Source organism: Meles meles, chromosome 19, assembly GCF_922984935.1.
Source record: "Meles meles chromosome 19, mMelMel3.1 paternal haplotype, whole genome shotgun sequence".
NCBI classification, from domain to species: domain Eukaryota; kingdom Metazoa; phylum Chordata; class Mammalia; order Carnivora; family Mustelidae; genus Meles; species Meles meles.
Genome location: NC_060084.1, coordinates 54,210,368 through 54,354,546, shown reverse-complemented (window position 1 = coordinate 54,354,546; position 144,179 = coordinate 54,210,368). Strand labels below are relative to the sequence as shown.

Below are 144,179 nucleotides of genomic sequence, written 5' to 3'. Positions count from 1 at the left end.
CAGTGACTCCTTAGGCACTCATACCAATTTGTTTCATCACAGCTGATGTCTTTTTTTTTTTAAGATTTTATTTATTTATTTGACAGAGATCACAAGTAGACAGAGAGGCAGGCAGAGAGAGAGAGGGGAAAGCAGGCTCCCTGCTGAGCAGAGAGCCCGATGTGGGGCTTGATCCCATGATCCTGGGATCATGACCTGAGCCAAAGGCAGAGGCTTAACCCACTGAGCCACCCAGGCACCCCACAGCTGATGTCTTTTAAATGCCTTGATGCCTTCTGCCAGATAGCCCCCCAGTAATGCTCATTTGTTCCTTTTTACATTCATGAATGTCTTTGATGGATTTTCTGAGTGATGTGCAGCAACCATCACATTTCAGCTGGAAATTCCTTAGTTTCTCTTTGCCTGTAGTGTCGGATTAGGAGAGCGAAGCAAAAGAAATGTAGAGGAAAATGAAATGTCCTTAAAACGTGCCACCCAGGGGCACCTGGGTGGCTCAGTGGGTTAAGCCTCTGCCTTTGGCTCAGGTCATGATCCCAGGGTCCTGGGATCGAGCCCGCATTGGGCTCTCTGCTGGGCAGGGAGCCTGCTTTCTCCTCTCTCTCTCTGCCTGCCTCTCTACCTACTTGTGATATCTCTCTCTGTCAAATAAATAAAATCTTTTAAATAAAAAAAAACGTGCCACCCACCAATAAAGACTAGAGACAAGCAAAGTGTGACTTTCTTCAAGGAATTCACAGATGCCTTAGTGTAATGCTTTGCTAGAGGCAAAAGCTACCTCAGGTGGCAAATAGTCAGACCTCCAGGATCCTGTAAGTCCTCTTCAATATATGAAAATCCCTTCAAAATTTCTTTTATCTCGTCCCCTTAATGGAAAAGCATATAATTAATGCCTTCTCAAAATCACACTGCAGCTCTTTCTGCTAATGGCGCCTGTCCCTGAGGGTTAATAAAAACAGTTTTGTTTTTTTTTTTAACCAAACATGTATTAAGAATCCTTTCTTGACTATTTGCTCGCAAGCCTCCTTACACGAGTTTGCACTGGACAGATGGAGACTCCCACCTTGGCATAGTCGGTAGCACAGACTTCTGGGAGTAGAGGATCTGACTCAGACCTCCCTCTTGTGATTTTTTAGTTTGTTCCACACTCATGTCGTAGACAATAGTCTTCAAAAAAAAAAGTATTGTTTCTGTTTATTTTAGAGTGAGAGAAATGGTGTGTGTGAAAGAAAGAGGGAGGGGTGATCCAGGGTAGAAGCAGAGGGGGAGGGAGAGTCTTTCCAGCTGACTCGATTCCAGGACCCTGAGACCATGACCATGACCTGAGCCAAAGTCAAGAGTAAGATGCTTAACCCATTGTGCTTCACAGGCACCCTGTTTCCTCCTTTGTATCATAATTAACATGTTTGAGCATCTTAAAATCCTGAAATAGGTCACAGATGATGATTGACACCAAAGCAAGCGTTTGATGAAATACTGTGTAGTGGGATCTTCGAGCACCGTGGTCAAGAGAGAATTCTTGGGGCGCCTGGGTGGCTCAGCGGGTTAAAACCTCTGCCTTCGGCTCAGGTCATGATCTCAGGGTCCTGGGATCGAGCCCCACATGGGGCTCTCTGCTCCGCCGGGAGCCTGCTTCCTCCTCTCTCTCTGCCTGCGTCTCTGCCTAGTTGTGATTTCTCTCTGTCAAATAAATAAAATATTAAAAAAAAAAAAAAGAGAGAATTCTTGAGATGCTCTTGGTACCAGAGACTAAGCTTACTGAAGTAGCCTAGGGACAGGACCTGTAGGCAGAAGGAGCTGCAGGTCAGCTGCCTGAAGCTGGTGGTTGTATGCTCAGTGTTCAAGAGTGGGGGGGGGGGTAGGTGCACAGAATATTAGATCACAAATGTTTGAACTTGTACATGTCAAACTACTTTTGCAAGATTTCTCTGATACTATCATTCAATTTGATATTAATATCGGTGAGATGTACAGGGAGTCAAGAGACCCTTTAAGAATGTAGCATGCAGGGGCGATGCCTGGCTCAGTGGGTTAGAGCCTCTGCCTTCAGCTCTGGTCATGATCCCAGGGTCCTGGGCTCTAGCCCTGCATTGGGCTCTCTGCTCAGCAGGGAGCCTGCTCCCCATTCCAACTTTCTTCTCTGCCTACTTGTGATCTCTGTCTGTCAAATAAATAAAATCTTAAAAAAAAAAAAAAAGAATGTAGCAAGCTGTATATATTCTTATATATTTCTTACATATTTCTTATATATTATATATTTCTTAGTAGAACTAGGAAGCCTGTGGGTCAGCCTTCTCAGTGAAAGGTAAACGTTTTTCTGCTTGTATCCCTCATCATACTAGCCTCATAAATAATAGCTGTTTTATCTGTATCATTCTATGTATTTGTGTTGATAGTGGCAATAAAAGACAGAGGCAGCATCATCCACAATGTGATTTGTAAGTCTCGTGAATGAAAACAGTTCTTGAATTAATCACTGTGACAATTTTCTACTCTGACGTTTAACGTGTATATAACTACTTCCTAAATGTATAGGTGGTGCATGATGTGTGAAAAGATAGATCATTTTCGCGTGGATACCTTTTTGCTGCCATCATTCTTGTCCCGTTTGACACCTGCTACGAACATTGGTTTAGAATCCTCCTCTCTGTATATTGACCTGCGTGTCCTTTTCCATGGACTCTCAGACCCATAACCTGGGTTAAGACCTGATCCTTTTGCACATTAGGTAAATGAGGTTTATGCTTCTCCATGAATGGAGATTTTAGTGTTACAGTGAGGTAAAGTTTGAACTGTACATCAGTCCATGGGTTCCACGTTGGTCCCTCTGCCTCAATGTGGGCCAGCCCAAACACTTCTCGTGGGCAGCCATTACCTTTTATAGTGTAGTTTCTGTTTTCACCACAGGAGGCTCTGCCCCTGGGGTGTTGTGGCTGAAGTAAAGAATAAGGTGACAGGATTATCTGTTTTGTGTGTGTTGAGTTTGAGGAGTTCTTTATAGATCCTGGATATCATCCCTTTGTCTGTATGGTCATTTGCGAATATCTTCTCCCGCTCTGTGGGTTGCCTCTTTGTTTTGTTGACTGATTTCCTTGCTGTGTAGAAGCTTTTGATCTTGATGAGGTCCCCCAAATTCATTTTTGCTTTTGTTTCCTTTGCCTATGGAGACATGTTTTGAAAGAAGTTGCTGTGGCCAATGTCAAAGAGGTTAGTGCCTTATTCTCCTCTAGGATTCTGATGATTCCTGCCTCATGTTGAGGTTTTTAAATCCATTTTGAGTTTATCTTTGTATGGTGTAAGAGAATTGTTGAGTTTTATTCTTCCATACAGAGCTGTCCAATTTTCTCAGAACCATTTATTGAAGAGACTGTCTTTTTTCGACTGCATATTTTTACCTGCCTTGTCGAAGATTACTTACTTGACCATAGAGTTGAGGGTCCATATCTGGTCTTTCTACTCTGTTCCAGTGGTGTATGTGAGATGGATAGAGACTTCTGGCTCCAGCCCCTTTTGGTCCCTGTCTCCCCTTTGCTCCTGCTAAGGCTAAGAAAAGGACCACTAGGCATCCTGGTTGACTAAGATAATATAACAAGTCATTGCTCCTACTGAGACAGAAGAAAAAGACCAGAAGCCCAGTCCTGTTTGAATAAGAAAAAGAGAAACAGTCCCCAAGGTGATTTAGCACTCTCCTGAGATGCCTCCACACAGATTATTATACTTCCAGAGGAAAGGGCCATTTGGCTTTGAGAGACTGGGAAAGTGTCCTGGCCTTGAGAGACTGAGAAAACACCCCATAACCATCTCCCATTGCCTGTAACTATAAAAAGTCACTACCCTGTGGGGTGCTCAGCCTTTGGGAAGGATCCCACTGAGCCCGCTGGCATTAATAAAGCTGTGTTCTCCCATCTCTCCGTGTGCTGTTTGGGTTTCCTCGGACACCTCAGATTTTCCGCAACATATGTGTCTGTTTTTATGCCAGTACCATGCTGTCTTGGTGATCACAGCTTTGTAGTAAAGTTTGACATTAGGCAACGTGATGCCCCCAGTTTTGTTTTTCTTTTTCAGCATTTCCTTAGCAAGCAATTCGGGGTCTCTTCTGATTCCATATAAATTTTAGGATTGTTTGCACCAGCTCTTTGCTGGTGGAATTTTGATTGGAATGGCATTGAAAGTAGAGATTGCTCTAGGCAGTATAGACATTTTAACAATGTTTATTACTCTGATCCAGGAGGATGGAATGGTCTTCCTTCTTTTTGTGTCTTCAATTTCTTTCATGAGTATTCTGTAGTTCTCACATGCAGATCCTTGAGCTCTTTGCTTAGGTTTATTCCTAGGTATCTTACGGTTTTTGGTGCTACAGTAAATGGAATTGATTTTCTAATTTCCCTTTCTGTGTTTTCATTGTTAGTGTATAAGAAAGCAGCTGATTTCTGTACATCAGTTTTGTATCCTGCCACAGTACTGAATTGCTGAATGAGTTCTAGTAGTCTGGAGGTGGGGTCTTTTGGGTTTTCCATATCAAGTATCATGTCATCTGTGAAGAGAGAGTTTGACTTCTTCATTGTCCATTTGGAATACCTTTTATTACTCTATGTTGTATAATTGCTGTTTCTAGGACTTCTAATACTATGTTGAACAAGAGTGGTGAGAGTGGGCATCCTTGTGGTGGTTCTGATTGCAAAGGGAAGGCTGTCAGCTTTTTCCCATTGAGGATGATATTCTGTGTGGGTTTTTTTTTTTTTTTAAGATTTTTTTTATTTATTTGACAGAGAGATACCACAAGCAGGCAGAGAGGCAGAGAGAGAGGGGGAAACAGGCTCCCTGCTGAGCAGAGAGCCTGATACTGGGCTCAATCCAAGGACCCTGAGATCATAACCTGAGCCAAAGGCAGAGACTTGAACCACTTAGCCACCCAGGCACCCCATCACTGTGGGTTTTTCATAGATAGATTTTCTGACACTTCTCCAATGAGACATAAAAATGGCTACAGAAACACGAAGAAATGTTCATCATCACTAGCCATCAAGGAGATTTCAAATCAAAACCACATTGAGATACCACCTTACACCAGTTAGAATGGCCAAAATTAACATGACAGTAAACACCAAGTGTTGGAGACTTTGTGGAGAAAGGGGAACCCTCTTACACTGTTGGTGGGAATGCAAGTTGGTGTACCCACTTTGGAAAACAGTATTGCAATTCCTTAAGAAATGAAAAATAGAGCTCTGTTATGACCCTTCAATTGCACTGCTGGGTATTTACCCCAAAGATACAGATGTAGTGAAAAGAAGGGCCATGTGTACCCCAATGTTCATAGCAGCAATGGCCACAGTCACCAAACTGTGGAAAGAACCAAGATGCCCTTCAGCGGATGAATGGATAAGGAAGATGTGGTCCATATATACTATGGAGTATTATGTGTCCATCAGAAAGGATGCATACCCAACTTTTGTATCAACATGGATGGGAACGGAAGAGGTTATGCTGAGTGAAATAAGTCAAGCAGAGTTACCATACGGTTTTGCTTATTTGTGGAGCATAAGAAGTAACACGGAGGACATGGGGAGATGGACGGGAGAAAGGAGTTGGGGGAAATTGGAGGGGGAAATGAACCATGAGAGACTGAGGACTCTGAAAAACAATGGTTTTGCAGGAGTGAGGGGTAGAAGGTTGGGTGAGCCTGGTGGTGGGTATTAAGGAGTGCACGTATTGTATGGAGCACTGGGTGTGGTGCATAAACAATGAATTCTGGAACACTGAGAATAAATAAAATAAATAAATACAAATTTTTAAAAAATTTTTAAAAAGGATAAGGTGAAAAGAAAAGTTAAGTCAAATGTGGGATAAAGTTTGGTGGGTAGACTCAGGTGAGCAGTGAAGGTCAGGTGTTGGGGTCTAGCTGGAGACATTAACTCTCCCTCTTTGATCTTAGGGCCCATTGTGAACTGTATCAATGGCATTTGGTGACTGTGGTATTTATTGCAGGGACAGCTGGCCTTCAGGGATGTGGCCATTGAATTCTCCGAGGAGGAGTGGGCACACCTCACCCACACTCAGAGGCAACTGTACCGGGATGTGATGTTGGAGAACTATGGACACCTGCTCTTCTTGGGTGAGAATGACTCCTTCCAAATTTCCCAGACCACACTCAGGGTTTCATTCTCCTTTGAAGACTGTCTCTTGGATGATTCCTCTTTACATAACTGGAGATGAGATCACTGCACTAAGGAATACAAATTAGGATTTGTAGGTGTAGACAAAAATCCTCCTGATGATTGCTTTTCAGCTTTAGCCTCCCCTTCCTTCAGGTAACATAATTTCTATAGATCAGCGGCTGTTGAAAGCCTGGCGTGGCATAAAATGGTACTGCCTGCATTGAAACTCCAATTTTCACTCCTTATTATTGTATCGGCAGTACTTAGAAGCACAAGTTAGGATGTTAACTATTTGAAAGTCCTTCATGTTCTATAGGGGCTCTGGTCAACAGTGTTTGGGAAATCATCCTTTAGAATTCTGCAAAGTTCTCTCTTTTCTGCTGAGCACAGTGTGGATTGAAAGACTCTCCAGCAATATGTATATTCGTTTTCTCTATTAAATAGGTCTCATTGTGTCAAAACCTGATTTGGTCTCCTTTTTGGAGCAAAAGAAGGACCCTTGGGATGTGACAAGAAAGAAGACAGTGGTCTTTGATCCAGGTAGGTGGGAATGGATGAAGCTGATGACAGAGGTGAAGTCCCATGTCTGAAGGAGGAAGGTAAATCTTCAAATGTGGTTCCAGTAGCTCTGCTTGAATGAAAATCAGTTGGAGAAGCCGGGTCTTCTGTCTCTGTCTCTCCCAGAGGGACATCTGCGAGCCAACATTATCATGCTTTTATTTTCTCTTAAGGATTCTGCTTCAGCTCCAGTGATGGTCCATCCTGTCCACAGGGAGGACCAGGAGACTCTCCTTGAACTGCAAGGTCTCCATAATCTGAGATCTCTTCCATTGCTTTGAGCATCTTGGGAAAATATCCCTATTTCTGAGGGTCTCTATGCTGAACTCTTCTATGTTTTGTATCACACATTTGCTGCATGTGAGAAAGTGCCCGAGTTGTGGTGGGCATCACTGGAGATAGACACCAGCTGGTTTCTGGCTTATGCTTTCCAATGTTATGGAGGCTTTAATCTTAAACATATAAAATTGAGACTCAGTCAGTTCATAGGGTAACAAAGCATTTCCCTAAAATGTGACCGTATAATTCTTTATTTTACTTCAAACGTTCATTTCTCAAGGAGAAGTTTCTGTTCCATGTGTTCCATTCCCCAATGGTAAACTAATGTAATGTCTCTATTTGTTTGCTAGATTTCCTACACAAATTAATGTTATAGGGGATTCAGAACTTCTAGAACCCATAACCTGCAATAAAGTCTCGATTCTTAGCTTATTAGGAGTTGTATCATTTTATAATTTTGTTTTATAATATGAGGTTCCTGTGACTTCCTCATATGTTTTCATGTTCTTAATAGTTGCCTATGAGACTCATCTTTACTTATAAGATCAAAAGTGCTGATATGACATGGGCATGTGGCTTATAAGAAGTAATGTAGATATTAAATTTCCCACATTGAAAAAAATGTTCTGTTCATAAATGGAATTTTATTTTATTTTATTTTTTAAGATTTTTTATTTATCTATTTGACAGACAGAGATCACAAGTAGACGGAGAGGCAGAGAGAGAGAGAGAGAGAGAGAGAGAGAGAGAGAGAAGCAGGCTCCCTGCTGAGCAGAGAGCCCGATGCGGGACTTGATCCCAGGACCCTGAGATCATGACCTGAGCCGAAGGCAGCGGCTTAACCCACTGAGCCACCCAGGCACCCCATAAATGGAATTTTAACTCAGGGAAATTAATCATAAGGCTTTTTTTTTAATTTTAAGATTTTATTTATTATTTATTTGACAGCCAGAGATCACAAGTAGGCAGAGAGGCAGGCAGAGAGAGAGGAAGGGAAGCAGGCTCCCTGCTGAGCAAAGAGCCCTATGCCATGATAGATCCCAGGGATCCTGGGATCATGACCTGAGCCGCAGGCAGAGGTGTTAACCCACTGAGCCACCCTGGCGCCCCATCGTAAGGCTTTTTATTTTTTTTACCATTTTACTCAGAATGTATCTGGATTTAATCCCTGGTATGCTTATAAAGTGATTGTCTGCATATTTTACAACTTTGATGGCGTTTGCTTATTTAGAAAGGGAAGTTGGGAGAGGGAGTAGCAGGCCCTGATTGGGAGCTCGATCCCAGAACCCTGGGATCATGACCTGAGACAACTGCAGATGCCTAATGACTGAGCCACACAGGCACCCCTGGAATCCTTTTATTTTAAGCAGAAAGACTTCATTTCACATTTCTTGGGACAGGTCTGCTAGTATCAGAGGGTCTTTTGCTTGGTGTAGCCTTCATTTGCACAGTCAGGCACAACAGTTCTGCCAGGTCAGTTATTCTTGGTGTTGGTTGTTTATTCTCTGTGTACTTGAATACATGATAGTACTTCCTTCTACTAACATGGTCCATGGAGAATTGCAGTAGTAATCCCACAGGAGCTCTCCTGTAGAAAGAAGATGAGTTGGTTTTGTCATGCTTTTTCAAAATTCTCTTTTCACCGGGGATTTTTTCTTTTAGAGGTTTTATTTATTTATATGACAGAGAGAGAGAGTGAACACACAAGCAGGAGGAGTGCCCGGCAAGGGAGAGGGAGGAATAGGCTCACCGCTGAGCAGGTAGCCCTGTGTTGGGCTTGATCCTGACCTGAGGCAAAGGTAGCCACTGAACCAACTGAGCCACCAAGTACCCCTCATGACTTATTTTTGATAGGTTTATTATGTGTCACTGTGTTCCTCTCTTGGCATTTATCGCACTACGAATTACTGAGATGGTTGGATTTCTCTTTCCTCTTACACCACTTTCCACTAAAGGCAATAGAAGCCTTTAGTTATTCATGTCAACTCTCTGTCCCCTTTCACTATCTTTTTATGGGGTCCCCTTAATGTACATATCGGTCCACTTATTGTGGTATTATGAGTCCTAGACCATGTCTTTTTTGACATTTTTCATTGATCTTGAAAACAAGGGGTCTTTAGATTGTTTGATTCTTTCTTCTTCTTGAGCAAGTCTGTGGGTGGCCCACTGGTATGTTTTTAACTTCAGGCATCGTGTTCTTTAGCTCCTTGTTCCTGCTTCATTGCTTGTTATACCTCCCCTCTTTGGGTTTACATTTTGGTCATGACCCGTTTTCTGAGTTACATAACCTGTTTTTTCTTCCTTTCTCCATGCATATCTTTATGATGGCTAATTCTTTGCCATGCAAATAAGAGTTCTTTATTAACTGAGGGTTCGTTTGTTCGTTTGTCTGAGTTATTTTGTTCTCGTGATGGGAACACATTTTTCTATTTCTTTTACAGCTTAATGATCTTCTGTTGACATTTCAGAATTAAAAAAGAAAAAAGCCTCTGGGCCCAGGTTTCTGGACTTGCTTTGTAGGAAAGAACATAGACAATAGTAATTACGGCATCTGTCACACATAACCTGGACATTTGTCATGTCTAAATTTTGTAGTTTCCCAGGTTACCAAAGTGCAGTTGCTTCTTTACAGCCCATGATACCTTCCTCTGTCTTTCTGTTTCCCTTCAGCTTATCATCTGTCCATTGGTTGAAGAGATATTCAACCTTTTGTCTGAGTAGCTACCACATTGCTTCTTCCAATCTTAGTTGGTGTTCTCTTTCAATCTGAACTTGATTTGGTTACAGATCTGTCAATTTTGATCTTTTTTTTCCTGAAAACTAAATCCTCCTATTGATACTTTCTTATTCTTGCTAAATTCTATTTTCTTCATTTCTGTTTTGTTTAATTTTCTTTCTTCTGCAGGTGCTATGATGTCTTGTGTTTAAGCCTTTGAATTCCACTCAGGTCATGATCTTAGGGTCCTGGGACTGAATCCTGTTTCAGGCTGCCTGTTCACCAAGGAATTGACTTACCCCTCTCCTTATGACCTTCACCTCATTCATGCTCTCCCTCCCTCTCTCTCTCTCTGTCTCAAAAACTTCAAAAATATTCCTTCCTTCTGCTGATTTTGGGCTTATATAATGGTACTTTTCATGATTATTGGATATAGAGGAGAGTGATTTGTGTTAGACCCTGAAGTACTATAGACTTTTCTATGAAGTTGTGTGGTCAGTATGTTGTGTGCAAATTGATGTGTCTATGGAAGAACAAAGTCCTGATGCTTCCTGCTCAGCCATCATGCTGATGTTCTCTGATTAATTTTATGGTTGCTATGTTATACATCTTCACTATATTCATCTGAAAGTAGTACGTGGAATGACTTGACTTTTCTGTTTTCCAATATCTTCCAGCTGTATCTTCACAGGGCACCCTGAGCTTCCTGCCAGAGCCATGCAAAGAAGCTTCATTTCAACATGTGTCAGTGGGTCAATATAAACATAGTGTCCTTGAGAAGTTATATCTTCTGATAGACTGGGATAATGATCATAAAGGACATATCCAAATTGACACTACTGCCCATTATAGTCAAAGATACAAAATACTTGGTAAAACCTTCCTTTTTAAGTCCATTAGTTCTGCAAGGCAGGGTGTTTCTGTAAGCAGAAGCTCCATTCAAACACTGAAACGTCCATATTTATGGATGGAGAATGTGGACCATCTGGAAAGTTACCGAGCCTGTGCTGAAAATAATGATTTGAACAATTTTGAAAATAGGATTGGATTGACCTTTCATTCAAATATTTCTAAACTTCATGGATTTCAACATGGAGAAACAACTGCTAAGTGGAATCCATTTGAGAGGTCCTTCACTAAAGACTCAACCCTTCAAAATTCCCAGAGCATTTTCAATGGAGAGGGAATTGCTCAAGGCAGTGAATCTGAGAAAAAAATTCATCAAGGCTCAAATGTTAATAAACACGTGAGGACTCATTTTGCAGAGAACCATTTCAAACCTATTAAACGTGGGGAAGTGTTTTCTCAAAGATCCATCTTTCTGTCTAACAGTATGCATATAAGAGAGAGTCCTAATGAACGTGAAAGAGATTTTAAACAGTCCTCCCGTTTTGGTGATCAACTAAAAATTTATGTGGGAAAAAACCCATCCAGATATAAGAAGCCTGGGAACATGTTTAGTCAGTCATCAGGAACACATATACATAAGACAATCTGTAGTGGAGAGAAAACTTACAAAAGTAAAGAATACAGCACAGACTTTAAATTGCGTTCAACCCTTACTCACCATCACAGAATTCAAACTGGAGGGAAACCTTACCAATGTCAAGAATGTGCGAAGGCCTTTAAGCATAGCTCAAGTCTTATTCACCATCACCGAATTCATAGTGGAAGGAAACCTTACCAATGTCAAGAATGTGGCAAGGCCTTTAACCACAGCACAAGTTTTATGCAACATCACAGAATTCATACTGGAGAGAAACCTTACCAATGTCAAGAATGTGGCAAGGCCTTTAACCAGTCTTCACACCTTACTCAACATCACAGAATTCATACTGGAGAGAAACCTTACCAATGTCAAGAATGTGGGAAGGCCTTTAACTACAGCTCAAGCCTTTCTCGACATCACAGAATTCATACTGGAGAGAAACCTTACCAATGTCAAGAATGTGGCAAGGCCTTTAACAATTCTTCACACCTTATTCAACATCACAGAATTCATACTGGAGAGAAACCTTTCCCATGTCAAGAATGTGGCAAGGCCTTTAACCGGATATCACGCCTTACTGAACATCACAGAATTCATACTGGAGAGAAACCTTACCAATGTGTAGAGTGTAACAAGGCCTTTAAGGGGGAATCCAACCTTACTCGACATCACAGAATTCATACTGGAGAGAAACCTTATATATGTAAAGAATGTGGCAAGGCCTTTAGGCAGCATTCAAAACTTACTCAACATTACAGAATTCATACTGGAGAGAAACCTTACAAATGTGAAGAATGTGGCAAGGCCTTTAGGCAGCAGTCAAACCTTCTTGAACATCGCAGAATTCACTTTAGAGAGAAACCTTACAAATGTAAAGAGTGTAGGAAGGCCTTTATCCATCAATCAGGCCTTACTACACATTACAGAGTTCATACTGGAGAGAAACCTTAGAAGAAGTATGTAGAATGTTTCAAGGCCTTTAACCGGATGTCACACCTCAGTGAACATCACAGAATTCATACTGGAGAGAAACCTTACCAATGTGTAGAATGTAGCAAGGCCTTTAAGGGGGAATCCAACCTTACTCGACATCACAGATTTCATACTGGAGAGAAAACTTACAAATGTAAAGACTGTCGCAAGTACTTTAGCAGGCATTCAAGCCATACTCAACACCACAAAATCCATACTGGAGAGAAGCTTCAACGTTTCTAGCATGGCTTACCTATGACTAACAGTTGTATAAGTTATATATGCATTTACTAAATATAAAAGGTTCACTCCTTTAATTTTGGAGAAAGGTAGCTAGCACGTGCAGTTATGATTTGTTACATTAAAGCTGTAGGTTTGTGTATTCATGGAGAGTCTGTGGTGACAATATATTTCTGTTTATTGCTTTCTGCTCCTTGAGCAAAGAACAGTCTTTTTGTGCATTTGATGGTTGTGTTCATTTGTCAAAATTTGGATACATAGGAGTCAGTTACTTCTAAAGACTAATTTTGTTTGATAGAAATGTAGGATTCTTTTACATTTTGCAAATGAATGCTTTTCCTTAAAAAGAAAAAAGTAATAAAGGGGTCAATTCAACAAACAGATACAACTTTTATAATTATTTATGCACACAACATAAAAGTACATAGCATGTGAAGCAGCTATTAGTAGACAAGAACAGAGGAAGAGACAGCAATATTTAGAAGGGGACTTTAATACTGCACCTTCAAGGATGGATGGGTTATCCAGACAGAAGATGAGTGAGGGGACTTCAGACGTCAATGATAAGTGGTAGGCAGACTTCCAACCCTATCCAATAGCGTCCAAGAACACGTTCTTGCATGCACATGAAGCATTCTCCAGTGTAGAGTATATGTTGGACCACAAAACAAGTCTTAATAAGTTTATGATTGAAACAATATCAAGCACCTTTTCCAACCACTATGGTGTGAAACCAGAAGTCAATTAGAAGTACAAAATGAGAAAATTCAAAAATACGGGAAAAATAATCAGGCAACTTTATAATAGCCAAAAGAATGGAAGTACCTTGTACATCCTCAGGTGTGTAGATAACAGGAATATTTACAATGTTTACTGGATATAATTTGAAAGTTGCTTAGACAATAGCTCTTAGAAATTCTTATCCCATGGAAAGTTGTAATTCTCTGAGGTGATAACTTCTGCAATATATGTAATCCATAGGGCATGTTAAAACATGTTCTGTATTATATGTCAGTGAGACTGAAAAAATATGAAATAAGCCAATTAGTGGTTTTCTAGCCATAGAAATAAGAGGATAGGGATGGTGATAAGAGTATGAATTCTCTTTAAGAGGTATTTCATTATAAAATTGAGTATGGTGTGCTTGCACCAATGTGTGAGGTAGTCAAAAACCTCTGTTTGCACATTTGTTGTACAATTTTATTTATTTGACACTTGGAGAAAAATCAGGGGAGGCCTGACAGAGGGAGAGGGAGAAGTAGATTCCCCACCTAGCAGGGAGCCAGAGGTGGGCCTCAATCCCAAGACTCTGGAATTATGATTGAGCCACCCAGGCACCCCATCTGTTCCACTTGTACATTTTATTTATTTTTTAAGATTTTTTATTTATTTGACAGAGTTCACAAGTAGGCAGAAAGGCAGGCAGAGAGAGAGAGGCAAGCGACTCCCTGCTGAGCAGAGAGCCCGATGCTGGACTCGATCCCAGGATCCCGAGATCATGACCTGAGCCAAAGGCAGCGGTTTAACCCACTGAGCCACCCAGGCGCCCCATCCACTTGTACATTTTAAATGGGTGAATTATACACCATGGAAATTCTGTGCAAATCTATTACAGGGAATCCCAAATAAGAAATGCCTGCATAAGAAAACAGTATTATAACATCTCAAGACTACATAAATTCACCTATTAAACACACACACACTTAGGACGCCTGGGTGGCTCAGTGGTTTAAGCTGTTGCCTTCGGCTCGGGTCATGATCTCAGGGTCCTGGGATGGAGTCCCGTGTCTGGCTCTCTGCTCTGAGGGGAGCCTGCCTCCCTCTCACTCTCTCTGCCTGCCTCTCTGCCTACTTATGATCTCTCTCTGTCAAATAAATAAAATCTTAAAAAAAAACAAAATCAAAAATAAACACACACACTTAAAAGATTTCAACAGGAATTTAGGATTTAACTTTCTTGTGCATCTTGAATTTTGTGATGATACAAAAACAATATTGAAAAGCACACAGGAAAGGTTTGTCAACGTACATATACATAATTACTAGTATGAGTTATGTTCAATGCTTGATGTTCAATGAAAATGGAGAGATGTGGGGCGCCTGGGTGGCTCAGTGGGTTAAGCCGCTGCCTTCGGCTTAGGTCATGATCTCAGGGTCCTGGGATCGATGCCCACATCGGGCTCTCTGCTTAGCGGAGAGCCTGCTTCCCTTCCTCTCTGCCTACCTCTCTCGTGATTTCTCTCTGTCAAATAAATAAATAAAATCTTTTAAAAAAAATGGAGAGATGTGAAAATCTGTCAGTTTAAGAATCAATAGAATCGATATCTGTGTAATTCTGTACTTTATATTTCTATAGATCTCTGTTTCTCTATATATCTACATATATAGAAGGAAGGAAAGATTCCTTTATGAATTGCCTAACCTAAGTGTGACAGAAGGCAAGTCTGATGTCTGCAAGGAAGTCCAGCAGGCTTGAAAGCCAGGAAAGAGCTGATGTTGAAGCTGGAGAACCTGAAGACGGTCTGGAGGCAGAGTTTGGACTGAGGGTTCTAGAATGAGTTGAGGAGGGGATTATTGGTTTATAGGTCTAAAATGCACAAGATGAATAAGGAAGAACATGAGAAAGCCTAGAAGGGTCATTTGGAGGGAGAGTGCTAGGGTTCATGGATATCTGCAGGTCATGAGACATTCAGGCCCCCATGGGGGCTAGAGGTGGTCGGTGGAGAGGGGGGAGCATGGGTGATGGAGTTCCAGGAGTTCTACTGGAGGTCACTAATTCCTTCTCTTCACTATTCCCTGATTTGCATTTCATTCACAATTTTCAACCATTTCTAATTTCAGCCCATGAGACAATAACCTTACCTATATAAAACACTCAGGAAGCTTTTCAATGGAATATACACTAAAGGACCACAGCGCCTGGGTGGCTCAGTGGATTGAGCCGCTGCCTTCGGCTCGGGTCATGGTCTCGGGGTCCTGGGATCGAGCCCCGCATCGGGCTCTCTGCTCCGCAGGGAGTCTGCTTCCTCCTCTCTCTCTGCCTGCCTCTCTACCTACTTGTGATCTCTCTCTCTGTCAAATAAATAAAAATCTTTAAAAAAAAAATTGTGAGTCAGCCATGAGAGTCAACATTTTCTCTCTACTTTGTGGATACTGTGGACAAGGGGTGACAGAAGGCATGTGTCCACAGAAGAAGAGAATGGATGTTGTCAATAAGAAATAATCCTGGAGGTAGAGTCCCTGCTAGAAGCTGCAGAGAAAGTCCAGTCCCTCATAAAATCTTGATTTGGACCTTGTTGGACCCTGAACAGAAAACCCAGCCAAGTCCACTGCAATTCAGACCTTCAAGTGGCCCAAACATCTTGCCCACGTTGCAAGAGGACACAATGTTACATGTTTCCCTGTCCTGCTCTGCCCATTTTCGCACATGTGCATGTCACAGCAATGTGAGTCTATTCTCAGTTTCCCAGCCTTCACCGTTGGTAATGGCTGCTCACTGCTCCTGGGCATAGAAGTTTCCACGAAGTGCTGCCCATGCACACGAAGGACTTGTGACACACACAGCTCCTCTCAAGGCCAAACCTGCAGTCAAGTGCTCCTCCCTTCACCTTCTCAGGTCTCAGAGGACCCACCTCCAATGCCATCTCAACCAAGCCCAGACATCCGAGTTCACAGTTCAGGCAAGCTGGGGCCCGAGTCTATGGACAGACCAGTCTGTCAGCTGAGCAACACTTATTACACCCAGAGTTTTGGATGGCCTCTCTGGTTTCTGCCTCTCCTGGTGTCAAAACATCACACAGGCACAGAAAGGGAATGATCTGAACCCTTCAAGGTCCTGAGTCAGGCACCTGCCACAATGCACAGGACCACAGAGCAGGTGGGGATTAGGGGCTGGACATCTACCATCACCCTGTGCAATGTGAACACATAAGGCGCCCATCAGTCCCACCTCTCCAGTGGACCTTTTGTCGCCCCTGGACTCCTGTTTCCTAGTTTGGGCCCTAATATTGTAGACACAGAGCTCAGCGGCCCAAGAATTTCCATTGGGAATAGTCCCTCTGGCTAAAGGTGGCTGCCAGCGCCTAACAGAGATTTGTCAGTTCAGATTCTGTGGAAAATGACCTCAGACCACAAAACTGCTCTCCATGGCTCCACTGCCAGTCCCTGGTCCGTCCTTCTCAGAACAGCTCCAAGAGCCGAGTTTCTGGTGGGGATATCTCCTGGGGGGCCCAAGTTGTCATTCCCACTCTCCTGAGGTTCAGGTTCAGATAAAAGAGAATGCAATACATACTCACACACCACTGCCTTACAGAGTACCAGACGCACATTGCGGGAGATGAGCAAAATTTATCTTTAGTGGAGGTGTTAGTGGTCTTCACTGGGAATGGCAGTGTTTGTGCTGACACAGGATGGTGGGGTATAAGGGATTCAGGTGCACTCTGCTTTTTCTAGCTCAGTGCTACTGGAAATGAAGTCTGTGAAGAGTGACTTCTATGTGTGTTAAAAATACAAATTAGGGATGCTTGGGTGGCTCTTTTGGTTAACAGTCTGACTTTGGCACAGGCTATGATGTCAGGGTCCTGGGGTCAAGTCCATGTTGGGCTTCATACCCTGTGGGGAGTCTGCTTTTCCCTCTCCCTCTGCCCCTCCCCAACTGGTGCACACACATGCCTACCTATGCTCTCTCTCAAATAAAGAAAATCTTTTTTTAAGGATTTCTTTTTTTCTCTCAAAGATTTTTATTTATTTATTGGACAGATCGAGAGAGCACAAGCAGGCAGAACAGCAAAGGGAGAGGGAGAAGCAGCCTCCCCACTGAACAGGGAGCCTGATATGGGGCTCGATCCCAGGACCCTGGGACCATGACCAGAGCCACAGGCAGTTGCTTAACCAATTGAGTCACCAAGGCACCCCTTTCTAAAAAATGTCATTTATTTATTTGAGAGAGAGTGAGCAAGAGAGAGTTAGAACATGAGTAAATAAAATCTTTAAAAAAAACTAAAAACACAAATTAATGTGTTTCGTCCAGACCTAGCAATTCATGAAATATGAGTATGGAGCCCCTGAATCAGTTTTTAATGGAAATCCCAACTGATCTGTAGATACATGAAACATTGGCAAACACTGTTTAGAAAAGGGGCTGGCATTTGGGAAACATGCATTGATTAAGGCTGAGTTGTTCACTTCCCCCACATAGTCTAATGAAAAAGAGAAAAATAAGAATGATGGCAGAGAGGATATAAAAAGTTACAAAGGTACTCCCAAGCACAAGCATGCTTGGGGTCATAGCTGTTATCTCAGAGAGGTTCTAGGTGTGATATTGTTTCTGTGAAAGTGTTGGTCCCTCAGCTTTTGCATGCGCAGAATGGCAACCATAATGAGTCCTACACACAAAGCATCTGTGGTACATCAGAATTCTGTACAGAGTAAATCTAGTGTTCTTCACAGAGTATATCAGAACAAGATCCAAAGACTACAATGTTTGTGAAATATTTGTTGTTCTTGTCTCATACACTCAGAGGAACTATGATATTTACCAGTTCATGTAGAATCTGGCACAGGATACTGGAGGGGCCAATGGTATGTGGGACAGTAGCTTAATACTTCTCCCACCTCGAGCCCTAGGACTGATGACAGTAGCCTAGAAACCACTCTAGAAGCCACAGTTGCCTGTGGAAACATTGTGACCCTGGTTGCCCTCATATCAGAGGTCTGTTGAAGTCTCAAAGAAGCTATATTTAGACAAGCTATAAGGTAGAGAATATAGGTCAGCGAGTTAGATGTATGTTAGAGCAGTTATAGTCTGAGAAAGTCTGTATTTAGAAAATAATATGCATACACCATTAATGCATTGTTTCTTGAGTTTTTACTGGGTACACACACATGGGATCCATGGTGTTGTGTTAGCAACGTGTCAGTGAGTTAATCCTCATCATATTTGAGGACATGGTACTATGTGTCTCCTATTTTCTCTGAGAACATAGATGCTGAGCCCTGTCTTTCTGTTTCTTTTTCTTCCTTAACACTGAGTGTATAAAGTAGGAGCTAAATATAGGTTGAAGGATGTACAAAAGCATGAACTGGGCCATAAGAGGACATTCTCATTGTTGATTAAGAATCACATTGGCATGAGATAAACAGGAAAATCAAAATTAAACCATACATACGGAGACTCCACTGAGATAGAAAAGTTGCAAAGACTGGCAAAGTAAGGCATATATGTATTTTAGGAGAAGAGAAGAACTAGGAAAAGAACAAGGTAGAAGTTTGGGAACTCCAAGGGAAGAAATGCAATTCAAGGCAAGAAGAAAAGGAGGAAATATTTGGTAAGCAAATATTCTCTGGTCCACTCAGAAACAATAGGCTATAGAGAACTTTCCTCAAACAGGCCTAAATAGGTTCCTCCCTGTTTCTCAAACCTGGTTGTATCATAATGTAGTTACCTGTGGTGATAGCCGTCATCCTAGGTCAGGTTCTCTCTCTAAATTCTTCTTAGGGGACGCCTGGGTGGCTCAGTTGGTTGGACGACTGCCTTCAGCTCAGGTCATGATCCCGGAGTCTCCGGATCGAATCCCCCATCCGGCTCCCAGCTCCGCGGGGAGTGTGCTTCTCCCTCTGACCTTCTCCTCACTCATGCTCTCTCTCACTGTCTCTCTCTCAAATAAATAAAATCTTTTAAAAAAATTCTTTTTAGGTAGCGAGGTGGGTGGAAAAGACTTTTGCTGCATCTGCTGGATTTTGATTGGTTTTTAAGTTAAAAAAAAAAAAAAATCTTTCTGCCAAAGTGACCCATCATGGAGCAGCCTGGGCTTTCCCCACACAGAATGGAGGATATTTGGTTGCTTTAAATAAGCCACATACAGGAAAAAAAAAAAAAAAAAAAAAGGAAAAGGTATGAAATCATATGGAATTTAAAAAAAGTCTCTCTCTGCCTGCCTCTCTGCCTGCTTGTTATCTCTCTCTCCGTCAAATAAATAAAATCTTAAAAAAAAAAAAGGTCACGGGGCGCCTGGGTGGCTCAGTGGGTTAAGCCGCTGCCTTCCACTCAGGTCATGATCTCAGGGTTCTGGGATCGAGTCCCACATCGGGCTCTCTGCTCAGCGGAGAGCCTGCTTAAAAAAAAAAAAAAAAAGTCAGTATCATCGAAGTAAAAATTAGAATGTTTGCTGCCATCAACTGGGAGTGAAGGAAATGTTGAGATGTTGGTCAAATGGTGATTGAGTTAGCAGTCAATGGAGCCCTGACTAAAACAGAGTCAGGAAATGTGAGCAGGGGGACTCTCAAGCCTTATCATTCCTAGTCAATGGAAAGGGAAGGTCTTGACCTTACCCAAGTGTGACCCTGGAAGTAGATCATAGTCTACCATTTCAACCGGAGGAAGAGTGTATAGTCATTTCATTTCAACATCAAAAGAACCCTTCCATTAGGATATGGGGCTCAATCCATGGGTGGAGTGCCTTGAAAGTAAGATTGAGCCATTGGCACCAAAACAGATTTAGGTAATCTCTGTGGGGATCTTCTCTAATGTGTGCACAAGAGGAATGCCTAAGGCTATGGGAGATGGTGGTTCACAAGGGCAGTGGCTGAGGTGTCATTTGAGAAATTATATTAACTTGTGACTCTGCTGGGTGTGGTTTACGGGATGTACTGGTGAGAAGGTCTTGTGTCAGTTTGAGTCCCCTGCAAACCAACTGAGTACCCCAAATGGATGCCAAGTAGCACCATCATGGAGGAATTTACCTAAATCGCCAATAATAGCCTTGATATAATCTGTAATATGTCCATCTTGATGTCCCAAGAGTTTCAAGGAGGAGAAAACGACGTAACAGATAAACCTTGGGAAATATAACTACATCATGTAAAGTCTGATGCTACTAAGAAAACAGATTACTAGTTGTATCATGTCAGTTTGTTACTAAATCGTGGTAGGTACTGTCTGTGATCTACAATCTTAAATAAGGTGAGGCAGGTAATTACTGGTGGCCAGATAGTACATCATTCATTAAATATAGTGTTAACACGCTAAAAAGCATTGTATTCTACACATTTAAATGTATTCCAGTCACATATAGATTAAGTTATGCATTTCAAATCCACTGAAGAATCCTTATTCAATATAATAATTATAAGCATTCAAAAATAAATTGAATTATTTATTTTTGCAGGAGAATAACAGAGAGAGAGATGGAGAGGCAGAGAGGGAAAAGGAGCTGAGGGAGGGGCAGAGGGAGAAGCCAACTCCTGGCTCAGCAAGGAGCCCTATGCCTGACTTGATCCCAGGACCCCAGGCATGACCTGAGCTAAAGGCAGTTGCTTAACTGACTGAGCCACCCAGGCGCTTCACTATTCATTAAAATATATTAAGATCACACAGAGACTAAGTTAAGCATTTCAAATTCACTGTAGGATCCTTGTTCAAAATAGAGATAATAAGCATTCAAGAAGCATTCTTCTTCTGATCTAATGACATAGGTGTAATAAATTCCATAATTTTCAGGCCTGCAATAATTACCAAGAAATGTCAATGTACACTTCTGTGCCCTTTAGGAAAGAGTTAGCTAACCACTCCTGATATCAGGGAAGTTTTCTTTATTTGAACCACATGAATTAATATTCTCTACTTATGGCTGTTGTTATTAGAAAGTTGCATCACGGGACGCCTGGGTGGCTCAGTTGGTTAAGCGGCTGTCTCCAGCTCAGGTCATGATCCCAGTGTCCTGGGATTGAGTCCCACATCGGACTCCATGCTCGGCAGGGAGCCTGCTTCTCTCTCTGTCTCTGCCTGCCACTCTGTCTGCCTGTGCTAGCTCTTGCTCTCTCTATCTGTGACGAATAAATAAATAAAATCTTAAAAAAAAAAAGAAAGAAAGATGCATCAACATTTTCAGGGATTGCCACCACTTTTCTTTCTTTTTTTTTTCCTTTGGATGTTTTAAGATTTTATTTAAATTACACTCAGTTGGGGTGCCTGGGTGGCTCAGTAGGTTAAAGCCTGTGCCTTCGCCTCAGGTCATGATTTCAGGGTCCTGAGATCGAGCCCCACATTGGGCTCTCTGCTAAGTGGGGAGCCTGCTTCCTCCTCTCTATCTCTTTGCCTGCCTCGCTGCCTACTTGTGATCTCTGTCTGTCAAATAAATAAATAAATAATCTTAAAAAGATAAATTCCACTCAGCTAACACACAATGTTTTCTTAGTTTCAGGTTTACAATATAAGGATTTAACAAGTCCATACATCACCCAGTGTCCATCAGGAAAGATCCACTCCTTATTTACCCTCCCCTATTTTTGCCTTCCCCCAACTCACCTTCCCTCTGGTAACCCTCAGGTTGTTCTCTCTGGTTCAGCATCTGTTTCTTGATTTGTCTCTCTTTCTCCTTACACTGTCACTTATTCAGTTATTGACTGATTAAATTCCTGGTATAAATGTGGTCACCCTAAAGCATCTTCTCAGTGCTCTTCTGATTTTTCATTATAGTAACAACTGTAATGCGTTCTCTCTCTCTCTCTCTCTCTTTTTAAGATTTTATTTATTTGATTGAGAGAATGAGAGAAGAGAGACTGAGAGGGGAGAGGGTCAGAGGGAGAAGCAGACTCACTACTGAGCAGAGAGCCCAATGTGGGATTCAATCCTTGGACTCCAGGATCATGCCCCAAGCTGAAAGCAGTCGTTTAACCAACTGAGTCACCCAGGCACCCAATGCATTCTGTCTTTTGCTTTGTTCCCTCCTATTCTTGAGGCCTAGGCAAGCAGTTCCTGTCTCTTTCACCCAACCAACCAGATGATGTTTACTGCACAAAACAAGTTCATCCCACTGTCCCCCTGGACTCTACAAGAATGGCCTTCTGTAATAGTAACATGTAGGGACAGATAGTGACAGATTTTGGCCCACATCTAGGGACATGTCTACAACCCTGTCACCATGAAGAAATTACAGAAGATGAGCCCTTCCCCTTAACAACCTTAAAGATTAAAGGACTAAAAATTGATCAGTGGTGAAATGATGACAGATAGAAGCAGAAAAATGTTCACCTTTAACCTTATGGACAGCCTGCATTGGTTTGAACAGGATCAAATATGTGCTGGTTGGTACATTCTTAAAGGGTCTCATGACTGTCTGTACATCTCAACCACAGTTAATGCCAAACTGAATGATAAGCACCAGAGAAATATGGTAGTAGTTTAATGAGTAGAAATTTGAAAAAACATTTATGATTGGTGCACCTGGGTGGCTCAGTGGGTGGAGCATGATTTCTGAGCGTGATTTCTGCTCAGGTCATGATCACTGGGTCCTTGGATCCATTATCCCATGCCCCATGTGGCCTGGGATCAGAATGGAGTCTGGTTGTCCCTCTCCCTCTGCTCCTCCCCAATAGCTCTCTCTCTCTCTCGAGAAATAAATAAGATTTTTAAAGGAAAAAAAAGATGCATTTGTTATCTAAACCTTCCTACATGAACCCTCTGTCCTAAGCACTGAGCATATAACCACAAGGTTCCTACAGCCAAAATGAAGCTCTTTCTGCCCTTGGGTCCTATCTCAAGCTACTTGAATAAACTTACTACGTTGCACTATAAAACATCTCAAGAATTCTTTCCTGATGGCTGTACTCAACAATTCCACAACCATTTTGTTAGAAGAAAACCCAAGTTTGGCTGCCAGTTTCATGAAAAGCCAGTTACACGAGGCATGAGTATTGACTGAAAAGAAATGTGAGTTTTATTCAGGAGGCTGGCCATTTGGAAAGAAGGTAGATTCTTTTCCAGAAACCAACTCTAATGTTTCTACCTGGCCCAAAGATTTAAAGATTTTATTTATTTGCCATAGAGAGAGAGTATGCTCAAGCAGGCATTGAGGCAGGCAGAAACAGTGAGAGAAGCAGGCTCCCCACCTAGCTAGGAGCCCGAAGCAGAATTCAGTCTCAGGACCCTGTGAACATGACCAGAGCCCAAGGTAGCAGCCCAACTAACTGGGCCAGCCAGGCATCCCTGGCCCAGAGATTTTTTAAAAAATATTTTATTTATTTATTTGACAGACAGAGATCACAAGTAGGGAGAGAGGGAGTCAGAGAGAGAGAGACAGGAGGAAGCAGGCTCCCTGCCAAGCAGAGAGCCCGATGCGAGGCTCGATCCCAGGACCCTGGGATCATGACCTGATTGAAAGGCAGAGGCTTTAACCCACTGAGCCACCCAGGCGCCCCCTGGTCCAAAGATTTTTAAAGGAACATTAGGGCAGTTAATTAGTAAAAAGAGAGCAGAGCAATTGGTAACACTTTTTGACTGAGTGCAGACTCACTGCTGCTACCTAATAAGGAGGTGTTTGCAGGTGATGTACTGGGGCCCCAGGGGAGCTTGTGCAAGAGAGTTCAGCTCCAAAACTTTCTAAGGAAAAAATGCATGATCTATAGATATACAAAAGGAAGTTTTGATTAATCAATGACACAGGTAAATGTGCTTGTGAAACTTTGAGGATGACTAATTTGGGTGGAAGGGCATTGGCATGGCTTTTAAGCAACTTTAAGACAGGTCCTCTAGGGGGCGCCAGGGTGGCTGGTGGTTTAGTGTCTGACTTTGGCTCAGGTCTTTATCCCAGGGTCCTGAGATTCAGCCCTGAAAAGGGCTCAGTGCTCAGCAGTAAGCCTGGTTCTCCTTCTCCCCCTCCCATTCTGTTTGCTTGTATTCCTTCTCTTTCTCTCTTCAAATAAATAAATAAAATCTTAAGGAAAAAAAAAAGGGTACTCTAGGTTGATTCCATTACGGCAAATGGAAGGATCTCGTTCTTTGGTGAGGTTGATTATATACCAGTAATAAATTAGATGGGGGAACTCTGTCAGGAAGAGAGCTAACGTCAGAGAATCACTCTATGCCATGAAGAGTTGCCTGCCTGGTGTGGCAAACCATTGTTTGACTAACAGTTGCTCTCTCCTTTTTCCTGTGCACATATTTCCCCCTTTCTGAAATTCCAAATCCCTACCCACTTCTTAGGTCACTGTGCCATCGAAGCATCAGTTGCCTAACTTTGAACCTCCTCTCTCTGAGACACCCATAATGAAAAAATTACTTTCTTTTTCTCTAATGAATCTGACTTTTGTCAACTTAAATATTAAACTGGCCAATGAACTGACAACAGAGGAAGAAAACAGTTTTCCTCTTCTTCACCTTCTGTCCTCAGAAACGACCTCTGTGCTCCAGAGCTGAAACAGAGCGTGAAGAAAGTGAAAAAGCCTTGGGGATAAAGAGGAACAAGAGCTCTATATTGCTTTGCCAGCAATATGGGCTGCCGTGGGTCAGGGCCTTCAAAACTGCAAGTGCTCCCAAGGGAAGCGGTGGGATTTTGGTAGGGAAAAACCTACAGCATCTAGCCAGTTTCAGGAAGAACTGTGTCTGTGGGGTCAGCTTAGTTTATCATGTGTTCAGGGTAAAACCGGGTGCCTGAAACAAAAGTCTACGGAGGAGGGAGGAGAGAATTGCAGAAGAGAGGAAAAGGATCCTTAGTTTAATATCAAGGTGTGCTGATATTTTAAGGTAGTCATTTTTATATTTGTTCAACGTCACGTTTTTTCATGCTTTCAGGAAGTCTCCAGGATAACTGAAGGAAGACCGCTTCCTATTTTACCATGGGAAACCACTCATTATTTTCAAGAATGGGTAAAATAAAGAAAAAGGATAAAACAGCAAATTTCAGGGAGAATGTTGAGGAATTCAAATTCTTATATGTTGCTGATGGGATTGAAAAATGTACGTTCCCTTTGGAAAACTGTGTTGCAGGTAGTTATGAAAACAAACATTTATCTACTGAAGGAGCACATTTTCTCACCCCAAAATATGTCTCTCTTAGCATAAGGATCATTCTAGGCTGGAGCAGACAGGATTGCCCAGCTGGCTCAGTCTGTTAAGTACCTGTCTTCGGCTTCGTTCATGATCCCAGCGTCCTGGTGATGTGGGAAACAGAGGCAGAAGAATAATTATTCAATTTCCTTACCTACAGACAACCCCTTAAAGCAGGCAGAGTGACCCCCACCTTAAGGCTTTGCTCAGGGAAAAGGACAATCCTAGCCTGACCAACCCCCTACCCCCAACCAGGACCCTGTAAGTCTACTTTAAGAATTCCTTTAGGAAACTTTCTCTCTAAACCTCCAAGATAGTGTCCACAATATGTCCAAGCATATGACCCACTGAGACTAAAGGGTATCAGGAGAAGGTTTTTCTTTCTTTTTTTAAAAAATTAATTAATTTATTTTTTCAGCATAACAGTATTCATTGTTTTTGCACAACACCCAGTGCTCCATGCAGTACGTGCCCTCCCTATTACCCACCACCTGGTTCCCCCAACCTCCCAACCCCACCCCTTCAAAACACTCAGGTTGTTTTTCAGAGTCAGGAGAAGATTTTTCTTACTGGTGATGAATAACTTTTTTCCCAGACAAGAGCTAGCCCCTCAAGGTCCTAGATACCTTGCTTCCAAAATTCCTTAGAGACTTCAGCCATCCCTAATCCCCTCCCCAATTTACAAGTATATAATATACCACTCCTCACATCCCTGGGGCAGCAGCTCTTCCTGCCGCCCCCCCCGCCCCATGTCCTGTCCCCTGCTTTAATAAACCACCAATTTGCACTTCTTTCTTTGTCATGGGCTCCAGACCTCACCTCACCTGTGTTCTACAACTTCATCCCTGGGATAGAACTCCCCAGTGGGAATTCATGCTCAGTGGGGAATCTTTTTCTTCCTCTCCCTCTGCTAATCCCCCACCTTGTGCTCTCTTGCAAATAAGTAAATAAAATCTTAAAAAAAGGGGGGGGGGATCAGCAGACAAAGCAAAAGCTCTGAAACCTGTAATGCCTGAGTTTTTGCATCTGAGAGACCAGCAAGGAGCCAAGCAAAGATGGAATCACAGGAGGGTTTATTTGACAAGCTTATGCTTGGGCCCAAGTATACCCCACACAGCAGAGTAGGGACTTGGACCCTGAACCAGATTACAGTTAGAGTTTTTTTTTTTTTAAGATTTTATTTTATTTATTTGACAGTGAGAGAGAGAGATCATAAGTAGGCAGAGAGGCAGGAGGAAGCAGGCTCCCTGCGGAGCAGAGAGCCTGATGTGGGGCTCAATCCCAGGACCCTGAGATCATGACCTGAGCTGAAGGCAGCAGCTTAATCCACTGAGCCACCCAGGCGCCCCTACAGTTAGAGTTTTTAAAGGCAGAGTAGGGGTGGACTCAGCAGTTGGTGAGGACAAAGGGGATTAGGGATGGCCTAAGTCTCTAAGGAATTTTGGAAGCAAGGTCTCCAGGACCTTGAGGGGCTAACTATTGTTGGGAGAAAGGCTATTTATTACCAATAATAAAAATCTTCTCTAAGGAATTTTGGAAGCAAGGTCTCCAGGACCTTGAGGGGCTAACTATTGTTGGGAGAAAGGCTATTTATTACCAATAATAAAAATCTTCTCATGAGACCCTTTAGATGTGTATCAGTGGGCCATATACTTGGGAATGAGTCTCAACACTATCTTGGAGGTTTAGAGATAAAGAAATTGTTAAAGCAGACTTACAGGATCAGGTCGGAGCCGTTGGGGTAGGGGGTTGGTCAGGCTAGGATTGTCCTTAGCAAAATCTCAAGGTGAGGGCAGTTGAGTCCCCAGGGGAGAGCCACTCAGTTTCAAGGGCTTGTCAGTAGGTAAGGAATTTTAATGATTTTTTTTCTGCCTCTGTTTCCCACATTGGCTAAACTTGAGGTGGGATGGCCTTTATTTTCTCGGCCTCCACATTTCCCCCTGAACAATTTTGACCCTTAAATCTTCAAGGTTGTTGAAGGTGCAAGGTCCCATCTTCTGTAACTTCTTCCTGCTGAATAGGGGCATAGAGTTGTCCCTACCTACTCGGGTCTACACTGGTCAGTTGGAGAATGTGTAGGGGAGTAATGAGAGACAGAGGCAGCTGAGTCCAGGGGTTTAAATCAATCATTAAGGGAGAGAGGGACTGTTTAAAGCGCTAACCTGAGTAGGTCAGAACCCAAGGGAAATTTTGTGATAATCTGGAACATCAAGATGGCTGCACTTATGTCAGGGCTAGACTTGAGGTGGGTACAGCCTTGTTTTTCTTGGCCTCCACAAAACCTAGTCGGATTATTTTGTAAGAGATATTTGTATTTCTTTTTTTTTTAAAGATTTTATTTATTTATTTGACAGGGAGAGATCACAAGTAGGCAGAGAAGCAGGCAGAGAGAGAGGAGGAAGCAGGCTCCCTGTGGAGCAGAGAGCCCGATGCGGGGCTCAATCCCAGGACCCTGAGATCATGACCTGAGCCTAAGGCAGAGGCTTAATCCACTGAGCCACCCAGGCACCCTGAGATATTTGTATTTCTAAGGGAAAACTCCATTTGCAAGTCTGTCTCCCTTTGTGTAGCTTAAAGAGGCAGAAAGTAAAAATCTCCAGAAACTCAGATCAATGGAAAGGCAGGGATTAAATCAGAATAACAATCACAGCCTTGATTACTGCTTTTTGCCTGGTTACCTCCCAAATGCTTCCCAATAGGATCCTGTGTGGCAGTTCAAGAAAAGTTAATATCCGGTGCCCCTACTTGGATACTACACCAAAGTCACTTGGTGAAGGTGGAAATAACAGTGTTATGTTAATTAAATGCTCCAGGCACTTCTAGGTGAAGCCAGGGTTAAGCAAAAAGGCTTCCCCTGAATAGAAGACAGCTGAGTGCTGGCTTTGGCTCAAGCAGAGGTCATATGGCTTCTGCCTGGTGATTCTAGAAGCATCAGGTCTGTGCAGCACACTCTTCTTTCTTTCTGCTCTAGCAGAAGTTGTGTGTCCCTGACTGGGGAGGACCCAGGAAAGAGAGAAGGAAAAAGTCAAAAATTGGCCTCCAGGGAGAAATTCCTTGTTTCTGAATAGCTCCTGACACAAAGGACTAGGAAATGGGGCCTTCTCTGCATTACAAAGTCCTACCTGCAGGCGAGCATTTTACAGGTGAAGAAGCACTCTCTCTGGTGATGTCTTTAAAAGCATTTTGTCCTGATGCTGCTGTGGTTTGTCCTAGAATCTCTTGTGAAGACCAACACCAAAGGAGGAAGTGAAGAAATGGCCGTTTCTCAGGTAAGCCTTGTGTCTGACTTCAGAGGTCTTGTCTTCTTTTTCTCCTGAAATTTCTCCTATGTAGAAATGGCAAATATGGATTTTTCTAGTTCTGATGTTTCTGCCTTATGTTTACACCTAATTTTTGAACCTTTTCTGAAATGATACTCAAGGTTCGGTCTTTAGATTCCTCCCCTGTAAGCCAGAGTGTTCTATCCCTTCTCTGTGACGAGGCTTCCAGAGGGCCACCCACAGTTGTCACTCTGAATGAAAGATCTGCTGGCCAGTATTGAAAATAATCCCTTGGTTACAGATCCATGGGGCAGGTGTTGAGTTAAGGATTCCTATTGCTGAAGGGCTCTGGTCCCAGGATATCAGTGAAGGAAAGAGTCTTACTTGGGTCCCATCTAGAAGCTTCATCAGCTCTGTGTAGACTAGGAGTAAGAAATGCACACATAAGCACTGGATATGAGACCGTTAATAACTTGGAACATTCTCTGAAAAAAAAAAGGGGGGGGCGGGGTCATACCCTTAGCATGTGGAAAACATACTGTATCTAAAATATACTAGATATTCCAGGACCGGGAAAGTATATGTGATCAAAGTGTGTATAAATCCAGTGTATTCTCATAATTTTGTTGACATTCTGATTTGCTGGTTGGGGGCTACAAGAATGCGGTGCCTACATGGTGTTATACCCAACTTTTTGCCTCCGACAGACCACGAAGGAGACAAGCACTGACACAACCACATGGGGGTTTATTGGACAAGCTTAAGCTTGGCCCATGTATACCCGACACAGCGGAGTAGGGACTTGGACCCCGAACCAGATTACAGTTAGAGTTTTTAAAGGCAGAGTAGGGGTGGACTCAGCAGTGTGTGAGGACAAATGGGATTAGGGATGATGTAAGTCTCCAAGGATTTTGGGGAGCAAGGTCTCCAGGACCTTGAGGGGCTAGCTATTGTTGGGAGAAAGGTTATTTATTACCAATCATAAAAATCTTCTCATGAGACCCTTTAGATGTATATCAGTGGGCCATATACTTGGGAATGATTCTCGACACTATCTTGGAGGTTTAGAGATAAAGGAATTATTAAAGTAGACTTAGAGGATCCTGGTCAGACCTGTTGGGCTAGGGGGTCGGTCAGGCTAGGATTGTCCTTAGCAAAATCTCAAGGTGAGGGCAGTTAAGTCTCTAGAGGAGAGCCACTCTGTCCGTTTCAAGGGCTTTTTAGTAGGTGAGGAATTGTAATGATTTTCTTCTGCCTGTGTTTCCCACATCGGCTAAACTTGAGGTGGGATGGCCTTAATTTTCTTGGCCTCCACATATGGAGTGTCTCTTGATCACATGGAGGGCTCTTAAATGTCGGGTGATGATCAGGTGTGGTCCCTGCTAGGGGAAGCTAGAGAACACACCTGAGGCAGAACAAAGGAGCTAGAAGTTCATTGGATACAGCAAGGGAGCAGGGACAGGAACTAAGAGAGATGCTGTCTGCAAGGAGGTGGTGGGTGGGACCTGTTTTTACAGGGGAAAGATGAGGAGGTATGGAGACAGATGAAAATTCCCTTTTTTGGGAATGGAACCTGGTTCTAAGTAGCCCATTGGCTAGTTAGGGCCTATGGCTGTTTGGGGGTGGGTCGCCTGATGGGCCTGTCCATTTTCAGGCAGGTAGATAGTTCAGGCAGGCTCTTTTCCCATTTCAGTGCTCAAGCCTGTTTGCCTCAAAGTGACTTCAACAAAGAACACACCTTTGCAGGGTTCTTGTCTGTCTGGAGCAGAAGAAAGATCTCAGACCCCAAATGGTGAAGGGATAGTGTATCAAGTGAAAGGGAGAATAGTAAGAGAGCTTTCTAGAGTGAGAGGGGTCCCAAACGGATTGCCACAGAGCACTTTTCTGGTTGGTCTTTTATAGAAAAGTGACCAGGGCTCTTACATCTTCTTGATGTCACCCCCCGGTAGCTCCATGATTACTTCTCCTTTGAATATCTCATCTCTGATGTTTAAAACTAACAAGGTGGTCTGGTTCTGTTCCCTTATCTCTGGTTTCCTTGTGGCTCCTCATTTCTGGGACTTTTGGTGAGCCTGGTCACTTAGCCCATTGCCTATCCATCCCCACCCAGCACTGCCAGTCCCTTACCCAACACCAATAGTCACAGGTCCTTCAGTGTGCCTTAGGCACTCATACCAACTTGTTTCATCACAGCTGATGTTAACTTCTTTTAATGGCTTGATGCCTTCTGCCAGATAGCCCCCCCCACCATAATGCTCATTTGTTCCTTCTTAAATTCATAAAGGTCTTTGATGGATTTCCTGAGTGATGTGCAGAAACCATCACGTTTCAGCTGGAAATTCCTTAGTTTCTTTTTGCTTGCAGTGTCTGATCAGGAGAGTGAAGCAAAAGAAACGTATAGGAAAAGGAAATGTCCTTACTATGTGCAACCCACCGATAAATACTAGAGACAAACAGCGTGTGACTTTCTTCAAGAAATTCACAGGTGCCTTAGTGTAATGCTTTGCTATAGGCAAAAGCTACCTCAGGTGGACAATAGTCAGACCTCCAGGATCCTGTAAGTCTTCTTCAACATATGAAAATCCCTTCAAAATTTCTTTTATCTCTATCCCCTTAATGGAGAGCATATAATCAATGCCTTCTCAAAATCACGCTGCATCTCTTTCTGCTAATGGCTCCTGTCCATGAGGTTTAATAAAAAGATTATTTTAACCAAAAATGTCTCAAGAATCCTTTCTTGACCATTTGCTCCCAAGGCACCTCACATGAGTTTGCACTGGATGGATGGAGACTCCCACCTTGGTGTAGTTGGCAGCAAGGACTTAAGGGAGTAGAGGATCTGACTCAGTCAGATCTCCCTCTTGTGAATTTTTACTTTATTCCATACTCATGTCATAGACATAGTCTTTTTTTTTTAATTTTTTTAAAATTTATTTATTTGATAGACAGAGATTGCAACTAGTCAGAGAGGCAGACAGGGAGAGAGAGGAGGAAGCAGGCTCCCTGCTGAGCAGAGAGCCCGATGTGGGGCTTGATCCCAGGACCCTGGGATCATGACCTGAGCTGAAGGCAGAGGCTTTAACCCACTGAGCCACCCAGGTGCCCCTGTCATAGACATAGTCTTAAAAAAAAGATATTGTTTATGTTTATTTTAGAGTGAGAGAAATGGTGTGTGTGAGAGAAAGAGGGAGGGGTGATCCAGGGTAGAGACAGAGGGGGAGGGAGAGCTTTTCCAGCTGACTCTGTGCTGAGTAGATCCCAGGACCCTGAGACCATGACCAAGAACTACGCCAAAGTCAAGAAGTAAGATGTTAACCCATTGTGCCACCCAGGCACCCTATTTCCTCCTTTGTATTTTCAGAAGAATAAAACAAGAATCACATAATTAACATGTTTGAAGATCTTAAAATCCTGAAATAGGTCACGGATGATTACTGAAACCAAAGCATTTGATGAAATAGTGTGTAGTGGGATCTTGGAGCACCGTGGTCAAGAGATAATTCTTGAGATGCTGTATGGTACCGGAGAGTAGGTTTATTGAAGTAGCATGGGGACAGGACCTGTAGGCAGAAGGAGCTGCAGGTTGGCTGCATCAAACTGGTGGTTATATGCTCAGTTTTCAAGGGGGGAGGGTAGGTGCACAGAGTATTAGATCACAAATGTTTGAATTTGTACATGTAAAACTACTTTTGCAAGATTTCTCTGATGCTGTCATTCAGTTCAATATTAATATTGGTGAGATGTACAGGGAGTCAAGTGACCCTTTAAGAATGTAGCAAGCAGATCCTTTTGTAGTTCATAAGCATGATGATTGGGAGTTCATGCCCTTGTGTGACATCTGCCACCCTCAAGCCTTCTTATGACCTCAGCACATTACCCATCTGACATGAAAAAAAAAAAAGAATGTAGCAAGCAGGGGCACCTGGGTGGCTCAGTGCGTTAAAGCCTCTGCCTTCAATTCAGGTCATGATCCCAGGGTCCTTGGCTCTAGCCCTGCATTAGGCTCTCTGCTCAGCAAGGAGCCTGCTCTGTGCCCCCCACCTGCCTCTCTCCCTGCTTGTGATCTTTGTCTGTCAAATAAATAAAATCTTTGAAAAAAAATGTAGCAAGCCATATATATTTGATTCTTAGCAGAACTAGAAAGCCTGTGGGTCAGCCTTCTGAGTTAAAGGTAAACGTTTTTTTACTTGTATCACTCATCATACTAGCCTCAGAAATAATAGCTGTTTTATCTGTATCATCCCATGTGTTTGTGTTGATAGTGGGAATAAAAGACAGAGGCAGCATCATCCGCAATGTGATTTGTAAGTCTCATGTGAATGAAAACAGTTCTTGAATTAATCACCATGACAATTTTCTACTCTGACTTTTAACGTGTATATAACTACTTCCTAAATGCATAGGTGGCGAGTGATGTGTGAAAAGATAGATCATTTTTTGCGGGGATACCTTTTTTTTCCCAATTTATTTATTTTTTCAGCGTAACAGTATTCATTGTTTTTGCACCACACCCAGTGCTCCATGCAAAACATGCCCTCCCCATTACCCACCACCTGTTCCCCCAACCTCCCACCCCTGACCCTTCAAAACCCTCAGGTTGTTTTTCAGAGTCCATAGTCTCTTATGGTTCGCCTCCCCTTCCAAATTTTTTTTTTAATAAACATATAATGTATTTTTATCCCCAGGGGTACAGGTCTGTGAATCGCCAGGTTTACACACTTCACAGCACTCATGATAGCACATACCCTCCCCAATGTCCATAGCCCCCCCCCAATCCCACCTCCCCCCAGCAACCCCCAGTTTGTTTTGTGAGATTAAGAGTCATTGATGGTTTGTCTCCCTCCCAATCCCATCTTGTTTCATTTATTCTTCTCCTATCCCCCTAACCCCCATGTTGCTTCTCCATGTCCTCATATCAGGGAGATCATATGATAGTTGTCTTTCTCCGACTGACTTATTTCACTAAGCATGATACGCTCTAGTTCCATCCACGTCGTCGCAAATGGCAAGATTTCATTTCTTTTGATGGCTGCATAGTATTCCATTGTGTATATATACCACATCTTCTTTATCGATTCATCTGTTGATGGACATCTAGGTTCTTTCCATAGTTTGGCTATTGTAGACATTGCTGCTATAAACATTCGGGTACACGTGCCCCTTCGGATCACTACATTTGTATCTTTAGGGTAAATACCCAGTAGTGCAATTGCTGGGTCATAGGGTAGTTCTATTTTCAACATTTTGAGGAACCTCCATGATGTTTTCCAGAGTGGTTGCACCAGCTTGCATTCCCACCAACAGTGGAGGAGGGTTCCCCTTTCTCCGCATCCTGGCCAGCATCTGTCATTTCCTGACTTGTTAATTTTAGCCATTCTGACTGGTGTGAGGTGATATCTCATTGTGGTTTTGATTAGTATTTCCCTGATGCCGAGTGACGTGGAGCACTTTTTCATGTGTCTGTTGGCCATCTGGATGTCTTCTTTGCAGAAATGTCTGTTCATGTCCTCTGCCCATTTCTTGATTGGATTGTTTGTTCTTTGGGTGTTGAGTTTGCTAAGTTCCTTATAGATTTTGGATACTAGCCCTTTATCTGATATGTCGTTTGCAAATATCTTCTCCCATTCTGTCAGTTGTCTTTTGGTTTTGTTAACTGTTTCCTTTGCTGTGCAAAAGCTTTTGATCTTGATGAAATCCCAATAGTTCATTTTTGCCCTTGCTTCCCTTGCCTTTGCCGTTGTTCCTAGGAAGATGTTGCTGCGGCTGAGGTCGAAGAGGTTGCTGCCTGCATTCTCCTCAAGGATTTTGATGGATTCCTCTCTCACATTGAGGTCCTTCATCCATTTGGAGTCGATTTTCGTGTGTGGTGTAAGGAAGTGGTCCAATTTCATTTTTCTGCATGTGGCTGTCCAATTTTCCCAGCACCATTTATTGAAGAGGCTGTCTTTTTTCCATTGGACATTCTTTCCTGCTTTGTCGAAGATTAGTTGACCATAGAGTTGAGGGTCGATTTCTGGGATCTCTATTCTGTTCCACTGATCTATGTGTCTGTTTTTGTGTCAGTACCATGCTGTCTTGATGATGACAGCTTTGTAATAGAGCTTGAAGTCCGGAATTGTGATGCCACCAACTTTGGCTTTCTTTTTCAATATTCCTTTGGCTATTCGAGGTCTTTTCTGGTTCCATATAAATTTTAGGATTATTTGTTCCATTTCTTTGAAAAAAATGGATGGTATTTTGATAGGGATTGCATAAAATGTGTAGATTGCTTTAGGTAGCATAGACATTTTCACAATATTTATTCTTCCAATCCAGGAGCATGGAACATTTTTCCATTTCTTTGTGTCTTCCTCAATTTCTTTGATGAGTACTTTATAATTTTCTGTGCATAGATTCTTAGTCTCTTTGGTTAGGTTTATTCCTAGGTATCTTATAGTTTTGGGTACAATTGTAAATGGGATTGACTCCTTAATTTCTCTTTCTTCTGTCTTGTTGTTGGTGTACAGAAATGCAACTGATTTCTGTGCATTGATTTTATATCCTGACACTTTACTGAATTCCTGTACAAATTCTAGCAGTTTTGGAGTGGAGTCTTTTGGGTTTTCCACATATAGTATCATATCATCTGCGAAGAGTGATAGTTTGACTTCTTTACCAATTTGGAAGCCTTTAATTTCTTTTTGTTGTCTGATTGCTGAGGCTAGGACTTCTAGTACTATGTTGAATAGCAGTGGTGATAATGGACATCCCTGCCGTGTTCCTGACCTTAGCGTAAAAGCTTTCAGTTTTTCTCCATTGAGAATGATATTTGCGGTGGGTTTTTCATAGATGGCTTTGATACTATTGAGGTATGTGCCCTCTATCCCTACACTTTGAAGAGTTTTGATCAGGAAGGGATGCTGTACTTTGTCAAATGCTTTTTCAGCATCTATGGAGAGTATCATATGGTTCTTGTTCTTTCTTTTATTAATGTATTCTATCACATTGATTGATTTGCGGATGTTGAACCAACCCTGCAGCCCTGGAATAAATCCCACTTGATCGTAGTGAATAATCCTTTTAATGTACTGTTGAATCCTATTGGCTAGTATTTTGGCGAGAATTTTTGCGTCTGTCTTCATCAAGGATATTGGTCTGTAGTTCTCTTTTTTTGGTGGGATCCTTGTCTGGTTTTGGGACTAAGGTGATGCTGGCCTCATAAAATGAGTTTGGAAGTTTTCCTTCCATTTCTATTTTTTGGAACAGTTTCAGGAGAATAGGATTTAGTTCTTCTTGAAATATTTGGTAGAATTCCCCTGGGAAGCCGTCTGGCCCTGGGCTTTTGTTTGTTTGGAGATTTTTGATGACTGTTTCAATCTCCTTACTGGTTATGGGCCTGTTCAGGTTTTCTATTTCTTCCTGGTTCAGTTGTGGTAGTTTATATGTCTCTAGGAATGCATCCATTTCTTCCAGATTGTCAAATTTGTTGGCGTAGAGTTGCTCATAGTATGTTCTTATAATTGTCTGTATTTCTTTGGTGTTAGTTGTGATCTCTCCTCTTTCATTCATGATTTTATTGATTTGGGTCCTTTCTCTTTTCTTTTTGATGAGTCTGGCCAGGGGTTTATCAATCTTATTGATTCTTTCAAAGAACCAGCTCCTAGTTTCATTGGTTTTTTGTATTGTTTTTTTGGTTTCTATTTCATTGATTTCTGCTCTGATCTTTATGATTTCTCTTCTCCTGCTGGGTTTAGGGTTTCTTTCTTGTTCTTTCTCCAGCTCCTTTACGTGTAGGGTTCGGTCGTGTACTTGAGACCTTTCTTGTTTCTTGAGAAAGGCTTGTACCGCTATATATTTTCCTCTCAGGACTGCCTTTGCTGTGTCCCACAGATTTTGAACTTTTGTGTTTTCATTATCATTTGATTCCATGAATTTTTTCAATTCTTCTTTAATTTCCTGGTTGACCCATTCATTCTTTAGAAGGATGCTGTTTAGTCTCCATGGATTTGGGTTCTTTCCAGCTTTCCTCTTGTGATTGAGTTCTAGCTTCAGAGCATTGTGGTCTGAAAATATGCAGGGAATGATCCTAATCTTTTGATACCGGTTGAGACCTGATTTGTGACCCAGGATGTGATCTATTCTGGAGAAGGTTCCATGTGCACTAGAGAAGAATGTGTATTCTGTTGCTTTGGGATGAAATGTTCTGAATAGATCTGTGATGTCCATCTGGTCCAGTGTGTCATTCAAGGCCTTTATTTCCTTGTTGATCTTTTGCCTGGATGATCTGTTCATTTCAGTGAGGGGAGTGTTCAAGTCCCCTACTATTATTGTATTATTATTGATGTGTTTCTTTGATTTTGTTATTAAATGGTTGATATTGTTGGCTGCTCCCACATTAGGGGCATAGATATTTAAAATTGTTAGATCTTCTTGTTGGACAGACCCTTTGAGTAGGATATAGTGTCCTTCCTCATCTCTTATTATAGTCTTTGGCTGAAAATCTAATTGATCTGATATAAGGATTGCCACCCCAGCTTTCTTCTCATGCCCATTAGCATGATAAATTGTTTTCCACCCCCTCACTTTAAATCTGGAGGTGTCTTCGCGTCTAAAATGAGCTTCTTGTAGGCAACATACTGATGGGTTTTGTTTTTTTATCCATTCTGATACCCTGTGTCTTTTGATTGGGGCATTTAGCCCATTAACATTCAGGGTAACTATTGAGAGATATGAATTTAGTGCCATTATTAGTCTGTAAGGTGACTGTTACTGTATATTGTCTCTGTACCTTTCTGATCTACTACTTTTAGGCTCTCTCTTTGCTTAGAGGACCCCTTTCAATATTCCCTGTAGAGCTGGTTTGGTGTTTGCAAATTCTTTCCGTTTTTGTTTGTCCTGGAAGCTTTTGATCTCTCCTTCTATTTTCAATGATAGCCTAGCTGGATAGAGTATTCTTGGCTGCATGTTTTTCTCGTTTAGTGCTCAATATATCATGCCAGCTCTTCCTGGCCTGCCAGGTCTCTGTGGATAAGTCTGCTGCCAATCTAATATTTTTACCATTGTATGTTACAGACTTCTTTTCTCGGGCTGCTTTCAGGATTTTCTCTTTGTCACTAAGACTTGTCAATTTTACTATTAGGTGACAGGGTGTGGACCTATTCTTGTTGACTTTGAGGGGGTTCTCTGCACCTCCTGGATTTTGATGCTTGTTCCCTTTGCCATATTAGGGAAATTCTCTCCAATGATTCTCTCCAATAGACCTTCTGCTCCCCTCTCTGTTTCTTCTTCTTCTGGAATCCCAATTATTCTAATGTTGTTTTGTCTTATGGTGTCACTTATCTCTCGAATTCTCCCCTCATGGTCCAGTAGCTGTTTGTCCCTCTTTTGTTCGGCTTCTTTATTCTCTGTCATTTGGTCTTCTACATCACTAATTCTTTTTTCTGCCTCATTTATCCTAGCAGTGAGAGCCTCCATTTTTGATTGCACCTCATTAATAGCTTTTTTGATTTCAACTTGGTTAGATTTTAGTTCTTTAATTTCTCCAGAAAGGGCTTTAATATCTCCAGAGAGGGTTTCTCTAATATCTTCCATGCCTTTTTCGAGCCCGGCTAGAATGTTCAGAATCGTCATTCTGAACTCTTGATCTGACATATTACCAATGTCTGTGTTGATTAGGTCCCTAGCCTTCGGTACTGTCTCTTGTTCTTTTGTTTGTGGTGATTTTTTCCTCCTTGTCATTTTGTCCAGATAAGAGGATATGAAGGAGCAAATAAACTACTAAATGGTGGCAAAGACCCCAGAAAAATGCGCTGTAACCAAATCAGAAGAGACCCCTAATTGTGAGGGGGAGAAAGGGGATAAAAACAGGTTCTTTCAGAAAGTGGTTGATTTTCTGTTTCTAGAGTTGCTGTTCTTCTTCTCTTCGCTCTCCTGTTGGATTTGTAGGTGTTTGCAATGTTTAGATAAGCTATCGAGCTGATCTCCTGCTACCTGATGTAGTCTCAGGCTGCTACTTCTCCGCCATCTTGACTCCTCCCGCGTGGATACCTTTTTGCTGCTATAATTATTGTCCCATTTTACACCTGCTATGAACATTGGTTTAGAATCCTCCTCTCTCTATATGGACTGCGTGTCCTTTTCAATGGACTCTCAGACCCATAATCTGGGTTAAGACCTGATCTCTTTGCACACTAGGTTAATGAGGTTTGTGGTTCTCCTTTGAGTGGAGTTCTTAGTGCTACAATGAGGTAAACTTTGAACTGTAGTTCAGTCCATGGGTTCCATGTTGGTCCCTCAGTCTCAAAGTGGCCCAGCCCAAGCTGGCTTCTCTGTGGGCAGCCATTACCTTTTATTGGGTATATTCTGTTTTCACCACAGGAGGCTCTGCTCATGGGGTGTTTTGGCTGCAGTAAAGGTTAAGGTGACATGATTATCTGTTTTGTGTGTGTTTAGTTTGAGGAATTCTTTATAGATCCTGTATATCACCCCTAGGTCTGTATTTTCATTTGCGAATATCTTCTCCCATTCCATGGGTTGCCTCTTTGTTTTGTTGACTGATTTCCTTTGCTGTGCAGAAGCTTTTGATCTTGATGAAGTCCCCAAAATTCACTTTTGTTTTGTTTCCTTTGCCTTTGGAGACATGTCTTGAAAGAAGTTGCTTCCGCCCATGTCAAAGAGGTTACTGCCTCTATTCTCCTCTAGGATTCTGATGGGTTCTTGCCTCACATTGAGGTTTTTATCCATTTTGAGTTTATCTTTGTGTATGGTGTAAGAGAATGGTCGAGTTTCATTCTTCTATACAGAGCTGTCCAATTTTCCCAGCACCATTTATTGAAGAAACTGTCTTTTTTTGACTGTATACATTTTTCCTGCTTGACCATAGATTAAAGGGTCCATATCTGGGCTCTCAACTCTGTTCAACTAGTCTATGTGAGGCTGATAGAGACCCCAGGCTCCAGCCCCTTTAGGTCCCTGGGCCCCTTTGCTCCTGCTAAGGCCAAGAAAGGGACCAATAGCCATCCTGTTTGACTAAGATAAGATAAGATAGGTCAGTTCTCCTGTTGAGACAAAAGAAAAAGGCCAGATACACAGTCTTGATTAAATAAGAAAAGAAAGAGAAACAGCCCCCAAGGTGATTTAGCACTCTCCTGAGATGCCTCCACACAGATTATACTTCCAGAGGAAAGGGCCATTTGGCCTTGAGAGACTGGGAAAGTGCCCTGGCCTTGAGAGACTGAGAAAACACCCCACACCATCCCCCATTGCCTGTAACCATAAAAACTCACTCCTAACCCTGTGGGGGGCTCAGTCTTTGGGAACAATCCCACTGAGCCCTCTGGCATTAATAAAGCTGTGTTCTTCCATCTCTCCATGTGCTGTTTGGGTTTCCTTGGCAACTTCAGATTTTCTGCAACATATGTGTCTGTTTTTATGCCAGTACCATGCTGCCTTGGTAATCACAGCTTTGTAGTGAAGCTTGACATCAGGCAACATGATGCCCCCAGTTTTGTTTTTCTTTTTCAGCATTTCCTTAGCAATGTGGGGTCTCTTCTGATTCCGTATAAATTTTAGGATTGTTTGCTCCAGCTCTTTGCAAAATGCCGGTGGAATTTGGATCAGAATGACATTGAAAGTAAAGATTGCTCTGGGCAGTATAGACATTTTAACAATGTTTGTCCTTACGATCCATGAGCATGGAATGGTATTCCTTCTTTTTGTGTCTTCTTCAATTTCTTTCATGGGTGTTCTGTAGTTCCTCAAGTACAGATCCTTGACCTCTTTGGTTAGGTTTATTCCCAGGTATCTTACGGTTCTTCGTGCTACAGTCAATGGAATCGATTCTCTAATTTCCCTTTCTGTATTTTCATTGTTTGTGGATAAGAAAGCAACTGATTTCTGTACATTGATTTTGTATCCTGCCACATTACTGAATTGCTGAATGAGTTCTAGTAGTCTGGGGTTGGAGTCTTTTGGGTTTTCCCTATAAAGTATCCTGTCATCTGTGAATAGAGTTTGACTTCTTCATTGCCAATTTGAATACCTTTTATTTCTCTTTGTTGTCTGATTGCTATTTTTAGGACTTCTAATATGTTGAACAAGAGAGGTGAGAGTGGGCATTCTTGCCCTGTTCCTGATCTCAGGGGGAAGGCTGTCAGCTTTTACCCATTGAGGAAGATATTTGCTGCAGTTGGTTTTTTTTTTTAAGATTTTATTTATTTATTTGATAGAGATCACAAGCAGGCACAGAGGCAGAGAGAGAGGGGGAAAATTCTCCCTGGTGAACAGAGAGCCTGATGCAGTGCTTGAGATCAGGACCTGAACTGAAGGCAGAGGCTTAACCCACTGAGCCCCCCAGGCACCCCATCGCTGTGGGTTTTTCATAGATAGATTTTCTGAGACTTTGCCAGTGAAGACATATAAATGGCAAACAGACTCATGAAAAAATGTTCATCATCACTAGCCATCAAGGAGATTCAAATCAAAACCACATTGAGATACCATCTTACATTAGTTAGAATGGTCAAAATTAACATGACAGTAAACACCAAGTGTTGGAGAGGATATGGGGAAAGGAGAATCCTCTTAGACTGTTGGTGAGAATGCAAGTTGGTGCACCCACTTTGGAAAATGGCGTGGTGATTCCTTTAGAAATGAGCAATTGAGCTTCCCTATGACCCTGCAATTGCACTGCTGGGTATTTACCCCAAAGATACAGATGTAGTGAAAAGAGGGGCCATCTGTACTCCAACGTTCTTAACAGCAATGGCCACAGTCACTAAACTGTGGAAAGAACCAGGATGCCCTTCAGCAGACGAATAGATAAGGAAGATGTGGTCCATATATACTATGGAGTATTATGTGTCCATCAGAAAGGATGCATATCCATCTTTTTTATCAACATGGATGGGAGTGGAAGAGATTATGCTGAGTGAAATAAGTCAAGCAGAGAGAGTCAGTTATCATATGGTTTCCTTATTTGTGGAGCATAACAAATAACACGGAAGACATGGGGAGATGGAGAAGAGAAAGGAGTTGGGGATAATTGGAGGAGAGACGAACTGTAAGAGATTGTGGACTCTGAAAAACAATTGGAGGATTATGTAGGAGTGAGGGGTGGGAGATTGGGTGAGCCTGGTGGTGGGTATTAAGGAGTGGATGTATTGCATGGAGCCCTGTGTGTGGTGCATAAGCAATGAATTCTGGAACACTGAAAAGAAATTAAATAAATAAATAAATAAATATGTTAAAAAATTTTAAAAAAGGAAAAGGTGAAAAGGAATGGTTAAGTCAAATGTGGGATAACGTTTGGTGGGTAGAGCCAGGTAAGCAGTGTCACTCAGGTGTTGGGGTCTAGCTGGAGACACTAACTCTCCGTCTTTGATCTTATGGACCATTGTGAACTGTGTCAATGGCCACTCGGTGACTGTGGTATTTATTGCAGGGACAGCTGTCCTTTAGGGATGTGGCCATCGAATTCTCCGAGGAGGAATGGGCACAGCTGACCCACACTCAGAGGCAACTGTACCGGGATGTGATGTTGGAGAACTATGGACACCTGCTCTTCTTGGGTGAGAATGACTCCTTCTAGATTTCTCAGACCACACTCAGGGTTTCATTCTCCTTTGAAGACTGCCTCTTGGATGATTCCTCTTAGCATAACTGGAGATGAGATCACTGCACTAAGGAACACAAATAAGAATTTGTAGGTGTAGACAAAAATCCTCCTGATGATTGCCTTTCAGCTTTAGCCTCCCCTTCCTTCAGGTAACATCTTTTTTTTTTTAAAGGTATTATTTATTTAACAGACAGAAATCACACGTAGGCAGAGAGGCAGGCAGAGAGAAAGGGAAGCAGGTCCCCCACTGAGCAGAGAGCCTGATGCAGGGCTCCATCCCAGGACCCTGAGACCATGATCTGAGCTGAAGGCAGAGATTTTAACCCACTGAGCCACCCAGGTGTCCCAGGTAACATCATTTTTATAAATCAGTGGCTGATGAAACCCTAGAGTGGCATAAAATGGTACTGCCTGCATGTAAACTCCAATTTTCACTCCTTATTGTTGTATCGGCAGTACTTAGAAGCGCAAGTTAGGATGTGATGATTTGAAAGACCTTCATATTCTACAGGGGCTGCTGGTCAACAGTGTTTGGGAAATCATCTTTTAGAATTCTGCAATGTTCTCTCTTTGCTGAGCGCAGTGTGGATTGAAAGACTTTCCAGCAATATGTATATTCAGTTTCTCTATTAAATAGGTCTCGTTGTGTCAAAGCCTGATTTGGTCTCCTTTTTGGAGCAAAAGAAAGACCCTTGGGATGTGATGAGAAAGAAGACAGTGGTCTTTGATCCAGGTAGGTGGGAATGGATGAAGCAGATGACAGAGGTGAAGTCCCATGTCTGAAGGAGGAAGTAAACCTTCAAATGTGGTTCCAGTAGCTCTGCTTGAATGAAAATCAGTTGGAGAAGCCGGGTCTTCTGTCTCTGTCTCTCCCAGAGGGACATCTGTGAGCCAACATTATCATGCTTTTATTTTCTCTAAGGATTCTGCTTCAGCTCCAGTGATGGTCCATCATGTCCTCAGGGAGGACCAGGAGCCTCTCCTTTGACTGGGAATATGATCTGAGAGCTCTTCCATTGCTATGAGGGTCTTGGGAAAATCTCCCTGTTTCTAAGGGTCTCTGTGCTAAGTCTCTTGTAAGTTCTGTTTTGCTTCATGTGAGAAACTATTCCTGAGTTGTGGTGGGCATACTGGGGTTTGGTGTGGAAATCCCCAGAACACTGGAGATGACACCACCTGGTTTCTGGTTTATGCTTTCCAATGTTATGGAGGCTTTAATCCTAAAGACATAAAATGGAACTCAGTCAGTTCATCAGGTAACAAAGCATTTCCCCCAAATGAGACAATGTAATTCTTTATTTCACTTCAAACACGCATTTTTCTTTGTACAAAGAAGTTTCCACTCCATGTGTCCATTCCTCAGTGGTGAACTAATGTAATGTCTCTATTTGTTTGCTAAATTTCCTACATAAATTAATTTTATAGGGAATTTATAACTATTAGAATGCACCACCTACAATAAAGTCTCGATTCTTAGCTCATTAGTAATTGCATCATCTTATAACTTAGTTTCACAATATGAGGTTCCTGTGACTTTGTCATATATTTTCACTTTCTTATTAGTTGTCTATGAGTGTCATCTCTACTTATTAGATCAAAACCCCTGATATGACATGGGCATGTGGTTGATAAGAAGTAATGTAGATAGTGAATTTCCCACTTTGAAAAAAATGTTCTGTTCATAAATGGAATTTTACTTCAAGAACAATTAATCGTAAGGCTTTTTTCTTTATTTAAACTATTTTACTCAGAGTGGATCTGCATTTGATCCCTAATATTTTTTATAAAATGCTTGTCTGCATATTTTGCAACTTGGATGGTATTTGCTTATTTAGAAAGGGAAGTTATTAGCTTCTCTGGTTCGCTCTAAACAATGGATTATACCCTTTAATTCTGTGTAAAAAGAGGAATATATCATTAGGAGATTACATTTTTTGATGTCACTAAAGTCCTTATTCATAATATTTTCATTACACCTTTTCATGATTGATTTTAATGAAGGTTCCTTACAGTTTTACTGTGAGTGAATGTATGCCAAAATTGAAAATGCCTTTTTTATGGATATACAGATTTGAAATTATAGTTCTATAGGTTTCCTTTAAAATCATTCACATGTTTTATTCTGTACAATTTTTTTAGTTAAAATTGGGCTTATTTTGGTTTTGCATATTCTGTAGTAATGTGCTTTCTTTTGTATGGGACTTTCCACAACATTAGTTAGTTGTGTGTTTTTTTTTTTTTATTTTTTTAATGTATTTTTTTAATAGGATGACAGTTTTCAAAACTTTTGAAGAATGCAAATATAACTCAAATATGAATCAGGCTTATGATTGTTAAACTTTGTCTCTCTGTGTTTACATTTTGGTTATGACCCGTTTCCTGATCCCATTGAATTACATACCTGTTTTCTCTTCCTTTCTCCGTGCGCATCTTTATGATGGTTAATTCTTTGCCATGCAAGTAAGAGATCTTTAACTGAATGTTCATTTCTGGAATTTATTTTGTTCTCGTGAAGGGAACACATTTTTCTATTTCCTTTATCACTGTGTGATCTTCTGTTGACATTTCAGAATTTAAAAAAAAAAAAAAAAGCCTCTGGGCCCAGGTTTATGGACCTGCTTTGTAGAAAGGAACACAGACAATAGTAATTATGGCATCTGTCACACATAACCTGGACATGTGTCATGTCTATATTTCTAAAATTTCCCAGGTTACCAAAGTGCAGTTACTTCTTTAAGGCCCATGATACCTCTCTCTCTCTTTCCCTTCAGATTATCATCTGTCCATTGGTTGAAGAAATATTCAACCTTTTGTCTGAGTAGCTACCACACTGCTTCTTCCAATCTTAGTTGGTCTTCTCTTTCAATCTGAACTTGATTTGGTTACAGATCTGTCCATTTTGATCTTTTTTTTCCTGAAAACTAAATCCTCCTATTGATACTTTCCTATTCTTGCTAAATTCTATTTTCTTCATTTCTCTTTTATGTTTAATTTCCTTTCTTCCGTGGGTGCCAAGATGGCTTGTGTTTAAGCCTTTGACTTCAACTCGGGTCGTGATCTTAGCGTCCTGGGACTGAATCCTGTTTCAGCCTGCCTGTTCAGCAAGGAATCGACTTAACCCTCTCCTTTTGACCCTCACCTCACTCATGCTCTCTCTCTCTCTCTCTCTCAAATAAGTCTGTAAAAATACTCCTTCCTTCTGCTGATTTTGAGCTCATATAATGGTACTTTTCATGAATATTTGATATAGAGGAAAGAGATTTGTGTTAGACACTGACAATACTATAGACTTTTCTATGAAGCTGTGTGGTCAGTATGTTGTGTGCAAATTGATGTGTCCAAGGAGGAGCAAAGTCCTGATGCTTCCTTCTCAGCCATCATGCTGACGTTCTCTGATTGATTTTATGGTTGCTATATTAGATATCCTCAATATATTTGTCTGAAAGTAGTATGTGGAATGACCTGACTTTTCTGTTTTTCTGTATCTTTCAGCTGTATCTTCACAGGGAACACTGAGCTTCCTGCCAGAGCCATGCAAAGAAGCTTCATTTCAAAATGTGTCATTGGGTCGATATAAACATAGTGTCCTTGAGAAGTTACACCTAATGATAGACTGGGATAATGATCATAAAGGATATATCCAAATTGAGACTACTGTCCATAATAGTGAAATATACAAAATACTTGGTAAAACCTTCCTTTTAAATTCCATTAGTTCTGCAAGACAGGGTGTTTCTGTAAGCAGAAGCTCCATTCAATCACTCAAAGGTCCATATTTATGCATGGAGAATGTGGAACATATGGAAAGTTACCTAGCCTGTGCTGAAAATACTGATTTGAACAATTTTGAAAATAGGATTGGATTCACCATTCATTCAAATATTTCTAAACCTCAGGGATTTCAACACGGAGAAACAGCTGCTAAGTGGGATCCATTTGAAATGTCCTTCACTAAAGACTCAAGCCTTCAAAATTCCCAGAGCATTCTCAGTGGAGAGGGAATTGCTCAAGGCAGTGAATCTGAGAAAAAAATTCATCAAGACTCAAATGTTAATAAACATCTGAGGACTCATTTTTCAGAGAACGATTTCAAACCCATTAAATGTGGGGAAGTCTTTTCTCAAAGATCCATCCTTCTGTCTAACAGTATGCATATAAGAGCATGGCTGAATGAATTTGAAAGAGATTTTAAGCAGTCCTCCAGTTTTGGTGATCATCCAAAAATTTATGTGGGAAAAATCCCATCCAGATGTAAGAAGCCTGGGAACATGTTTAGTCAGTCTTTAGGAACACATATACATAAGACAATCTGTAGTGGAGAGAAAACTTACAGAAGTAAAGAATACAGCACAGACTTTAAATTGCCATCGACCCTTCTTCACCATCACAGAATTCATAGTGGAGATAAACCTTACCAGTGCCAGCAATGTGGCAAGAGTTTTAACCACCCCTCAAGCCTTACTCAACATCGCAGAATTCATACTGGAGAGAAACCTTACCAGTGTCAAGAATGTGACAAGGCCTTTATCTGGCTTTCAGAACTTACTCGACATCACAAAATTCATACTGGTGAGAAACATTACAAATGTGAAGAATGTGGCATGGCCTTTAGGCGGCAGTCAAACCTACTTGAACATTGCAGAATTCATTTGAGAGAGAAACCTTACAAATGTAAAGAGTGTGGGAAGGACTTTAGCAGGCATTCAAGCCATAGTGAACACCACAAAATCCTTCCTGGAGAGAAACCTTATAAATGTAAAGAATGTGGCAAGGCCTTTATCCGTAAATCAAGCCTTACTAAACACCACAGATTTCATACTGGAGAGAAACTACACAACTGTGAAGAATGTGGCAAGGTCTTTACCCATAAATCAGCCCTTAGTTATCATCACAGTGTTCATACTGGAGAGAAACCTTACAAATGTGTAGAATGTGGCAAGGCCTTTAAGTGGAAATCAAACCTTACTCAACATTGCGTAATTCATACCGGAGATAAACCTTACAAATGTGTAGAATGTAGCAAGGCCTTTAAGTGGGAATCCAGCCTTACTCAACATCACAGAATTCATACTGGAGAGAAACCTTACAAATGTGAAGAATGTGGCAAGGCCTTTAGATGGCAGTCAGCCCTTCGTGAACATCGCAGAATTCATTTTAGAGAGAAACCTTACAAATGTAAGGAGTGTGGGAAGGCCTTCAAACAGCTCTCAGCCCTTTCTTACCATCATGGAATTCATACCGGAGAGAAACCTTACAAATGTAAACACTGTGGCAAAGCCTTTAGCAGGCATTCAAGCCATACTCAACACCACAAAATCCATACTGGAGAGAAGCCTTACCAATGTAAAGAATGTGGCAAGGCCTTTATCCGGAAAGCAGGCCTTATTGTCCATCTCAAAGTTCATACCAGAGAGAAACCGTATAATTGTGAAGAATGTGGCAAGGCCTTTACCCATCGATCATCCCTTACTAATCATCACAGAGTTCATACTGGAGAGAAACCTTACAACTGTGTAGAATGTGGCAAGGCCTTCAAGCAGGAATCAAACCTTATTCAGCATCACAGAATTCATACTGGAGAGAAACCTTATCATTGTGAAGAATGTGGCAAGGTCTTTATGTTCCATTCAGGCCTATCTCAACATCGCAGAATTCATAGTGGAAAGAAACCTTACCAATGTCAAGAATGTGGCAAGGTATTTATGTTCCCTGCAGGCCTTGCTCAACATCAGAGAATTCATTCTGGTGAGAAACCTTACAGATGTCAAGCATGTGGCAAGGCCTTTAAGTGGCATGCATCCCTTCGTGTACATCACTTAAGTCATATTATAGAGAAACCTTAGAAATGTAAAGAATGTGGCCAGGGCTTTATCCAGCAGTCACACCTTACACAACATCACAGAATTCCTACTGGAACTGTTCTAACAAATTTGAAGACAGATAATTTGGGAGGACTGCTGAACTCTAACTCCACATCAGAGAATTCATTTTAGAGAGTGATTATACACACTTAAAGAATGTGGAAAGACCTGTAGGCAATGCTAAACCCTTGTTCCTTATCCAAGAATGTATAGTGGAGGTGATTTTACAAATAGAAAAATATAGCAAACCTTTCCTAGTGCTCAAGCCTCTCCCAGCATTCCAGAATTCATACTAGAGAGAAACCTGGTAAGTGTAAAGAATGTGGTAAAGCTTTTGTTTTGCTCAACACTTAAGTCAGCATCCCAGAGTTTATACTGAGGAGAAATACTAGAAATGGAAAGAACATGGCAGGCCTCTGGCTGGAAGTCATAACTTGCTCAACATCACTGTTATCATCCAGGAGCAAAACTGTAATATGAAAAGACAGTGGCCAAGCCTTTAACTAGAATTCAGTCCTTACTCGGTATCCCAAAATGCAGTGTTGGGTCAGACTGTGCAAACATAATTAATGAGAAAAGACTGTCTCTTATAGTTTAGGAAACATCAGAGAGTTCAGAGAAAAGGGACTTGAAAGATAAAAGTCCATAGAAATGTATTTAGTTGAACATCAAGTGCCAATAAATGTCATAGAGTTCCTAGAACAGAGCAGTACACCAGTCACTCTCTTCCCAGATTATATCAAAAAAGTCTTAATGCAAAGTTAGTTAGATAATGTATGTGCTATTATGCTTCAAAAGAGAGAAGGGATTTTCGCATGGGTATAATGTCAGTGTGTTTGTGTTTCCATTGATGCTATATGAGATTTGTGACTTGCAGTTATTCATGTGTTTCTACTCTTGGAACTCTTCAGAAAATTCATTTGTTTCTAGTGGGTGTGTGAAAGTATGTGGGTCATTGTTATGGCATCAGTGATATGACATGCCCTTCTTTAGGTGGGATTCATGCATATCTAATTTTCCATGGAAGATGAAGGACTGTAACATACAATATATGAGGAAAATCTGAATGAGTATTCCTCTTGTGGTTATAACATTGATATAGGTCCTCATGAAGTAGGTGTTCAGGACATCATTCTGCAGTTATTAAAGCTAAAAAACTTTATGACCATTACCAATTACATGTTTTACTAATTGGTCTTTTTAATGAAAACAAGATGTCCTCCATGTCATTTGTGATGCTCTACAAATAAGTGAAACCATATGATACTTGACTCTCTCTGCTTGACTTATTTCACTCAGCATAATCACTTCCTGTCCCGTCCATGTTGCAACAAAAGTTGGGTATTCATCCTTTCTTTTCTTTCTTTCTTTCTTGCTTTCTTGCTTTCTTGCTTTCTTGCTTTCTTTCTTTTTTTAGAAAAATATAATGTATTTTTATCCCCAGGGGTACAGGTCTGTGAATCACCAGGTTTATACACTTCAAAGCACTCACCATAGCACATACCCTCTCCAATGTCCATAACCCCCTCCCCCTCTCCCAACCCCACCTCCCCCTAGCAACCCCCAGTTTGTTTTGTGAGATTAAGAGTCATTTATGGTTTGTCTCCCTCCCGTCCCCATCTTGTTTCATTTATTCTTCTATCCCCCTAACCCCCCATGTTGCATCTCCACGTCCTCATATCAGGGAGATCATATGATAGTTGTCTTTCTCCGATTGACTTATTTCACTAAGCATGATACCCTCTAGTTCCATCCACGTCGTCGCAGATGGCAAGATTTCATTTCAGTCTTCATAATAGTAATTGTTAGAGAGTATGAGTTGATGGGGTTGAAGTGAAGAAATCCTGACAAATATCAGAGAATAGCTAACTTCTGTAAAATGACACACTCTTGCACATCCACATTTTTAGAGAATTACCAAAGTCCTGAAAGCATTTTTGTATGCAAAACAGCTGGCAAGAATTTAAAATAGACTGCTATCAGATGTCTTTTCTAAGCCTCATGGTAATCACAAAATGAAAACAATAGTAGATACACAAAACATTAAGAGAAAATAATCTAAGTATTCCCTTATTTAAAATCATCAAATCACAAAGATAGCTATTGAATAAGAAAGTGATGAATAATTCTAAAGGAATAATTCTAAAGAATCAGACAATAACTCCATACTTGTACTGATACTTGCTTTAAATATAAAGGGCATAAATTCTTGAATCCAAAGATACAGATTGCCTGAAAGTAAAGAAACACAAGTCCCAACTCTATAGAGTCTTCAAGAGAATCATTTCAGTTTTAAGAACACTCTGAAAGTGCAGGTGTGGAAAAGAATATTCCATGCAAATGGCATCGAAAAGAAAGCAGGTTAGCTCTGCTTACATCAGTGAAACTAAGCTTTAAGCCAGAAAGTGTAGTAAACATGGCAAAGCTCATGTAACATAATGGCCTCACTCTGTGCAGTGTTTATAATGATGTGGTTTTTGAAAGAATGTAAAAAAAGACTTTCCGTTTGTTTTGGTTTGGAAGGACAGGAATAGTATGATTATGTAAGTTGTGTAATACTTTCCTCTTCCAAACCAGTACCTTTCCCCATAAATGTTGGTGGTGTTTGTCCAAGTACCTCAGTTGTAGCTTGTGTAAGGTCTATGAACATTGATATGTTTTTAACAAAGTATTTGATTTTCTAAAACCTTTTTCTGTGTTTTGAGGGTTGGGGGGAAAAAAACTACTGAATAACAATTTGAGAAAACCTACTGCTGTCAGATTCTGATGTGTGTGGAAAAATACAGTTGCATTGAAAATCTTGTCAACTTACTGTAATAAGTAGCCAATAATGTATCAAACTTACCTGTAGAGGCTAATCTTTTCCACAGTATTCAGTTCTCTAACATCTTGCTATTATACATTGCATATTTTTTCATGTGCTATTTCATTTACATTGTTATCAGCCATTTTTTTAATTTGACAGAGAGAGAGCGCTCAAGCAGGGGGAGTGGCAAGCAGAGCAAGAGGGAGAGGGAGAAGCTCCCTGCTGTGCAATAGGGCTCAATCCCAGGACAAATGATAATGATCTGAGCTAAAGGGAGTTGCTTAACTGACTGAGCCACCCAGGTGCCCCTGCTATCTGCTATTTAAAATCCCTAAATAAATGACTTGGACTTTCAGGCAGGTTACCATAATGCCCTTCAGGAAGATTCCTGATTTTATTTCCTGGCAGTTTTTCTTTATATTCAGTTGCAAATGATAGGCTTCCTATGGGTCACCTTTGCCTTAGTTGTGATAGTGGATTTAGTCCAAGCTGGGTTTTTTCTGGAAATGTACATCTTCCCATAAAAAACCCTTATATTCTAGTCCGGAGGATGGGAGTGAGGGTGGCCGCCTCCTAGTCTCCGGCCCGGGGGGGCCGGGAGCCTGGGGCCCCGCTCCTCGGTGCGCCCCCGGGGGGCGGCACCCAGTCGCTCCCATGTCCCCAGCCTCTGGCCGCGCTCTGGGCTCACCCAGCCCGCGACCAGTTCAAGTTCCATCCAGGTGGATATGATGGAGTCAAGATGGCGGAGAAGTGGCAGCCTGAGACTACATCAGGTAGCAGGAGATCAGCTCGATAGCTTATCTAAACATTGCAAACACCTACAAATCCAACGGGAGAGCGAAGAGAAGAAGAACAGCAACTCTAGAAACAGAAAATCAACCACTTTCTGAAAGGTAGGACTGGCGGAGAAGTGAATCTAAAACGACGGGAAGATAGACCGCGGGGGGAGGGGCCGGCTCCCGGCAAGTGGCGGAGCAACGGAGCACAAAATCAGGACTTTTAAAAGTCTGTTCCACTGAGGGACATTGCTCCAGAGGCTAAACCAGGGTGAAGCCCACGCGGGGTCAGCGTGGCCCCAGGCCCCGCAGCGTCACAGAAGGATCGGGGGTGTCAGAGTGTCGGAGAGCTCGCAGGTATTAGAACAGAGAAGCCGGCTGCAGAGACAGAGCCGAGGACTGAACTCTCAGCTCGGGGTTACCTTGGGCTGGTCGCGGGCTGGGTGGGCTCGGGGCGCGGCTGGGGGCTGGGGATGTGGGGGTGGTTGGGTGCTGTCCTCTGGGGGCGTGCTGAGGGGTGGGGCCCCAGGCTCTCGGCTCCTCCGGGCCAGAGACTGGGAGGCCGCCGTTTTCATTCCCGTCCTCCGGAACTCTACGGAAAGCGTTCAGGGAACAGAAGCTCCCAAAAGCGAACCCGAGCCAATTACTTAGTCTGGCCGCCCCTAAGGGCGGTGCAATCCCGCCTCGGGCAAAGACACTTGAGAGTCACTACAACAGGCCCCTCCCCCAGAAGATCAACAAAATATCCAGCCAGGACGAAGTTCATCTATCAAGGAGAAAGCAGGTTCAATTCCTAAGACAGCAGAGCAATTCCAGAGGAGGAGAAAGCAAAGCACGGAACTCATGGCTTTCTCCCCATGATTCTTTAGTCTTGCAGCTACTTCAATTTTTTTTTTCCTTTTTTCCATTTTTTTTCTTTTTTCTTTTTTCTTCTTCTGCTAAATTTTTTAAAACTTTTACCCTTTTCTTTTTTAACGTTTTTTGACTAGTTCATCTAAATATATATATATTTTTTCTTTCTTTTTTATATTTTTTAATTTGTTTTATTTTTTAAATTTTTTCTTTTTTTTCCTTTTTTTTTCTTTTTTTTTTTTCAGAACCTGTTTTTATCCCCTTTCTCCCCCTCACAATTAGGGGTCTCTTCTGATTTGGTTACAGCGCATTTTTCTGGGGTCTTTGCCACCATTTAGTAGTTTATTTGCTCCTTCATATCCTCTTATCTGGACAAAATGACAAGGAGGAAAAAATCACCACAAACAAAAGAACAAGAGACAGTACCGAAGGCTAGGGACCTAATCAACACAGACATTGGTAATATGTCAGATCAAGAGTTCAGAATGACGATTCTGAACATTCTAGCCGGGCTCGAAAAAGGCATGGAAGATATTAGAGAAACCCTCTCTGGAGATATTAAAGCCCTTTCTGGAGAAATTAAAGAACTAAAATCTAACCAAGTTGAAATCAAAAAAGCTATTAATGAGGTGCAATCAAAAATGGAGGCTCTCACTGCTAGGATAAATGAGGCAGAAAAAAGAATTAGTGATGTAGAAGACCAAATGACAGAGAATAAAGAAGCCGAACAAAAGAGGGACAAACAGCTACTGGACCATGAGGGGAGAATTCGAGAGATAAGTGACACCATAAGACAAAACAACATTAGAATAATTGGGATTCCAGAAGAAGAAGAAACAGAGAGGGGAGCAGAAGGTCTATTGGAGAGAATCATTGGAGAGAATTTCCCTAATATGGCAAAGGGAACAAGCATCAAAATCCAGGAGGTGCAGAGAACCCCCTCAAAGTCAACAAGAATAGGTCCACACCCTGTCACCTAATAGTAAAATTGACAAGTCTTAGTGACAAAGAGAAAATCCTGAAAGCAGCCCGAGAAAAGAAGTCTGTAACATACAATGGTAAAAATATTAGATTGGCAGCAGACTTATCCACAGAGACCTGGCAGGCCAGGAAGAGCTGGCATGATATATTGAGCACTAAACGAGAAAAACATGCAGCCAAGAATACTCTATCCAGCTAGGCTATCATTGAAAATAGAAGGAGAGATCAAAAGCTTCCAGGACAAACAAAAACGGAAAGAATTTGCAAACACCAAACCAGCTCTACAGGGAATATTGAAAGGGGTCCTCTAAGCAAAGAGAGAGCCTAAAAGTAGTAGATCAGAAAGGTACAGAGACAATATACAGTAACAGTCACCTTACAGACTAATAATGGCACTAAATTCATATCTCTCAATAGTTACCCTGAATGTTAATGGGCTAAATGCCCCAATCAAAAGACACAGGGTATCAGAATGGATAAAAAAACAAAACCCATCAGTATGTTGCCTACAAGAAGCTCATTTTAGACGCGAAGACACCTCCAGATTTAAAGTGAGGGGGTGGAAAACAATTTATCATGCTAATGGGCATGAGAAGAAAGCTGGGGTGGCAATCCTTATATCAGATCAATTAGATTTTCAGCCAAAGACTATAATAAGAGATGAGGAAGGACACTATATCCTACTCAAAGGGTCTGTCCAACAAGAAGATCTAACAATTTTAAATATCTATGCCCCTAATGTGGGAGCAGCCAACAATATCAACCATTTAATAACAAAATCAAAGAAACACATCAATAATAATACAATAATAGTAGGGGACTTGAACACTCCCCTCACTGAAATGAACAGATCATCCAGGCAAAAGATCAACAAGGAAATAAAGGCCTTGAATGACACACTGGACCAGATGGACATCACAGATCTATTCAGAACATTTCATCCCAAAGCAACAGAATACACATTCTTCTCTAGTGCACATGGAACCTTCTCCAGAATAGATCACATCCTGGGTCACAAATCAGGTCTCAACCGGTATCAAAAGATTAGGATCATTCCCTGCATATTTTCAGACCACAATGCTCTGAAGCTAGAACTCAATCACAAGAGGAAAGCTGGAAAGAACCCAAATCCATGGAGACTAAACAGCATCCTTCTAAAGAATGAATGGGTCAACCAGGAAATTAAAGAAGAATTGAAAAAATTCATGGAATCAAATGATAATGAAAACACAAAAGTTCAAAATCTGTGGGACACGGCAAAGGCAGTCCTGAGAGGAAAATATATAGCGGTACAAGCCTTTCTCAAGAAACAAGAAAGGTCTCAAGTACACGACCGAACCCTACACGTAAAGGAGCTGGAGAAAGAACAAGAAAGAAACCCTAAACCCAGCAGGAGAAGAGAAATCATAAAGATCAGAGCAGAAATCAATGAAATAGAAACCAAAAAAACAATACAAAAAACCAATGAAACTAGGAGCTGGTTCTTTGAAAGAATCAATAAGATTGATAAACCCCTGGCCAGACTCATCAAAAAGAAAAGAGAAAGGACCCAAATCAATAAAATCATGAATGAAAGAGGAGAGATCACAACTAACACCAAAGAAATACAGACAATTATAAGAACATACTATGAGCAACTCTACGCCAACAAATTTGACAATCTGGAAGAAATGGATGCATTCCTAGAGACATATAAACTACCACAACTGAACCAGGAAGAAATAGAAAACCTGAACAGGCCCATAACCAGTAAGGAGATTGAAACAGTCATCAAAAATCTCCAAACAAACAAAAGCCCAGGGCCAGACGGCTTCCCAGGGGAATTCTACCAAATATTTCAAGAAGAACTAAATCCTATTCTCCTGAAACTGTTCCAAAAAATAGAAATGGAAGGAAAACTTCCAAACTCATTTTATGAGGCCAGCATCACCTTAGTCCCAAAACCAGACAAGGATCCCACCAAAAAAAGAGAACTACAGACCAATATCCTTGATGAAGACAGACGCAAAAATTCTCGCCAAAATACTAGCCAATAGGATTCAACAGTACATTAAAAGGATTATTCACCACGATCAAGTGGGATTTATTCCAGGGCTACAAGTTTGGTTCAACATCCATAAATCAATCAATGTGATAGAACACATTAATAAAAGAAAGAACAAGAACCATATGATACTCTCCATAGATGCTGAAAAAGCATTTGACAAAGTACAGCATCCCTTCCTGATCAAAACTCTTCAAAGTGTAGGGATAGAGGGCGCATACCTCAATATTATCAAAGCCATCTATGAAAAACCCACAGCAAATATCATTCTCAATGGAGAAAAACACTGAGGCCATGACCTGAACTAAAGGCAATTGTTTAAAAATTGAGCCACCCAGGTACCCCCTTTTTAAAGATTTCATTTATTTATTTGAGAGAAAGAGTGAGCAAGAGAGAGTTAGAACATGACTAAATAAAATCTTAAAAAAAAAACCTAAAAAAAAATTAATGTGTTTAATCGAGACCTATGGATTCATAAAATATGACTATGGAGCCCCCGAATCAGGTTTTTTTTTTTTTTTCTGCCTTTTTTTTTTAAAGATTTTATTTATTTATTTGACAGAGAGAGATCACAAGTAGGCAGAGAGGCAGGCAGAGAGAGAGAGAAGCACGCTCCCTGCTGAGCAGAGACCCTGATGCGGGACTGGATCCCAGGACCCTGAGATCATGACCTGAGCCGGAGGCAGCAGCTTAACCCACTGAGCCACCCAGGCACCGCTGAATCAGTTTTTAATGGAAATCCCAACTGATTTGTAGATACATGAAACATTGGCAAACACTGTTTAGAAAAGGGGCTGGCATTTGGGAAACATGCAGTGATTAAGGCTGAGTTGTTCACTTCCCCCACATAGTCTAATGAAAAAGAGAAAAATAACAATGATGACAGAGAGGTTTACAAATTTACAAAGGTGCTCCCAAGCACAAGCATGCTTTGGGTCATAGCTGTTATCTCAGAGAGGATCTAGGTGTGACACTGTTTCTGTGAAAGTGTTGGCCCCTCAGCTTTTGCATGCACAGAATGGCAACCATAATGAGTCCTACACACAAAGCATCTGTGGTACATCTGAATTCTGTACAGAGTAAATCTTTGTGTTCTTCACAGGGTATATCAGAACAGGATCCAAAGTCTTCAATGTCTGTGAAATATTTGTTGTTCTTCTTGTCTCATACACTCAGAGGAACTATGATATTTACCAGTTCATGTAGAATCTGGCACAGAATACTGGAGGGGCCAATGGAATGTGAGACTGTAGCTTAATACTTCTCCCACCTGGAGTCATAGGACTGATGATAATGGCCTAGAGGCCACTCTAGAAGCCACAGTTGCCTGTGGAAACATTGTGATCCTGGTTGCCTTCACATCAGAGGTCTGTTGAAGTCTCAAAGAAGCTATAATTAGACAAGCTGTAAGGTAGAAAGTGTAGGTCAGTGAGTTAGCTGTATATTAGAACAGCTATAGTCTGAGAAAGTGTGTATTTGGAAAATAATGTGCATACACCATTAATGCAATGTTTCTTGAGCTTTTACTGGGTACACATACATGGGATCCATGGTGCTGTGTTAGCAACGCGTCAGTGAGTTAATCCTCATCATATTTGCGGATGTGGTACTAAGTGTCTCCTATTTTCTCTGAGAACATAGATGCTGAGCTCTGCTTCTTCTTTCTTAACACTGATTGTGTAAAATAGGGGCTAAATATTGGTTGAAGGATGTACAACAGCATGAACTGGACCATAAGAGTACGTTTTCATTGTTGACTAAAAATCAAATTGGCATGAGATAAACAGGAAAATCAAAATTACACCATACATATGGAGACTCCACACAGCCAGAAAAGTTGCAAAGACTGGCGAAGTAAGGTATATATGTCTTTGATGAGAAGAGAAGAAGGAGGAAAAAGAACAAGGTAGAAGTCTGGGAATTCCAAGGGAAGAAATGCAATTCAGGAGAAGAAGAAAAGGAGGAAATATTTGGTAAGCAAATATTCTCTGGTCCACTCAGAAACAATAGGCTATAGAGAACTTTCCTCAAACAGGCCTAAATAGGTTCCTCCCTCTTTCCCAAACCTAGTTTGCATCATAATGAAGTTACCTAAGGTGATAGATGTCATCCTAGGGCAGGTTCTCTCTCTAAATTCTTTTTTGATAGCGAGGTGGGTGGAAAAGACTTTTGCTGCATTAAGTAAAAAAAAATCTTTCTGCCAAAGTGACCCATCATGGAGTAGCCTGGGTTTGCCCCACACAAAATGGAGCATATTCAGTTGATTTAAATAAGCCATACACAGAAGAAAAAAAGAAAAAAAAAAGGAAAAGGTATGAAATCGCATGGAATTAAAAAAAAAAAGAAAAGTTTACCATCATCAAAATAATGATTAGAATGTTTGCTGCCCTCGACTGAGAGTGAAGGAAATGTTGAGATGTTGATCAAATGGTGATTGAGTTAGCAGTCAATGGAGTCCTGACTAAAATGGAGTCAGGACGTGTCAGCAGGTGGGGCTCTCAAGACTTATCATTCTTAGTCAATGGGAAGGGAAGGTCTTGACCTTACCCAAGTGTGACCTTGGAAGTAGATCATAGTCTACTATTTCAGCCAGAGGAAGAATGTATATTCACTTTATTTAAACATCAAAAGAACCCTCCATTAAGACATATGGCCCGATCCTTTTTTTAAAGGGATCCATGAGTGGAGTACCTTGGAAATACAGATTGAGCCATTGGCACCAAAACGGATTTAGGTAATCTCTGTGGGGATCTTCTCTGCAGTGTGCACAAGAGGAATGCTTAAGGTGCTATGGGAGATGGTCATTCATAAGAGCAGTGGTTGAGGTGTCATTTAAGAAATTATATGTCATTTAAGAAATTATATTAACTTATGACTCTGCTGGGTGTGGTTTAGAGGATGCACCAGTGAGAAAGCCTTATATCAGTTTGAGTCCCCTGCAAACCAACTAAGTACACAAAATGGATGCCACGTAGCACCATCATGGAGGAATTTACCTAAATCGCCAATAATACCCTTGATATAATCTGTAATATGTCCATCTTGATGTCCCAAGAGTTTCAAGGAGGAGAAAACGACGTAACAGATAAACCTTGGGAAATATAACTACATCATGTAAAGTCTGATGCCACTAAGAAAACAGATTACTAGTTGTATCATGTCAGTGTGTTACCAAATGGTGGTTGATACTGTCTATGATCTACATTCTTAAATAAGGTGAGGTAGGTAATTATTGGTGGCCAGATAGTAAAGAATTCATTACATATAGTGTTAACACACTAAAAAGCATTATATTCTATTCATTTAAATATATTCCAATCACACGTAGATTAAGTTAAGCATTTCAAATTCACTGTGCGATCCTTGTTCAAAATACAGATAATAATCATTCAAGAAGCATTCTTATTCTGATCTAATAATGTAGGTGTAGTAATTTCCATAATTTTCAGGCCTGCAATAATTACCAAGAAATGTCAATGTACACTTTTATGCCCTTTAGGAAAGAGTTAGCTAACCACTCTTGATATCTGGGAAGTTTTCTTTATTTGAACCACATGAACTAATATTCTCTACTTATGGCTGTTGGCATTAGAAAGATGCATCACTATTTTCATGGATTGCCACCGCTTTTCCTTTCTTTCTTTCTTTTTTTTTTTTTGATGGTTTAAGATTTTATTTAAATTCCACTCAGTTAACACACAATGGTTCCTTAGTTTTGGGTGTACAATATAAAGATTCAACAAGTCCATACATCACCCAGCACTCATCAGGAAAATCCACTCCTTAATTATCCTCCCCTAGTTATGCCTTCCCCCAACTCACCTTCCCTCTGGTAACCCTCAGGTTGTTCTGTGGTTCAGCCTCTCTTTCTTGATTTGTCTCTCTTTCTCCCTACACTGTCACTTATTCACTTATTGACTGATTAAATTCCTGGTGGAGATGTGGATTATGGTTACCCTAAAGCATCTTCTCAGTGCTATTCTGATTTTTCATTATAATAACAATTGTAATGTGTTATCTCTCTCCCTCTCTCATTTTTTATAAGATTTTATTTATTTGGGGGAACCTGGGTGGCTCAGTGGTTTAAGCTGCTGCCTTCGGCTCGGGTCATGATCTCAGGGTCCTGGGATTGAGTCCCACATCGGGCTCTCTGCTCATCAGGGAGCCTGCTTCCCTCTCACTCTCTGTCTGCCTCTCTGCCTACTTATGATCTCTCTCTGTCAAATAAATAAATAAAATCTTTAAAAAAAGATTTTATTTATTTGATGGAGAGCATGAGAGAGAGAGAGAGAGAGACTGAGAGGGGAGAGGGTCAGAGGGAGAAGCAGATTCCCTACTGAGCAGAGATCCCAATGTAGGACTCAATCCTGGGACTCCAGGATAATGTCCCAAGCTGAAGGCAGTCGTTTAACCAACTGAGCCACCCAGGCACATAATGTGTTCTCTCTTTTGCCTTGTTCCCTCCTATTCTTGAGGCCTAGGCAAGCAGTTCCTGTCTCTTTCACCCAACCAAACAGATGATGCTTACTACACAAAAAACATTCATCCCAATGTCCTCCTGGACTCTACAGGAGTGGCCTTATCTAATAGTAACATGTAGGGACAGATTGTGACACATTTTGGCCCATATCTAGGGACGTGTCTACAAACCTCTCACCCTGAATAAATTATAGAAAATGAGCCCTCAAAATTTGGTTATTGGTGAAATGATGAGAGATAAAAGCAGAAAAATGTTCGCCTTTAACCTTATGGATAACCTGCATCATTTTGATAAGGATCAAACATGTGCTGGTTGGTTCATTCTTAAAGGGTCTCATGACTGCCAGTACATCTCACCACACTTAATGCCAAACTGAGCAATAAGCACAAGAGAAATATGGTAGTGGTTTTATGAGTGGAAATTTGAAAAAACATTTATGATGGGTGTACCTGGGTGGTTTACTGGGTGAAGCATCTGACTTGATTTCTGCTCATGATCACAGGGTTTTGGATAGATACCCCCAAGTCCCATGTGGCCTGGACTGAGAATGGAGTCCACTTGTCCCTCTCCCTCTGCTTCTCCCCAATAGCATGCGTGCTCTCTCTCTCTCTAAGAAATTAGTAAGATCTTTAAAGGAAAAAAATACAAGATGCATTTGTGATCTAATCCTCCCTACATGACCCCTCTGTCCTGAGCACTGAGCATATAACCACTAGGTTCATAAAGCCAAACTGAACCCCTTCTGCCCTAGGGTCCTGTCTCATGCTACTTGAATAAACTTACTATGTTGCATCATAAAACATCTCAAGAATTCTTTCCTGATGGCTGTACTCAACAATTCCACTACCATTTTGTGAGCAGAAAACCCAAGTTTGGCTGCCAGTTGCATGAAAAGCCAATTACATGAGGCATGAGTTTTGACTGAAAAGAAATATGAGGTTTGTTCAGGAGGCTGGCCATTTGGGAAGAAGGTGGAGTCTTTTCCAGAAACCAACTCTAATGTTTCTACCTGGCCCAAAGATATTTTTTAAAAGATTTTATTTATTTGCCAGAGAGAGAGAGAGAGAGTATGCACAAGCAGGCAGAGAGGCAGGCAGAGGCAGCGAGCAAAGCAGGAGCCCAACGAGGGATTTGATCCAGGACCCTGGGATCATGACCAGAGCCGAACGCAGCAGCCCAACCAACTGAGCCACCCAGCTGTCCCTGGACCAAAAATTTTTAAAGGAACATTAGGGCAGTGAATCAGTAAAAAGGGAGCAGAGCAATCGGTAACAATTTCTGACTGAGTGCAGACTCACTGCTGCTACCTAATAAGGAGGTGTTTGCAGGTGATGTACTGGGGCCCCAGGGGAGCTTGTGCAAGAGAGTTCAGTTCCAAGACTTTCTAAGGAAAAAATGCATGATCTATAGATAAACAAAAGGAAGATTTGATTAATCAATGACACAAGTAAAGGTGCTTGCTAACTTTGAGGATGACTAATTTGGATGGAAGGGCATTGGCATGGCTTTCAAGCAACTTTAAGAAAGGTCCTCTAGGGGGCGCCAGGTGGCTCATTCGTTAAGCATCTGCCTTCTGCTTAGGTCATGATCCTTGGATCCTGAGATGGAGCCTATACAGGGCTCCCTGCTGAGCAGTAAGCCTGCTTCTCCCTGTCCCCCTCCTACTCTCTCTACTTGTATACCTTCTCTCTCTGTCTCTGTCAAATAAATAAAATCTTAAAAAAAAATTCCTCTAGGTTGATCCCGTTACTGCAAATGGAAGGATCTCGTTCTTTTGTGAGGGTGATTATATACTATTAATAAATTAGATGGGGGAACTCTGTCAGGAAGAGAGCTAATGCCAGAGAATCACTCTATGCCATCAAGAGTTGCCTGCCTGGTGTGGCAAACCATTGTTTGACCAACAGTTGCTCTCTCCTTTATCCTGTGCACATATTTCCCCCTTTCTGAAATTCTAAATCCCTACCCCCTTCTTAGGTCACTGTGCCATCTAAGCATCAGTTGCCTATCTTTGAGCAACCTCTCTCTGAGACACCCATAATGAAAAAATTATTTCTTTTTCTGAATCAGCCTTTCATCAATTTAAATTTTAAATTGGCCAAAGAACTGACAACGGAGGAAGAAAACAGTTTTCCTCTGCTTTGCATTCTGTCGTCAGAAACTTACCTCCGTGCTCCAGAGCTGAAACAGCAGAATATAGTGAAGAAAGCGTTAGGGATAAAGAGGAACAAGAGCTTTATTGCTTTGCCAGCAAGACAGGCTGCAGTGGGTCAGGGCCTTCAAAACTGCAAGTGAGCCCAGAGGAAGGGGTGAGATTTTGGTAGGGAAATACCTATAGTATCTAGCTGGTTTCAGGGAGAAATGTGTCTGTGTGGCGAGCATAGTTCATCATGTGTTCAGGGTGGAACCGGGTGCCTGAAACAAAAGGCAATAAGAATCAGGGAGAAGAGGGTTGCAGAAGAGAGGAAAATGATCCTTAGTTTAATATCAAGGCCTGCTGATGTTTTAAGGTAGTCATTTTGATTTTTGTTCAACTTCACATTTTTACATGGTTTCAGGTAGTCACCAGGATAACTGAAGGAAGACCGCTTCCTATTTTACCACGAGAAACAACTCAGGATTTTCTAGAATGGGTAAAATAAAGGAAAAGGATAAAACACCAATTTCAGGGAGAATGTTAAAGAATTAGAATTCTTATATGTGGCTGATGAGATTGAAAAATGTAAATTCCCTTTGGAAAACTGTGTCGCAGGTAGTTATGGAAATAAGCATTTACCTACTGAAGGAGTACATTTTATCACCCCAAAATATGTCTCTCTAGCATAAGGATCATTCTAGGCTGGGTATTTTAAAGAAAGAGCAGACAGGACTGCCCAGAAGGCTCAGTCTGTTAGGCACCTGTCTTCAGCTCAGGTCATGATCCCAGGGTCCTGGTGATGTGGGAAACAGAGGCAGAAGAATGATTATTCAATTTCCTTACCTACTGACAAGCCCTTAAAGCAGGCAGAGTGACCCCCACCTTAAGGCTTTGCTCGGGGCAAAGGACAGTCCTGGCTTGACCAACCCCCTACCCCCAACCAGGATCCTGTAAGTCTACTTTAACAATTCCTTTAGGAAACTTTCTCTCTAAACCTCCAAGATAGTGTCCACAATATGTCCAAGCATATGGCCCACTGATAGACAACTAAAGGGTCTCATGAGAAGGTTTTTCTTACTGGTAATGAATAACCATTTTCCCAGACAAGAGCTAGACCCTCAATGTCCTAGAAACCTTGCTTCCAAAATTCCTTAGAGACTTCAGCCATCCCTAATCTCCTCCCCAACTTACAAGTATATAATAGACCACTCCTCACATCCCCAGGGCAACAGCTCTTCCTGCCCCCGGGTCCTGTCCCCCTGCTTTCATAAACCACCATTTTGCACCATCTTTCTTGGTCTCGGGCTCCAGAACTCACCCCCACCGAACCTCACCTATGTTCTAGAATTTCATCCCTGGTATAGAATTCCCCAGTGGGATTCATGCTCAGTGGGGAATCTTCTTCTCCCACTCCCTCTGCTACTCCCCTTCCTTGTGCTCTCTCTCAAATAAGTAAGTAAAATCTTCAAGAAAAGTGGGATGGGGGAACAGCAGACAAACAAAAAGCTCTGAAACCTAGTCTGATTATTTTTGTAAGAGATATTTGTATTTCTAAGGGAAAACTCCATTTGCAAGTCTGTCTCCTTTTTGTAGCTGAAGCAGGCAGAAAGTACAAATCTCCAGAAACTCAGATAAATGGAGAAGGCATGCATTAAATCAGAATAACAATTACAGTTTTTGCCTGGTCACCTCGCCAAATGCTTCCCAAAAGGATCCTGTGTGGCCTTTCAAGAAAAGATTATATCCTGTGCCCCTACTTGAATACTTCACCAAGGTCACTTGGTGGAAATAAGGTGGAAATAACAGTGTTATGTTAATTAAATGCTCCAGGTGACCTAGGGGAAGCCAGGGTTAAGCAAAAAGTTTTCCCTGAATAGAAGACAGCTGAGTGCTGGCTTTGGCTCAAGCAGAGGTAGCATGGGCTCCACCCGGTGATTCTAGAAGCATCAGGTCCATGCAGCACACTCTTCTTTCTTTCTGCTCTAGCAGAAGTTGTGTGTCCCTGGTTGGGTACGATCCAGGAAAGAGAGAAGGAAAAAGTCAAAAATTGTTCTCCAGGGAGAAATTCCTTGTTTCTGAATAGCTCCTGACACAAAGGACTAGGAAATGGGGCCTTCTCTGCATTACAAAGTCCTATCTGCAGGCGAGCAGTTTACAGGTAAAGAGGCACTCTCTGGTGGTGTCTTTAAAAGCATTTTTTTCCTGCTGCTACTGCTGTGGTTTCTCCTAGAATCTCTTGTGAAGAGCAACACCAAAGGAGGAAGTGAAGAAGAAATGGCCCTTTCTCAGGTAAGCCTTGTGTCTGACTTCAGAGGTCTTGTCTTCCTTTTCTCCTGAAATTTTTCACATGTAGAAATGGCAAATATTGATTTTTTTACTTCTGATGTTTCTGGCTTATGTTTTATACCTAATTTTTGAACGTTTTCTGAAATGATACTCGAGATTAGGTCTTTAGACCCCTCCCCTGTAAGCCAGAGCCTTCTATCCCTTCTCTGCGACGTGGCTTCCGGAGGGCCACCCACAGTTGTCACTTTGTGTTTTTTTTTTTTTTAGATTTGTATTTATTTATTTGACAGAGAGAGATCACAAGTAGGCAGAGAGGCAGGCAGAGAGAGTGAGAGGGAAGCAGGCTCCCTGCCAAGCAGAGAGCCCGATGCGGGACTCGATCCCAGGACCCTGAGATCATGACCTGAGCCGAAGGCAGCGGCCTAAACCACTGAGCCACCCAGGTGCCCCACAGTTGTCACTTTGAATGAAAGACCTGCTGGCCAGTATTGAAAATAATCCCTTGGTGACAGATCCACGGGACAGGTGTTGAGTTAAAGATTCCTATTGCTGAAGGGCTCTGGTCCCTGGATATCAGTGAAGGAAAGTGGTCTTACTTAGATCCCATCTAGAAGCTTCATCACCTCTGTGTAGACTAGGAGTAAGGAAATATACAGATCAGCATGGATATGAGCCCTTGAATAACTTGGAACATTCTCTGAAAACAAAGGGGGGGGTGTCATACCCTTTAGCATGTGGAAAACATACTGTATCTAAAATATACTAGATATTTGAGGACAGGGAAATTATGTGTGATCGATGTGTGTATAAATCCAGTGTACTCTCATAATTTCATTGACATTCTGATTTGCTGGTTAGGGGCTACAAGAATGCGGTGCCTACATGGGGTGTCTCTTGATCACATGGGGAGCTCTTTTTAAAGAAATTTTTAAAAAGATTTTATATATTAATTGACAGAGATCACAAGTAGGCAGAGAGGCAGGCAGAGAAAGGAGGGAAAGGAGACTCCCTGCTGAGCAGAGAGCCCAGTGAGGGCCTCCATCCCAGTACCCTGGAATCATAACCTGAGCTGAAGGCAGAGAGTTTAACCCACTAGCCCACAGATAGGGAGCTATTAAATGTCAGGTGATGATCAGGTGGGCTAGGCTAGGGGAAGCAAGAGAACACACCTGAGGCAGAACAAAGGAACTAGGAGTTCATTGGATACACAGCAAGGGAGCAGGGGACAGGAGTTAGACAGAGAGGCTGTCTGCAGGGAGGTGGTGGGTGGGACCTGTTTTTACAGGGGGAAGATGAGGAGGTATGGAGACAGATGGAATATTCCCTTTTGGGGAGTTCTAAGTAGCCCATTGGTTAGTTAGGGCCTATGGCTATATTGGGGGTGGGTCACCTGATAGACCTGTCCCTGTTCAGGCAGGTAGTCCCTGGGCCTTTTTCCATTCCAGTGCTCAAGCCCCTTTGCCTAAAAGTGGCCTCAATAAAGAACACACTTTTGCAGGGTTCTTGTCTGTCTGGAGCAGATGAAAGAATCTCAGACACAAAATGGTAAAGGGATAGTGTTTCAAGTGAATGGGAGAACAGAAAGAGAGCTTTCTAGAGTGAGAGGGGTCCCAAATGGGTTGCCACATGCACTTTTATGGTTGGTCTTTTATAGAAAATGACCAGGGCTCTTACGTCTTCTTGATGTCACCCCTGATAGCACCATGATTACTTCTCCTTTGAATATCTCATCTCTGATGTTTAAAACAAACAAGGTGGTCTGGTTCTGTTCCCTTATCTCTGGTTTCCTTGTGCCTCCTCATTCCTGGTGAGTTCCTGGTGACTTTTGGTGAGCCTGGTCACTTAGCCCATTACTTATCCATCCCTACCCAGCACCACCAGTCACAGGTCCTTCAGTGTGCCTTAGGCACTCATAACAACTTGTTTCATCACAGCTGATGTTAACTTCTTTTAAATGGCTTGATGCCTTCTGCCAGGTAGCCCCCAGTAGTGCTCATTTGTTCCTTTTTACATTCATGAGTGTCTTTGATGGATTTCCTGAGTGATGTGCAGAAACCATCATGTTTCAGCTGGAAATTCCTTAGTTTCTCTTTGCTTGTAGTGTCTGGTCAGGAGAGCGAAGCAAAAGAAATGTAGAGGAAAATGAAATGTCCTTACAACGTGCAACCCACCAATAAATACTATAGACACGCAAAGTCTGGCTATCTTCAAGGAATTCACAGATGCCTTAGTGTAATGCTTTGCTAGAGGCAAAAGCTACCTCAGGTGGCCAATAGTCAGACCTCCAGGACCCTGTAAGCATATGAAAATCCGTTCAAAATTTCTTTTATCTCTGTCCCCTTAACGGAGAAGCATATAATTAATGCCTTCTCAAAATCACACTGCAGCTCTTTCTGCTAATGGCTCCTGTCCCTGAGGATTAATAAAAACAGATTTTTTTTTTTTTTTTTACCAAAAATGTCTCAAGAATCCTTTCTTGACCATTTGCTCGCAAGCCACTACACATGAGTTTGCACGGGACAGATGGAGACTCCCACCTTGGTGTAGTTGGTAGCATGGATTTCTGGGAGTAGAGGATCAGCCTCAGTCAGACCTCCCTCTTGTGAGTTTTTACTTTATTCCACACTCATGTCATAGACATACTCTTCAAAAAAAAATAGTTTTGTTTATGCTTATTTTAGAGTGAGAGAAATGGTGTGTGTGAGAGGAAGAGGGAGGGGTGATCCAGGGTAGAGGCAGAGAGGGAGGAAAAGAGTTTCCAGCTGACTCTGTGCTGAGTAGATCCCAGGACCCTGAGACCCTGACCATGACCTGAGCTGAAGTGAACTAAGATGTTTAACCCATTGTGCCCCCCAGGCACCCTGTTTCTTCCTTTGTATTTTCAGAAGAAGAAAACAAGAAGTACATAACTAATATGTTTGAGGATCTTAAAATCCTGAAATCACAGATGATGACTGAAACCGAAGCATTTGATGAAATAGTGTGTAGTGGGATCTTCGAGCACGGTGGTCAAGAGAGAATTCTTGAGAAGCTGTATGGTACCAGAGAGTAGGTTTATTGAAGTAGGATGGGGACAGGACCTGTAGGTAGAAGGAGCTGCAGGTCAGCTGCCTGAAGCTCAGTGTTCAAGGCGGGAGGGTTCAAGGGGGGAGGGTATTTGCACAGAGTATTAGGTCACAAGTGTTTGTTTGAAAATGTACGTGTAAAACTACTTTTGCAAGATTTCTCCAATGCTATCAATCAATTCGATATTAATATTGTTGAGATGTACAGGAGTCAAGTTACCCTTTAAGAATGTAGCAAGCAGGGACGCCTGGGTGGCTCAGTGGGTTAGATCCTCTGCCTTCAGCTCAGGTCCTGATCACAGGGTCCTGGCCTTTAGCCCTGCATTGGGCTCTCTGCTTAGCAGGGAGCCTGCTCCCCACCCCGCACCTGCCTCTCTCCCTACTTGTGATCTCTATCTGTCAAATAAATAAAATCTTTAAAAAAAAGGATGTAGCAAGCTGTATATATTTTATTCTTAGAACTAGGAAGTGTGGGTTAGCCTTCTGAGTTAAAGGTGAACATTTTTCTACTTGTATCACTCATCATACTAGCCCCATGAATAATAGCTGTTTTGTCTGTATCATTCTATGTGTTTGTGTTGATAGTGGGAATAAAAGACAGAGGCAGCATCATCCGCAATGTGATTTGTAAGTCTCATGTGAATGAAAACAGTTCTTGAATTAATCACCGTGACAATTTTCTACTCTATGACTTTTAACGTGTATATAACTACTTCCTAAATGTATAGGTGGTGCGTGATGTGTGAAAAGATAGATCATTTTCGTGTGGATACCTTTTTGCTGCCATCATTCCTGTCCCATTTGACACCTGCTATGAACATTGGTTTAGAGTCCTCCTCTCTGTATATTGACCTGCGTGTCCTTTTCAATGGACTCTCAGACCCATAACCTGGGTTAAGACCTGATCCCTTTGCGCATTAGGTAAATGAGGTTTGTGCTTCTCTGTGGGTGGAGATTTTAGTGTTACAATGAGGCAACGTTTGAACTATAGATCAGTCCATGGGTTCCACACTGGTCCCTCTGCCTCAAAGTGGGCCAGCCCAAGCACTGCTCTTTGGGCAGCCATTACCTTTTATTGGGTATATTCTGTCTTCACCACTGGAGGCCCTGCCCATGGGGTGTTTTGGTTGAAGTAAAGGATAAGGTGACAGGATTATCTGTTTTGTGCGTGTCGCATTTGAGGAGTTCTTTATAGATCCTGGATATCATCCCTTTTTCTGTATGGTCATTTGGGAATATCTTCTCCCATTCAATGGGTTGCCTCTTTGTTTTGTTGGCTGATTTCCTTTGGTGTGTAGAGGATTTTGATCTTGATAAAGTCCCCAAAATTCATTTTTGCTTTTGTTTCCTTTGCCTTTGGAGACGTGTCTTGAAAGAAGTCTCTGTGGCCCATGTAAAAGAAGTTACTGCCTATATTCTCCTCTAGGATTCTGATGGGTTTCTGTTTCACGTTGAGGGTTTTTATCCATTTTGAGTTTATCTTTGTGTATGGTGTAAGAGAATGGTCAAATTTCATTCTTCTATACAGAGCCGTCCAATTTTCCCAGCACCGTTTATTGAAGACACTGTCTTTTATCGACTGCATATTATCGACACCTGCTCTTCTTGGGTGAGAATGACTGCTTTGTCGAAGATTACTTTACCATAGAGTTGAGGGTCCATATCTAGGCTCTCTACTCTGTTCCACTGGTGTATGTGAGATGGATAGATACTCCCACTCCAGCCCCTTAGAGTCCCTGGGTCCCCTTTGCTCCTGCTAAGTTTAAGAAAAGGACCACTAGGCATCCTGGTTGACTAAGATAATATAACAAGTCATTGCTCCTGCTGAGAGAGAAGAAAAAGACCAGAAGCCCAGTCCTGTTTGAATAAGAAAAGAAAGAGAAACAGCCCCCAAGGTGATTTAGCACTCTCCTGAGATTCCTCCACACAGATTATACTTCCACAGAAAGGGCCATTTGGCTTTGAAAGAAAGGGAAAGTGCCCTGGCCTTGGGAGACTGAGAAGACTCACCACTACCAACCCACATTGCCTATAACCATAAAAAGTCACTACCCTGTGGGGTGCTCAGCCTTTGGGAAGGATCCCACTGAGCCCGCTAGCATTAATAAAGCTGTGTTCTCCCATCTATCCATGTGCCATTTGGGTTTCCTCAGACACCTCAGATTTTCCGCAACATATGTGTCTGTTTTTATGCCAGTACCATGCTGTCTTGGTGATCACAGCTTTGTAGTAAACCCTGACATCAGGCAACATGATACCCCCAGTTTTGTTTTTCTTTTTCAGCATTTCCTTAGCAATTCGGGATCTCTTCTGATTCTATAAAAATTTTAGGATTGTTTGCTCCAGCTGTTTGCAAAATGCCGGTGGAATTTTTTTTTTAAAGATTTTTATTTATTTATTTATTTGACAGAGATCACAAGTAGACAGAGAGGCAGGCAGAGAGAGAGAGAGGGAAGCAGGCTCACTGCTGAGCAGAGAGCCCGATGCGGGACTCAATCCCAGGACCCTGAGATCATGACCTGAGCCGAAGGCAGCGGCTTAACCCACTGAGCCACCCAGGTGCCCCAGTGAAATTTTGATCGGAATCGCATTGAAATTAGAGATTGCTCTAGGCAGTATAGACATTTTAACAATGTTTATCCTTATGATCCATGAGCATGGAATGGTCTTCCTTCTTTTTGTGTCTTCTTCAATTTCTTTCATGAGTATTCTGTAGTTCCTTGAGTACATATGCTTGACCTCTTTGGTTAGGTTTATTCCCAGGTATCTTATGGTTCTTGGTGTTCCAGTAAATGGAATCGATTCTCTAATTTCTGTTTCTGTATTTTCATTGTTTGTGGATGAGAAAGCAACTGATTTCTGTACATCGATTTTGTATCCTGCCATATTACTGAATAGCTGAATGAGTTCTAGTAGTCTGGGGTTGGAGTCTTTTGGGTTTTCCATATCAAGTATCATGTCATGTGTGAAGAGAGAGAGTTTGACTTCTTCATTGCCAATTTGGAATACCTTTTATTTCACTTTTTGTCTGATTGCTATTTCTAGGACTTCTAATACTATGTTGAACAAAAGTGGTGAGAGTGGGCATCCTTGTGGTGTTCCTGATCTCAAAGGGAAGACTGTCAACTTTTTCCCATTGAGGAAGATATTTGCTGTGGCTTTTTTTTTTTTTAAGATTTTCTTTATTTATTTGACAGAGAGAGATCACAAGTAGGCAGAGAGACACAGAGAGGGGGAGAAACAGGCTCCCTGCTGAGCAGAAAGCCTGATGCGGGGTTGGATCCCAGGACCCTGAGATCATACCTGAGCCAAAGGCAGAGGCTTAACCCACTGAGCCACCCAGGCACCCCATCACTGTGGGTTTTTCATAGATAGATTTTCTGACACTTCTCCAATGAAGACATATAAGTGGCTAACAGACACATGAAAAAATGTTCATCATCACTAGCCATCAAGGAGATTTCAAATCAAAACCACATTGAGATATCACCTTACACCAGTTAGAATGGCCAAAATTAACATGACAGTAAACACCAAGTGTTGGAGAGGTTGTGGAGAAAGGGGAACCCTCTTACACAGTTGGTGGGATTGCAAGTTGGTGCTCCCGCTTTGGAAAACAGTGTGGCATTTCCTTAAGAAATGAAAAATAGAGCTCCCCTATGACCCTGCAATTGCACTACTGGGTATTTACCCCAGAGATACAGATGTAGTGAAAAGAAGGGCCATGTGTACTGCAATGTTCATAACAGCAATGGCCACAGACACCAAACTGTGGAAAGAACCAAGATGCCCTTCAGCGGATGAATGGATAAGGAAGATGTGGTCCATATATACTATGGAGTATTATGTATCCATCAGAAAGGATGAATACCCAACTTTTGTATCAACATGGACGGGAACGGAAGAGGTTATGCTGAGTGAAATAAGTCAAGCAGAGAGAGTCAGTTACCATATGGTTTCGCTTATTTGTGGAGCATAAGAAATAACATGGAGGACATGGGGAGATGGACGGGAGAAAGGAGTTGGGGGAAATTGAAGGGGAAGATGAACCATGAGAGACTCTGGACTCTGAAAAACAATCTGAAGGTTTTGCAGGAGCAAGGGGTGGGAGGTTCGGTGAGCCTGGTATTAAGGAGTATTAAGGTATTAATATTAAGGTGGGTATTAAGGAGTGCACGTATTGTATGGAGCACTGGTGTGGTGCATAAACAATGAATTCTGGAACACTGAAAAGAAATTAAATAAATAAATAAATAAATATTTTAAAAATTTTAAAAAAGGATAAGGTGAAAAGAAAAGGTTAAGTCAAATGTGGTATAAAGTTTGGTAGGTGGAGTCAGGTAAGCAATGTCAGTCAGGTGTTGGGGTCAAGTTGGAGACACTAACTCTCCCTCTTTGATCTTAGGGACCATCATGAACTGTGTCAGTGGCCACTTGGTGACTGTGGTATTTATTGCAGGGACAGCTGGCCTTCAGGGATGTGGCCATCAAATTCTCCGAGGAGGAGTGGGGACTCCTGACCCACACTGAGCGGCAACTGTACAGGAATGTGATGTTGGAGAACTATGGACACCTGCTCTTCTTGGGTGAGAATGACTCCTTCCAGATTTCCCAGACCACACTCAGGGTTTCATTCCCCTTTGAAGACTGTCTCTTGGATGATTCCTCTTTGCCTAACTGGAGATCAGATCACTGCAGTAAGGAATACAAGTAAGGATTTGTAGGTGTAGACAAAAATCCTCTTGATGATTGCTTTTCAGCCATAGCCTCCCCTTCCTTCAGGTAACATCATTTCTATATACCAGCAGCTGTTGAAACCCTGGAGTGGCATAAAATGGTACTGCCTGCATTGAAACTCCAATTTTCACTGCTTATTATTGTATTGGCAGTACTTAGAAGCACAAGTTAGGATATGACTCTTTGAAAGTCCTTCATGTTCTATAGGGGCTCTGGTCAACAGGGTTTGGGAAATCATCTTTTAGAATTCTGCAAAGTTCTCTCTTCTCTGCTGAGCGCAGTGTGGATTGAAAGACTCTTCAGCAATATGTATGTTTGGTTTCTCTATTAAACAGGTCTCATTGTGTCAAAGCCTGATTTGGTCTCCTTTTTGGAACAAAAGAAGGATCCTTGGGATGTGATGAGAAAGAAGACAGTGGTCTTTGATCCAGGTAGGTGGGAATGGATGAAGCAGATGACAGAGGTGAAGTCCCATGTCTGAAGGAGGAAGTAAACCTTCAAATGTGGTTCCAGTAGCTCTGCTTGAATGAAAATCAGTTGGAGAAGCCGGGTCTTCTGTCTCTGTATCTCCCAGAGGGACATCTGTGAGCCAACATTATCATGCTTTTATTTTCTCTAAGGATTCTGCTTCAGCTCCAGTGATGGTCCATCATGTCCACAGGGAGGACCAGGAGACTCTCCTGGGAGTGGGAGGGTCTCCATAATCTGAGAGCTCTTCCATTGCTTTGAGGGTCTTGGGAAAATCTCCCTATTTCTGAGGGTCTCTGTGCTAAGTCTTTTCTTCTTCTTTTTTTTTAATTTTTTAAAAATATTTTATTTATTTGACAGAGAGAAATCACAACTAGGCAGAGAGGCAGGCAGAGAGAGAGGAGGAAGCAGGCTCCCTGCGGAGCAGAGAGCCCGATGTGGGGCTCGATCCCAGGATCCTGGGATCATGACCTGAGCTGAAGGCAGAGGCTTTAACCCACTGAGCCACCCAAGCGCCCCTGTGCTAAGTCTCTTCTAAGTTCTATTTTGCTTCGTGTGAGACAGTGTGCCCGTGTTGTGGTGGGCATACTGGGGATTGGTGTTTAAATCCCCAGAACACTGGAGATAGAGACCACCTGTTTTCTGGTTTATGCTTTCCAATGTTATGGAGGCTTTAATCCTAAACATATAAAACTGAGACTCAGTCAGTTCATAGGGTAACAAATCATTTCCCTAAAATGAGCAATATAATTCTATATTTCACTTCAAATGTTCATTTCTCTTTGTACGAAGGAGAGGTTTCCCTTCCATGTGTTCCATTCCTCAGTGATGAACTAATGTAATGTTTCTTTTTGTTTGCTGGATTACCTATACAAATTAATGTTATAGGGGATTCAGAACTTTTAGAACCCACCACCTGTAATATAGTCTCAATTCTTAGCTTGTTAGTAACTGCATCATTTTATAATTTTGTTTCATAATATGAGGTTCCTATGACTTTGTCATATGTTTTCATGTTCTTATTAATTGTCCATGAGACTCATCTCTACATATTAGATCAAAAGTGCTGATATGACATTGGCATGTCATTTATAAGAAGTGATGTAGATAGTAAATTTCCCACATTGAAAAAAATGATCTGTTCATAAATAGAATTTTACTTCAGGGAAAATTAATGATAAGGTTTTTTTTTTTAAACTATTTTAGTCAAAATGTATCTGGATTTAACCCCTAGTATTTTTATAAAATGATTGTCAGCATATTTACAACTTTGATGGTGTTTGCTTATTTAGAAAGGGAAGTTATTTGCTTCTCTGCTTCGCTCTAAAGAATGGATTATACCCTTGAATTCTGTGTAAGAAGAGGAGTATATCAGTAACAGATTACATTTTTTGATGTCACGTCCTTATTCATAATATTTTCATTACACCTCTTCATTACTATTTTAATGAAGATTCCTTACAGTTTTACTGTGAGTGAATGTATTCCAAAATTGAAAATGCCTTTCATATGGATATACAGAATTTAAATTACAGTTCTATAGAAGGTTTCCTTTAAGATTATTCATATATTTTATTCTGTAGTATTTTTTTAGTTAAAATTGGGCTTATTTTGGTTTTGCACATTCCATAATAGTGTGCTTTCTTTTGTATGGGACTTTCCACAACATTACTTCATTGTGGTTTTTTCTTTTTAATTTTTAATGTATATATTTTTTTAACAGGATGGCAGTTTTCAACACTTGAACAATGCGAATGTAACTGAAATATGAATCAGGCTTATGCCCCTTCCAAATAACATTATATGTGTATTTATCCATGTAAATATTACCCATACATTGTTCGTAACTCATCCTGTTTATTTCTGGTGGTTGTGAATGTTCTAGCATATCTAGGTGAGTTGTTAATAATACTAGCATGAATTTCAACATCTGTATTGTTGAATTCATATTCTCTTTGCATGAGAAGCACTTTTGGTGAATCAAAAGTAATTCTTATATTTTTTATACCTCTGTATGTTGTCTAGGTATTATATTTTATCTTAATTGTGGTATTATGCCTGTGATAGGCTTTGACACCGTTCTCTTTAACTTTTCTGTCTTCCGTATGTATTTTCATTCTGGTTGCCTTAGAGGTTCCTTAAAACATCTTAGAGGTATAAACAAACCATTTTAAATGGATAGTGTCAATTTTATAGGAAAGTTTTCTACTTAAACCTCTCCACCCCTGAACCTACTTTATGTTACCACTATCAGAAATTCTGTCTTTTATATTGTGTAGTTAATTAGGTCGATTTATGATTTTTATGCTTTTGTTTAAGAACTTCTAAAGCAGAAATACAGGTGACCCGTGCTACCTCAGTATAGCACTACCGGTTTCTAAATTGTGTAAATCTTTATATTAGCAGAAGTTTTGTGTTGTCATGTGCTTTTAGTTACTCTTTAGAATGCTTATCCTTTTTTTTTTTTAAGACTTTATTGATTTATTTGACAGAGAGTGAGAGAGAACACAAGCTGGGGTGTGGGAGAGGGAGTAGCAGGCCCTGACTGGGGGCTCGATCCCAGGACCCTGGGATCAAGACCTGAGCCAACCGCAGATGCCTAATGACTGAGCCACACAGGCACCCCTGGAATCCTTTTATTTCAGGCAGAAAGAGTTCCTTTCATAATTCTTGGGACAGGTCTGCTGGTAAATCAGAGGGTCTTTTGCTTGGCGTAGCCTTCATTTGCACAGTCAGGCACAACGATTATTCTTGGTGTGCCAGAATCGATTATTCTTGGTGTGGATTGTTTACTCTGTGTGTACTTGAATGCATGATCACACTCCCTTCTATTTACACGGTCCACGGACAATTGCAGTAGTAATCTTACAGGAGCTCTCCTGTAGAAGATGAGTTGTTTTTTCATGCTTTTTCAAAATTCTCTTGTCACCTCGGATTTTTTCTTTTAGAGGTTTTTATTATTTGTATGACAGAGAGAGAGAGAGAGCAAGAGAGAGAGCACACAAGTAGGAGGAGTGCCCAGCAAGGGAGAGGGAGAAACAGGCTCACCGCTCAGCCGGTAGCCCTGTGTGGGGCTTGATCCTGACCTGAGGCAAAGTTAGCCACTGAACCAACCAGGGTCCCTTCACATCTGATTTTTGATAGGTTTATTATGTGTCACTGTGTTCCTCTCTTGGCATTTATCATACTATGAATTACTGAGATGCTTGGATTTCTCTTCTTTCCACTTACGTTGGCAGTAGAAGCCTTTAGTTTTTCATGTCAAATCTCTGCCCCCTTTCACTCTCGTCTCTTTATGGGTTCCCCTTAATGTACATATCTGTCCATGTATTGGTGTCTTATGAGTCCCAGAGCATGTCTTTTTCAACATTTTTCCTTGATCTTCAAAACAAGGGGTCTTCAGATTGTCTGATTCTTTCTTCTTCTTCAGCAAGTCTGTGAGTGACCCACTTGTATGTTTTTAACTTCAGGCATCGTGTTCTTCAGCTCCCTGTTGCACTTGGCTGATTGTTATACTTCGTCTCTTTGGGTTTACATTTTGGTCATGACCCGTTCTCTGATCTTATTGAGTTACATACCTGTTTTCTCTTCCTTTCTCCATGCGCATCTTTATGATGGTTAATTCTTTGCCATGCAAGTAAGAGATCTTTATTAACTAAGGGTTCATTTGCGGGATTTATTTTTTCTTGTGATGGGAACACATTTTTCTATTTCTTTTATCACTTTGTGATCTTCTGTTGACATTTCAGAATCAATTAAAAAAAAGCCTCTGGTCCCAGGTTTATGGACTTGCTTTGAAGAAAAGAGCACAGACAATAGTAATTATGGCATCTGTCACACATAACCTGGTCATGTGTGATGTCTAAATTTTGTAGTTTCCCAGGTTACCAAAGTGCGGTTACTTCTTTATAGCCCATGATACCTTCCTCTGTCTGTTTCCCTTCAGATTATCATCTGTCCATTGGTTGAAGAAATATTCAACCTTTTGTCTGAGTAGCTACCACACTGCTTCTTTCAATCTTTTCTAGAATTGCTCTTCTAGAGTTGGTCTTCTCTTTCAATCTGAACGTGATTTGGTTTTAGGTCAGTCAATTCTGATTTTTTTCCTGAAAACTAAATCCTCCTATTCATACTTTCCTATTCTTGCTAAATTCTATTTTCTTCATTTCTATTTTATGTTGAATTTCCTTTCTTCCACGGGTGCCAGGATGGCTTGTGTTTAAGCCTTTGACTTCAGCTCAGGTCATGATCTCAGGGTCCTTGGACTCAATCCTATTTCAGGCTCCCTGTTCAGCAAGGAATTGACTTTCCCCTCTCCTTTTGACCCTCACCTCACTCATGCTCTCCCTCTCTGTCTCTCTCTCTCTGTCTCAAGTAAGTGTTCAAAAATATTCCTTCCTTCTGCTGATTTTGGGCTCATATAATGGGACTTTTCATGATTATTTAATATAGAGGAGAGTGATTTGTGTTAGACACTGACAATACTATAGATTTTCTATGAAGCTGTGTGGTCACTATGTTGTGTGCAAATTGATGTGTCCATGGAGGAACAAAGTCCTGATGCTTCCTTCTCAGCCATCGTGCTGACGTTCTCTGATTGATTTTATGGTTGCTATGTTAGACATCCTCAGTATATTCGTCTGAAAGTAGTAAGTGGGATGACTTGACTTTTCTGTTCTTCAATATCTTTCAGCTGTATCCTCACAGGGCACCCTGAGCATCCTGCCAGAGCCATGCAAAGAAGCTTCATTTCAAAATGTGTCAGTGGTTCGATATAAACATAGTGTCCTTGAGAAGTTACACCTAATGATAGACTGGGGTAATGATCGTAAAGGACATATCCAAATTGAGACTACTGCCCATAATAGTGAAAGATACAAAATACTTGGTAAAACCTTCCTTTTTAAGTCCATTAGGTCTGCAAAACAGGGTGTTTCTGTAAGCAGAAGCTCCATTCAAACACTGAAACGTCCATATTTATGGATGGAGAATGTGGACCATCTGGAAAGTTACCGAGCCTGTGCTGAAAATAATGATTTGAACAATTTTGAAAATAGGATTGGATTGACCTTTCATTCAAATATTTCTAAACTTCATGGATTTCAACATGGAGAAACAACTGCTAAGTGGGATCCATTTGAGAGGTCCTTCACTAAAGACTCAACCCTTCAAAATTCCCAGAGCATTTTCAATGGAGAGGGAATTGCTCAAGGCAGTGAATCTGAGAAAAAAATTCATCAAGGCTCAAATGTTAATAAACATGTGAGGACTCATTTTGCAGAGAACGATTTCAAACCTATTACATGTGGGGAAGTCTTTTCTCAAAGATCCATCCTTCTGTCTAACAGTATGCATATAAGAGAGAATCCTAATGAACGTGAAAGAGATTTTAAGCAGTCCTCCAGTTTTGGTGATCATCCAAAAATTTATGTGGGAAAAAACCCATCTAGATACAAGAAGCCTGGGAACATGTTTAGTCAGTCATCAGGAACACATATTCATAAGACAATCTGTAGTGGAGAGAAAACTTTCAAAAGTAAAGAATACAGCACAGACTTTAAATTGCCATCAAACCTTCTTCACCATCACAGAATTCATACTGGAGGGAAAACTTACCAATGTCAGGAATGTGGGAAGGCCTTTAACCGCAGCTCAAGCCTTACTCGACATCACAGAATTCATACCAGAGAGAAACCTTACCAATGTAAAGAGTGTGGGAAGGCCTTTAAGCAGCGCTCAGTCCTTAATCACCATCAGAGAATTCATACTCAAGAAAAACCTTACAAATGTAAGGAGTGTGGGAAGGTCTTCAAGAAGCTCTCAGTCCTTACTCACCATCTTGGAATTCATACTGGAGAGAAAACTTACAAATGTAAAGACTGTGGCAAGGCCTTTATCCATAAAGCAAGCCTTACTAAACACCACAGAGTTCATACTGGAGAGAAACCATATAATTGTGAAGAATGTGGCCAGGACTTTAGCCATAAATCAGCCCTTAGTTCTCATCACAGAGTTCATACTGGAGAGAGACCTTACAAATGTGTAGAATGTAGCAAGGCCTTTAAGCGGAAAGCAGACCTTACTAAACATCATAGAATTCATACTGGAGAGAAACCTTATAATTGTAAAGAGTGTGGCAAGACCTTTACCTGGGTATCCAGCCTTATTCAACATCACAGAATTCATACCAGAGAGAAACCTTACCAATGTCAAGAATGTGGCAAGGCCTTTAACCACAACTCAAACCTTACTCGACATTACAGAATTCATACTGGGGAGAAATCTTTCCAATGTCAAGAATGTGGCAAGGCCTTTATCTTGCTTTCAGACCTTACTCGACATCACAGAATTCATACTGGAGAGAGACCTTACAAATGTGAAGAATGTGGCAGGGCCTTTAGGCGGCAGTCAGACCTTATTGAACATCACACAATTCATTGTAGAGACAAACCTTACCAATGTAAAGAGTGTGGGAAGGCCTTTAAGCAGCGCTCAGTCCTTAATCACCATCAGAGAATTCATACTCAAGAAAAACCTTACAAATGTAAGGAGTGTGGGAAGGTCTTTAAGAAGCTCTCAGTCCTTACTCACCATCTTGGAATTCATACTGGAGAGAAAACTTACAAATGTAAAGACTGTGGCAAGGCCTTTATCCATAAAGCAAGCCTTACTAAACACCACAGAGTTCATACCGGAGAGAAACCATATAATTGTGAAGAATGTGGCCAGGACTTTAGCCATAAATCAGCCCTTAGTTCTCATCACAGAGTTCATACTGGAGAGAAACCTTACAAATGTGAAGAATGTGGCAAGACCTTTATCCATCAGTCAGGAGTTACTACACATTACAGAGTTCATACTTCAGAGAAAACTCACCAATGTCAAGAATGTGGCAAGGCCTTTATGTTCCATTCAGGCCTTACTCACCATCAGAGAATTCATCTGGTGAGAAACCTTACAAATGTCAAATATGTGGCAAGGCCTTTAAGTGGCATGCATCCCTTCGTGTACATCACTTAAGTCATACTGGAGAGAAACCTTAGAAATGTAAAGAATGTGGCCAGGGCTTTATCCAGCAGTCACACCTTACACAACATCACAGAATCCCTACTGGAACTAGTCCTAACAAATTTGAAGACAGATAATTTGGGAGGACTGCTGAACTCTAACTCCACATCAGAGAATTCAATTTGGAGAGTGATTATAGGCACATAAAGAATGTGGAAAGACCTGTAGGCAATGTTAAAGCCTTGTTCCTTTTCTAAGAATGTATAGTGGAGATGATTTTACAAATGGAAAAATTTAGCAAGTCCTTTCCTAGTGCTCAAGCCTCTCCCAGCATTCCAGAATTCATACTAGAGAGAAACCTTGTAAGTGTAAAGAATGTGGTAAAGCCTTTGGATTGCTCAACACTTAAGTCAGCATCCCAGAGTTCATACTGAGGAGAAATACTAGAAATGGAAAGAACATGGTAGGCCTCTGGCTGGAAGTCATAACTTGCTCAACATCATTGTTATCATCCAGGAACAAAACTGTAATATGGAAAGACAGTGGCCAAGCTTTTAACTAGAATTCAGTCCTTACTTGGTATCCCAAAATGTAGTCTTGGGTCAAAGTCTACAAACATAATGAATGAGGAAAGAAAGACTGTCTCTTACAATTTAGGAAACATCAGAGAGTTCAGAGAAGAAAAGGAACTTGAAAGATAAAAGTCCATAGAAATGTATTTAGTTGAACATCAAATGCCAATAAATGTCATAGAGTTCCCAGAACAGAGCAGTACACCAGTCACTCTCTTCCCAGATTATATCAAAAAAGTCTTAATGCAAAGTTAGTTAGATAATGTATGTGCTATTATGCTTCAAAAGAGAGAAGGGATGGATACAATTTCAGTGTGTTTGTGTTTCCATTGACGCTATATGAAATTTGTGACTTGCAATTATTCATGTGTTTCTACTCTTAGAATTCTTCAGAAAATTCATTTGTTAGTAGTGAGTGTGTGAAATTATGTGGGTCATTGTTATGGCATCAGGGATATGTGATGCCCTTCTTCTTTAGGTGGGATTCATGCATATCTAATTTCCATGGAAGATGAAGGACTGTGTAACATTCAATATATGAGGAAAATCTAAATGAATATTCCTTTTGTGGTTATAACATTGATATAGGTCGTCATGAATTAGTTGTTCAGGACATCATTCTCCAATTATTAAAGCTAAAAAACTCTATAACCATTACCAATTACATGTTTTACTAATTGGTGTTTTTAATGAAAACAACATGGCAGTCTTCATAATAGTAATTGTTAGAGAGTATGAGTTGATGGGGTTGAAGTGAAGAAATCCTGACAGATATCAGAGAATAGCTAACTTCTGTAAAATGACATACACTTGCACATCCACATTTTTAGAGAATTACCAGAGTCCTGAAAGTGTTTTTGTATGCAAAACTAAGCTGGTAAGAATTTAAAATAGACTGCTATCAGATGTCTTCTCTAAGCCTCATGGTAATCACAAAATGAAAACAATGTAGTAGAAACACAAGCCATAAAGAGAAAATAATCTAAGTATTCCCTTATTTAAAATAATCAGATCACAGGGACACCTGGGTGGCTCAGTTGGTTAAGCGGCTGCCTTCGGTTCAGGTCATGATCCCAGCGTCCTGGGATGGAGTCCCACATCCGACTCCTTGCTCAGCAGGGAGCCTGCTTCTCCCTCTGCCTCTGCCTGCCACTCTGTCTGCCAGTGCTTGTTCGCTCTCTCTCCCTCTCTCTCTCTGACAAATAAATAAAATCTTTAATAAAAAATGTTTAAGATAATCAGATCACAAAGATTGATTAATGATTAATTAGTGATTAATTAATTAAATGAATTAAAACTCATTAATTAAAAATTAACAAATAAGAAAGCTATGAATAATTCTAAGCAGCCATACTGTGACTCCATACTTGTACTGATACTTGCTTTACATATAAAGGCTGTAAATTCTTGAATCCAAAGATACACATTGCCTGAAAGGAAAGAAATATAAGACCCAACTGTGTACAGTCTTCTAGAGAATCACTGCAGCTTTAAGAACACTCTGACTGAAAGTGCAGGTGTGGAAAAGAATATTCCATGCAAATGGAATTGAAAAGAAAGCAGGTTAGCTCTGCTTACATCAGTGAAAATAAACTTTAAGCCAGATATTCACGGTATTCAGTTGTCTAACATCTTGGTATTATACATTGCGTATTTTTTCACATGTTATTTCATTTACACTGTTATCTGTTATTTTTTTTAATTTGACGAGAGGACGAGAACAGAAGCAGGGGGAGCAGCAAGCAGAGGGAGAGGGAGAAGCTCCCTGCTGTGCAATAGGGCTCAATTCCAGGACCCTATGATCATGACCTGAGCTAAAGGGAGATGCTTAACTGACTGAGCCACCGAGATGCCCCTGCTATCTGCTATTTAAAATCCCTAAATAAATGACTTGGACTTTCAGGCAGGAAACCATAATGCCCTTCAGAAGATTCCTGATTTTTGTTGTTGTTGTTTTTTAATCTTTTTTTTTTTAAGATTTTATTTATTTGACAGACAGAGATCACCAGTACGCAGAGAAGCAGGCAGAGAGAGGGAGAAGAGGAAGCAGGCTCCCCATTGAGCAGAGAGCCTGATGCGGGGCTCGATCTGAGGACCCTGGGATCATGACCTGAGCTGAAAGCAGAGGCTTTAACCCACTGAGCCACCCAGGTGCCCCATGATTCCTGATTTTAACTCCGGGCAGTTATTCTTCATATTCAATTGCAAATGATAGGCTTCCTATGGGTTACCTTTGCCTTAGTTGTGATAGTGGATTTAGTCCAAGCTGGGTTTTTTTGGGGGAAATGTACATCTTTCCGTAAGAAACCCTTATATTCTAGTTGATTTAAAGTTTCTAGCATGGCTTACCTATGACTAACAGTTGTATAAGTTATATATGCATTTACTAAATGCAAAACGTTCACGCCTTTAATTTTTGAGAAAGGTAGCTAACACATGCAGTTATGATTTGTTACATTAAAGCTGTAGGTTTGTATATTCATGGAGAGTCTGTAGTGACAAGACATTTTTCTTTATTGCTTTCTGCTCCTTGAGCAAAGAACAGTCTTTTTGTGCATTAGATGGTTGTGTTCATTTGTCAAAATTTGGATACATAGGAGTCACTTGCTTCTAAAGACTAATTTTGTTTGATAGAAATGTAGGATTCTTTTACATTTTTCAAATGAATGCTTTTCCTTAAAAAGAAAAAAGTAATAAAGGGGTCAATTCAACAAACAGATACAACTTTTATAATTATTTATGTACGCAACATAAAAGCACATAACACGTGAAGCAGCTATTAGCAGACAAGAACAGAGGAAGAGACAGCAATACATTAGAGGGCACTTCGATACTGCACCTTCAATAATGGGTAGATTATGCAGACAGAAAATGAGTGAGGGAACGTCAGACATCACTGATAAGAGGCAGGCAGACTTCCAACACTATCCAACAACGTCCAAGAACACATTCTTCTCACATGCACATGGAGCATTTTCCAGTATAGAGTGTATGTTGGGCCACAAAACAAGTCTTAAGAAGTTTATGATTGAAACCATATCAAGCATCTTTCCAACCACTATGGTGTGAAACCAGAAGTTGATTAGAAGTACAAAATGAGAAAATTCACAAATATGTGAAAAATAATCAGGCAACTTTATAATAGCCAAAAGAATGGAATTCCCTTGTGCTTGTCAGGTGAGTAGATAACGGGCATGTATACAGTGTATACTGGATATTATTAAGAATACATTTGAAAGTTGCTTAGACAATAGCTCTTAAAAATTCTTATCACATGAAAACTTGTAAGTCTCTAAGGTGATAACTTCTGCAATATATGCAAACCATAGGGCACGTTAAAATATGTATTAATTAGGGGCGCCTGGGTGGCTCAGTGGGTTAAGCCTCTGCCTTCGGCTCAGGTCATGATCTCAGGTTCCTGGGATCGAGTCCCGCATCTGGCTCTCTGCTCGGCAGGGAGCCTGCTTCCTCCTCTCTCTCTCTGCCTGCCTCTCTGCCTGCTTGTGATCTCTCTCTCTGTCATATAAATAAATAAAAAAATCTAAAAAAAAGTATGTATTAATTATACCTCAATGAGACTGAAAAAATATGAAATAAGCCAATTAGTGGCTTCCTAGCCACAGGCATAAGAGGATAGGGATGGTGATAGAGTATGAATTCTCTTTAAGAGGTAGTTCAATATAAAATCGACTATGGTTTGCTCGCACCAATGTGTGAATCATTTAGAAATCTCTCTTTGCACATTTGTTGTACAATTTTATTTATTTGACACTTGGAGAATAAGTAGAGGGAGGGGTTGGCAGAGGGAGAGAGAGAAGTAGACTCCCCACCTAGCAAGGAGCCAGAGGTGGGCCTAAATCCCAGGACTCTCGAATTACGACCTGAGCCACCCAGGCATCCCATCTGGTCCACTTGTACATTTTAAATGGGTGAATTATACACCATGGAAATTCTGTGCAAATCAATCTATTACAAGGAACCCCAAATAAGAAATGCCTGCATAAGATGACTTAGTATTATAACATCTCAAGACTACATAAATTCACCTATTAAACACACACACACTTGTAAGATTTCAACAATTTTGATTTAATTTAGGATTTAACTTTCTTGTGTGTCTTAAGTTTTGTGATGATACAAAAACAATTTTGAAAAGCACACAGGAAAGAAGTTTTGTCAAAGTACACAAAGGTAATTACTAGTATGAGTAACATTCAACACTTTGATGTTGGATGAAGAAAATGGAGAGTTGTGAAAATCTGTCAGTTTCTCTAAGGAATCAATAGAATGGATATCTGTGTAATTCTGTATCTTTAATATCCATATTTTTATAGATCTGTTTCTCTATATATCTCTACATATATAGAAGGAAGGAAAGCTTCCTTTATGAATTGCCTAACCTAAGTGACCAATGGCAAGTCTGATGTCAGCAAGGAATTCCAGCAGGCTCGAAGGCCAGGAAAGAGCTGATGTCGAAGCTGGAGAATCTGAAGACGGTCTGAAGGCAGAGTTAGGTCAGACGGAAAAGCACCTTTGGAAGATACAGCTAATTACTATGTTCTGCAGAATAGACTGTCTAGTAACTGGTATGGATTTATTTGCGTATGTCTTTAATATAAGCTATTTAAAATAGAAAAAATACAGATAATTTCTGTATTTTGTATTTTCCTAAATTCTGTATTTTAAACATCATCTTACAATATTTTGACTAAATGCATGATAGTATACAGCATTTCCAGGCATACATTTGAAGCATGTGGAAACATGCCTTCCACAAAAGACAAAATCAGAATTATGGTGGGATGTTACATTTAACAATATAATCAAGAGCATATATGTTATTCTAAGCTGTTACAAGTAAAAAAATAGTGTTAGTCAATGAGAAAATATTTTAATTATTACATAGAATTAAAAGATAGTATCTCTCCAATTGAACCTTCTTTTTCTTTTTTTAAAATAATATTTATTTATTTGACAGACAGAAATCACAAGTAGGCAGAGCAGCAGGCAGATAGAGATGGGGAAGCATGTTCCCTGCTGAGCAGGGAGCCAGATGTGGGGCTAAATCCCAAGATCCTGAGATCAGGACCTGAGCTGAAGGCAGACGCTTAACCCACTGAGCCTCCCAGGCACCCCGAACCTTATTTTTCTCAGTAGAAAAGTTAATTGGCAGAATAACTTGAATATTCAATAATGAAAATTGCTCAATTTCACAGCTGGCAAGTAGACTACTAGTAAATATGCAGATGGCACTTTTAGCCTTATGATAGATGAAATTGAAATAGTAATAAAGGATATTGGTGAGGCCAGGAGGAACACCACACTGTATAAAATAATCCTATATAATCCTAAAAGGGCAACTTTGGTGAAGATTGGTCCAGTATCTATAAAAGTTTTGAATTCATTTGCCTTTGAAACAGTAGTTATGGCTCACATTCTACTACTCCGAGAAATAAACAGGGGTGCCTGGGTGGGTCTGTCAATGAAGCATTTGCCTTTAGCTCTGGTCATGATCCCAACCCTGGGATCAGCCTCATGTTTGACTCCCTACTTAGCAAGGAACCTGCTTCTCCCTCTCCCTCTGCCACTCCTCCTGCTTGTGTTTTCTCTCAAAAAAAAAAAAAAAATTAAAGAAATAGATACAAATCTGTCTGAAATATAAATCACAACATTCTTTATGCAGAGGAACTTAAAAATGACTTCTGTGTGATCAATAAGGTATGTCCCCATTTCATTTTTACTAGTAATAAAACAATTCTTTTTTTTTTTTAAAGATTTTATTTATTTGACAGACAGAGATCATAAGTAGGCAGAGGAGGCAGGCAGAAAGAGGGGGAAGCAGGCTCCCTTCTGAGGAGAGAGCCCGATGTGGGGCTCGATCCCAGAACTCTGGAATCATGACCTGAGCTGAAGGCAGAGGCTTTAACCCACTGAGCCACCCAGGTGCCCCAGTAATAAAACAATTCTAAATTAGATTACATAAACGTTGAGAAAAGCTGGAATCCAAAATGGAACAAAAATGGCATGCATACTTTTAACTCAATATCTGTATGTATATTTCTAAAAGACTTAAAATTATACAGGTAAGAAAATCTGAGTTTTTGTTTCTGTGGAAAGGGATTCATATTGCATATAAAATTATAAGGTACAGCAGAAGAGGGAATACCAGCAGGGGGAGTGGGTGAGAGAGGCTTCCCACTGACCAGGGAGCCTCATGTGGAGCTCAATGCCAGGACCCTGGGATCACCACCTGAGCCAAAGGCAGACACTTAACCGACTAAGCCACCCAGGTGCCCCTGAAGGTGAGAATCTTTTTTCAAATATTTTTCTCAGTTTCCAATTACCAATTGTAAGTTTCTGTTAAGAGTCATACACCTGCAACCAGACTGTTAAGACTGTTAAAAGTGTTTCTCTTTCAACGTCCTTGGAGAGAAAAATGCTATCATCTGGGAGACATGCTCAAGTCTGTCCCATGAGAGATGGGCACCAAGCTTGAGGATTTCACTGGATTCTATGTTTCCCTGAGAAATTTCTGGAAGTGAAATTTCAGTTCCTCTTTAATCTTCAGACCACTAAGTTGTGCCTAATTCATAAGCAGAAAAAAGCAATCAAAGAAGTTGATAGATTCAGTGATGGAACAATTTAAACGAAATGACAATACTTTTTTTTTCTTAAGATTTTATTTATGTATTTGTCAGAGAGACAGAGAGAGAGAGTTAGCACCAGCTAAGGGAGAGGCAGGAGGGGGAGATATAGGCTCCCGCTGAGCAGGGATCATGATGTGGGACTCCATCCCAGGACCCTGGTACACTGAGGTGGGCCAAAGGCAGATGCTTAACCACAGAGCCCCCCAGCCCTTCCAACAGTAATTTCTTTTATGTTAATTTGCATGAGTGAAAATCAGTTTGCAAAGTAAAGATTAAGGATACTTGGTAGGAAAATAGAATCTCACAATATTGATCCCAGGATTAATAACAATTCTAATGAGAACAAAATCCATGAAGACCACAAATGTTATAAAAGAGCTTCACAACAAAGGGACAAGGAAGAGAATGTTTAATAAGCAGATTGTACCATTTAAAAAATATCAGTGAAGTCATTTCTAATTGAAGAGCACTGAGCACTGAATGGTTATCATGGTTCTTACTTTTTCAATATTGTAATACGCATTCATTTTCTAATTATTGAATAAGTATGAAAACTGACACAGTCCTTTGATATTTCAAGGAAATCAATCCACATCTGACCTGTCTCCTTCCCAAAGCAACCGCAATCACCAGGGGATGGGTTAGAGCTGTAACTGGAGGCAATGCACATTCTATACACACAGGTATTACGTCTACACACTCACATTCAAATACACGATCACATATACTCACACACAGTCCCTTCCCTACTCACACATTCAGTCCCACATTCACAGGCACCCATTCAAAAACAGAGACAACACTTACAGACTCCCCCAGCAACACACACTCATAATGAAGCAGCCTTCCGATGACATAAGCTCACGAGACACTCTGGGGTTCATAAATCTCATTTAGTCACAGGAGAGAGTGTATCTCCAGGAAGTGTTTGTATATGGAAAATCGGGGTCAAGGATGGTACTCTGGATGCCTGAAAACCAAGGCACTTTCCATTCTGTATATTCCTTCCGACACAGAAAAACTCCACAGGGACCCTATCCACAACATGTGCCACAGAAAGAATAAGGAGCAGTGCCACTTAAGGTCAAGGTGTGTGGCAGGAAGACAAGGAGTGATACAGTGGGATAAAAATGAGGGGCATGGGGATAAATGGAGTGCACAGAGTCTGGGGGCTGAGGGTAACAGAGCCACAGGAGAAGGGAGGGCAGGACCTGTGTTAGTTTTCTAAGGCTGCTATAGCAAATTAGCCCAACTGAGTGGCTAAACAACCCCAAAAAGTCTGTCTCACAGATCTGAGAGCTCTTAGGTGTCTGGAGTCAAGCTGTTGGCAGAGCCACACTTTATCTCAAGAATTGAGTCTTTCCTCTTTCAAACTCCGGGGGACTGTCAGGGATAGTGTATCAAGTGAAGAGGAGAACAGAAAGAGAGCTTTCTAGAGTGAGAGGGGTCTAGAACGGGTTGCCACAGAGCATTTTTATGGTTGGTCCTTTATAGAAAATGACCAGGGCTCTTACATCTTCTTGATGTCACCCCCGATAGCACCATGATTACTTCTCCTTTGAATATCTCATCTCTGATGTTTAAAACAAACAAGGTGGTCTGGTTCTGTTCCCTTACCTCTGGTTTCCTTGTGCCTCCTCATTCCTGGGATTTTTGGTGAGCCTGGTCACTTAGCCCATTACCTATCCATCCCTACCCAGCCCCGCCAGCCCCTTACTCAACATCAATAGTCACAGGTCCTTCAGTGTGCCTTAGGCACTCATACCAACTTGTTTCATCGCAGCTGATGTTAACTTGTTTTAATGGCTTGATGCCTTCTGCCAGATAGCCCCCCAGTAATGCTCATTTGTTCCTTTTTACATTCATGAGTGTCTTTGATGGATTTCCTGAGTGATGTGCAGAAACCATCATGTTTCAACTGGAAATTGCTTAGTTTCTCTTTACTTGTAGTGACTGATCAGGAGAGTGAAGCAAAAGAAATGTAGAGGAAAATGAAATGTCCTTACATTGTGCAACCCACCGATAAATACTAGAGACAAGCAAAGTCTGGCTTCCTTCAAGGAATTCACATGTGCCTAGTGTAATGCTTTGCTAGAGGCAAAAGCTACCTCAGGTGGCCAATAGTCAGACCTCCAGGACCCTGTAAGTCCTCTTCAACATATGAAAATCCCTTCAAAATTTCTTTTATCTGTGTCCCTTTAATGGAAAAGCATATAATCAATGCCTTCTTAAAATCACACTGCAGCTCTTTCTGCTAATGGCTCCTGTCCCTGAGGGTTAATAAAAACAGATTTTTTTAACCAAAAATGTCTCAAGAATCCTTTCTTGACCATTTGCGCACAAGCCACCTCACATGAGTTTGCACTGGACAGATGGAGACTCCCACCTTGATGTAGTTGGTAGCATGGATTTCTGGGAGTAGAGGATCAGACTCAGTCAGACCTCCCTCTTGTGAGTTTTTACTTTATTCCACACTCATGTCATAGACAAACTCTTCAAAAAAAAAAAGTTTTGTTTATGCTTATTTTAGAGTGAGAGAAATGGTGTGTGTGAGAGGAAGCGGGAGGGGTAATCCAGGGTAGAGGCAGAGAGGTAGGGAGAGAGTTTCCAGCTGACTCTGTGCTGAGTAGATCCCAGGACCCTGAGACCATGACCATGACCTGAGCTGAAGTGAACTGAGATGTTTAACCCATTGTGCCACCCAGGCACCCTATTTCCTCCTTCATATTTTCAGAAGAAGAAAACAAGAATCACATAATTAACATGTTTGAGCATCTTAAAATCCTGAAATAGGTCACAGATGATTGAAACCAAAGCATTTGATGAAATAGTGTGTAGTGGGATCTTCGAGCATGGTGGTCAAGTGAGAATTCTTGAGATGCTGTATGGTACCAGAGAGTAGGTTTATTGAAGTAGCGTGGGGACAGAAACTGTAGGGAGAAGGAGCTGCAGGTCAGCTGCGTGAAGCTGGTGGTTATATGCTCAGTGTTCAAGGGGGGTGGGTAGGTGCACAGAGTATTAGATCACAAGTGTTTGTTTGAAAATGTACATGTAAAACTACTTTTGCAAGATTTCTCCAATGCTGTCATTCAGTTCGATATTAATATTGGTGAAATGTACAGGGAGTCAAGTTACCCTTTTAGAATTAGCAAGCAGGGGTGCCTGAGTGGCTCAGTGGGTTAGAGCCTCTGCCTTCAGCTCAGGTCCTGATCACAGGGTCCTGGCCTTTAGCCCTGCATTGCGCTCTCTGCTTAGCAGGGACCCTGCTCCCCACCCCCACCTGCCTCTCTCCCTACTTGTGATCTCTATCTGTCAAATAAATAAAATCTTAAAAAAAAAAAGGATGTAGCAAGCTATATATATTAGATTCATAGCAGAACTCAGAAATGTGGGTCAGCTTTCTCAGTGAAAGGTAAACATTTTTCTGCTTGTATCCCTCATCATACTAGCCTCATAAATAATAGCTGTTTTATCTGTATCATTCTATGTATTTGTGTTGATAGTGGGAATAAAAGACAGAGGCAGCATCATCCACAATGTGATTTGTAAGTCTCATGTGAATGAAAACAGTTCTTGAATTAATCACCGTGACAATTTTCTACTCTGACATTTAACGTGTACATAACTACTTCCTAAACGTATAGGTGGTGCATGATGTGTAAAAAGATAGATCATTTTCGCGTGGATACCTTTTTGCTGCCATCATTCCTGTCCCATTTGACACCTGCTACGAACATTGGTTTAGAGTCCTCCTCTCTGTATATTGACCGCGTGTCCTTTTCAATGGACTCTCAGACCCATAACCTGGGTTAAGACCTGATCCCTTTGTACATTAGGTAAAGGGGATTTGTGGTTCTCCATGGGTGGAGATTTTAGTGTTACAATGAATTAAAGTTTGAACTATAGATCAGTCCATGGGTTCCACACTGGTCTCTCTGCCTCAAAGTGGGCCAGCCCAAGCACTGCTCTGTGGGCAGCCATTACCTTTTATGTAGTTTCTGTTTTCACCACAGGAGGCTCTGCCCATGGGGTGTTTTGGTTGAAGTAAAGGATAAGGAGACAGGATTATCTGTTTTGTGTGTGTTGAGTTTGAGTAGTTCTTTATAGATCCTGGATATCATCCCTTTGTGGGTATGGTCATTTGCAAATACCTTCTCCCATTCAGTGGGTTGCCTCTTTGTTTTGTTGACTGATTTCCTTTGCTGTGTAGAGGCTTTTGATCTTTTTTTTTTTTTTTTTGACAGAGAGAGAGATCACAAGTAGGTAGAGAAGCAGGCAGAGAGAGGAGGAAGCAGGCTCCCCACTGAGCAGAGAGCCATATGCGGGGCTTGATCCCAGGACCCCGGGATCATGACCTGAGCCAAAGGCAGAGGCTTTTACCTACTGAGCCACCCCGGGCTCCGTCCAGTGGCTATTGATCTTGATAAAGTCCCCCAAATTTATTTTTGCTTTTGTTTCCTTTGCCTTTGGAGACATGTCTTGAAATAAGACTCTGTGGCTGATGTCGAAAACGATACTGCCTATATTTTCCTCTAGGATTCTGATGGGTTCCTGTCTCACATTGAGGTTTTTATCCATTTTGAGTTTATCTTTGTGTATGGTGTAAGAGAATGGTTGAGTTTCATTCTTCTATATAGAGCTGTCCAATTTTCCAGCACCATTTATTGAAGGGACTGTCTTTTATCGGCTGCATATTTTTTCCTGCTTTGTCAAAGATTACTTGACCATAGAGTTGAGGGTCCATATCTAGGCTCTCTACTCTGTTCCACTGGTGTATGTGAGATGGATAGAGACTCCCCGCTCCAGCCCCTTTGGGTCCCTGGCTTCCCTTTGCTCCTGCTAAGGCTAACAAAAGGACCACTAGGCATCCTGGTTGACTAAGATAATATAACAAGTCATTGCTTCTGCTGAGACAGAAGAAAAAGACCAGAAGCCCAGTCCTGTTTGAATAAGAAAAGAAAGAGAAACAGCCCCCAAGGTGATTTCGCACTCTCCTGAGATGCCTCCACACAGATTATACTTCCACAGAAAGGGCCATTTGGCTTTGAGAGAAAGGGAAAGTGCCCTGGCCATGGGAGACTGAGAAAACATGCACTACCAACCCACATTGCCTAACCATAAAAAGTCACTACCCTGTGGGGTGCTCAGCCTTTGGGAAGGATCCCACTGAGCCCGCTAGCATTAATAAAGCTGTGTTCTCCCATCTATCCATGTGCCATTTGGGTTTCCTCAGACACCTCAGATTTTCCGCAACATATGTGTCTGTTTTTATGCCAGTACCATGCTGTCTTGCTGATCACAGCTTTGTAGTAAAGCTTGACATCAGGCAACGTGATGCCCCCAGTTTTGTTTTTCTTTTTCAGCATTCCCTTAGCAATTCGGGGTCTCTTCTGATTCCATATAAACTTTAGGATTGTTTGCTCCAGCTCTTTGCAAAATGCCAGTGGAATTTTGATCAGAATGGCATTGAAAGTAGAAATTGCTCTAGGCAGTATAGACATTTTAACAATGTTTATCCTTACGATCCATGAGCATGGAATGGTCTTCCATCTTTTTGTGTCTTCAGTTTCTTTCATGAGTGTTCTGTAGTTCCTCGAGTACAGATCATTGACCTCTTTGGTTAGGTTTATTCCCAGGTATCTTATGGTTCCTGGTGCTACAGTAAATGGAATCAATTCTCTAATTTCCCTTTCTGTATTTTCATTGTTTGTGTATGAGAAAGCAACTGATTTCTGTACATCGATTTTGTAGCCTGCCATATTACTGAATAGCTGAATGAGTTCTAGTAGTCTGGGGTTGGAGTCTTTTGGGTTTTCCATATCAAGTATCATGTCATTTGTGAAGAGAGAGAGTTCATTTCTTCATTGCCAATTTGGAATACCTTTTATTTCTCTTTGTTGTCTGTTGCTGTTGCTAGGACTTCTAATACTATGTTGAACAAGAGTGGTGAGAGTGGTCATCCTTGTGGTGTTCCTGATCTCAGAGGGAGGGTTGTCAGCTTTTTCCCCTTGAGGAAGATATTCACTGTGGCTTTTTTATTTTTTTAATGATTTTATTTATTTATTTGACAGAGAGAGATCACAAGTAGGCAGAGAGACAGAGAGAGGGGGAGAAACAGGCTCCCTGCTGAGCAGAGAGCCTGATGCGGGGCTGGATCCCAGGACCCTGAGATTATAACTTGAGCCAAAGGCAGAGGCTTAACCCACTGAGCCACCCAGGCACCCCATCACTGTAGCTTTTTCATAGATAGATTTTATGACACTTCTTCAATGAAGACATATAAATGCCTAACAGACATATGAAAAAAAATGTTCATCATCTCTAGCCATCAGGGAGATTCAAATCAAAACCACATTGAGATACCACTTTACATCAGTTAGAATGGCCAAAATTAACATGACAGTAAATGCCAAGTGTTGGAGAGGATGTGGAGAAAGGGGAACCCTCTTACACTGTTGGTGGGAATGCAAGTTGGTGCATCCACTTTGGAAAACAGTGTGGTGATTCCTTCAGAAATGAAAAATAGAGCTCCCAATAGAGTTGGGTATGAATACCCAGCTTTTGTATCAACATGGACAGGAATGGAAGAGGTTATGCTGAGTGGAATTAGTCAAGCAGAGAGAGTCATTTACCATACAGTTTCGCTTATTTGTGGAGCATAAGATATAACACAGAGGACATGGGAAGATGGACAGGAGAAAGGAGTTGGGGAAATTGGAGGGGGAGACGAACCATGAGAGACTGTGGACTCTGAAAAACAATCTGAGGGTTTTGCAGGAGCGAGGGGTTGGAGGTTGGGTGAGCCTGGTGGTGGGTTAATTAAGGAGTGCACGTATTATATGGAGCACTGGGTGTGGTGCATAAACACTGAATTCTGGAACACTGGAAAGAAATTAAATAAATAAATAAATTAAAAAAAATTGTAAAAAGGATAAGGTGAAAAGAAAAGGTTAAGTCAAATGTGGGATAAAGTTTGGTGGGTATAGTCAGGTAAGCAGTGAAGGTCAGGTGTTGGGGTCTAGCTGGAGACACTAACTCTCCCTCTTTGATCTTAGGGACCATCGTGAACTGTGTCAGTGGCCACTTGGTGACTGTGGTATTTATTGCAGGGACAGCTGGCCTTCAGGGATGTGGTCATTGAATTCTCTGAGGAGGAGTGGGCACACCTGACCCACACTGAGCGGCAACTGTACAGGGATTTGATGTTGGAGAACTATGGACACCTGCTCTTCCTGGGTGAGAATGACTCCTTCTAGATTTCTCAGACCACACTCAGGGTTTCATTCTCCTTTGAAGACTGTGTCTTGGATGATTCCTCTTTGCTTAACTGAAGATCAGTTCACTGCACTAAGGAACACAAATAAGGAGTTGTAGGTATAGATAAAAATCCTCCTGATGATTGCTTTTCAGCCATAGCCTCCCCTTCCTTCAAGTAACATTACTTCTGTAGATCAGTGGCAGTTCAAACCCTAGAGTGGCATAAAATGGTACTGCCTACGTTTAAACTCCAATTTCCACTCCTTATTATTGTATCGGCAGTACTTAGAAGCGCAAGTTAGGATGTGACTCTTTGAAAGTCCTTCATGTTCTATAGGGGCTCTGGTCAACAGGGTTTGGGAAATCATCTTTTAGAATTCTGCAAAGTTCTCTCTTCTCTGCTGAGCGCAGTGTGGATTGAAAGACTCTCCAGCAATATGTATATTTGGTTTCTCTATTAAACAGGTCTCATTGTTCAAAACCTGATTTGGTCTCCTTTTTGGAACAAAAGAAGGATCCTTGGGATGTGATGAGAAAGAAGACAGTGGTCTTTGATCCAGGTAGGTGGGAATGGATGAAGCAGATGACAGAGGTGAAGTCCCATGTCTGAAGGAGGAGGTAAACCTTCAAATGTGGTTCCAGTAGCTCTGCTTGAATGAAAAACAGTTGGAGAAGCCCCATCTTATGTCTCTTTCTCTCCCAGAGGGACATCTGTGAGCCAACATTATCATGCTTTTATTTTCTCTAAGGATTCTGCTTCAGCTCCAGTGATGGTCCATCATGTCCACAGGGAGGACCAGGAGACTCTCCTGGGAGTGGGACGGTCTCCATAATCTGAGAGCTCTTCCATTGCTTTGAGGGTCTTGGGAAAATCTCCCTATTTCTGAGGGTCTCTGTGCTAAATCTCTTCTGAGTTCTGCTTTGCTTCGTGTGAGAATGTGTGCCCGTGTTTTGGTGGGCATTGGGGATTGGTGTGGAAGTCCCCAGAACACTGGAGATAGACAGCATCTGTTTTCTGGTTTATGCTTTTCAATGTTATGGTGGCTTTAATCTTAAACATATAAAACTGAGACTCAATCAGTTCATAGGGTAACAAATCATTTCCCTAAAATGAGACAATATAATTCTATATTTCACTTCAAATGTTCATTTCTCTTTGTACAAAGGAGAAGTTTCCCTTCCATGTGTTCCATTCCTCAGTGATGATGTAATGTAATGTCTCTTTTTGTTTCCTAGATTACCTACACAGAGAGAGAGAGAGAGAGAGAGAGAGAGAAAGGAGGAAGCAGGCTCCCTGCTGAGCAGAGAGCCCAATGGGGGACTTGATCCAAGGACCCTGGGATCATGACCTGAGCCAAAGGCAGAGGCTTTAACCCACTGAGCACCCAGGCACCCAACAGATTACATTTTATGATGTCACTTAAGTCTTTATTCATAATCTTTTCATTACACATCTTCATGACTGATTTTACCGAGGATTCCTTACAGTTTTACTGTGAGTGAATGTATTCCAAAATTGAAAATGCCTTCTATATGGATATACAGAATTCAAATTATAGTTCTATAGAAGGTTTCCTTTAAAGGAAAATCATTCATATATTTTATTCTGTGGAATTTCTTTAGTTATAATTGGGCTTATTTTGGTTTTGCACATTCCATAATAATGTGCTTTCTTTTGTATGGGACTTTCCACAACATTACTTAGTTGTGGTTTTTGTCTTTTTAATTTTTAATGTATATATTTTTTAACAGGATGACAGTTTTCAACATTTTTGAACAATGCAAATGTAACTCAAATATGAATCAGGCTTATGCCCTTTCCAAATAACATTATGTGTGTATTTATCTATGTAAATATTTCCCATACATTGTTCGTAACTCATCTTATTTATTTCTGGTGGTTGTGAATGTTATAACATATCTAGGTGAGTTGTTATAATACTAGCATTAATTTCAACATCTGTATTGTTGAATTCATATTCTCTTTGCATGAGAAGCACTTTTGGTGAATCAAAATTAATTCTTACATTTTTAATACCTCTGTATGTTGTCTCGGTATTATATTTTATCTTAATTGTGGTGTTATGCCCGTGATACGCTTTGACACCGTTCTCTTTAACTTTTCTGTTTCCGTATGTATTTTCATTCTGGTTGCCTTAGAGGTTCCTTAAAACATCTTAGAGGTATAAACAAGCCATTTTAAATGGATAGTGCCAATTTTATAGGAAAGTTTTCTACTTAAACCTCTCCACCCCTGAACCTACTTTATGTTACCACTATCAGACATTCTGTCTTTTATATTGTGTAGTTAATTAGGTCGATTTATGATTTTTATGCTTTTGTTAAGAACTTCTATAGCAGAAATACAGGTGACCCGTGCTACCTCAGTATAGCACTACCGGTTTCTAGAATTGTGTAAATCTTTATATTAGCAGAAGTTTTATGTTGTCATGTGCTTTCAGTTACTCTTTAGAATCCTTTTCTTTCCTTTTTTTTTTAAGACTTTATTGATTTATTTGACAGAGAGTGAGAGAGAACACAAGCTGGGGGTGTGGGAGAGAGAGTAGAAAGCCCTGATTTGGGGCTCGATCCCAGGACTCTGGGATCATGACCTGAGCCAAAGGCAGATGCCTAATGACTGAGCCACACAGGCAACCCTGGCATCCTTTTATTTCAAGCAGAAAGACTTCCTTTCACATTACTTGGGACAGGTCTGCTGGTAAATCAGAGGGTCTTTTGCTTGGCGTAGCCTTCATTTGCACAGTCAGGCACAACGGTTCTGCCAGGTCGATTGTTCTTGGTGTGGATTGTTTACTCTGTGTGTACTTGAATACATGATCGTGCTGCCTTCTACTTACACGGTCCACGGACAATTGCAGTAGTAATCTTACAGGAGCTCTCCTGTAAAAGATGGGTTGTTTTTGTCATGCTTTTACAAAATTCTCTTCTCACTGGGGATTTTTTCTTTTAGAGGTTTTTATTATTTGTATGACAGAGAGAGAGAGAAAGAGAGAGCACACAAGCAGGAGGAGTGCCAGGCAAGGGAGAGGGAGAAACAGGCTCACTGCTCAGCCGGTAGCCCTGTGTGGGGCTTGATCCTGACCTGAGGCAAAGGTAACCACTGAACCAACCAGGGTCCCTTCATGTCTGATTTTTGATAGGTTTATTATGTGTCACTGTGTTCCTCTCTTGGCATTTATCATACTATGAATTACTGAGATGCTTGGATTTCTCTTCTTTCCACTTACGCTGGCAGTAGAAGCCTTTAGTTTTTCATGTCAAATCTCTGCCCCCTTTCACTCTCCTCTCTTTATGGGTTCCCCTTAATGTACACATCTGTCCATGTATTGGTGTCTTACGAGTCCCACAGCATGTCTTTTTTGACATTTTTCTTTGATCTTCAAAACAAGGGGTCTTCAGATTGTCTCATTCTTTCTTCTGCTTGAGCAAGTCTGTGGGTGACCCACTGGTGTGTTTTTAACTTCAGGCATCATGTTCTTCAGCTCCCTGTTCCTGCTTGGCTGATTGTTATACTTCGTCTCTTTGGGTTTACATTTTGGTCATGACCCGATCTGATCTCATTGAGTTACATACCTGTTTTCTCTTCCTTTCTCCATTCGCTTCTTTATGATGGTTAATTCTTTGTCATGCAAGTAAGAATTCTTTATTAACTGAGGGTTCTTTTGTGTGATTTATTTAGTTCTCATGAAGGGAACACATTTTTCTATTTCTTTTATCACTTTGTGATCGTATGTTGACATTTCAGAATTAAAAAAAAAAACACCTATGGGCCCAGGTTTATGGACTTGCGTTGTAGAAAAGAACACAGACAATAGTAATTATGGCATCTGTCACACATAACCTGGACATTTGTCATGTCTAAAATTTGTAGTTTCCCAGGTTACCAAAGTGCAGTTGCTTCTTTACAGCCCATGATACCTTCCTCTCTTTCCCTTCTGATTATCATCTGACCATTGTTTGAAGAAATAGTCAACCTTTTCTCTGAGTAGCTACCACACTGCTTCTTCCAATCTTAGTTGGTCTTCTCTTTCAATCTGAACGTGATTTGGTTACAGTTCTGTCAATTTTGATTTTTTTTTCGTGAAAACTAAATCCTCCTATTGATACTTACCTATTCTTGCTAAATTGTATTTTCTTCATTTCTGTTTTATGTTGAATTTCCTTTCTTCCACGGGTGCCAGGATGGCTTGTGTTTAAGCTTTGACTTCAGCTCAGGTCATGATCTCAGGGTCCTGGGACTCAATCCTGTTTCAGGCTCCCTGTTCATCAAGGAATCGACTTTCCCCTCTCCTTTTGACCCTCACCTCACTCATGCTCTCCCTCTCTGTCTCTCTCTCTCTCTCTCTGTATCAAATAAGTCTTCAAAAATATTCCATCCTTCTGCTGATTTTGGACTCATATAATGGTACTTTTCATGATTATTTGATATAGAGAGTGATTTTTGTTAGACACTGACAATACTATAGACGTTTCTATGAAGCTGAGTGGTCACTATGTTGTGTGCAAAATGATGTGTCCACAGAGGAACAAAGTCCTGATGCTTCCTACTCAGTCATCTTGCTGACGTTCTCTGATTTTATGGTTGCTATGTTAGACATCCTCAGTATATTCGTCTGAAAGTAGTAAGTGGAATGACTTGACTTTTCTGTTTTTCAATATCTTTCAGCCTTATCTTCACAGGGCACCCTGAGCTTCCTGCCAGAGCCATGCAAAGAAGCTTCATTTCAAAATGTGTCAGTGGTTCGATATAAACATAGTGTCCTTGAGAAGTTACACCTGATGATAGACTGGGATAATGATCGTAAAGGATATATCCAAATTGAGACTACTGCCCATAATAGTCAAAGGTACAAAATACTTGGTAAAACCTTCCTTTTTAAGTCCATTAGTTCTACAAAACAGGGTGTTTCTGTAAGCATAAGCTCCAATCAAATACTCAAACAGCCATATTACTGGATGGAGAATGTGGACCATCTGGAAAGTTACGGAGCCTGTGCTGAAAATAATGATTTGAACAATTTTGAAAATAGGATTGGATTGACCTTTCATTCAAATATTTCTTTTTTTTTCATTCAAATATTTCTAAACTTCAGAGATTTCAACACGGAGAAATAGCTGCTAAGTGGGATCCATTTGAAATGTCCTTCACTAAAGACTCCACCCTTCAAAATTATCAGAGCATTATCAATGGAGAGGGAATTGCTCAAGGCAGTGAGTCTGAGAAAAAAATTCATCAAAGGCTCAAATGTTAATAAACATCTGAGGACTCATTCTTCAGAGAACCATTTCAAACCTATTAAACGTGGGGAAGTCTTTTCTCAAAGATCCATCCTTCTGTCTAACAGTATGCATATAAGAGAGAGTCCTAATGAATGTGCAAGAGATTTTAAGCAGTCCTCCAGTTTTGGTGATCATCCAAAAATTTATGTGGGAAAAAACCCATCCAGATACAAGAAGTCTGGGAACACGTTTCGTCAATCATCAGGAACACATATTCATAAGACAATCTGTAGTGGAGAGAACCCTTACAAAAGTAAAGAATACAGCACAGACTTTAAATTGCCATCGACCTTTCTTCACCATCACAGAATTCATAGTGGAGGAAAACCTACCAATGTCAAGAATGTGGCAAGGCCTTTAACCAGTCTTCACACCTTACTCAACATCATAGAATTCGTACTGGAGAGAAACCTTACCAATGTCAAGAATGTGGCAAGACTTTTAACTACAGCTCAAGCTTTTCTCGACATCACAGAATTCATACTGGAGAGAAACCTTACCAATGTCAAGAATGTGGCAAAGCCTTTAACAATTCTTTTAAATTTTTTTTTTTTTTTTTTTTTTTTTGTCAGAGAGAGATCACAAGTAGGCAGAAAGGGAGGCAGAGAGAGAGAGGGGGAAGCAGGCTCCCTGCTGAGCAGAGAGCCCGATGTGGGACTCGATCCCAAGACCCTGAGATCATGACCTGGGCCGAAGGCAGCGGCTTAACCCACTGAGCCACCCAGGCGCCCCTTTTTTTAAATTTTTTTTTTTTTTTTTTTTTTTTGCCTTTAACAATTCTTCACACCTTACTCAACATCAGAGAATTCATACTGGAGTGAAACCTTTCCAATGTCAAAAATGTGGCAAGGCCTTTAACCAGATATCATGTCTTACTGATCATCACAGAATTAATACTGGAGAGAAAACTTACCAATGTGTAGAATGTAGCAAGGCCTTTAAGGGGGAATCCAATGTTACTCGACATCACAGAATTCATACTGGTGAGAAACCTTATATATGTAAGGAATGTGGCAAGGCCTTTAGGCAGCATTCAAAACTCACTCAACATCACAGAATTCATACTGGAGAGAAACCTTACAAATGTGAAGAATGTGGCAAGGCCTTTAGGCAGCAGTCAAACCTTCTTGAAGATCGCAGAATTCATTTTAGCGAGAAACCTTACAAATGTAAAGAGTGTAGGAAAGACTTTATCCATCAATCAGGGTTTACTACACATTACAGAGTTCATACTGGAGAGAAACTTTAGAAGTATGTAGAATGTGGCAAGGCCTTTAACCAGATGTCACACCTTAGTGAACATCACAGAATTCATACTGGAGAGAAAAATTATAAATGTAAAGACTGTGGCAAGGCCATTAGCAGGCATTCAAGCCATACTCAACACAACAAAATCCATACTGGAGAGAGGCCTTACAAATGTAAAGAATGTGGCAAGGCCTTTAAGAGGGAATCCAACCTTACTCAACATTGCAGAATTCATACTGGAAAGAAACCTTGTAAGTGTAAAGAATGTGGTAAAGCTTTTGGATTGCTCAACACTTAAGTCAGCATCCCAGAGTTCATACTGAGGAGAAATACTAGAAATGGAAAGAACACGGCAGGCCCCTGGCTGGAAGTCATAACTTGCTCAACATCATCGTTATCATCCAGGAGCAAAACTATAATATGGAAAGACAGTGGCCAAGAGCAAAACTGTAATATGGAAAGACAGTGGCCAAGCCTTTAACTAGAATTCAGTCCTTACTCGGTATCCCAAAATGCAGTCTTGGATCAAATTCTACAAACATAATGAATGAGGAAAGACTGTCTCTTACAGTTTAGGAAACACCAGAGAGTTCAGAGAAGAACAGGAACTTGAAAGATAAAAGTCCATAGAAATATATTTAGTTGAACATCAAATGCCAGTAAATGTCAGAGTTCCCAGAACAGAGCAGTACACCCATCACTCTCTTCTTCACAGATTATATGAAAAATGTCTTAATGCAAAGTTAGTTAGATAGTGTATGTGCTATTATGCTTCAAAAGAGAGAAGGGATTTTCACATGGGTATAATGTCAGTGTGTTTGTGTTTCCATGGACCCTATATGAGATTTGTGACTTGCAACTATTCTTGTGTTTCTACCTTTAGAACTCTTCAGAAAATTCATTTATTTTTAGTGACTGTGTGAAAGTATGTGGGTCATTGTTATGGCATCAGTGATATGAGATGCCCTTCTTCTTTAGGTGGGATTCATGCATATCTAATTTTCCATGGAAGATGAAGGACTGTGTAACATACAATATATGAGGAATATCTAAATGAATATTCTTCTTGTGGTTATAACATTGATATAGGTTCTCATGAATTAGTTATTCAGGACATCATTCTCCAATTATTAAAGGTAAAAAACTTTATGACCATTACCAATTACATGTTTTACTAAGTGGTGTTTTTAATGAAAACAAGATGGCAGTCTTCACAATAGTAATTGTTAGAGAGTGTGAGTTGATGGGGTGGAAATGAAGAAATCCTGACAGATATCAGAGAATAGCTAACTTCTGTAGAATGACATACACTTGCACATCCACATTTTTAGAGGATTACTGGAGTCCTGAAAGCATTTTTGTATGCAAAACTAAGCTGGTAAGAATTTAAAATAGACTGCTATCAGATGTCTTCTCTAAGCCTCATGGTAATCACAAAATGAAAACAATGTAGTAGATATACAAGACAGAAAGGGAAAATAATCTAAGTATTCCCTTATTTAAAATCATCAAATCACAATGATAGCTATTGAATAAAAAAGTGATGAATAATTCTAAACAGCCAGACTGTAACTGCATACTTGTACTGATACTTGCTTTAAACATAAAGGGCCTACATTCTTGAATCCAAAGATACAGATTGCCTAAAAGGAAAGAAATACAAGACCCAACCCTATACAGTCGTCAAGAGAATGACTTCAGCTTTAAGAGCACTCTGACTGAAAGTGCAGGTGTGGAAAAGAATATTCCATGCAAATGGAATTGAAAAGAAAGCAGGTTAGCTCTGCTTACATCAGTGAAAATAAACTTTAAGCCAGAGAGTGTAGTAAGACATGGAAAGCTCATTTAATATAATGGGCTGGCTTTGTGCAACATTCACAGTCATGTATTTTTTTGGCAGAATGTCAAAAAAGACTTCCCCCATTGTTTTGGTTTTGGAAGGACAGGGCAGTTTTTCTTTATATTCAGTTGCAAATGATAGGCTTCCTATGGGTCACCTTTGCCTTAGTTGTGATAGTGGATTTAGTCCAAGCTGGGGTTTTTTTTGGAAATGTACATATTCCCCTAAGAAACCCTTATATTCTAGTTGCTTCAATGGTTCTAGCATGGCTTACCTATGACTAACAGTTGTATAAGTTATATATGCATTTACTAAATACAAAACATTCACTCCTTTTATTTTGGAGAAAGGTAGCTAGCACATGTAGTTATGATTTGTTACATTAAAGCTGTAGGCTTGGGGCGCCTGGGTGGCTCAGTGGGTTAAAGCCTCTGCCTTCTGCTCAGGTCATGATCCGAAAGTCCTGGGATTGAGCCCCACATCGGGCTCTCTGCTCAGCAGGGAGGCTGCTTCCTCCTCTCTGCCTGCCTCTCTGCCCACATGTGATCTCTGTCTGTCAAATAAATAAATAAAATCTTTAAAAAAAAAAGCTGTAGGCTTGTATATTCAGGGAGAGTCTGTAGTGACAAGATATTTCTCTTTATTCCTTTCTGCTCCTTGAGCAAAGAACAGTTTTTTGTGCATTGGATGATTGTGTTCATTTGTCAAAATTTGGATATTTAGGAGTCACTTACTTCTAAAGTCCAATTTTGTTTGATAGAAATGTAGGATTCTTTGGGGAGGAGTCAAGATGGCGGAGAAGTAGCAGACTGAGACTACATTAGGTAGCAGGAGATCAGCTTGATAGCTTATCTAAACATTCCAAACACCTACAAATCCAATGGGAGATGGAAGAAAAGAAGAACAGCAATTCTAGAAACAGAAAATCAACCACTTTCTGAAAGGTAGGCCTGGCGGAGAAGTGAATCCAAAATGACGGGAAGGTAGACCTCGGGGGGAGGGGCCGGCTCCCGGCAAGCGGTGGAGCAACGGAGCACAAAATCAGGACTTTTTTTTTTTTTTTCTAAATCAGGACTTTTAAAAGTCTGTTCCACTGAGGTACATTGCTCCAGAGGCTAAACCGGGGTGAAACCCATGCAGGGTCAGCATGGCCTCAGTCCCGCAGGGTCACAGAAGGATCCGGAGTGTCAGAGTGTAGCAGAGCTCACAAGTATTAGAACGGGGAAGCTGGCTACAGAGACAGAGCCGAGGACTGAACTCTCAGCTCGGGGTTTCCTTGAACCGGTCACAGGCTGGGTAAGCTTGGAGCGTGGCTTGAGGCTGCGGATATGGGACTGATTGGGTGCTGTCCTCTGGGGGCACACTGAGGAGTGGGGCCCCAGGCTCTCGGCTCCTCCAGGCCGGAGACTAGGAGGCCGCCATTTTCATTCCTGTCCTCCGGAAATCTATGGAAAGCGTTCAGGGAACAGAAGCTCCCAAAATCGAACCCGAGCAGATTACTTAGTCCAGCCCCCCGTAAGAGCGGTGCAATCCCACCTTGGGCAAAGACACTTGTGAGTCACTACAACAGGCCCCTCCCCCAGAAGATCAACAAAATATCCAGCCAGGACGAAGTTCATCTATCAAGGAAAGCAGGTTCAGTTCCTAAGACAGCAGCGGAATTCCAGAGGAGGAGAAAGCAAAGCACGGAACTCATGGCTTTCTCCCCATGATTCTTCAGTCTTGCAGTTAATTCAATTTTTTTTCTTTTTTCAATTTTTTTTCTTTCTTTTTTCTTCTTCTGCTAAATTTTTTAAAACTTTTACCCTTTTCTTTTTTAACGTTTTTTACTAGTTTATCTAAATATATATATTTTTTCTTTCTTTTTTATATTTTTTCTTCATTTGCTTAATTTTTAAAATTTTTTTCTTTTTTTGGGGTGCCTGGGTGGCTCAGTGGATTAAGCTGCTGCCTTCGGCTCAGGTCATGATCTCAGGGTCCTGGGATCAAGCCCCGCATCGGGCTCTCTGCTCTGCAGGGAGCCTGATTCCTCCTCTCTCTCTGCCTGCCTCTCTGCCTACTTGTGATCTCTCTCTCTGTCAAATAAATAAATAAAATCTTAAAAAAAAATTTTTTTTTCTGAGCCTCTTTTTATCCCCTTTGTCCCCCCCACAATTTGGGGTCTCTTCTGATTTGGTTACAGCGCATTTTTCTGGGGTCTTTGCCACCCTTTTAGTATTTTATTTGATCCTTCATATCCTCTTATCTGGACAAAATGACAAGGTGGAAAAAATCACCACAAACAAAAGAACAAGAGGCAGTACCAAAGGCTAGGGACCTAATCAACACAGACATTGGTAATATGTCAGATCAAGAGTTCAGAATGACGATTCTGAACATTCTAGCCGGGCTCGAAAAAAGCATGGAAGATATTAGAGAAACCCTCTCTGGAGATATAACAACAAGACAGAAGAAAGAGAAATTAAGGAGTCAATCCCATTTACAATTGCACCCAAAACTATAAGATACCTAGGAATAAGCCTAACCAAAGAGGCTAAGAATCTATACACAGAAAATTATAAAGTACTCATGAAAGAAATTGAGGAAGACACAAAGAAATGGAAAAATGTTCCATGCTCCTGGATTGGAAGAATAAATATTGTGAAAATGTCTGTGCTACCTAAAGCAATCTACACATTTAATGCAATCCCTATCAAAATCCCATCCATTTTTTTCAAAGAAATGGAACAAATAATCCTAAAATTTATATGGAACCAGAAAAGACCTTGAAGAGCCAAAGGAATATTGAAAAAGAAAGCCAAAGTAGGTGGCATCACAATTCCGGACTTCAAGCTCTATTACAAAGCTGTCATCATCAAGACAGCATGGTACTGGCACAAAAACAGACACATAGATCAATGGAACAGAATAGAGAGCCCAGAAATAGACCCTCAACTCTATGGTCAACTAATCTTTGACAAAGCAGGAAAGAATGTCCAATGGAAAAAAGACAACCTCTTCAATAAATGGTGCTGGGAAAATTGGACATCCACATGCAGAAAAATGAAATTGTACTACTTCCTTACACCACACACGAAAATAAACTCAAAATGGATGAAGGACCTCAATGTGCGAAAGGAATCCATCAAAATCCTTGAGGAGAATGCAGGCAGCAACCTCTTCGACCTCAGCCACAGCAACATCTTCCTAGGAACATCCGCAAAGGCAAGGGAAGCAAGGGCAAAAATGAACTATTGGGACTTCATCAAGATCAAAAGGTTTTGCACAGCAAAGGAAACAGTTAACAAAACCAAAAGACAACTGACAGAATGGGAGAAGATATTTGCAAACGACATATCAGATAAAGGGCTGGTATTCAAAATCTAAAAGGAACTTAGCAAACTCAATACCCAAAGAACAAACAATCCAAGAAATGGGCAGAGGACATGAACAGACATTTCTGCAAAGAAGACATCCAGATGGCCAACAGACACATGAAAAAGTGCTCCATGTCACTTGGCATCAGGGAAATACAAATCAAAACCACAATGAGATACCACCTCACACCAGTCAGAATGGCTAAAATTAACAAGTCAGGAAATGACAGATGCTGGCGAGGATGCGGAGAAAGGGGAACCCTCCTCCACTGTTGGTGGGAATGCAAGCTGGTGCAACCACTCTGGAAAACAGCATGGAGGTTCCTCAAAATGTTGAAAATAGAATTACCCTATGACCCAGCAATTGCACTACTGGGTATTTACCCTAAAGAAACAAACATAGTGATCTGAAGGGGCACGTGTACCCGAATGTTTATAGCAGCCATGTCTACAATAGGCAAACTATGGAAAGAACCTAGATGTCCATCAACAGATGACTGGATAAAGAAGAGGTGGTATATATACACAATGGAATACTATGCAACCATTAAAAGAAATGAAATCTTGCCATTTGCGATGATGTGGATGGAACTAGAGTGTATCATGCTTAGTGAAATAAGTCAATCGGAGAAAGACAACTATCATATGATCTCCCTGATATGAGGACGTGGAGATGCCACATGGGGGGTTAGGGGGATAGGAGAAGAATAAATGAAACAAGATGGGATTGGGAGGGAGACAAACCATCAATGACTCTTAATCTCACAAAACAAACTGGGGGTTGCTGGGGGGAGGTGGGGTTGGGAGAGGGGGAGGGGGTTATGGACATTGGGGAGGGTATGTGCTATCGTGAGTGCTGTGAAGTGTGTAAACCTGGCGATTCACAGACATCCCCCTGGGGATAAAAATACATTATATGTTTATTAAAAAATAAGAAATAAGTAAAAAATTAAAAAAAAAGAAATGTAGGATTGCTTTACATTTTGGAAATGAATGCTTTTCCTTAAAAAGAAAAAAGTAATAAAGGGGTCAATTCAGCAAACAGATACAACTTTTATAATTATTTATGCACATAACATAAAAGCACATAACACATGAAACAGCTATTAGCAGCCGAGAACAGAGGAAGAGACAGCAATACATTAGAAGGGGACTTTGATACTGCACCTTTAATAATGGGTGGATTATCCAGACAGAAAATGAGTAAGGGAACATCAGACTTCAATGATAAGAGGCAGGCAGACTTCCAACACTATCCAACAGAGTCCAAGAGCACATTCTTCTCACACTCACATGGAGCATTCTCCAGTATAGAGTATATGTTGGACCACAAAACAAGTATTAATAAGTGTATGATTGAAATGATATCAAGCACCTTTCCAAACACTATGGCGTGAAACTAGAAGTCATTTACAAGTACAAAATGAGAAAATTCACAAGAATGTGAAAAATAATCAGGCAACTTTATGATAGCCAAAAGAATGGAAGTACCTTGTACATCGTCAGGTGAGTAGATAATGGGAATATTTACAATGTATACTGGATATAATTAAAATACAGTTGAAAGTTGCTTAGACAATAGCTCTTAAAAATTCTTATCACATGAAAAGTTGTAATTCTCTGATGTGATAACTTTTGCAATATATGTAATCCATAGGGCACGTTAAAATGTGTTCTGTAGTATATGTCAATGAGACTGAAAAAATATGAAATAAGCCAATTAGTGGTTTCCTAGCCACAGGCATAAGAGGATGGGGATGGTGATAGTTAGAGTATGAATTCTCTTTAAGAGGTAGTTCATTATAAAATTGAGTATGGTGTGCTTGCACCAATGTGTAAAGTAGTAAAAAACCTCTCTTTGCACATTTGTTGTACAATTTTAATTATTTGACACTTGGAGAATAAGCAGGGGAGGCCTGGCAGAGGGAGAGGGAGAGGTAGATTTCCCAACTAGTAGGGAGCCAGAGGTGGGCCTCAATCCCAGGACTCTGGAATTATGATTGAGCCACCCAGGCAACCCATCTGTTCCACTTGAACATTTTAAATGGGTGAATTATACACCATGGAAATTCTGTGCAATAAAGCTATTACAAGGAACCCCAAATAAGAAATGCCTGCATAAGAAGACTTATTATTATAACATTTCAAGACTACATAAATTCACCTATTAAACACACATGCACTTGTAAGATTTCAACAGGAATTTAGGATTTAACATTCTTGTGTGTCTTAAGTTTTGTGATGATACAAAAACAATTTTAAAAAGCACACAGGAAAGAAGGTTTGTAAACATACACATATATAATTATGAGTTACATTCAATGCTTTGATGTTGAATGAAGAAAATGGAGAGATGTGAAAATCCGTCAATTTAAGAATCAATAGAGTGGAGATCTGTGTAATTCCGTACTTTTAAAATCTATATTTCTATAGATCTCTGTTTCTCTATATCTTACATATATAGAAGGAAGGAAAGCTTTCTTCATGAATTGCCTAACTTAAGTGTGACAGAAGGCAAGTCTGATGTCGTCAAGGAAGTCCAGCAGACTCGAAGGCCAGGAAAGAGCTGATGTTGAAACCATAGAATCTGAAGATGGTCTAGAGGCAGAGTTTGGACTGAGGGTTCTAGAATGAATTGAGGAGGGGTTTATTGGTAAAGAGGTCTAAAATGCACAAGATGAATGAGGAAGAGCATGAGAAAGCCTAGAAGGTTCATTTGGAGGGAGAGTGCTAGGGTTCATGGATATCTGCAGGTCATGAGACATTCAGGCCCCCATGGGGGTTAGAGGTGGAGGGTGGAGAGAGGTGGACAGGGGTGATGGTGTTCTAGGAGTTCTATTGGAGGTCACTAATTCCTTCTCCTCCTCACTAATTCCCTGATTTTCATTTGATTCACAATTTTCAACCATTTCTAATTTCAGCCCATGAGACAATAAACTTACCTATATAAAACACTCAGGAAGATTTTCAATGGAATGTACACTAAAGGACCACAGGTAAAATTGTGAGTCAGCCATGAGTGTCAATATATCCTCTCTTCTTTGGGGATGTTGTGGAGAAGGGGTGACCATGGAGAAGGCATGTGTCAACAGAAGAGAATGGACATTGTCAACAAGAAATAATCCTGTAGGTAGAGTCCCTGCTAGAGGCTGCAGAGAAAGTCCAGTCCCTCATAAAATCTTGATTTGGACCTTGTTGGACCCTAAACAGTGAACCCAGCCAAGCCCACTGCAATTCAGACCTTCAAGTGGCCTAAACATCTTGCCCACGTTGCAAGAGGACTCAATGTTACGTGTTTCCTTGTCCTGCTTTGCCCATTTTTGCACATGTGCACGACTCAGCAATGTGAGTCTATTCTCAGTTTCCCAGCCTTCACCCATGGTAATGGCTGCTCACTGCTCCGGGGCAGAGAAGTTTCCACCAAGTGCTGCCCATGCACACGAAGGACTTGTGACACACACAGCTCCTCTCAAGGCCAAACCTGCAGTCAAGTGCTCCTCCCTTCACCTTCTCAGGTCTCAGAGGATCCACCTCCAATGCCATCTCAACCAAGCCCAGACATCCGAGTTCACAGTTCAGGCAAGCTGGGGCCCAAGTCTATGGACAGACCAGTCTGTCAGCTGACCAACATTGTTATTATACCCAGAGTGTTGGATGGCCTTTCTGGCTTCTGCCTTTCCTGGTATCAAAACATCACACAGGCACAGAAAGGGAATGATCTGAACCCTTCAAGGTCCTGAGTCAGGCACCTGCCACAATGCACAGGACCACAGAGCAGGTGGGGATCAGGGGCTGGATATCCACCATCACCCTGTGCAATGTGAACGCGTAACACGCCATCTGTACCAGTGGACCTTTTGTCACCTCCACATTCCTGTTTCCTACTTTGAGCCCTAATATTGTAGACACAGAGCTCAGCAGCCCAAGAATTTCCATTGGGAATAATCCCTCTGGCTAAAGGTGGCTGCCAGTGCCTAACAGAGATTTGTCAGTTCAGATTCTGTGGAAAATGACCTCAGACCACAAAACTGCTCTCCATGGCTACACTGGCAATCCCTGATCCTTCCTTCTCAGAACAGCTCCAAGAGCAGAGTTTCTGGTGGGGATATCTCTTGGGGGGCCCAAGTTGGCATTCCCACTCTCCTGAGGTTCAGTTTCAGATAAAAGAGAATACAATACTTATTCACACACCACTGCCTTACAGAGTACCAGACGCACCTTGCAGGAGATCAACAAAAATTATCTTTAGTGGAGGTGTTAGTGGTCTTCACTGGGAATGGCCGTGTTTTTGTTGACACAGGATGGTGGGGTATAAGGGATTCAGGTGCACTCTGCTTTTTCTAGCTCAGTGCTACTGGAAAAGAAGTCTGTGAAGAGTGACTTCTACATGTGTTAAAAATACAAATTAGGGATGCTTGGGTGGCTCTTTTGGTTAACACTCTGACCTTGGCACAGGCTATGATGTCAGGGTCCTGGGGTCAAGTCCATGTTGGGCTCCATACCCTGTGGGGAGTCTGCTTTTCCCTCTCCCTCTGCCCCTCCCCAACTGGTGCACACACATGCCTACATATGCTCTCTCTCAAATAAATTAAAGAAAATCTTTTTTTAAGGATTTCTTTTTTTCTTTCAAAGAGTTTTATTTATTTATTGGAGAGATCGAGAGAGCACAAGCAGGCAGAGCAGCAAAGGGAGAGGGAGAAGCAGCCTCCCCACTGAACAGGGAGCCTACTGGGGGCTTGATCCCAGGATTCTGGGACCATGACCAGAGCCACCAAGTCACCCCTTTCTAAAAAATGTCATTTATTTATTTGAGAGAGAGTGAGCACGAGAGAGTTAGAACATGAGTAAACAAAATCTTTTAAAAAACTGAAAACACAAATTAATGTGTTTCGTCCAGACCTAGCAATTCATGAAATATGAGTATAGAGCCCCTGAATCAGATTTTAATGGAAATCCCAACTGATTTGTAGATATATGTAACATTGGTAAACAATGTTTAGAAAAGGGGCTGGCATTTGGGAAACATGCATTGATTAAGGCTGAGTTGTTCACTTCCCCCACATAGTCTAATGAAAAAGAGAAAAATAAGAATGATGGCAGAGAGGGTATAAAAAGTTACAAATGTGCTCTCAAGCACAAGCATACTTGGGGTCATAGCTGTTATGTCAGAGAGGTTCTAGGTGTGATATTGTTTCTGTGAAAGTGTTGACCCCTCGGCTTTTGTATGCGCAGAATGGCAACCATAATGAGTCCTACACACAAAGCATCTCTGGTACATCTGAATACTGTACAGAGTAAATCTGTGTGTTCTTCACAGAGTATATCAGAACAAGATCCAAAGACTACAATGTTTGTTCTTGTCTCATACACTCAGAGGAACTATGATATTTACCAGTTCATGTAGAATCTGGCACAGGATACTGGAGGGGCCAATGGTATGTGGGACAGTAGCTTAATACTTCTCCCACCTCGAGCCCTAGGACTGATGACAATAGCCTAGAAACCACTCTAGAAGCCAAAGTTGCCTGTGGAAACATTGTGATCCTGGTTGCCCTCATATCAGAGGTCTGTTGAAGTCTCAAAGAAGCTATATTTAGACAAGCTATAAGGTAGAGAATATAGGTCAGCGAGTTAGATGTATGTTAGAACAGTTGTAGTCTGAGAAAGTCTGTATTTAGAAAATAATGTGCATACACCATTAATGCATTGTTTCTTGAGCGTTTACTGGGTACACAGACATGGGATCCATGGTGCTGTGTTAGCAACATGTCAGTGAGTTAATCCTCATCATATATGAGGACATGGTACTAAGTGTCTCCTATTTTCTCTGAGAACATAGATGCTGAGCCCTGTCTTTCTGTTTTCTTCCTTAACACTGATTGTATAAAGTAGGAGCTAAATATTGGTACAAAAGCATGAACCGGACCATAAGAGGACATTCTCATTGTTGACTAAGAATCAGATTGGCATGGGATAAACAGGAAAATCAAAATTAAACCATACATATGGAGACTCCACTCAGAAAAGTTGTAAGGACTGGCAAAGTAAGGTGTATATGTCTTTGAGGAGAAGATAAGAACTAGGAAAAGAACAAGGTAGAAGTCTGGGAACTCCAAGGGAAGAAATGCAATTCAAGGCAAGAAGAAAAGGAGGAAATATTTGGTAAGCAAATATTCTCTGGTCCACTCAGAAACAATAGGCTATAGAGAACTTTCCTCAAACAGTCCTAAATAAGTTCCTCCCTATTTCTCAAACCTGGTTGTATCATAATGTAGTTACCTATGGTGATAGCTGTCATCCTAGGGCAGGTTCTCTCTCTAAATTCTATTTAGGGGACGCCTGGGTGGCTCAGTTGGTTGGACGACTGCCTTTGGCTCAGGTCATGATTCTGGAGTCTCCGGATCGAATCCCGCATCGGGCTCCCAGCTCCGCGGGGAGTCTGCTTCTCCTTCTGACCTTGTCCTCACTCATGCTCTCTCTCACTGTCTCTCTCTCAAATAAATAAATAAATAAAATCTTTAAAAAAAATTCTTCTTAGGTAGCGAGGTGAGTGGAAAAGTCTTTTGCTGCATCTGCTGGGTTTTGATTGGTTTTTAAGTAAAAAAAAAAATCTTTCTGCCAAAGTGATCAATCATGGAGAAGCCTAGGCTTGCTCCACACAAAATGGAGGATATTTGGTTGCTTTAAATAAGCCACTCACAGGAAAAGGTATGAAATCACCTGGAATTAAAAAAAAAAAAATCTCTCTCTGCTTGCCTCTCTGCCTGCTTGTTATCTCTCTCTCTGTCAAATAAATAAAATCTTTAAAAAAAAGTCACTATCATCAAAGTAAAAATTAGAATGTTTGCTGCCATCAACTGGGAGTGAAGGAAATGTTGAGATGTTGATCAAATGGTGATTGAGTTAGCAGTCAATGGAGCCCTGACTAAAACGGAGTCAGGAGGTGTCAGCAGGGGTGCTCTGAAGCCTTATCATTCCTAGTCAATGGAAAGGGAAGGTCTTGACCTTACCCAAGTGTGACCTTGGAAGTACATCATAGTCTACTATTTCAACCAGAGGAAGACTGTATATTCATTTCATTTCAACATCAAAAGAACCCTTCCATTAGGATATGGGGCTCAATCCATGGGTGGAGTGCCTTGGAAGTACAGATTGAGCCATTGGCACCAAAACGGATTTAGGTAATCTCTGTGGGGATCTTCTCTAATGTGTGCACAAGAGGAATGCCCAAGGCTACGGGAGATGGTAGTTCACAAGGGCAGTGGCTGAGGTGTCATTTGAGAAATTATATTAACTTGTGACTCTGCCGGGTGTGGTTTACGGGATGCACTGGTGAGAAGATCTTGTGTCAGTTTGAGTCCCCTGCAAACCAAATGAGTACCCAAAATGGATGCCAAGTAGCACCATCATGGAGGAATTTACCTAAATTGCCAATAATAGCCTTGATATAATCTGTAATATGTCCATCTTGATGTCCCAAGATTTCCAAGGAGGAGAAATTGACGTGACAGATAAACTGTGGGAAATATAACTACATCATGTAAAGTCTGATGCCACTAAGAAAACAGATTACTAGTTGTATCATGTCAGTCTGTTACCAAATCGTGGTAGGTACTGTCTGTGATCTACAATCTTAAATAAGGTGAGGTAGGTAATTACTGGTGGCCAGATAGTACATCATTCATTAAATATAGTGTTAACACGCTAAAAAGCATTATATTCTACTCATTTAAATATGTTCCAGTCACACATAGATTAAGTTATGCATTTCAAATCCACTGAGGGATCCTTATTCAATATAATAATTATAAGCATTCAAGAAGCATGCTTCCCCCCTTTTAATTATTGAATTATTTATTTTTGCAAGAGAATAACAGAGAGAGAGATGGAGAGGCAGAGAGGGAAAAGGAGCTGAGGGAGGGGCAGAGGGAGAAGCCAACTCCTGGCTCAGCAAGGAGCCCTATGCCTGACTTGATCCCAGGACCCCAGGCATGACCTGAGCTAAAGGCAGTTGCTTAACTGACTGAGCCACCCAGGCGCTTCACTATTCATTAAAATATATTAAGATCACACAGAGACTAAGTTAAGCATTTCAAATTCACTGTAGGATCCTTGTTCAAAATAGAGATAATAAGCATTCAAGAAGCATTCTTCTTCTGATCTAATGACATAGGTGTAATAAATTCCATAATTTTCAGGCCTGCAGTAATTACCAAGAAATGTCAATGTACACTTCTGTGCCCTTTAGGAAAGAGTTAGCTAACCACTCCTGATATCAGGGAAGTTTTCTTTATTTGAACCACATGAACTAATATTCTCTACTTATGGCTGTTGCTATTAGAAAGATGCATCACCATTTTCAGGGATTGCCACCACTTTTCTTCCTTTCTTTTTTTTTTCCTTTGGATGTTTTAAGATTTTATTTAAATTACACTCAGTTGGGGCACCTAGGTGGCTCAGTGGGTTAAAGCCTCTGCCTTCACCTCAGGTCATGATCTCGGGGTCCTGAGATTGAGCCCCACATTGGGCTCTCTGCTAAGTGGGGAGCCTGCTTCCTCCTCTCTATCTCTTTGCCTGCCTCACTGCCTACTTGTGATCTCTGTCTGTCAAATAAATAAATAAAAAATCTTAAAAAAATAAATTCCACTCAGTTAACACACAATGTTTTCTTTGTTTCATGTTTACAATATAAGGATTCAACAAGTCCATACATCACCCAGGGCTTGTCAGGAAAGATCCACTCCTTATTTACCCTCCCCTATTTATGCCTTCCCCCAACTCACCTTCCCTCTGGTCACCCTCAGGTTGTTCTCTCTGGTTCAGCCTCTGTTTCTTGATTTGTCTCTCTTTCTCCCTATGCTGTCACGTATTCACTTATTGACTGATTAAATTCCTGGTATAAATGTGGTCACCCTAAAGCGTCTTCTCAGTGCTCTTCTGATTTTTCATTATAATAACAATTGTAATGTGTTCTCTCTCTCTCTTTTTAAGATTTTATTTATTTGATTGAGAGAATGAGAGAGAGAGACTGAGAGGGGAGAGGGTCAGAGGGAGAAGCAGACTCACTACTGAGCAGAGAGCCCAATGTAGGATTCAATCCTGGGACTCCAGCATCATGCCCCAAGCTGAAGGCAGTCACTAAACCAACTGAGCCACCCAGGCACCCAATGCATTCTGTCTTTTGCTTTGTTTCCTCCTATCCTGGAGGCCTAGGCAAGCAGTTCCTGTCTCTTTCACCCAACCAAACAGATGATGTTTACTGCACAAAACAAGTTCATCGCACTGTCCCCCTGGACTCTACAAGAACGACCTTCTGTAATAGTAACATGGAGGGACTGATAGTGACAAATTTTGGCCCACATCTAGGGACATGTCTACAACCCTGTCACCGTGAAGAAATTACAGAAGATGAGCCCTTCCCCCTTCAACACCCTTAAAGATTAAAGGACTAAAAATTGGTCAGTGGTGAAATGATGACAGATAGAAGCAGAAAAATGTTCACCTTTAACCTTATGGACAGCCTGCATCGTTTTGAACAGGATCAAACATGTGCTGGTTGGTACATTCTTAAAGGGTCTCATGACTGTACATCTCAACCACAGTTAATGCCAAACTGAATGATAAGCACCAGAGATATATGATAGTAATTTTATGAGTAGAAATTTGAAAAAACATTTATGATTTGTGCACCTGGGCGGCTCGGTGGGTGGAGCATCTGACGTGATTTCTGCTCAGGTCATGATCACAGGGTCCTTGGATCCATTATCCCATGCCCCATGTTGCCTGGGCTCAGAATGGAGTCTGGTTGTCCCTCTCCCTCTGCTCCTCCCCAATAGCTCTCTATCTATCTCTCTCTCTTGAGAAATAAATAAGATTTTTAAAGAAAAAAAAAAAGATGCATTTGTTATCTAAACCTTCCTACATGAACCCTCTGTTCTAAGCACTGAGCATATAACCACAAGGTTCATACAGCCAAAATGAAGCTCTTTCTGCCCTTGGGTCCTATCTCAAGCTACTTAAGTAAACTTACTACGTTGCACTATAAAACATCTCAAGAATTCTTTCCTGATGGCTGTACTCAACAATTCCACTACCATTTTGCTACCAGAAAACCCAAGTTTGGCTGCCAGTTGCATGAAAAGCAAATTACACGAGGCATGAGTTTTGACTGAAAAGAAATGTGAGTTTTATTCAGGAGGCTGGCCATTTGGAAAGAAGGTGGATTCTTTTCCAGAAACCAACTCTAATGTTTCTACCTGGCCCAAAGATTTTTTTTTAAAGACTTTATTTATTTGCCATAGAGAGAGAGAGTATGCACAAGCAGGCAGAGAAGCAGGCAGAGGCAGCAAGAGAAGCAGGCTCCCTGCCTAGCTAGGAGCCCCACGCGGGATTCAATCTCAGGATCCTGGGGCATGACCAGAGCCCAAGTCAGCGGCCCAACCAACTGGGCCACCCAGGCGTCCCTGGCCCAAAAATTTTAAAGGAATTTAGGGCAGTTATAGTAAAAAGGGAGCAGAGCAATTGGTAACACTTTTTGACTGAAGGCAGACTCCCTGATGCTACTATTAAGGAGATGTTTGCAGGTGATGTACTGGGGCCGCAGGCGAGCTTGTGCAAGAGAGTTCAGTTCCAAGACTTTCTAAGGAAAAAATGCATGATCTATAGATATACAAAAGGAAGTTTTGATTAATCAATGACACAGGTAAATGTGCTTGTGAAACTTTGAGGATGACTAATTTGGGTGGAAAGGCATTGGCATGGCTTTCAAACAACTTTAAGAAAGGTCCTCTAGGGGGCGCCAGGGTGGCTGGTGGTTTAGTGTCTGACTTTGGCTCAGGTCTTTATCCCAGGGTCCTGAGTTCCAGCCCTGTATAGGGCTCCGTGATCAGCAATAAGCAAGCTTCTCCCTCTCCCCCTCCCATTCCGTTTGCTTGTATTCCTTCTCTCTTTCTCTTCAAATAAATAAATAAAATCTTAAGAAAAAAAAAGGGGGGTACTCTAGGTTGATTCCATTACGGCAAATGGAAGGATCTCGTTCTTTGGTGAGGTTGATTATATACCAGTAATAAATTAGATGGGGGAACTCTGTCAGGAAGAGAGCTAACGTCAGAGAATCACTCTATGCCATGAAGAGTTGCCTGCCTGGTGTGGCAAACCATTGTTTGACTAACAGTTGCTCTCTCCTTTTTCCTGTGCACATATTTCCCCCTTTCTGAAATTCCAAATCCCTACCCACTTCTTAGGTCACTGTGCCATCGAAGCATCAGTTGCCTAACTTTGAACCTCCTCTCTCTGAGACACCCATAATGAAAAAATTACTTTCTTTTTCTCTAATGAATCTGACTTTTGTCAACTTAAATATTAAACTGGCCAATGAACTGACAACAGAGGAAGAAAACAGTTTTCCTCTTCTTCACCTTCTGTCCTCAGAAACTGACCTCTGTGCTCCAGAGCTGAAACAGAGCGTGAAGAAAGTGAAAAAGCCTTGGGGATAAAGGGGAACAAGAGCTCTATATTGCTTTGCCAGCAATATGGGCTGCTGTGGGTCAGGGCCTTCAAAACTGCAAGTGCTCCCAAGGGAAGCGGTGGGATTTTGGTAGGGAAAAACCTACAGCATCTAGCCAGTTTCAGGAAGAACTGTGTCTGTGGGGTCAGCTTAGTTTATCATGTGGTCAGGGTAAAACCGGGTGCCTGAAACAAAAGTCTACGGAGGAGGGAGGAGAGAATTGCAGAAGAGAGGAAAAGGATCCTTAGTTTAATATCAAGGTGTGCTGATATTTTAAGGTAGTCATTTTTATATTTGTTCAACTTCACGTTTTTTCATGCCTTCAGGAAGTCTCCAGGATAACTGAAGGAAGACCGCTTCCTATTTTACCATGAGAAACCACTCATTATTTTCAAGAATGGGTAAAATAAAGAAAAAGAATAAAACAGCAAACTTCAGGGAGAATTTGAGGAATTCGAATTCTTATATGTTGCTGATGGGATTGAAAAATGTACGTTCCCTTTGGAAAACTGTGTTGCAGTTAGTTATGAAAATAAACATTTATCTACTGAAGGAGCACATTTTCTCACCCCAAAATATATCTCTCTTAACATAAGGATCATTCTAGGCTGGGTATTTTAAAGAAAGAGCAGACAGGATTGCCCAGCTGGCTCAGTCTGTTAAGTACCTGTCTTCAGCTCAGGTCATGAACAGGGTCCTGGGGATGTGGGAAACAGAGGCAGGAGAATAATTATTAAATGTCCTTACCTACTGACAAGCCCTTGAAATAGGCAGAGTGACCCCCACCTTAAGGCTTTGCTGAGGACAAAGCACAACCCTGCCCTGACCAACCCCCTATCCCCAACCAGGATCCTGTAAGTCTACTTTAACAATTCCTTTAGGAAACTTTCTCTCTAAACCTCCAAGATAGTGTCCACAATATGTCCAAGCATATGACCCACTGATAGACACCTAAAGGGTATCAGGAGAAGGTTTTTCTTACTAGTAATGAATAACCATTTTCCCAGACAAGAGCTAGCCCCTCCAGGTCCTAGATACCTTGCTTCCAAAATTCCTTAGAGACTTCAGCCATCCCTAATCTCCTCCCCAACTTACAAGTATATAATAGACCACTCCTCACATCCCCAGGGCAGCAGCTCTTCCTGCCACCCCCCCCCCCGGGTCCTGTCCCCCTGCTTTAATAAACCACCAATTTGCACTTCTTTCTTGGTCATGGGCTCCAGACCTCACCTCACCTCACCTCACCTCACCTGTGTTCTACAACTTCATCCCTGGTATAGAATTCCCCAGTGGGATTCATGCTCAGTAGGGAATCTTTTTCTCCCTCTCCCTCTGCTACTCCTCCTCCTTGTGCTCTCTCTCAAATAAGTAAATAAAATCTTTAAAAAAGTGGGGGGGGGATCAGCAGACAAAGAAAAAGCTCTGAAACCTGTAATGCCTGAGTTTTTGCATCTGAGAGACCAGCAAGGAGCCAAGCAAAGATGCAATCACATGAGGGTTTATTTGACAAGCTTATGCTTGGGCCCAAGTATACCTGACACAGCAGAGTAGGGACTTGGACCCCCGAACCAGATTACAGTTAGAGTTTTTAAAGGAAGAGTAGGGCTGGACTCAGCAGTGGGTGAGGACAAAGGGGATTAGGGATGGCCTGAGTCTCAAAGGAATTTTGGAAGCAAGGTCTCCAGGACCTTGAGGGGCTAGCTATTGTTGTGAGAAAGGCTATTTATTACCAATAATAAAAATCTTCTCAGAGCACCGGGGTGGCTCAGTGGGTTAAGGCCTCTGCCTTTGGTTCCTGTCATGATCCCAGGGTCCTGGGATCGAGCCCCACATCGGGCTCACTGCTCAGCAGGGAGACTGCTTCCTCCTCTCTCTCTCTCTCTGCCTGCCTCTCTGCCTACTTGTGATCTCTGTCTCTGTCAAATACATAAATAAAAAAAAATCTTAAAAAAAAATCTTCTCATGAGACCCTTTAGATGTGTATCAGTGGGCCATATACTTGGGAATGATTCTCCACACTATCTTGGAGGTTTAGAGATAAAGGAATTATTAAAGTAGACTTAGAGGATCCTGGTCAGACCTGTTGGGCTAGGGGGTCGGTCAGGCTAGGATTGTCCTTAGCAAAATCTCAAGGTGAGGGCAGTTGAGTCCCCAGGGGGGAGAGCCACTCTGTCTGTTTCAAGGGCTTGTCAGTAGGTAAGGAATTTTAATGATTTTTTTTCTGCCTCTGTTTCCCACATCGGCTAAACTTGAGGTGGGATGGCCTTAATTTTCTCGGCCTCCACATTTCCCCCTGAACAATTTTGACCCTTAAATCTTTAAGGTTGTTGAAGGTGGAAGGTCCCATCTTTTGTAACTTCTTCCTGCTGAATAGGGGCATAGTGTTGTCCCTACCTACTCGGGTCAACACTGGTCAGTTGGGGAATGTGTAGGGGAGTAATGAAAGACAGAGGCAGCTGAGTCCAGGGGTTTAAATCAATCATTAAGGGAGAGAGGGACGGTTTAAAGTGCTAACCTGAGTAGGTCAGAACCCAAGGGATATTTTGTGATAATCTGGAACATCAAGATGGCTGCACTTATGTCAGGGCTAGACTCGAGGTGGGTATAGCCTTGTTTTTCTTGGCCTCCACAAAACCTAGTCAGATTATTTTGTAAGAGATATTTGTATTTCTAAGGGAAAACTCCATTTCTAAGTCTGCCTCCTTTTGTGTAGCTGAAAGAGGCAGAAAGTAAAAATCTCCAGAAACTCAGATCAATGGAGAAGGCGGGATTAAATCAGAATAACAATCACAGCCTTGATTACTGCTTTTTGCCTGGTCACCTCCCCAAATGCTTCCCAATAGGATCCTGTGTGGCAGTTCAAGAAAAGTTAATATCCGGTGCCCCTACTTGGATACTACACCAAGGTCACTTGATGAAGGTGGAAATAACAGTGTTATGTTAATTAAATGCTCCAGCTGCTTCTAGGTGAAGCCAGGGTTAAGCAACAAGGCTTCCCCTGAATAGAAGACAGCTGGGTGCTGGCTTTGGCTCAAGCAGAGGTCATATGGCTTCTGCCCGGTGATTCTGGAAGCATCAGGTCCATGGAGCACACTCTTCTTTCTTTCTGCTCTAGCAGAAGTTGTGTGTCCCTGGCTGGGGAGGACCCAGGAAAGAGAGAAGGAAAAAGTCAAAAATTGGCCTTCAGGGAGAAATTCCTTGTTTCTGAATAGCTCCTGACATAAAGGACTAGGAAATGGGGCCTTCTCTGCATTACAAAGTCCTACCTGCAGGTGAGCAGTTTACAGGTGAAGAGGCACTCTCTGGTGGTGTCTTTAAAAGCATTTTGTCCTGATGCTGCTGTGGTTTCTCCTAGAATCCCTTGTGAAGACCAACACCAAAGGAGGAAGTGAAGAAGAAATGGCCGTTTCTCAGGTAAGCCTTGTGTCTGACTTCAGAGGTCTTGTCTTCTTTTTCTCCTGAAATACCGAATTTTCTATTTCTGATGTTTCTGCCTTATGTTTACACCTAATTTTTGAACCTTTTCTGAAATGATACTCAAGATTAGGTCTTTAGATTCTTCCCCTATAAGCCAGAGCCTTCTATCTCTTCACTGCAACCTGGCTTCCAGAGGGCCACCCACAGTTGTCACTTTGAATGAAAGACCTGCTGGTCAGTATTGAAAATAATCCCTTGGCGACAGATCCACGAGGCAGGTGTTGAGTTAAGGATTCCTATTGCTGAAGGGGTCTGGTCCCAGGATATCAGTGAAGGAAAGTGGTCTTACTTAGGTCCCATCTAAAATTTCATCACCTCTGTGTAGACTAGGAGTAAGAAAATGCACAGATAACCAGTGGAAATGAGACCCTGAATAACTTGGGACATTTTCTGAAAAAATTGGCAGGGATCATACGCTTTAGCATGTGGAAAACCTACTAAAATATACTAGATATTCCAGGACCAGGAAAGTATATGTGATAGACGTGTGTATAAATCCAGTGTATTCTCATAATTTCACTGACATTCTGATTTGTTGGTTAGGGGCTACAAGAATGTGGTGCCTACATGGGGTGTATCTTGATCAGATGGGAGCTCTTTTTAAAACAATTTTTTTAAGGATTTTATATATTAATTGACAGACAGAGATCACAAGTAGGCACAGAGGCAGGCGGGGGTGGGGGGAGGGAGAAGCAAGCTCCCTGCTGAGCAGAGAGCCCAATGCAGGACCCTGGAATCATGACCAGAGCTTAAGGCAGAGACTTTAATCCACTGAGCCACCCACGCGCCCCCAGATGGGGGCCTCTTAAATGTGGGGTGATGATCATGTGTGGGCCGGGCTAGGGGAAGCAAGAGAACACACCTGAGGCAGAACAAAGGAGCTAGAAGTTCATTGGATACACAGCAAGGGAGCAGGGGACAGGAGCTAGGAGAGAGGCTGTCTGCAGGGAGGTGGTGGGTGGGACCTGTTTTTACAGGGGGAAGATGAGGTGTAATATTCCCTTTTTTAGGAATGGAACCTGGTTCTAAGTAGCCTATTGGTTACTTAGGGCCTATGGCAGTTTGGGGGGTGGGTTGCCTGATGGGTCTCCCTGTTCAGGCAGATAGTAACCGGACATTTTCCCATTCCAGTGCTCAAGCCTGTTTGCCTAAAAGTGGCCTCAACAAAGAACACATCTTTGTAGGGTTCTTGTCTGTCTGGAGCAGAAGAAAGAATCTCGGACACAGAATGGTAAAGGGATAGTGTATCAAGTGAAGGGGAGTACAGAGAGTTTTCTAGAGTGAGAGGGGTCCCAAATGGGTTGCCACAGAGCACTTTTATGGTTGGTCTTTTATAGAAAATGACCAGGGCACTTACATCCTCTTGATGTCACCCCCAATAGCACCATGATTACTTCTCCTTTGAATATCTCATCTCTGATGTTTAAAACAAACAAGGTGGTCTGGTTCTGTTCCCTTACCTCTGGTTTCCTACTGCCTCCTCATGCCTGGGATTTTTAGTGAGCCTGGTCACTTGGCCCATTGCCTATCCATCCCTACCCAGCACTGCCAGTCCCTTACTCAACACCAGTAGTCACAGGTCCTTCAGTGTGCCTTAGGCACTCATACCAACTTGTTTCATCGCAGCTGATGTTAACTTCTTTTAATGGCTTGATGCTTTCTGCCAGACAGCCCCCAGGAATGCTCATTTGTTCCTTCTTACATAGATGAGGTCTTTGATGGATTTCCTGAGTGATGTGCAGAAACCATCACATTTCAGCTGGAAATTCCTTAGTTTCTCTTTGCTTGTAGTGTCTGATCAGGAGAGCAAAGCAAAAGAAATGTAGAGGAAAATGAAATGTCCTTACAATGTGCAACTCACTGATAAATACTGGATACAAGCAAAGTCTCGCTACCTTCAAGGAATTCATTCGTGCCTTAGTGTAATGCTTTGCTAGAGGCAAAAGCTACCTCAGGTGGCCAATAGTCAGACCTCCAGGACCCTGTAAGTCCTCTTCAGCATATGAAAATCCGTTCAAAATTTCTTTTATCTCTGTCCCCTTAACGGAGAAGCATATAATTAATGCCTTCTCAAAATCACACTGCAGCTCTTTCTGCTAATGGCTCCTGTCCATGAGGTTTAATAAAAACAGATTTTTTTAAACCAAAAATGTCTCAAGAATCCTTTCTTGACCATTTGCTCACAAGCCACCTCACATGAGTTTGCACTGGACAGATGGAGACTCCCACCTTGGTGTAGTTGGTAGCACGGACTTCTGGGAGTAGAGGATCTGACTCAGTCAGACCTTCCTCTTGTGAATTTTTACTTTATTCCACACTCATGTCATAGACGTACTCTTCAAAAAAAAAAGTTTTGTTGCTGTTTATTTTAGATTGAGAGAAATGGTGTGTGTGAAAGGAAGAAGGAGAGGTGAGTGAGGGTAGAGGCAGAGGGCGAGGGAGAGTCTTTCCAGCTGACTCTGTGCTGAGTAGATCCAGGGCCCTGAGACCATGACCATGGCCTGAGACAAAGTCAAGAGTAAGATGCTTAACCCATTGTGCCTCTCAGGCACCCTATTTCCTCCTTTATATTTTCAGAAGAAGAAAACAATCACCTAATTAACATGTTTGAGCATCTTAAAATCCTGAAATAGGTCACAGGTGATGATTGATACCAAAGAAATACTGTGTAGTGGCATCTTTGAGCACCTTGGTCAAGAGAAAATTCTTGAGATGCTGTATGGTACCAGAGAATAGGTTTATTGAAGTAGCGTGGGGACAGGACCTGTAGGCAGAAGGAGCTGCAGGTTGGCTGCATGAAGCTGGTGGTTATATGTTCAGTGTTCAAGGGGGGAGGCTAGGTGCACAGAGTATTAGATCTACAAGTGTTTGTTTGAAAATGTACATGTAAAACTACTTTTGCAAGATTTCTCCAATGCTATCATTCAATTCGATATTAATATTGGTGAGATGTACAGGGAGTCAAGTGACCCTTTAAGAATGTAGCAAGCAGATCCTTTTGTAGTTCATAAGCATGATGATTGGGTGTTCACACTCTTGTGTGACATCTGCCACCCTCAAGCCTTGTTACGACCTCGGCACATTACCCATCTGATGTGGGGAAAAAAAAAAAAGAATGTAGCAAGCAAGGGTGCCTGGGTGGCTCAGTGGGTTAAAGCCTCCGCCTTCAATTCAGGTTATGATCCCAGGGTCCTTGACTCTACCCCTGCATTGACTCTCTGCTCAGCAGGGAGCCTGCTGCCCACCCCCCATCTGCCTCTCTCCCTGCTTGTGATCGGTCTGTCAAATAAATAAAATCTTTGAAAAAAAAAATGTAGCAAGCCGTATATATTTGATTCTTAGCAGAGCTAGGAAGCCTGTGGGTCAGCCTTCTGACTTAAAGGTAAACGTTTTTCTACTTGTATCCCTCATCATTCTAGCCTCGTAAATAATAGCTGCTTTATCTGTATCATTCTATGTGTTCGTGTTGATAGTGGGAAGACAGAGGCAGCATCATCCGCAATGTGGTTTGTAAATCTCATGTGAATGAAAACAATTCTTGAATTAATCACTGACAATTTTCTACTCTCTGACTTTTAACATGTATATAACTACTTCCTAAATGTATAGGTGGTGCGTGATGTGTGAAAAGATAGATCATTTTCACTGGATACCTTTTTGCTGCCATCATTCTTGTTCCATTTGACACCTGCTACGAACATTGGTTTAGAATCCTCCTCTCTGTATATTGACCTGTGTGTCCTTTTCGATGTACTCTCAGACCCATAACCTGGGTTAAGACCTGATCCCTTTGCACATTAGGTAAATGAGGTTTGTAGTTCTCCATGGGTGGAGTTTTTAGTGTTACAGTGAGGTAAAGTTTGAACTGTATATCAGTCCATGGGTTCCACCTTGGTCCCTCTGCCTCAAAGTGGGCCAGCCCAAACACGCCTCTGTGGGCAGCCTTTACCTCTTTTTTTTTTTTTAAAGATTTTATTTATTTGACAGAGAGAGAGATCACAAGTAGGCAGAGAGGCAGGCAGAGAGAGAAGAGGAAGCAGTCTCCCTGCAGAGCAGAGAGCCCGATGCGGGGCTCGATCCCAGGACCCTGAGATCATGACCTGAGCCGAAGGCAGCTGCTTAATCCACTGAGCCACCCAGGCGCCCCCAGCCTTTACCTCTTATTGTGTAGTTTCTGTTTTCACCACAGGAGGCTCTGCCCATGGGGTGTTGTGGCTGAAGTAAAGGATAAGATGACATGGTTATCTGTTTTGTGTGTGTTGAGTTCGAGGAGTTCTTTATAGATCCTGGATATCACCCTTTGTCTATATTGTCATTTGCGAATATCTTCTCCCATTCAGTGGGTTGCCTCTTTGTTTTGTTGACTGATTTCCTTTGCTGTGTAGAAGCTTTTGATCTTGATGAAGTCCCCAAAATTCATTTTTGCTTTTGCTTCCTTTGCCTTTGGAGATATGTCTTGAAAGAAGTCTCTGTGGCCAATGTCAAAGAGGTTACTGCCTATATTCTCCTCTAGGATTCTGATGGGTTCCTGCCTCACCCTGCGGTTTTTTATCCATTTTGAGTTTATCTTTGTGTATGGTGTAAGGGAATGATCTGTTATGCCTGAATTTTCGCGCGTCTGAGAGACCACCAAGGAGCCAAGCAAAAATGCAATCACATGAGGGTTTATTTCACAAGCTTATGCTTGGGCCCAAGTATACCAGACACAGTGGAGTAGGGACTTGGACCCCAAATGAGATTACAGTTAGAGTTTTTAAAGGCAGAGTAGGGGTGGATTCAGCAGTGGGTGAGGACAAAGGGGATTATGGATGATGTAAGTCTCCAAGGTATTTTGGAAGCAAGGTCTCCAGGACCTTGAGGGGCTAGCTATTGTTGGGAGAAAGGTTATTTATTACCAATCATAAAAATCTTCTGTGAGACCCTTTAGATGTATATCAGTGGGCCATATACTTGGGAATGATTCTCGACACTATCTTGGAGGTTTAGAGATAAAGGAATTGTTAAAGTAGACTTACGGGATCCTGGTCAGACCTGTTGGGGTAGGGGGTTGGTCAGGCTAGGATTGTCCTTAGCAAAACCTCAAGGTCAGGGCAGTTAAGTCCCCAGGGGAGAGCCACTCTGTTTCAAGAGCTTGTCAGTAGGTGAGGAATTTTAATGATTTTCTTCTGCCTGTTTCCCACATCAACTAAACTTGAAGTGGAATGGGCTTAATTTTCCCGGCCTCCACAGGTCGAGTTTCATTCTTCTATACACAGCTGTCCAATTTCCCCAGCACCATTTATTGAAGAGACTGCCTTTTTCTTGACTGTATATTTTTCCTGCTTGACCATAGAGTTGAGGGTCCATATCTGGGCTCTCCACTCTGTTCCACTGGTGTATGTGAGGCAGATAGAGACTCCTGGCTCCAACTCCTTTTGTCCCTGGTTCCCCTTTGCTCCTGCTTAGACTAAGGACCCATAGCCACCTGGTTTGACTAAGATAAGATAATAAGTCATTGCTCCTCCTGAGACAGAAGAAAAAGAGAGGATGGCCAGTCCTGTTTGAATAAGAAAAGAAAGAGAAACAGCCCCTAAGGTGATTTAGCACTCTCTGGAGGTGCCTCCACACAGATTAAACTTGTACAGGAAAGGGCCTTTGGCCTTGAGAGACTAGGAAAGTGCCCAGGCCTTTAGAGAGGGGGGAAACACCCTGGACAATCCCTCATTGTCTGTAACCATTAAAACTCACTCCTAACCCTGTAGGGTGCTCAGTCTTTGGGAAGGATCCCACAGAGCCCGCTGGCATTAATAAAGCTGTGTTCTCCCATCTCTCTGTGTGCCGTTTGGGTTTCCTGGGCCACCTCAGATTTTCCGCAACATATGTGTCTGTTTTTATGCCAGTACCATGCTGTCTTGCTGATCACAGCTTTGTAGTAAAGCTTGACATCAGGCAACGTGATGCCCCCAGTTTTGTTTTTCTTTTTCAGCATTCCCTTAGCAATTCGGGGTCTTTTCTGATTCCATATAAATTTTAGGATTGTTTGCTCCAGCTCTTTACAAAATACCGGTGGAATTTTGATCAAAATGGCATTGAAAGTAGAGATTGCTCTAGGCAGTATAGACATTTTAACAATGTTTATTACTCTGATCCATGAACATGGAATGGTTTTCCATCTTTTTGTGTCTTCAGTTTCTTTCATGAGTGTTCTATAGTTCCTCGAGCACACATCTTTTACCTCTTTGTTTAGGTTTATTCCCAGGTATCTTATGATTCTTGGTGCTACAGTAAATGGAATCAATTCTCTAATTTCCCTTTCTGTGTTTTCATTGTTAATGTGTAAGAAAGCAACTGATTTCGGTACATCGGTTTTGTATCCTGCCATATTACTGAATTGCTGAGTGAGTTCTAGTAGTCTGGGGGTGGAGTCTTTTGAGTTTTCCCTATAAAGTATCGTGTCATCTGTGAAGAGAGAGTTTGATTTCTTCATTGCCAATTTGAATACTTTTTATTTCTCTTTGTTGTCTGAAAGCTATGGCTAGGACTTCTAATACTATGTTGAATAAGACTGGTGAGAGTGGGCATCCTTGCGGTGTTCCTAATCTCAAAGGGAAGACTGTTAGCTTTTTCCCATTGAGGAAGATATTTGCTGCAGTTTTTTTTTTTTAAGATTTTATTTATTTATTTGACAGAGAGAGATCACAAGTAGGCAGAGAGGCAGAGACAGAGGGGGAAACAGGCTCTCTGCTGAGCAGAGATCCCAATTCAGGGCTCGTTCCCAGGACCCTGAGATCATGACCTGAGCCAAAGGCAGAGGCTTAACCCACTGAGCCACCCAGGCACCCCATCACTGTGGGTTTCTCATAGATAGATTTTATGACACTTCTCCAATGAAGACATATAAATGCCTAACAGACACATGAAAAAATGTTCATCATCACTAGCCATCAGGGAGATTCAAATCAAAACCACATTGAGATACCACCTTACACCAGGTAGAATGGCCAAAATTAACATGACAGTAAACACCAAGTGTTGGAGAGGATTTGGAGAAAGGGGAACCCTCTTAGACTGTTGGTGGGAAGGCAAGTTGGTGCACCCACTTTGGAAAACAGTGTGGAGGTTCCTTAAGAAATTAAAAATAAAGCTCCACTAAGACCCTGCAATTGCACTACTGGGTATTTACCCCAGAGATACAGATATAGTGAAAAGAAGGGCCATCAGTACTCCAACATTCATAAAAGTTCACCAAACTGTGGAAAGAACCAGGATGCCCTTCAGAGAACGAATGGATAAGGAAGATGTGGTCCATACACTATAGGGCATTATGCCTCCATCTGAAAGGATGCATACCCACCTTTTGTATCAACATGGACGGGACTGGAAGAGATTATTCTGAGTGAAATAAGTCAAGCAGAGAGAGTCGGTTATCATATGGTTTTGCTTATTTGTGGAGCATAACAAATAACACGGAAGACATGGGTAGAAGGAGAGGACAAAGGAATTGGGGGAAATTGGATGGGGAGACAAAGCACGAGAGACTGTGGACTCTGAAAAACAATCTGAGGGTTTTGGAGGAGCAAAGGGTGGGAGGTTGGATGAGGCTGGTGGTGGGTATTAAGGAGTGCATGTATTGCATGGAGCACTGGGTGTGGTGCATAAAGAATGAATTCTGGAATACTGAAAAGAAATTAAATAAATAGGGGTGCCTGGGTGACTCAGAGGGTTAAGCCTCTGCCTTTGGCTCAGGTCATGTTCTCAGGGTCCTGGGATCGAGCCCCGCATCAGGCTCTCCGCTCTGCGGACAGCCTGCTTCCTCCTCTCTCTCTCTGCCTGCCTCTCTGCCTACTTGTGATCTCTGTCTGTCAAATAAATAAAAAAAAATCTTTAAAAAAAGAAATTAATTAAATAAATAAATATTTTAAAAAAGGATAAGGTGAAAAGAAAAGGTTAAGTCAAATGTGGGATAAGGTTTGGTGGGTACAGTCAGGTAAGCAATGTCGCTTAGGTGTTGGGGTCTAGGTGGAGACACTAACTCTCCCTCTTTGATCTTAGGGACCATTGTGAACTGTGTCAGTGGCCACTTGGTGACTGTGGTATTTATTGCAGGGACAGCTGACCTTCAGGGATGTGTCCATTGAATTCTCCGAGGAGGAGTGGGGATGCCTGACCCACACTCAGAGGCAACTGTACAGGGATGTGATGCTGGAGAACTACAGACACCTGCTCTTCTTGGGTGAGAATGACTCCTTCTGGATTTCCCAGACCACACTCAGGGTTTCATTCTCCTTTGAAGACTGTCTTTTGGATGATTCCTCTTTGCAAAACTGGAGATCAGATCACTGCACTAAGGAACACAAATAAGGATTTGTAGGTGTAGACAGAAATCCTCCTGATGATTACTTTTCAGCCTTAGCCTCCCCTTCCTTCAGGTAACATCATGTCTATAGATCAGTGGCTGTTGAAAGCCTGGCATGGCATAAAATGGTACTGCCTGCATTTAAACTGCAATTTTCACTCCTTATTTTTGTATTGGCAGTACTTAGAAGTGCAAGTTAGGATGTGATTATTTGAAAGCCCTTCATGTTCTACAGGGGCTGCTGGTCAACAGTGTTTATGCAATCATCTTTTAGAATTCTGCAAAGTTCTCTCTTCTCTGCTGAGTGCAGTGTGGATTGAAAGACTCTCTAGCAATATGTATATTCATTTTCTCTATTAAACAGGTCTCATTGTGTCAAAGCCTGATTTGGTCTCCTTTTTGGAGCAAAAGAAGGACTCTTGGGATATGACGAGAAAGAAGATAGTGGTCTTTGATCCAGGTAGGTGGGAATGGATGAAGCTGATGACAGAGGTGAAATCCAAGTCTGAAGGAGGAAGGTAAACCTTCAAATGTGGTTCCAGTAGCTCTGCTTGAATGAAAATCAGATGGAGAAGCCGGGTCTTCTGTCTCTGTCTCTCCCAGAGGGACATGTGTAAGCCAACATCATCATGCTTTTATTTTCTCTAAGGATTCTGCTTCAGCTCTAGTGATGGTCCATCATGTCCACAGGGAGGACCAGGAGCCTCTCCTGGGAGTGGGAGGGTCTCCATAATCTGAGAGCTCTTCCATTGCTATGAGGGTCTTGGGAAAATCGCCCTATTTCTGATGGTCTCTATGCTAAGTCTCTTCTAAGTTCTGTTTTGCTTTGTGTGAGAAACTGTGCCTGCATTGTAGTGGGCATACTGGGGATTGGTGTGGAAATACCCGGGACACTGGAGATATAGGCCACCTGTTTTCTGGTTTATGCTTTCCAGTGTTCTGGAGGCTTAGGTCTTTTTTTTTTTTTTTTTTAGGACCTGTCCTTTTTTTAAAATATTTTATTTATTTGACAGAGAGAAATCACAACTAGGCAGAGAGGCCAGCAGAGAGAGTGGAGGAAGCAGGCTCCCCACGGAGCAGAGAGCCCGATGCGGGGTCATGACCTGAGCTGAAGGCAGAGGCTTTAACCCACTTAGCTACCCAGGTGCCCCTGGAGGCTTTAGACTTAATCATATAAAACTTAGACTCAGTTCATCAGGTAACAAAGCATTTCCCTAAAATGAGACAATGTAATTCTTTATTTCACTCCAAACATTCATTTTTCTTTGTACAAAGGAGAAGTTTCCCTCCATGTGTTCCATTCCTCAGTGGTGAACTAATGTAATGTCTCTATTTGTTTGCTAGATTTCCTACATAAATTATTGTTATAGGGGATTCAGAACTTTTAGATCTCACAGCCTACAATAAAGTCTCGATTATTAGCTCTAAGTAATTGCATCATTTTATAATTTTGTTTCATAACATGAGGTTCCTGTGACTTTGTCATATGTTTTCACATTCTTATTAGTTGTCTATGAGACTCATCTCTACATATTAGATCAAAGTCCTCATATGAAATCAGCATGTGGTTTATAAGAAGTGATGTAGATAGTAAATTTCCCACATTGAAAAAAAATGTTCTGTTCATAAGTGCAATTTTACTTCAGGGAAAATTAATCGTAAGGCTTTTTTTTTTAACTATTTACTCAAAATGTATCTGGGTTTAATCCCTACTATTTTTATAAAATGATTGTTAGCATATTTTACAACTTTGATGGTGTTTGCTTATTTAGAAAAGGAAGTTATTTGCTTCTCTGCTTCGCTCTAAAGAAGGGATTAGACCCTTGAATTCTGTGTAAGATGAGGAGTGTATCAGTAACAGATTACATTTTTTGATGTCACTTAAGTCCTTATTCATAATATTTTCATTACACCTCTTCATGACTGATTTTAATGAAGATTCCTTACAGTTTTACTGTGAGTGAATGTATGCCAAAATAGAAAATGCCTTTTTTGGATATAAGAATTTAAATTATAGTTCTATAGAAGGTTTCCTTTAAAATCATTCATACATTATATTCTGTAGTATTTTTTAGATAAAATTGGGCTTATTTTGGTTTTGCATATTCCATAATAATGTGCTATCTTTTGTATGGGACTTTCCACAACATTAGTTAGTTGTGGTTTTTGTCTTTTTAATTTTTAATGTATATTTTTAATAGGATTTAATTTAATAGGATTTAAAAGTGTTTTCAACACTTTTGAACAATGCGAATGTAACTCAAATATGAATCAGGCTTATGCCCTTTCCAAATAATATTATGTGTATATTTATCTATGTAAATATTACCCATACGTTGTTCGTTTATTTCTGGTGGTTGTGAATATTCTAGCATATCTAGGTGAGTTGTTATCGGAGGAACAAAGTCCTGATGCTTCCTTCTCAGCCATCTTGCTGACGTTCTCTGATTGATTTTATGGTTGCTATGTTAGACATCCTCAGTATATTCGTCTGAAAGTAGTAAGTGGGATGACTTGACTTTTCTGTTTTTCAATATCTTTCAGCTGTATCTTCACAGGTCACCCCGAGCTTCCTGCCAGAGCCATGCAAAGAAGCTTCATTTCAAAATGTGTCAGTGGGTCAATATAAACATAGTGTCCTTGAGAAGTTACACCTAATGATAGACTGGGATAATGATCGTAAAGGACATATCCAAATTGAGACTGCTGCCCATAATAGAGAAAGATACAAATTACTCGGTAAAACCTTCCTTTTTAAGTCCATTAGTTCTGCAAGGCATGGTGTTTCTATAAGCAGGAGCTCCACTCAGACACTCAAACGTCCACATTTATGGATGGAGAATGTGGAAAATCTGGAAAGTTACCTAGCCTGTGCTGAAAATAATGATTTGAACAATTTTGAAAATAGGATTGGATTGACCTTTCATTCAAATATTTCTAAACTTCAGAGATTTCAGCATGGAGAAACAACTGCTAAGTGGGATCCATTTGGGAGGTCCTTCACTAAAGACTCATCCCTTCAGAATTACCAGAGCTTTTTCAGTGGAGAGGGAATTGCTCAAGGCAGTGAATCTGAGAAAAAAATTCATCAAGGCTCAAATGTTAATAAACATCTGAAGATTCATTTTTCAGAAATCCATTTCAAACCTATTAAATGTGGGGAAGTCTTTTCTCAAAGATCCATCCTTCTGTCTAACAGTATGCATATAAGAGAGAATCCTAATGAACGTGAAAGAGATTTTAAGCAGTCCTCCAGTTTTGGTGATCATCCAAAAATTTATGTGGGAAAAAACCCATCCAGATACAAGAAGTTTGGGAACATGTTTAGTCAGTCATCAGGAACACATATTCATAAGACAATCTGTAGTGGAGAGAAACCTTACAAAAGTAAAGAATACAGCACAGACTTTAAATTGCCACTGACCCTTACTCACCATCACAGAATTCATACCGGAGAGAAACCTTACCCATGTCAAGAATATGGCAAGGCCTTTACCCGCAGTTCAAGCCTTATTGAACATCACAGAATTCATACTGGAGAGAAACCTTACCAATGTCAAGAATGTGGCAAGTTCTTTAACCGGGTGTCTCACCTTACTGGACATCACAGAATTCATACTGGAGAGAAACCTTACCAATGTCAAGAATGTGGCAAGGCTTTTAAGCACAGCTCAAGCCTTATTCAACATCACAGAATTCATACTGGAGAGAAACCTTACCCATGTCAAGAATGTGGCAAAGCCTTTAACCACAGCTCAAGCCTTACTCAACATCACAGAATTCATACTGGAGAGAAACCTTACCAATGTCAAGAATGTGGCAAGGCTTTTAAGCACAGCTCAAGCCTTATTCAACATCACAGAATTCATACTGGAGAGAAACCTTACCCATGTAAAGAATGTGGCAAAGCCTTTAACCACAGCTCAAGCCTTACTCTACATCACAGAATTCATACTGGAGAGAAACCTTACCAATGTCAAGAATGTGGCAAGGCCTTTATCCATCAGTCAGGCCTTACTACACATTACAGAGTTCATACTGGAGAGAAACCTTACAACTGTGTAGAATGTGGCAAGGCCTTTAAGCAGGTAGCCAACCTTACTCAACATCACAGAATTCATACTGGAGAGAAACCTTACCCATGTCAGGAATGTGGCAAGGCCTTTAAGCAGATGTCACACCTTACTGAACATCACAGAATTCATACTGGAGAGAAACCTTACCAATGTCAGGAATGTGGCAAGGTATTTGTGTCCCATTCAGGCCTTACTCGACATCAGAGAATTCATTCTGGTGAGAAAGCTTACAGATGTTAAGTATGTGGCAAGGCCTTTAAGTAGCATGCATCCCTTCGTGTACATCACTTAAGTCATATTGGAGAGAAACCTTAGAAATGTAAAGAATGTGGCCAGAGCTTTATCCAGCAGTCACACCTTACACAACATCACAGAATTCCTACTGGAACTAGTCCTAACAAATTTGAAGACTGAGGGAATTTGGGAGGACTGCTGAACTCTAACTTCACATCAGAGAATTCAGTTTGGAGAGTGAATATACACACGTAAAGAATGTGGAAAGACCTGTAGGCAATGCTAACCCCTTGTTCCTTTTCCAAGAATGTATAGTGGAGATTATTTTACAAATAGAAAAATTTAGCAAACCCTTTCCTAGTGCTCAAGCCTCTCCCAGCATTCCAGAATTCATACTAGAGAGAAACCTGGTAAGTGTAAAGAATGTGGTAAAGCTTTTGTATTGCTCAACAGTTAAGTCAGCATCCCAGAGTTCATATTGAGGAGAAATACTAGAAATGGAAAGAACATGGCAGGCCTCTGGCTGGAAGTCATAACTTGCTCAACATCATTGTTATCATCCAGGAGCAAAACTGTAATATGGAAAGACAGTGGCCAAGTCTTTAAGTAGAATTCAGTCCTTACTCGGTATCCCAAAATGCAGTCTTGGGTCAGACTGTGCAAACATAATGAATGAGGAAAGACTGTCTCTTACAATTTAGGAAACATCAGAGTTCAGAGAAGAAAAGGACCTTGAAAGATAGAAGTCCTTACAAATGTATTTAGTTGAACATCAAATGTCAATAAATGTCATAGAATTCCCAGAACAAAGCAGTACACTTTTTTCACAGATTATATCAAAAAAGTCTTAATGCAAAGTTAGTTAGATAATGTATGTGCTATTATGCTTCAAAAGAGAGAAGGGATTTTCGCATGGGTATAATGTCAGTGTGTTTGTGTTTCCATGGACCCTATATGAGATTTGTGACTTGCAATTATTAATGTGTTTCTATTCTTAGAACTCTTCAGAAAATTCATTTGTTTCTAGTGAGTGTGTGAAAGTATGTAGGTGATTGGTGTTGATCAGGGATATAAGATGCCCTTCTTCTTTAGGTGGGATTCATGCATATCTAATTTTCCATGGAAGATAAAGGACTGTGTAACATAGAAAATATGAGGAAAATCCAGGTGACTATTCCTCTTGTGATTATAACATTGATATAGGTCATCATGAAGTAGGTGTTCAGAACATCATTCTCCATTTGTTAAAACTAAAAAAAAAAAAAAGTGACCATCACCAATTAAATGCTTTACTAATTGGTCTTTTTAATGAAAACAAGATGGCAGTCCAGTAATAAACTATTGAAATATCTTCACAACAGTAATTGTTAGAGAGTATAAGTTGATGGGGTTGAAATGAAGAAATTCTGATAGATATCAGAGAAGAGCTAACTTCCGTAAAACGACATACATTTGTACATCCACATTTTTAGAGAATTAGTGGAGTCCTGAAAGTGGTTAAGTATGCAAGACTAAGCTGGTAAGAAGTTAAAATAGACTGCTGTCAGATTCTTCTCTAAGCCTCATAGTAATCACAAAGTGAAAAATACATAAGACATAAAGAGAAAAGTAATGTAAATATTCCCTTATCTAAAATCATCAAATCACAACGATAACTAATGAATAAGAAAGTGATGAATAATTCTAAACACCCAGACTGTAACTCCATACTTGTACTGATACTTGCTTTAAATATAAAGGGCCTAAATTTTTGAATCCAAAGATACAGATTGCCTGAATGGAAGGAAATACAAGACCCAACTGTATACAGTCTTCAAGAGAATCACTTCAGCTTTAAGAACACTCTGACTGAAAGTGCAGGTGTGGAAGAGAAAATTCCATGCAGGTGGAATCGAAAAGAAAGCAGGTTAGCTCTGCTTACAATAGTTAAAATAAACTTTTAAGTCAGAGAATGTAGTAAAACCCACGTTTTATGGCAAAGCTCATTTAACATAATGGGCTCACTTTGTGAGTGTTTTTAATTATGTGGCTTTTGGCAGAAAAAAAGATATCCCCCATTGTTTTGGTTTTGGAAGGACAGGAATAGTATGATTATGTAAGTTGTGTTATACTTTCCTCTTTTTTCTTTTTTCTTTTTCTTTTTTTTTTTTTTTTAAGAGATTTTACTTATTTGACAGAGAGAGAGAGAGAGATCACAAATAGGCAGAGAGGAAGGCAGGAAGAAGGGTAAACAGGCTCCCTTCTGAGTGGAGAGCCTATTGTGGGGCTGGATCCTAGGACCCTGAGATCACGACCTGAACCGATGGCAGAGGCTTAACCTAGTGACCCATCCAGGCACCCCATACTTTAGTCTTCCAAAACCAGTACCGTTTTTCAGAAATGTTGGCGTTTGTCTAGATACCTCAATTGTAGCTTGTGTAAGGTTTATGAACATTGATATGTTAGGAGTTTCCTAAACAAGTAGTTGATTTTCAAAAACCTTTTTCTGTGTTTTGAGGGTTGGGGGAAGAAAAACACTGAATAACAATTTGAGAAAACCTACTGCTGTCAGATTTTCATGCGTGTGGAAAAATATGGTTGCACTGAAAATCTTAGCAACTTACTGTAATAAGTAGCCAATAATTTATCAAAACTAACTTGTAGGGGTGCCTGGGTGGCTCAGTGGATTAAGCCGCTGCCTTCGGCTCAGGTCATGATCTCAGGGTCCTGGGATCGAGCCTGGCATCGGGCTCTCTGCTCCAGGGAGCCTGCTTCCTCCTCTCTCTCTGCCTGCCTCTCTGCCTACTTGTGCTCTCTCTCTCTGTCAAATAAATGAAATAAAAATCTTTAAAAAAAAAAAACTCACTTGTAGAGGCTAATCTTTTCCACAGTATTCAGTTGTCTAACCCCCTGCTAGTATACTGTGCATATTTTTTTCACGTGTTATTTAATTTACATTGATACGTGCTATTTGAGATTTTTTTTTTTTTGACAGAGTGAGCACAAGCAGGGGGAGCAGCAGGCAGAAGGAGAGCAGGGAGCCCCACACAGGGTTTGATCCTAGGACCCTGTGATCATGACCTGAGCTGATGGCAGACACTTAACCAACTGAGCCATCCCCGTTATCTATTTAAAATCCCTAAATAAATGACTTGTACTTTTAGACAGGTTACCATAATGCTCTCCAGTAAGATTTCTGATACTATTTCTGGGCAGTTTTTCTTTATATATAGTTGCAAATGATAGGCTCTGTACAGGTCACCTTTGCCTTAGCTGTGATAGTGGATTTAGTTCATGCTGGGTTTTTTTTTTTTTTTTGAAATGTACATCTTCCCATTAGAAAACCCTTACATTCTAGTTGGTTCAATGTTTTTAGCATGGCTTACATATGATTAACGGTTGTATATGTTATACATGCATTTGATGAATAGCAGACATTTACTTTAATGTTGGAGAAAGGTAGCTAACACATGTACTTAACAATTTGTTTGTGTTACTTCAAAGCAGTAGGTTTGTCTATTCATGTAGTGTCTGTATTGAGAAGGCATTTTTTATGCTTTTTTTTTCCTTGAACTAATAATCATCATTTCATGTATTGGATTGTTGTTTATTCTTTCAAATTTGGATACATAGCAGTACTTACTTTTAAAAACTTATTTTGTGGGGTACCTGGGTGGCTGAGTTTGGTAAGCAGCTGCCTTAGGCTCAGGTCATTATCCCAGGGTCTTAGGATCGAGCCCCATGCTAGACTCCCTGCTCAACAGAGAGTCTGTTTCTCCCTCTCCCTCTGGCTGCCATTCTGCTTCCTTGTGTTCTCTCTGTATCTCCCTGTCAAATAAATAAATAAAATCTTTAAAAAAAAATTTTGTTTGATCTATAGTAATCTTTTGTACTTTTTCAAATATATATAATCTGTTATTCCTTAAAAAATAATAAAAAATAAAAGGTCAATTCAATGAACAGAACTTTTTTTTAAAGATTTTTATTTATTTATTTGATAGACAGAGATTACAAGTAGGCAGAGAGGCAGTCAGAGAGAGGAGGAAACAGGCTCCCCGCTGAGCAGAGAGCCCGATGTGGGGCTCGATCCCAGGACCCTGGGATCATGACCTGAGCTGAAGGCAGAGGCTTTAACCCACTGAGCCACCCAGGCACCCCCAGATAGAACTTTTATAATTATTCATGTATGTAACATAAAAGTGCTTAACACATAAAACAACTATTAACAGACAAGAATAATGGAAGAGACAGCAATGCATTAGAAGGGGACTTCAATACTATGCCTTTAGTATGGGTAGATATATCCAGACAGAAACTAAGGGGACATCAGACTTCAATGATACGAAACAGACAGACTTCCAACACTGCATCCAATAGTATCAGAAAACACATTCTCACATACACATGGATCATTCTCCAGTACAGAGTATATGTTGGGCCACAAAACAGGTTTGTGGGTTTTTTTTTTTTTAAGATTTTATTTATTTGACAGACAGAGATCACAAGTAGGCAGAGAGGCAGGCAGAGAGAGAGGAGGGGAAGCAGGCTTCCTGCTGAGCAGAGAGCCGGACGCGGGGCTCCCAGGACCCTGGGATCATGACCTGAGCCGAACGCAGAGGCTTTAACCCACTGAGCGACCCAGGCGCCCCAGGTTTGTGGGTTTTTAAAAAAATATATTTTATTTGATATCGAGACAGAGAAGGAACACAAGCAGGGGAAGCAGGAGAGGGAGAAGCGGGCTTCCCGCTGGGCAGGGAGCCTGATGCGGGACTCCATCTGAGGACCCTGAAATCATGACCTGAGCTGAAGACAGCCACTTAATGACTGAACCACCCAGAAAAAGCATCTTAATGAATTTATGATTGTAGGGCACCTGGGTGGCTCCGTTGGTTAAGTGACCGCCTTCGGCTCAGGTCATGATCTCAGGGTCCTGGGATTGAGCCCCACATCAGGCTCTCTGCTCAGCGGGGATCCTGCTTTCCCCCTCCCCCTGCCCCCTGCCTGCCTGCCTGCCTGCCTACTTGTGCTCGCCAGCTTGCTCTATGTCAAATAATTAAATGAAATCTTCTAAAAAAATTTATGATTGAAATCATACCAAGAATCTTTTCCAACCACTATGGCATGAAACTAGAAGTCAGAAGTACAAAACTAGAAAATTCACAAATATGTGTAAAATAAACATGCAACATTATTCAGAATGGCCAACATAATGGGAATACCTTGTCCATTGTCAGATGAGTAGATAATGTGATGCATATGTACAATGTATACTGTATGTAACTGATAACACATTTTAAAGTTGCTAAGAGAATAGCTCTTAAAAATTCTTACCACATGAAAACTTGTAACTCAGGTGATAACTATGTTTTGCAATATAAACATATCAAATCAAAATGCACCTTAAAATAATATAATGTTATGTTAATTATATCTCAATGAGACTGATAAAAGTGAAACAAGCAGATTAGTAGTTTCCTAGGCACAGGGATAAGAGGATGGGGATAGTGATGGTTAAAGAGTATGAAGTCTCAAAAAAAAAAAAAAAGTATGAAGTCTCTTTAAGATGTAATTCAATGTAAAATTGACCATGGTTTGCTTGTACTGATACGTGAATCAGTTAAAAACCTACTGTTTGTACATTTTAAATGGGTAAATTATACAGCATGCTCATTCTATGCAAATAAAGCTGTTTAAAGAGAACCTCAAATAAGAAATGCCTATATCAGAAGACCTAGTATTAAATAATTTAACAACAAAAAAGAGCAAAGAAAGACCTAGTATTATAACATCTCAAGACTACTTAAATTGAGCTAGTAAACACACACACATACACATGTATGATTTCAAGGGAGTTTATGATTTAACTTTCTCCTGTGTTTTAAATTTTGTGATACTACAAGAACTATTTTTATTTTTAAAAATTTTTTAAAGACTTTAATTAATTATTTCACAGAGAGAGACACAGTCAGAGAGGGAACACAAGCAAGGGGAGTGGGAGAGGGAGAAGCCCGCTTCCTGCTGAGCAGGGATGTGGAGCTCCATCCCAGGACCCTGGGATCATGACCCAAGCTAAGGGCAGATGTTTAACTGAGATGCTTGACTGAGCCACCCAGGCACCCCCAAAAGACTTAAAGTTATAGGGGTGCCTGGGTGGCTCAGTGGGTTAAGCCTCTGCCTTCCTCAGGGTCCTGGAATCGAGCCCCGCATTGGGTTCTCTGTTCAGAAGGGAGCCAGCTTCCTCCTCTCTCTCTGCCTGCCTCTCTGCCTACTTGTGATCTCTCTCTCTCGCTCTTCGGATAAATAAATAAAATCCTTAAAAAAAAAGACTTAAAGTTATACAGCTAGAAAATCTGAGTATATGTTCCTGTAGAGAGGGAGTTATAATGCATATATAAAGAATATAACTTATTTCTCGTTCAGAAGTATTTGAAATATTTGCCCAAAAAAGAAATGTTGCATTGGTAACGACGGTGGGAGCCACACTTGAAACCGCCCATCAGATCACAAAGTAAAAGTTCTAGGTTGAATTATAAGCATTTTTCTCTCATTTATAATGAATGCTCCAGAACGATTATTCGATATACAACTGGCCTACAGTTCTATGCATGTAGCATATATTGTTTGATAGACCTCCAGTTTTTAGGTGTCTATGTTGGTTCTAGTTTTTAAAAACTAATTCTTTATAAATCAAGTTTGTCATACGATTATAAAGGCAGCGTTGATAATATCTGATTTCAGGTTATGGGATGATTTATTCTATTCCCTCTAACACCTCTATTTGGTATTTAGTAATGTTCTCGTTCATTCTCCAAAGAGCATTTTAAAATCTGGAGAAAATTCCCCCTTAGTACTTTGCTTTTTTCAGGACTTTGCACTCTATTGAGGCCCTTGAACCCATCTGGATTACATGTACACTTTCTTTAATCCTGTAGACCCTACTCTGGTCTACACAGAGTAGCGCAAGTGTGCGGTGTCCACTGAGCACTACAGGCTGTCCTTCCTCTTCGATATTTGGAACTTGACTGCCAACTCCAAAAGGAATCTTGGGCATCAATGATAATCCATCCCAAAACAAACCTTCTCAAAAGCTTTAGGTCATTACATCTTGGTGAGAATTGTTCAGGGCATGTAAACACCTGGAGGAGAAAGAAGTGAGAACTGACAGGAGATTCTGTGATATATGAGAGAAATATTCAGAAAGCCAGCCTTCAGGAGAACAAGCAAATAAGGAAACAAGTTGATGAAAAGAAGCCCATTGGGCAGGACACCTCAGAGGTAGAGAAGTAAAGGGTTTCAAGCTGTAAAAGGATGGAATTGTGCCAAGACAGAAAACACCATGGACCTGAGACGTCCCATCACTGAAAACCAGTGGGGAGTCTCCTTCTCCCTCTGCCTGCCACTCCCCCTGCTTGTGCTCTCTCTCTAGCTCTCAAATAAATAAATAAAATCTTTAAAAAAAAATTCAAACATTTCTCTATCCTGTTACAAAAAATGTAAACACAACAACAAAAACTCTCAGAACTACTAATCTACCCTTCCTTTCTATATATTTCTGTATGTCCATATTTCACTACTATAGATTATGAACATTTTGGTTTTTTAATCAATGGAAACAGAAGATGAGGCAGGTAGGTCAGGCCCAGTATCTACGTCTTCATGGTTATTATAGGACACCTAGTGCTTACCAGCTCGCAGGGTATTATGGGGATGAAATCCTATCGTATATGTGGGAAGTTGCCAACATGTCGCACCATAACTTCCTTGCGAACAGAAAATCAGTGCTCAGTCAACACTGCAGTAATCAATGTATACACGTTGTTTTCCAAATAGAGACTTGCTCAGATATTCGTGCATTCACTGGTCTTTCTGTAAACTTTAGTGCAATATAAGCACATGGTCCTTCAGGATGGTGATGGTGGTCTTTGCTGGGAACCGACAGTAAACCCCCAACTGTGAAAGTAAATAATAAACTCTTTCCCGTGAACTCACCAGGAGTTTTTTGTGTTGACATAAGATGGTGGGTGTGAGGGGCTCTGGTGTGCTGTGCCTGCATTCTCTGGTGTAGCCACTAAACGTGGATCCCCAGGGGCAGCATCAGCACTAACGAGGAACTTGTGAAAGGTGCCAGTTCCCGGACCCCATTCCAAACCTGCAGAATCACCATCTCTTCTGTGGAACCTGGAACACCAGGTGATTTCTATGCCCATTGAAACGTGAAAGCACATCATTGCTTATCAGCCTGGGTTTACAGTAAACATCCCACGGTGCGTTTTGAGAACGAGCATCACCTGTGCCCTCTGCCAGAGTCTGTCTGTGGGTCAGGGGGAGAGCGTCAGGGCCGCTTTAACTACGTGCTCCAGGTGATTCTCAGGAGACCAGGATGAAGCATGAGGATTTGAAGGTGTATCTGTGAGAGCTGAGTCTGGATTTCTGGTGGAGACAAGGTAACAGTCTGTTCTGTCTGCAGTTGGAAGGGGCAGGTCAGGGCAGCCCGTGCTCCCCTTGCTGTGGCAGGATTTGTGGGAGGCGAGGACATCTGAAACCAAGGAAGGGGAAGCGCACATGCAAATGTCCAAGTGAAAGCCCCCCCCCTTTTTTTTTCTGAATCTTTCCTGTGACAAAGGAGGGGGTGACTTTTTGTCCATTTCGATATCCTTCTGTCTATGAGCTGGTGATGGCAGTTGAGGAGGCTGTGCCGAGGCCTTTAAAGGCAAACAGTGTGCTTTCTCTATATAATCCCATCCAAGAAAACAATCAAGAGCAGGAGGGAGAGAGGAAAGGGCCACTTCTCAGGTAGGTCTTGCTTGTGTTGACTTAGCTCAGGGTGAGGTTCCCGTTTCTTTCTTTCTTTTTTTTTTAATATTTTATTTAATTGACAGAGAGAAATCACAACTAGGCAGAAAGAGAGGAGGAAGCAAGCTCCCTGCGGAGCAGAGAGCCCAATGTGGGGCTCGATCCCAGGACCCTGGGATCATGACCTGAGCCGAAGGCAGAGGCTTTAACCCACTGAGCCACCCAGGCGCCCCGAGGTCCCCGTTTCTTACCCCAGTGCCATGTATTTAGAATTTACACATTTATTTCTCTACCCTTGGATGTCCTTCCTAGCAAATTTGTTTGGACTACTATTTATCCTTTTAATGATAGTCAAAGTGACCTCTTTTTTTTTTCCCCTTTTTATTAATTTTTTCAGCAAACAGTATTCATTCTTTTTGCACAACACCCAGTGCTCCATGCAAAACGTGCCCTCCCCATCACCCACCACCTGTTCCCCCAACCTCCCACCCCTGACCCTTCAAAACCCTCAGGTTGTTTTTCAGAGTCCATAGTCTCTTATGGTTCGCCTCCCCTCCCCAATGTCCATAGCCCGCTCCCCCTCTCCCAATCCCACCTCCCCCCAGCAACCCCCAGTTTGTTTTGTGAGATTAAGAGTCATTTATGGTTTGTCTCCCTCCCAATCCCATCTTGTTTCATTTATTCTTCTCCTATCCCCCTACCCCCCCATGTTGCTTCTCCATGTCCTCATATCAGGGAGATCATATGATAGTTGTCTTTCTCCGATTGACTTATTTCACTAAGCATGATACGCTCTAGTTCCATCCACGTCGTCGCAAATGGCAAGATTTCATTTCTTTTGATGGCTGCATAGTATTCCATTGTGTATATATACCACCTCTTCTTTATCCAGTCATCTGTTGATGGACATCTAGGTTCTTTCCATAGTTTGGCTATTATAGACATTGCTGCTATAAACATTCGGGTACACGTGCCCCTTCGGATCACAACGTTTGTATCTTTAGGGTAAATACCCAGTAGTGCAATTGCTGGGTCATAGGGTAGTTCTATTTTCACATTTTGAGGAACCTCCATGCTGTTTTCCAGAGTGGTTGCAGCAGCTTGCATTCCCACCAACAGTGGAGGAGGGTTCCCCTTTCTCCGCATCCTCGCCAGCATCTGTCATTTCCTGACTTGTTAATTTTAGCCATTCTGACTGGTGTGAGGTGATATCTCATTGTGGTTTTGATTTGTATTTCCCTGATGCCGAGTGACATGGAGCACTTTTTCATGTGTCTGTTGGCCATCTGGATGTCTTCTTTGCAGAAATGTCTGTTCATGTCCTCTGCCCATTTCTTGATTGGATTGTTTGTTCTTTGGGTGTTGAGTTTGCTAAGTTCCTTATAGATTTTGGATACTAGCCCTTTATCTGATATGTTGTTTGCAAATATCTTCTCCCATTCTGTCAGTTGTCTTTTGGTTTTGTTAACTGTTTCCTTTGCTGTGCAAAAGCTTTTGATCTTGATGAAATCCCAATAGTTCATTTTCGCCCTTGCTTCCCTTGCCTTTGCCGTTGTTCCTAGGAAGATGTTGCTGCGGCTGAGGTCGAAGAGGTTGCTGCCTGCGTTCTCCTCAAGGATTTTGATGGATTCCTTTCTCACATTGAGGTCCTTCATCCATTTGGAGTCTATTTTTGTGTGTGGTGTAAGGAAGTGGTCCAATTTCATTTTTCTGCATGTGGCTGTCCAATTTTCCCAGCACCATTTATTGAAGAGGCTGTCTTTTTTCCATTGGACATTCTTTCCTGCTTTGTCGAAGATGAGTTGACCATAGAGTTGAGGGTCGATTTCTGGGCTCTCTATTCTGTTCCACTGATCTATGTGTCTGTTTTTGTGCCAGTACCATGCTGTCTTGATGATGACAGCTTTGTAATAGAGCTTGAAGTCCGGAATTGTGATGCCACCAACTTTGGCTTTCTTTTTCAATATTCCTTTG

At 41.3% G+C, this 144,179-nt stretch overlaps 3 protein-coding genes and 2 non-coding genes across 5 annotated transcripts; all 5 read left to right on the top strand.

The window, feature by feature from the left end:
* Positions 1-32,272: 32,272 nt before the first annotated feature.
* LOC123931961 lies at positions 32,273-32,376 on the top strand. Its single transcript, XR_006816379.1, has one exon. It is a non-coding gene; the product is annotated as a small nucleolar RNA U13 (small nucleolar RNA).
* A 13,975-nt stretch (positions 32,377-46,351) lies between these two features.
* LOC123930579 (zinc finger protein 93-like) lies at positions 46,352-47,926 on the top strand. Its single transcript, XM_045986788.1, has 2 exons — positions 46,352-46,661; positions 46,830-47,926. Exons 1-2 carry the CDS (start codon positions 46,352-46,354, stop codon positions 47,924-47,926), a joined length of 1,407 nt encoding a protein of 468 aa, XP_045842744.1.
* A 23,982-nt stretch (positions 47,927-71,908) lies between these two features.
* Positions 71,909-94,059, top strand: LOC123930578 (zinc finger protein 420-like). The gene is made up of 4 exons (XM_045986787.1): positions 71,909-71,957; positions 78,182-79,137; positions 79,306-79,521; positions 93,913-94,059. Exons 1-4 carry the CDS (start codon positions 71,924-71,926, stop codon positions 94,057-94,059), a joined length of 1,353 nt encoding a protein of 450 aa, XP_045842743.1. The 5' UTR covers positions 71,909-71,923.
* A 26,650-nt stretch (positions 94,060-120,709) lies between these two features.
* Positions 120,710-133,439, top strand: LOC123931320 (zinc finger protein 501-like). The gene is made up of 5 exons (XM_045988304.1): positions 120,710-120,725; positions 128,874-129,000; positions 129,488-129,587; position 130,059; positions 132,582-133,439. The coding sequence occupies exons 1-5, from the start codon at positions 120,711-120,713 to the stop codon at positions 133,437-133,439; spliced, it is 1,101 nt and encodes a 366-aa protein (XP_045844260.1). The 5' UTR covers position 120,710.
* Positions 123,781-123,884, top strand: LOC123931960. The gene has a single exon (XR_006816378.1). It is a non-coding gene; the product is annotated as a small nucleolar RNA U13 (small nucleolar RNA).
* Positions 133,440-144,179: the final 10,740 nt, after the last annotated feature.

Bases quoted from the DNA above. Each gene is read 5' to 3' on its own strand.
- LOC123930578 (XM_045986787.1), top strand. From the start codon at position 71,924: ATGTTGGAGAACTATGGACACCTGCTCTTCTTGG. The intron at 71,958-78,181 runs GTGAGAATGACT...TTCATACTGGAG, and splicing joins TGGACACCTGCTCTTCTTGG to GGAAAACTTACCAATGTCAG. The intron at 79,522-93,912 runs GTGAGAAACCTT...TATTTATTGCAG, and splicing joins ACCATCAGAGAATTCATCTG to GGACAGCTGGCCTTCAGGGA.
- LOC123931320 (XM_045988304.1), top strand. The intron at 129,001-129,487 runs GTGAGAATGACT...TCTATTAAACAG, and splicing joins CAGACACCTGCTCTTCTTGG to GTCTCATTGTGTCAAAGCCT.
- LOC123930579 (XM_045986788.1), top strand. From the start codon at position 46,352: ATGTTTAGTCAGTCTTTAGGAACACATATACATAAGACAATCTGTAGT. The intron at 46,662-46,829 runs ATTACAAATGTG...CTGGAGAGAAAC, and splicing joins AATTCATACTGGTGAGAAAC to CTTATAAATGTAAAGAATGT.